This window comes from Natator depressus, chromosome 6, assembly GCF_965152275.1.
Source record: "Natator depressus isolate rNatDep1 chromosome 6, rNatDep2.hap1, whole genome shotgun sequence".
Classification (NCBI taxonomy): Eukaryota; Metazoa; Chordata; order Testudines; family Cheloniidae; genus Natator; species Natator depressus.
In genome coordinates this window covers 15,830,156-15,964,775 of record NC_134239.1, presented here as the reverse complement: position 1 = coordinate 15,964,775, position 134,620 = coordinate 15,830,156, and the positions used below count along the sequence as shown (strand labels likewise).

General features: G+C 50.8%; 5 protein-coding genes across 5 annotated transcripts; all 5 read right to left on the bottom strand.

Moving 5' to 3' along the window:
- Positions 1-1,201: 1,201 nt before the first annotated feature.
- On the bottom strand, positions 1,202-14,489 carry LOC141989723 (zona pellucida sperm-binding protein 1-like). The gene is given in 9 exon segments (XM_074956650.1): positions 1,202-1,306; positions 4,654-4,795; positions 4,884-4,935; positions 4,938-5,072; positions 5,168-5,295; positions 5,919-6,016; positions 6,103-6,287; positions 6,931-7,074; positions 14,441-14,489. Coding segments are annotated over 9 exon segments (1,038 nt in total).
- A 2,714-nt stretch (positions 14,490-17,203) lies between these two features.
- LOC141989722 (zona pellucida sperm-binding protein 1-like) lies at positions 17,204-25,916 on the bottom strand. Its single transcript, XM_074956649.1, has 11 exons — positions 25,730-25,916; positions 24,875-24,996; positions 24,337-24,703; positions 23,172-23,315; positions 22,169-22,353; positions 21,985-22,082; positions 19,174-19,301; positions 18,892-19,081; positions 18,653-18,803; positions 18,354-18,438; positions 17,204-17,355 (listed from the first exon to the last, which is right to left on the bottom strand). Exons 1-11 carry the CDS (start codon positions 25,914-25,916, stop codon positions 17,204-17,206), a joined length of 1,809 nt encoding a protein of 602 aa, XP_074812750.1.
- A 14,093-nt stretch (positions 25,917-40,009) lies between these two features.
- Positions 40,010-49,013, bottom strand: LOC141989721 (zona pellucida sperm-binding protein 1-like). Its single transcript, XM_074956648.1, has 11 exons — positions 48,827-49,013; positions 47,972-48,093; positions 47,143-47,800; positions 45,978-46,121; positions 44,975-45,159; positions 44,791-44,888; positions 41,980-42,107; positions 41,698-41,887; positions 41,459-41,609; positions 41,160-41,244; positions 40,010-40,161 (listed from the first exon to the last, which is right to left on the bottom strand). Exons 1-11 carry the CDS (start codon positions 49,011-49,013, stop codon positions 40,010-40,012), a joined length of 2,100 nt encoding a protein of 699 aa, XP_074812749.1.
- Positions 49,014-63,495: 14,482 nt separating this feature from the next.
- LOC141989720 (zona pellucida sperm-binding protein 1-like) lies at positions 63,496-72,466 on the bottom strand. The gene is made up of 11 exons (XM_074956646.1): positions 72,280-72,466; positions 71,425-71,546; positions 70,629-71,253; positions 69,464-69,607; positions 68,461-68,645; positions 68,277-68,374; positions 65,466-65,593; positions 65,184-65,373; positions 64,945-65,095; positions 64,646-64,730; positions 63,496-63,647 (listed from the first exon to the last, which is right to left on the bottom strand). The coding sequence occupies exons 1-11, from the start codon at positions 72,464-72,466 to the stop codon at positions 63,496-63,498; spliced, it is 2,067 nt and encodes a 688-aa protein (XP_074812747.1).
- Positions 72,467-86,943: 14,477 nt separating this feature from the next.
- LOC141989719 (uncharacterized) lies at positions 86,944-111,000 on the bottom strand. Its single transcript, XM_074956645.1, has 22 exons — positions 110,808-111,000; positions 108,803-108,924; positions 107,895-108,516; positions 106,968-107,111; positions 106,133-106,317; positions 105,950-106,047; positions 104,913-105,040; positions 104,633-104,822; positions 104,394-104,544; positions 103,483-103,567; positions 102,835-102,950; positions 95,522-95,609; positions 94,719-94,828; positions 94,078-94,306; positions 92,912-93,055; positions 91,909-92,093; positions 91,725-91,822; positions 88,914-89,041; positions 88,632-88,821; positions 88,393-88,543; positions 88,094-88,178; positions 86,944-87,095 (listed from the first exon to the last, which is right to left on the bottom strand). Exons 1-22 carry the CDS (start codon positions 110,998-111,000, stop codon positions 86,944-86,946), a joined length of 3,594 nt encoding a protein of 1,197 aa, XP_074812746.1.
- Positions 111,001-134,620: the final 23,620 nt, after the last annotated feature.

Here is a 134,620-nt window from a genome sequence, read left to right as displayed (position 1 = left end):
GGCCTTGGGCAAGGGGATCTAAGGGTAAGAAATACTATCCACATCATCTGAATCCCTTCTTAAGTGCTCCCAGTGCTATTTGTGTAGTGATGACAGGAAGAGAGGTTGGGGCCTGCATAAGGTCAGTATGCCCTGGCCCCAGCTCCTTGCAGTTCTCAGCTGATGAGTAAAGTCCTGGTACCTGGATGAGTTGTAAAATTATCCATCTCCTTTGAGTTTGTGGGATAGCACTGGACTTGCTGTAGTTTCTTGAACAAACAGGCTCTTGCTATTTCTCCTGTGCCCCTCAGCTAGTGATCTCCAAACCCTTTAAGAATATGAATCCTCCCCAGTCCTCTGCAAAGTAGGTATGGAACGTATCACAATCCCATGTTACAGCAAGGGCAGTGAACGTGGCAGAGGTCACATAGCAGGGCAGGGAATACCAGGCTGCAGGCCTGAAGCCCTAGTCCTTGGTCTAACCACCAGATCAGGCCTCCCACAGCAATTCACAGATCCACAGAATTTAGTTTTGTTGCAGTTTGAATCACTAAAGATGTAATGGGTCATTTTAGTGGGGTTTGAAAGGGATTTGTCAAAGGGTGGCCCTGCTTGGAGGCCAGGACTAGTATGCCTGCCTCAGTTTCCCCTTCAGATTTCCCCAGAAATAGTCCTTAAAGACTTTCCAAATGTGCATAACCCTTGCAGGGTTAATTTATTACAAGAAACCACCCCAGGAAGCCAGAATTCCCCCAGCACAGTCCAAATTGTATCTGCAACACACCAAGTATAGTGCTGGCCTCTCCATGCTCAGACTCTCCAGGACAGCTCTTGTGTCTCATCATACCTCATGCCCAGCCTTGAGCCCTGTCTGGCTCTGAGTGAGCCAGCTTATCCTGTTGCTGCCTTCAGCCTTCTCCAGTGCAGGAAGGGCAGCAGGCCCAGCCCCTCCATCGGCTTCTTGACATTTCCTTCCCCCTCTCCAAGGAGGGTCTGTTGTGAGCATTTCCTGATTGGTTGCTCACAATGCATGTAACCAGGTGCACTGTATTTTGAAGGTTATACTGAAATGGCTGAACTGCAAGTCTTCTGCTGAGGAGAAGTCAAGCTGTGCTTGTGTTAGATCTTCATTTGGTATCTAGAATGTGCTCTCTTCTGGTATTTAGTTCCTTAGAGAGAGTGATCTGGTGCTGGTAAAACAGTGCCTCACATCCTGCCTGCTCTACAGATAAAATAGATCAGATTTGCTTGTAGCAGGCCTCCAGCTGGTCCTGCAGGCCTCCAGCTGAGAGGGGTAACAGGCAGATGCACTAAAGGAAATGTACACCTGAAAGCCACAAGGTAGGAGCTAGTTAGATCTGGCCAGGGCTGCCTAATGCACTGAGCCAGGTGCTGTGAGGTCCTACTTCTTAGGGGAAGCCTCATGTGTAGCATGGTTGGGGAAGGAGATAAGGAGAGTTTACCCTGCAGATAATGGTCCTAGGTTAGACAGGCCCCTAGCACTGAGCTTGAGGAGTTTCCATTACTGTGGTGATCAGTGTTTAGGAGATCTTTCCCATGGACCTCCAGCCACTGTAGGATGGAACAAGTATGCTAGTGGACACCAGATCTACTCCACTAGAGGCCAGAGAGGTTTGAGAGTTACCCACAATGTTTCTGTTCAGAGGAACCAGCCTCAGTGGTGACAGAAGAAGAGCCATGCTGCACTGAGAGGGCACAAGGAGACCCTTACTCAGGTTACCAGCTATGCCTCAGGTTAGCTATTTGCTGGGCATCCAACAGCCAGATGCCGCACTAGAGCATGCAGCAGGGATGTGGGGGAAGAAATGTCTCATTGACTCAGGTAGCTAGTTTACCTTCCCCTCCTGCAGGGAAACCAGGGGTCTCCCCCTGATAGAGGAGGAAGGGGTTCCATCCCATCACCACCCCACAAACAAGTTCCAGCAGAGTAGATAGTGCCTAGAGCCAGGGCTGCTCAGGAAGTCAATTCCAGCCTGGAGCATGGTAGGAATGACTCCTTTAGTTAGATTTCCAGCCCCTCCCTTACCAGTCCATCAAGTGCCACCTGGGAGGCAGAGTCCACAAAGCAGCTGCTGGCTCCAGCCTCCCTCCAGACACAAAGTGCACCACAAGCCACTAGCGCAGTTCAGCAGTTTTTATTTTCCACCCTTGTTTGACAGTGAGCCACTAGAGAGCCTTTGGAATCTTGTCATCCAGCTCTTTCTCCTGCAGAGCAGGGTCACAACAATGAGGGAGGCCACCGCCACCAGAGACAGTACAGCCAGAAGCACAGGAGTCAGGTCCAGTCTGGAGGGAGAGGGTGTTAAGGCAATATTGGGTGTGTGACCTGCATTTGCACACTAAGACTAGCACCCCTGCCCGTGTGATGCTTTTGCTACCCATTAACAGTGGGTTGGCCTTCACCACATCCATTTGAGGTTACACCTGATCAATTCAGTGTACCAGGCAAGCATCTGCATTAAGCCATCACCCATCTCTTCCTAGCAGGGGAGACTGATTCTTTGCAGGCTCCAGTCAGTCAATAAAGAAAGTTCATGGGGATAAATTCCATCCAGCAGAGGTCAGTGCTGATACCAGCCCAGTGCATTGTAGGCACAGTCTCCCTGGCTTGCAAGTCACCATCAAGGGGTTATTCATGCCCCACTGAGGTCTGCCTTGCTTTGAATGATGGGTTGGTTGTCCCTCACCACAGCAGGGAGGCAGTGTTGTTCTGCTCCTGGGAGTCATACTATAGCAATCAACATAAGCTTAGATATTAAGATGATCACTTCTTGCTCATCCATGTGTGGCCCCAGGAACGTTTAGCATACATGGAGTAATACCCACATTAGAGGCAGCATTGACTTGCAGGTCTCAGGCTACTATGCAAGACACCAGTTAACCATAATGGCAGGACAACTCACCTGTGTTCTCATAGACTTGCTCTCTGTGTGGCCCAGGACTCTCCTGGAAGATCACAGGTCCGCGAGAACTCACTAGGTCCTGGGGCTCTCCTGTCCCATTTCCAATATACAGAAACCGGCGGCCTCCTGGAAGATGGAAAGGGGAGAGTTGGAGAGCTCTCTGGAGACAACTCCCTAATGCTGTCCAAGGTTAGGTGGAGAGTGCAGTATTTGATGAGGCAGAGGCCACTGTAGACCCACCTGCCCAGATAAGTGGCTTCTGCTCAGTATGCCCAAAGAGGTCCTCCTGAGTTGGTCATTGGGGGTTTGGATCAGGTGGGAAGAGGCAATTTTAGCAGTAGCAGCCCACATTAGAAATCTGCTCTGGGGATCCCAGTGGCCCATTACAGTTCCTACATAGGAAGGGTGTAGTTACAGAGTAGACCATAGTACCATCTAGCCCGGGTACTTGCCTCCAAATCCACAATACACCTAGCTAGTTTGGCAGGTCACATGTAGGAGATCTGGCTGAGTTCACATTGCAGTGACTATATAATCAGACAATTAGAGCTCTAGCTGTTATGCCCCAGGATATCCTCATATATTTGTTTGAAGCAGTGGGGCTGGGTGCTCTCAAACCCACATGGATGGTAGACCTTGCCAGTGGTACACAGTGGAAGCTATGGAGACTTGCCTATAGCAGCCCCTGATGGGCACATGGTCCTGCAGAGCTCCAGCTGGGGGGGAAAGCAGGCAGAGGTACTACAGAAGAGGTACACCTGAAATCCACACAAATGGAAATGGAGTTAATGAGTAGCTCTGACCCAGCAGGTAGCAATTCTATTGTGACCAGCTTCCCTGCACTTAGACAGCACCAAGGGAGGGAATTTGGTCCCTTCAGCTCCAGAACAACTAGCTGCTATCACATGGCCTAAATGGAGGACCCATTTAGCTGCAGTAGGGCTTTCTTCTTTGCTGGACTCTGGTCACTGGAAAGATGCTTACCTGAACAGAGTCTATCCAGCAGGGGGCAGTACCAGCCCCAGTGCATTACACAACAAGGAAGTTCTGTTGGACTAAGCCCCATCAGAACTCTGGTTTGGTACCTTCACTGTGTACATGAAGTGTGTCTTGAGGTGTAGCAATGCCATGGAGGCTGTTGACACCTGATGTTGGTAAGTGAATATTCTCTCCAACGCAAGAGAAATCCTGGGGAGCATTATCCACTAGCCAGCTGGAGTTAGGACATTAAACAGTGGAGATGCAGAGACTCCCAGCTGGTCACTGTTCTTATACAACCTGGATCACATGTAATTCAGGGGACTGTGTCTCTAAAGCAGCTATCATTTTGGGAGTAATGGCTGTAAGTGCCAGACTCAAGCAAGGTGTTAATTTAGGAGCATCATAGGCCAGTAGGGTGACCAGATGTCCCAATTTTATAGGGACAGTCCTGATTTTGGGGTCTTTTTCTTATATGGGCTTCCATTACTCCCCCCCACCCTGATTTTTCACACTTGCTGTCTGGTCACCCTATAGGCCAGTGAGATCAAGGGAACCAATTCCTCCAGCTTGGGGGGGGGGGGGTGGGAAGGAGGGAGAGAAGAGGTTTTTTTAAAGCCACACCCTCCCACTTGGCTATGGCCTCATCTAGAGGCAAGCTTCACAAAAGGTGGGGACATTGCTCTTTGTGAGAGGAGCGCAGAGGGCACAGGTCCCTGCCTGACCAAGAAAGGACCCTTTCCACCCCTGAGTAGATTCAGGCCGTCCTTACCTCTCCATCAAGTGCTATCTGGGAGGCTGAGTCCACAAAGGCAAAGGTGGAGAGGACAAAGCGCTGGTGGTGAGTTGGGAAGTGCAGCTCAGAGCCCACGGGCACAAGCTGGGTTCTGTAGTTGTCTCCCAAGAATGGACACCTGAGAGCAAAAGGGACACTGTTCAGTTTTGACCAAGTACTATTCTTTCCTCCACTAATAGCCACTAGGATGCCTGCACCTCACTCACCCGTCCACCAGGATGGGCCACTGTGGCTGCTGCAGGGGGTTAGCGCTTGGGTGGCCCAGCACTGGTGCAGAACCAGAACCAGGGACAGGTCTGTTCTCTGCAGGATGCGAACCTCTATGTAGACAGGGTCCCTGAGCACCTTCACCACAGGGTAGTCTCTCTCTGTGAGATAGGATCTGTAGCTCAGGTCTGTGGGGGAGAGAGCAGGAGGAGAGCAGAGCTGAGATGCCTGTGGCCCTTCAGGGGGATGGGATCTCTGTGCTGGAGTCAAAGGGGCTGCCTACCTGTGGTGATGTGCAGCTCAAGCTGGAGGGGTCCTGCCTGGGTGACTGGAGCAGGTGTGGGGGGCAAGACGACATCGACCTGGACTGGCAGGAAGTCACTGGCATTGTAGATGCAGCGAGCATGGAGGCTGCACAGGAGAGAGCAGAGGGAGGAGACTGGGGTGGAGGTGGTGGGGGGGCGTGCTCAGTGAATTCAGATTGAGCTAATACTGCTTCTGGCAGTGACCTTATTAGTGCTTGAGACAAGCAGGGTCAGGCCCTATCAGTACTTGGATGGGAGACATCCAAGGATGCTAGTCTATCAACCCTTCCAGCAACTCGTATGTTCTTCCTTACAACTCAGGGGCTCAGCAGGAGTGTCTGAGCATGGCCACATGGGGGTCTTCTCAGACAGGCTAGAAGCACCTGCTCACCTGTAGTCAAATCTCATTCCTGGCATACCGAGTGCCATGAACAGAGGGTACTTCTGGTCTGCCTCCCTAGATGAGCCCATTACAGCAGTTGTTTCTATATGCTGTTAGGTAGGTGGTGCACTGCACCTCAGAAAAGGGTTAGCTCACTTCAGAAGATGGCTTCGACTGCAAGATGCTTGGGAAACCTTCTGGACAGGGAGGCTGTTGAAGTGGGGAATGGTGGGATCACAGTATCTCATTAGTCAGTGAGGCAGCCTATTCCCTTCCCCTTGGGATATGGGAAGGTTGGAGTTATTTCTCCAACACCATCCCTTCAAGCAGGGAGCAGGCCAACTTACACGAAGATGCTGTCCCAGATGATGGAGCCATCTGGCCCAGTCTGAATGTCAATGCCTGAGATCAGCTTGTTCTCATAGATCAGTTTGTCCCCAATCACCTGGCAGAGTTGAGACATAAGGTGGGTTAGTCCCCGAAGACCCTGAGCAGAGCACTCACCCTGGCTTCCACAGAGAGTGTCCTCACCGGGACTGTGGTGCCACACTGCATGAGGGGGAAGTGGAAGATCACAAAAGCCTCTGTCATCCTGATGGGATCACACCTCGTCTGGGCATAGGCTAGCCGGACACTGTCTAGGATGATGGGGTGATCAGACATGTCCCTGGAGACCACCAGAGCGAAGTGACCATCCACGAGGCACTGAACAGTGACTAACACAAGGGAGCAGGTTAAGTACAGAGGCCTTAGAGAAATAGATTTGGAACACGATGGGGCAGGAGTCCTGGATCCCACCCTGGTTTATATAGTGATTGTTGTTAAGCATCAGTATTTCATATTCCTTGTAGGGCAGCAGCTTGTATCTGTCAAGAATCAGTAGAGCTCTCGAAACAGGTTCCAGGCCATACTAACGCACAAGGCATGGAGCTAGAAAATGGGGTTCCTCTGCTAGTAAGGTAGCAGCAGAATGTGTGTTGTGTAGGATCTATATACACACTGGCTATTTCTCAGCCTCAACTCTGTGGATGCCAGGCTGTGCTCCCTGGCTGCTCTCTTCTGCCACACACATTTGGTGGTGTTAGTCTTGCTTTACTCAAGACAGATCTGAAGAGCAGATAAGCGAGACCATGGTCTGGGAAGTAACTCATTCTGCATGTGACTGGCACTCACTGCAACCCTCAGTAAGAGGTACATGACAGTAGTTTCCACTTGGGACAGCAGTCCTAGAGCAGCAGCTAAATCCCAGCCTAGTTCACCACATTAATAGGTGGTGACCAATCAAATCTGAGAGTGTATTGCCAGGCTTCTCAGGACAGAGAATGGCTCCATGAGTCAACACAAGGCCAGGCCTCCTACCTGTGTTGCCATAGTAGCAGGGAGTAGTGAGGTCAGTCTCATCATAACAGCAGCCAGCCTGGAAGCAAGCAGCTTGGCCTGGGGCATCCGCACAGGGCATCTTCCCAGCCACCACACGGCACTGCTCCTCTGTGAGATGGGCCCCTAGAACAGCAGGGTGTGGATTAAGGAGAGCTGGAGATCCTCTGAAGGGATTGCAGTTGGGGAGCTTCTGCTGCTGGGGAGGGGCCGGGTGAAAAGTGCAAAGCTCAGGGTGAAAAGTCCCATGGTAACTGATGTTTTATTTCAAGCCCCATCTCCTGGAAACAAGGAACTAGCTGAGAACCTCAGTGTGCATTCAAAAGAAAAGTAAGTTTCTTGCCCTCACAGTTGCAGAGAAAAGCTTGAAAACAGGGCTCAAGCACACCCCAAGTACCCCAAAAATCAGAAGGCCAAGTTGCCTGGATAACAGCTGGTGAAACAGAGACACTTGTTCTCAGGGGATAGGTCTGAGACCCCCCATTGAGGGGATGGATGTCCCAGGCACGTGAATAGATCACCTGGGAGAGTATCAGTCCTGGAATCGAGGGGTCTAGTCAGTGTATCCTTCTGGGATCGGATGATTTAGTTGGGGATTGGTCCTGCTCTGAGCAGGGGGTTGGACTTGATGACCTCCTGAGGTCCCTTCCAAGCCTGATATTCTATGATTCGAAGTGGGCGGGCAGGCACAAGGTCGAGTCAGTGTGCAGGTGGCCATGGTATTGAATGAGGCCTTTTTCTTTCTTGTTCTGTGTGATTAGGTTATTGAAAAACGGGAGTAGATACAGAGAAGAGTCACAAATGCAATTTGCCGGCTGGAAGAAGTGCCGGCTAGCAAGAGACTTACAGAGCTCAGTCAGTTTAGCTTATCGAAAAGGAGATCAAGAAGTGGCTCAAGTACAGTGCCCAAGTACATTCATAGGGAGAAAAGACTGGCTATTAAAGGGCTCTTTAATCGAGTGGAGAAGGGTAGAACAAGATCCAGCGGTTGGAAGTTGGAGCCAGACAAATCCATGGATGGTGCGTACAATAGCCTGGGGAGGCTGTACCTCCGCAAAGAGCCCCGCGTGGCCCTGCCCATGCACCGCCCAAGGCCCCCTCCTTCTGCTGCTGGTAGTTGGCCCCAGTCCAGGCAAGCAGGCTGCGCCTCTTCTGGGAAGCCTGCTGGGCTGGGGCTGGGGCTAGGACGGCTAGGACTTGGGGTGGCTGGGGCCGCACCACCCAGTTCTCCAGGGCTGGGGGGAAAGGGAGGGCTGCCCGACGCACACCCGTGGTCTGGTGCTGGGGGGCAGCCCACCCACCCAGTGCTGCGGGGCTGATGGGGCAGCCTGCCTGGTGCTCTGGAGCTTCAAGAAAAGCACAAAGTATTGTGTCACTCACAATAGCATGATGAGAGTTGGTAACTCTGTCTCTGCTTCTTCCCCACTTCCCTGTTGTGTTGTGAACACTGGGGCGGGGGGGCATCGGGGGAGGAATGTAAAACTCATTCAAAGATGCTTTGTCTTTGCGGCAGGGCAAGCAGGGTGTGTAGAGAAACTGCTCCTGTGACTGGGGAATGGAGAACGGGCCCCTGAGCCTGATGCTAACAGCTGCCAAATACGCCTCCCCCACAGCTCTGCTAGTACTCTTAACTCTGACCTACACACATGCTGCTAGTCTGGTCTTCTGTCCCACTGCTCTACACCCCCTTGCCCTGTATGTCAATCTCTGGCTTGCAATTTTAACTGCTCCTGCTTGGGCCCACACTGAGATTTAAACTCCATGATCTTCAGAGCAAAAACCAGGCGTTTCTGAGCTAAAAGGACGAACCATCTCTAGGGAGTGGCTGTAGCACACTCATTAACATCCATGTGAACCAGCCACGAGAGACCAACAGATCCCCAAGCTCCCCTCATGCGAGTGACATCGTCATCTCTGTACAGGTGTAGTCCTGGCCCCTAGTCACCCTGGTGCTTTATCCCATCACCAACCCCACAAGGGACACCAGCTGAGACCTAACATTACATGTCATACCTTTGGAAGGATCAGGCCTGAGTAGGGGGATCTGTGGGCAAAACCCAGGAGGTCCGAAAACAGTGGTGTTAATTCACTAGGAGTCACTGCGTTCTGTCTGAGTCAGTGTTGGAACAGGGCTCTGGCGTGGTGCCAGGGGCTGATGGAGGTGCCATTGTTCTGATGAGGTGTGGAACTGAGGCCCATGATTGTTAATGATTTTATAGCTCTTTTAAAATAAGATTAAGGGGGTTAGCCCTGGTGGCCTGTGCAGAGTCCAATTTAGGAGTGAAACTAGTCAAAAAGCAGGGAGGCCTCATACCAGGCCTTTAAGAAACCTAACCTGGCCAAGTCGGGAGCGCTACAGAACAAGGTAGGCCACAGCCTGAGCTGTGTGAAAGCTGAGGATGGGCTGCAAGGACACCTCAATAGGCTGAGGCCTCTTGAGCGTCTCTTGGCTGGTGATTTTCCTCGGCACCCTCTGTCTGTTTCTCATGACTCTGCTGACCCTCAGTACATCGGCAGTACGAAATTATTTCGAAATTATTCTATTCGAATTTTCGGAAGCTATTTTATATGTTCGGTCTTCTGTGTTCCCACTAAAGCGTGTGAATTTGGCAGATTGCGTCCACAGTACCGAGGCTAGCATCAAATGTCGGAGCGGTGCACTGTGAGTAGCGATCCCACAGTTCCCGCAGTCCCCGCCGCCCCTTGGAATTCTGGGTTAAGCTCCCAGTTAAGCATGATGGGGCAAAAACATTCTGGCGGGTGTTTGTGTGTGTGTGTTGTCAGAAAGCTAGGGCAGACAATTGTTTCGCGCCTTTTTGGCATGCAGACGCCATACTGCTTTCAGCAGATGGTGCACTACTGCTCTCCTGCTACGATGAATCCACCTCTCCAACTCAACTCTGCTCGGCCATCGTGAATCAAGCAGCACAGCTTCTGCCGCCAACTCTGCTCTCCCGCTATTGCCACGCTTGCGAGGTTCTCCATGTTGTGAGCTTCTCCGTGAAAGCCACAGAAGACAACCATTTTCAGTCTTTGTTCGGCTACCGTGAACCAAACAGCACAGCTTCCGCTGCCACTCTGCTCTCCTGCGTTTCGCACCCCTTTTCCAGGATTACTCGTGCAAGCGCCATAGCCATGGAGCCTGATCAGATCTCTGCTGCCGTTTTGACCATTGTAAATACCTTGTGCATTATCCAGCAGCATGTGCAATACCTGCAAGACTGGGCGAGGAAGTGATGACAGCGCGATTACTATACTGATGAGGACATGAACACAGACAGCACAGCATGTGGCGATTGGGAGATCATGGTGCTGTTGGGCCAGGTTCATGCTGTGGAACGCCGATTCTGGGCCCGGGAAACAAGCACAGACTGGTGGGACCGCATAGTCTTTCAGGTATAGGATGATTCCCAGTGGCTGCGAAACTTTCGTATCCATAAGGCCACTTTCATGGAACTTTGTGACTTGCTGTCCCCTGCCCTGAAGCGCAAAGACACCAGAATGAGAGCAGCCCGCACAGTTGACAAGCGAGTAGCCATAGCCCTCTGGAAGCTTGCAACGCCCAACAGCTACCGGTCAGTCGGGAATCAGTTTGGAGTGGGGAAATCTGCTGTGGGGGCTGCTGTACTGCAAGTAGCCAACGCAATCATTGACCACCTGCCACTCCCACTCATCAAGGGGAGTGATTTTGGGAAACGTGCAGACCATTGTGGATGGCTTTAATGCGCTGGGATTCCCTAAGTGCGGCGGGCAATAGATGGAACACATATCCCCCTCTTGGCCCTGGAACACCGGGGCAGCCAGTACATAAACGGAAAGGGGTACTTTTCCATGGTGCTGCAAGCACTGGTGGATCACAAGGGACATTTCACCGACATCAACGTGGGACGACCTGGAAAGGTGCATGACGCTCACATCTTCAGGAAGTCTGGTCTGTTTGAACAGCTGCAGGAAGGAACTTACTTCCCAGACCAGAAAATTACTGTTGGGGATGTTGAAATGCCTATAGTTATCCTGGGGGACCCAGACTACCCCTAAATGCCATGGCTCATGAAGCCGTACATAGGCACCCTGGACAGTAGTAAGGAGCAGTTCAACTCTAGGCTGAGCAAGTGCAGAAAGGTGGTAGAATGTGCATTTGGACGTTTGAAAGCACGCTGGTGCAGTTTACTGACTCGGTTAGATCTCAGCACAACCAATATTCCAATTGTAATTGCTGCTTGTTGTGTGGTCCACAATATCTGTGAGAGTAAGGGGGAGACATGTTCTTGGGCATCTGGGTGAGGAGGCTATCGAACTTGGGGAGGAGGGAGGGCGGTTATTCAGGGGCTGCAGCGGCAGTCTGTGGTCTTGCTGCCTTTCCCGCATTGGATCCACCATACAGCGGAGCATGTCAGTTTGCTCCCCCATGAGCTTGACCATAGCATCCTGCCTGCTTTCATCACCCACGTCCCTCCTCTCTTTGTATTCATGTAACGCTTTACGCAACTCCGCAGTTGTTTGCCTCCATGCATTCAACTGGGCCCTATCAATGCGGGAGGACTGCATGAGCTCAGCAAATGTTATCCTGAGTTCATTTTTTCCACCTTCTAATCTGGACCAGCCTCTGGGACAGAGTAGATAGGGGCCGCATTGAAACATTTGCGCCTGCTGCAGGAGAAGAAAAAGGGAGGGTAGTATTTTAAAAGATACAGTTTAGAGAACAAAGGGGACACTGTTTCTCAGTGAAACAGGCAATTCATAATACACAGCACATGTTCTTTCTGTACAAGGTCTCATTTTGCCTCTCAGACTGAAGTGCCTGCCACTTTGGTGTGAGTAAGCCATCACATGCGGCTGGGCAACAGAATTCAGCTTGCAGCTCCTTGATTATATGTACGACACTGTTCTGTGTCCCTGGAGTAGCCTCTTTCCATCATGGGAGTGGAGAGTTTAATGTACGTATTTGCGTTCCTTTTTTTGGAACATAGTTGTGCCAGAAGAGATTCATCTCCCCAACATGCAATGAGATCCAGTACCTCCCGTTCGGACCAAGCTGGAGCTTGTCTGCGAATCCGGGACTGCGTGGTCTCTTGAGATGGTGGACTGTGCTGATGGTGACCAAACAGGAAATTTAAAAGTTCCCGGGGCTTTTCCTGCCTACCTGGCTAGTGCATCGGAGTTCAGAGAGTTGTCCGGAGCGGTCACAAGGGAGCATTCTGGGATAGCTCCCGGAGGCTAATATTGTCAAATTGCGTCCACAGTACCTCTAACCCGGAACTGCGATCTCAGTTTTAGTGTGGCTACTCCACTTGCCGAGGTGGAGTACAGAAATCGGAGTAAAGAGCCCTTTAAAATTGAAAAAACTGGTTTGGTCGTGTGGACGGAACCAGTTTTATTTCGAGGTAACTCGCCTAATTCGGAAATAATTGCGTACTGTAGACCAGGCCCAAGTCTCCCTACTTCAGCAGGAGAAACATTTGGCCATTTTTCTATCACACTCAGCACTTTTCCCCTAAGTGGAGAAGTTTCATCCTCTCCTCCAACTCTCTCCTGTCTAGTGTCTCTGCCCCTGAAGTCAATGGAAGGATTCCCATGGACTTTGAAGCAGACATTTTCTGTCAGGGGAAAATCATCCCTCACCTTCAGTGTCTGGAAGAAACCTCACGCAATGACATTTTATACATGTTCAGAATTGGCCTTTCAGTAGGCTACTGAGGCCTCCCTTCTTCTTCACCCTGCCTTTAGAATTAGGGATGGCCAGGGTTTTCCGTTTAAAGATTTTAATAGGCAGCAGTAGCAGAAATACAGAACTTACACCCTTGTGTCTGAAACTTGTTCTTCTGCTGCCACCCTATTGTTTTGGCTCCAGGGTAGTTTGGTTAGCTAAGCCTTCCCACTCGATCACTGCAGTCCTGGAAAGCACACTGCCCCCCCCCCATCCCTGCCCATCAGCCAGTACTGACCTCCAGTTTTGCATCATTTAAATACACCATTGGGTTGTTGGAGGAAATAGCTTATTGCTATTGTTCGATCCTGGCACAGATCAGTGCTGGCAATCCTGATTCAAACATTGTAGCTTGCACCACTCCCTGTGGATTGTTTCTGGTACCCTAAGGTAATTATATGTCTTACTGCTGTGCCAAGATGATACCAAGTCTTTCATGTGCAAGATGTGACAATGCAATCAGCAAAGACAGTCATTTAGCTGGTAGAAAGAAAGTCACAGGCACCCATCGCCTATAAGCAATAACAGTGTTGCGTTATTGCTTATAGGTGGCTGTCCGCTGCCATTGTTGAGCTTTCAGGGAACCCTGTCTCTCTTCTGTCACGGACTTTAAGGCCAGAAGGGACCATCACGGTCATCTAGTCTAACCTCCTGCGCATTACAGGCTACAGAACCTCACCCTCCCACTCCTGCAATACACCCATGACCTCTGTCTGAGTTAGTGATATCCTCAGATAATGATATAAAGACAAAACTAAACAGAGTCCCCACATTTACATTAGTTTAAACCTGCAAGTGACCCGTGCCCTGTGCTGGAAAGGACGGCAAACCCCCAGCCACAGGGTCTCTGACATGGGGGAAATTCCTTCCCAATCCCCAAAATTGTGATCAGTTGTGGGCAAGACCCACCAGCTAGATACCTTGGGGAAAGAATTCTCTATAGTAACTCAGAGCCCTCCCCCTCTAGTGTCCTGTAACCAGCCATTGGAGATATTTGCAGCTCGCAGTCACAGATCAGCCGTGTGCCATTGAAAGCAGTCTCATCCTACCATCCCCTCCATAAACTTACAAAGCTCAGTCTTGAAGCCAGTTTTGCTTTTTACCCCCCCGCTCCCATTGAAAGGTTGCTCCAGAACCTCACTCCTCTGATGGAGAGAAACTTTTGTCTAATCTAAAGCCTAAACTTGTTTATGGCCAGCTTATATCCATTTGTTCTTGTGTGTACGTTGGTGCTTATGTTAATTCCTCTGTGATAGTTATCCCTCTGATGCATTTAGAGAGAGCAGTCATCTCTCTCTCTCTCCCCTCAGCCTTCTTTTGGTTAGGCTAAATAAAAGTATTTCAGTCTCCTCTCCTAAGTGAGGTTATCCATTTCTCTGGATATACTAGTAGCCCTTCTCCATATCTGGTCCAGTTTGAATTCATCTTACACATGGGAGACCAGAATTGCATACAGTATTCCAGATGAGGTCTCACCAGTGCCTTGTATAATGGTACTAGCACTTCCCTGTCTCTACTGGAAATACCTCACCTGAGTATCCCATGACTGGGTTAGCCTTGTTCCCAGCTGCATCACAGTGAAATCTCAGAGTCATCCTATGATCAAGCAATACACCCAAGTCTTTCTCCTTCTCTGTTGCTTCTAGCAGATAAGTGCCCAGCTTTCAGCAATAATTCTCATTGTTAGTCCCCAAGTACATGACTTAAGCACAGAAGCAAAGGCCTTTACAACTGCAGCACGATCTTTATACTACTTTGAATTTTAGCAAATGGCAAATTCATTACCTTGTGCCTTGAAGCCACCAGGCTTCCATTCATTATTGTGCCAAGCCATCACGCAGCGCTTTTTGCGGAGAGTAACAAAAGCATGATCCCTGCTGCCATCCTCTTACAGTCCAAGACTCTGACATTGCAACACTCCATTTTGGGATGCAGGAGTACACAGGTGCACCCAGTCAGGCAGAGCAGGGACTCAAATCGATGTCTCCTAGATCTCAGGCAAGTGCCCACGCATTTCTAGGATACCACACATGTCTTTCTGCTTTTTCCATGAAGAGTTTTGAGGCATTGGTTTTGCCTACTGCAGAATGAATGTTGACATTTAATGAACAGTTTGTGTTGCTTGGCCAGCCCTCAGCATGTGCTTGTTAAGAAAAAGTTAGCACATGTGACTCCATTTCGGTTTGGGGCCCACCTTTGTTTAAATGCCAGCACATCATACACCAGGAGGAGTGATCCTTAGATACTGAATCCCTGTGAAAATCCTCCTCCTTGTCTCTAGCCTGCCTTGACTCCCAGTATCTGGTTTTTGTTAGTCTCTAACTCCCTGTCTCTTGGCCTTGATGTGAGGCCTCCCATTCTGATAATAAAAGTTACTGATGCATGGCTTTAGGACCATGCTGTGTAATTAACATACTGGTATAGTACGAGGAATGCACCAAGCAGGGATAGGTGGTAGATTAGACAAGCATTTGTTTATTGGCTAAGGTTTCCGCTGCATGAGGGCAACATGCTTTGCGAAAAAAGTATATAACCTTTGCATAATCTGCATTCAGGGTCCCCCCCGGCTAGCAGAGGGACACCATGCTCGAGCGTAATAAACTTGGTGTTTTTTGGGAACTCTGCAGTTGTGGACTTTGTTTATGTGCCTCAGCCTAGATTCAAACTGTGTGTGACCTATCAGGTATAATTCGCAGCACTGGTGTGCGTGTTCTACCAGGTGTAATTCCTAACATGCTGAACTCCATGCATGTGTGAAGTCCCCATGAAGTCATTACCACATGCACATTAAGTGTCTGCAGGATCCGGTCCCTCAGTAGGCTACCCTAGAAGATGCTCATAGAGGGGCTAGAACAGTTACACCATGTTAGTGTGACAGTCCCTGTAGGTTCTACAGTAGGTGGAGGATGTTGACATGGTAGGAGCAGTGGGAGAGAAGATTTTAGCTGTTGGAAGGGGATTTGGAGAGGAGCTGGAGGGCTGTAGTTTCCCAGATGACATAGAAGGAAACTAATGCAAATGGAGAAGGGTAGATTGCTGTGTAGACAGAGTGTGTAGATGTAGCCAAGGTACCTGTAGCCTAGCCAGATCAAGCAGTAGAGCAACAGCAGCACAGGCTACCCATGGGAGTACGACCCAGAGTCCCAGCTAGTCTTGTGTAGTCCATGCTTCCACTACTGTTATTTCAACTAGCTTGATGAAAGCTAGCTCATTTAGGTCTGGGTGTGCGTGCACTACAGCCACACTGTGGAGTGCCCCGTAGATATAGCTTAAGGGTCAAGAAGCAGGAGATACCAGTTATGGGGGAGATCCCAGCTGTAAGGCAGGATGCTTAAGGTCTTGAAGCATCAGGTTTCCCAGTCACTAACACAATGGGGAAATCTTCTCCACCTCCTGTAAGCTAGGGGCTGGCCACAGCCCCCACAGAAGACACAAGGGTTTCTAATTACCAGACTTAGGCTTGTCCCCCAGCTTGCTCACATGGACTTCATGTTAGACTGGCAAGCGCCAGTAGTTCTTATTGTGTGCCCAGTGGAGTTAGAATCCAGCTATTTACAGTAAAGTTAATCAAAAAGTCTATAGTTCAGCTGAGTGGCTTCCCCTGCCCCCAGATAGGACCCCAGGAGATGAGAGAAAGCCATTTGATTTACCTTGTCTAGTGCTAGCTTGCAGTCTTCTTCCTGTCCTCTATGCCACATCCTATTCTGGTGTCTATCCCTGCAGAGAGGTCTGTTCTGCTGCTGAATGGGGAAGAGCTACAAGGCCAGTAGTAGACGCCTGGCCTCAACAACTGCTGTTCCCTCCCCCAGAGGGACACATGCTACCACAAGACATTAGTGCACTCCAGAGATTTTATTTCTGCTCCCCCTCCCTTATTTTACAGTCATCTGCCATGGAAGATTTGGGACCTTGTCATCCAGCTGCTTCTCCTATGGAGTAGTGTCACAGTAACGAGAGAAACCACAGCCACCAATGAAAGCATGGCCAGAAGCACCAGGGTCAGGTCCAGTCTGGAGACAGGGTCTGGAGGAGGAGAGGTTAAGACAATCCAGATTTCTGTAGGGTCTGAAGTGTGGAGATGACACCTAGACTTCCCTGCCCCAGTGGTGCTCCCCCTACCGCTTAGGCCAGCCTTCATCAGAAAGATACTTGAATTGTCAACTCACTTTTTAGACTGTGAGCCAGCACCACCATCCCATTGATTGCCTTCTATTGGATGGCTGAGGCAATGCTAGCCCCAGTGCATTGAGTGCTATGGAGGCTCAGGGCATACAAGTCACCATTGAGGTGCCATAGTGTCCCCTCCCCCAAGTTTGCTGGGTTTTGAGACATCCTATGAATGTCCAAAGGATAAGGAAATAACCCAACATTGGCCCACTCATAGGAAGCACTCACAGGTGTGGTGTCAGCCAGCATTAGCTTACATATGGATCATCAAGGAGTGACTTCTGCATGTAGCCCCCCGCCCCCCATGAACATTTATATTAGAACCCCCTAGACAGCATTGACTTGCTGTATTCCAGGTTACTGTGCAAGATGCCAGTTGTCCTACTCGGGTTTAACAGAAAACTCACCCTTGTTCTCATAGATGTGCTCTCTCCACGGCTCAGGGCTCTCCTGGAAGATCACAGGGCCAGGAGAGCTCACCAGGTCCTGGGGCTCTCCTGTCCCATTGTTGATATCCAGGAACCGGCGGCCTCCTGGCAGATGGAATGGAGAGAGTTAGGGAGCTGTGAGTGCGCTGGACAGACAACCAGAGGGCCCATCATGATGAAATGCAGCATCACCATGGACTCTACCATGAGCCCTTACAGGCCTCCTGACAGGTTGTGGTACCAGGTATTAGATCTTCCTGAAGTGCTTATTTGAAGTGTGGGAGAAGATGGGAAGAAAGGCCATTTCATCAGGAGCAGCAGACACTCCACTCTCCAGAGGCAATTTCTAGTATTGTCTCCTACATGGGGCAGTTGTAGGAGATTAGGCCATTTACCTCTTCGTGTTAGCCCATCATACCCTAGCTAGCGCTACAGTACATGGTACAGGTACATAACGAGCTGGGCTGAACGCCTTGCAGTCAGTCAGTGTATAGCACAGGGCTGGGCAAACTTCTTGGCCTGAGGGCCACATTAGCACTGTAAAACTATATGGAGGGCCAGGTAGGGAAGGCTGTGCCTCCCCAAAGAGCCTGGCTCCCTCCCACTTCCTGCCCCCTGACTGCCCACCTCAGAAACCCCAACTCCTTGTCTCCTGACTGCCCCCTCCCAGGACCCCTGCCCCTAACTGCCCCCTGGGACCACACCCCTATCCAACCCCCCGCTCCCTGACAGCCCCTGCTGGACTCCAATGCCCCCTGAACCTCTGCCCAATCCAACCAGCCCCTGTCCCGACTGCCCCCTGGGACCCTCTGCCCCTTATCCAATGCCAACCCCCTTATGATGCTGCTCAGAGCAGCAGGAGCTCACAGCCCTACCAGAGTAGAGTGCTGGACAGCACAGGATGGGCTGGGGGCTAGCCTCCCTGGCCGGGAACTCAGGGGCCGGGGAGGATGGTCCTGTGGGTGGTAGTTTGCCCTCCTCCAATATAGCAGGACAGGCAGATCTCTGTTCACTGTGAGTCCTCTGGTATTTGGGATGGGAGCTTGTAGAAACCCACATGGGTTTCAGACCACTGGTGCCCAGATGAAGCCAGTCCGACTTACTTGTAGCAGCTCCTGATGGGCACATGGTCCTGCAGGGCTCCAGCCGAGAGGGGTAGCAAGCCGAGGCGCTACAGTAAATGTACACCTAAAATCCACACAAGTGAGAATGGAGTTAGTGAGTGACTGGCCAGTGCTGGTAGGAGCCAGGAAGTAGATCCACAGCTATCAGTTTGGTTCTGCATGTGCAGCGCCTCAGAAGAGACAATTTGAAGGTCAGGACCTGACTGAAATAGGAGCTCCTGCCCCTGCCCCCCCGACTTCCCCCTCCTCACCCGCTTTATATGCGGGCCCCTTCTCACCTCTCCCTCAAGCACCACCTGGGAGGCGGAGTCCACAAAGGCAAAGGTGGAGAGGACGAAGCGCTGGTGGTGAGTCGGGAAGGGCAGCTCAGATGAGGCAGGGCCCACGGGCACAAGCTGGGTTCTGTAGTTGTCTCCCAGGAACGGGCACCTGGGAGCAAGACATGAGAGAAGCGTGGACCAAGGAAACCGCCTTCCTCCTCCCCAAGCCATGCTCCCCCTCCATCCCAGCCACTCACCCGTCCACCAGGATGGGCCACTGCGGCTGCTGCAGGGGGTTAGCGCTTGGGGTGGCCCAGCACTGGTGTAGAACCAGAACCAGGGACGGGTCTGTTCTGTGCAGGATGCGAACCTCCATGTAGAGAGGGTCCCTGAGCACCTTCACCACAGGGTAGTCTCTCTCTGTGAGATAGGATCTGTAGCTCGGGTCTGTGGGGAGAGGGCAGCAGGAGAGCAGAGCTGAGACACCTGTGGTCCTTCAGGGGGATGGGATCTCAGTGCTGGAGTGAGGGGTCACCTACCTGTGGCGATGCGCAGCTCAAGCCGGAGGGGTCCTGCCTGGGTGACTGGAGCAGGTGTGGGGGGCAAGAAGACCTCGACCTGGACTGGCAGAAAGTCACTGGCATTGTAGATGCAGCGAGCATGGAGGCTGCACAGGAGAGAGCAGAGGGAGGAGACAGGGGCTGATGCTCTGTGAATTCACATTGAGGCCACGTGGTTTCTGGCAGTGACCTTATTAGTGCTTGAGACAAGCAGGGTCAGGCCCTATCAGTACTTGGATGGGGGACATCCAAGGATGCTAGTCTATCAACCCTTTTAGCAACTCAGATGTTCTTCCCTCCAACTCAGGGACTCAGCAGAAGTGCCCGAGCACGGCCACATGGGGGCCTTCTCAGACAGGCTAGAAGAACTTGCTTACTTGTAGTCACATCTCTTTTGGCAGCATTCTCAATGTAAGCGGGGGAATAGTCCCGCTCTTGTGGGGAACTTTCCTGACTTCTGCACTACTCCGGTGAAGTGGGCTAGCGAAAGGATCTGAGTCCTTGCTCCCACTTCCTTTACCCAGTGGTCTCCCTGCCCTTCAGGGCTCCCCTTCCACTCTGTCTGGTAGAGTCCTCGTAACCCCAACAAGGCTAGGCCCAGGATTCCTGAAGGAGCTTGACCCCCAACCCTGCTGTGGTCACCTAGGACAGGAGTTAGGGTGTCCCCACCCCAGGGTACTCTCTCTGCACTGGGCACTTCTCTGACCCATGACCATTACATACAAGATAAAGCAAATGCAAGTTATTTAATCAACAATTAATTTTAAAAAGAAGGAAACATGGGAAAGGTTAAAGGAAACACATGACCTGACTGTGTGACCCAGGCAAATCCAGCTCACACGGAGGATGGGAGCCCCCGGCCTCCTGACTCTCTGATTAGCCTGCCCACCCTGTCATTCAGGCTGACCTGGAGCATTGGGCTCTCCCCATTGTTCCTGAGGACTGTCAGTCTCAGGGTCCTGATTTCCCTGCCATCCTTCCCCTTTTAGTACTGGGAGCTAGCCAACCAAGACACCCCACTGAATGTTAGTAAGGGGGCAACAGTCCTTACATCAAGTTTGCCACCAACTGTTATCCAAGCTTTCTTTCTACCAACCCTGTAGGGAGTTATTAGTCCCTCAGGGTGGCCCCATGGAGCCCTTCTCAGGTCAGGCTGGCTGTGCCTACTTGTCATAGACTAACAGAGTTGGAAGGGACCTCTGGAGGCCATCTAGTCCAACCCCCTGCCCAGAGTAGGACCAATCCCAACTAAATCATCCCAGCCAGGGCTTTGTCAAGCCTGACCTTAGAAACTTCCAAGGAAGGGGATTCCACCACCTCCCTAGGAAACGCATTCCAGTGTTTCACCACCCTCCTAGTGAAAAACTTTTTCCTAATATCCAACCTAAATCTCCCCCACTGCAACTTGAGACCATTACTCCTTGTCCTGTCATCTGCTATCACTGAGAAGAGTCTAGATCCATCCTCTTTGGATTCACCTTTCAGGTAGTTAAAAGCAGCTATCAAATCCCCCCTCATTCTTCTCTTCTGTAGACTAAACAATCCCAGTTCCCTCAGCCTCTCCTCATAAGTCATGTGTTCCAGACCCCTAATCATTTTTGTTGCCCTTCGCTGGACTCTCTCCAATTTCTCCACATCCTTCTTGTAGTGTGGGGCCCAAAACTGGACACAGTACTCCAGATGGGCCTCACCAGTGCTGGATAGAGGGGAATCACTTCCCTCCATCTGCTGGCAGTGCTCCTACTAATGCAGCCCAATATACCAGTAGCTTTCTTGGCAACAAGGGCCCACTATTGATTCATAGCCAGCTTCTCGTTCACTCTAATCCCCAGGACCTTGTCTGTAGAACTGCTGCTTAGCCAGTCGGTCCCCAGCCTGTACCAGTAAATGGGATTCTTCCCTCCTAAGTGCAGGACTCTGCACTTGTCCTTATTGAACCTCAGATTTCTTTTAGCCCAATTCTCAATTTTCCTAGGTCACTCTGGACCCTACCTACCTCTCCCCCCCAATTTAGTGTCATCCATTAACTTGCTGAGGGTGTAAGCCATCCCATCATCCAGATCATTAATGATGAGCAAAACCAGCCCCAGGACTGACCCCTGGGGCATGCTGCTTGATACCAGCTGCCAACTAGACAGAGCTATTGATCACTACCCATTGAGCCTGATGACCTAGCCAGCTTTCGATCCACCTTTAGTCCATACTTTTTTGACTTGCTGTCAAGAATACTGTGGGATACTGTGTCAAACTTTGTTAGAGTCAAGGTATATCATGTCCACCGCTTTCCCCATATGCGCAGAGCCAGTTCTCATCATAGAAAGCAATCAGGTTGGTCAGGCATGACTTGCCCTTGGTGAATGCAACTTGGCTGGTCCTGATCACCTTCCTCTCCTCCAAGTGCTTCAGAACTGATTCGACCTGCTGCAGGATTTTTCCAGGGACTGAGGTGAGGCTGACCAATGTTGGCATTTGATCAGACAACGTAAAACCCTGACTCTTGGACAGTCAGCTGCACAGAGTGTCCTTCCCTTCACAAAGCAAGGTTTTGCCCCATGCCCCATTAGGGATCAGGTGCATTGCCCCACACTCAGAAAAGGGGATGTCTGACTGCAGGGAATCCATACCTGTAGAACATCCCCCAAGTCCTTTGGAGGTCAGGAGAGGCTGCTGAAAAATTGATGGATCAGATCTTTGCCAGGGGAAAGTATCTGGCCTCACGCTTCCACTGTGGAAGGGCTGAAGACTGCTCACCATCACTTCCTTGCTAGTCAATAGAGCAGGCCAACTTACATGAAGGTGCTGTCCCGGGTGATGGAGCCGTCTGGCCCAGTCCGGATGTCGATGCCAGAGATCAGCTGGTTCTCATAGATCAGTTTGTCATGGATCACCTGGAAGAGTGGAGACATGGGGCAGGTTAGTCCCCCAAGCCCCTGAGCAGAGCACTCACCCTGGCTTCCCGTGGGTGTCCCCTCACCTGGACTGTGGTGCCGCACTGCATGAGGGGGAAGCGGAAGATCACAAAAGCCTCAGTCATCCTGATGGGGTCACACCCTGCCTGGTCATAGGCTAGCCGGACACTCTCCAGGATGATGGGGTGATCAGACATGTCCCTGGAGACCACCAGAACAAAGTGACCATCCAGGAGACACTGAACAGTGACTGCAACACAAAGGAGCAGGATTAAGTATAGATGTTCCCGGTAGAGGAATTGGGCAAGAGTTCCATGCCACACTCAGGATGATAGCTTGGAGAAGAGCCATGAGAAATATTAGAAAACAGGCCTTGTAGTGACCAAATTCTGCCTCTTTAGACAGAGAGAAGGTTAAGGGGTGACTTGATTACAGTCTAAGTATTTAAATAAGGTGTAGATCTGAGAGCGAGGGTAGTTAAGCCTTGGAATGGTTTGCCCAGGGTCATGGTGGATTCTCCATCACTGATAAGGCAAGACTGGATGTCTACTGAGAGATCTGCTCGAGGAATTATTTCAGGGAAAGTCTATAGCTTGTGTTATACAGGAAATCAGACTAATGATCACAATGGTCCCTTCTGGCTTTGGAAGCTATCAAATGAAGCCCCATGGGGGTAAGTGGGTTTGTCTGACACAGCATGATTGCAGCTCATGTTGTGCAGGAACGAGACACGAGCCGGCAGAGTTATCCTTCGATCTGATGATGGAGCACCAGCCTGTACTGTCTGATGGTTCTTCCTCTGCCACCACACATTTGGTGTTGGCTCTCAAGATCCGCCAGGCATTGGGCAACTGAGGAGAGACCGTGATGTAGGAAGGAATCCCTTTGCACACAACTGATGCCAGCTGCAGCCTAGGGTGAGAGTTACAAAGACATTGCATCCAAGGCTAGTTCACCATGCTAGTAGGTGGTGACCAAACTCATCTGAGAAGTACGGTGTGTCCCCAAGCTTCCCAGGACAGAGATGGCAAAAGGCTCCATAAGCTGACACAAGGCCAGGCCTCCTACCTGTGTTGCCATAGTAGCAGGGAGTAGTGAGGTCAGTCTCATCATAACAGCAGCCAGCCTGGAAGCAAGCAGCTTGGCCTGGGGCATCCGCACAGGGCATCTTCCCAGCCACCACACGGCACTGCTCCTCTGTGAGATGGGCCCCTAGAACAGCAGGGTGTGGATTAAGGAGAGCTAGAGATCCTCTGAAGGGATCACAAGAGACCCTTCCCCAGAGACTTTAAGATCTATAGTGACCTCTGGACAAGTGGCTGACCTCAATACCAGTCCAACCCTCCTCCCCTTCCCCAAAGGGCTGCAAGAGCTCCCACAGTGGTCCTCCATCCCAGCTCACCCTGCCCCCCACAACCATAACCTCAAACCACATACCACCTCAGACAGCATTGTGCTCAGATCCCCACCCCTGTCCTCCAGATGTAGCAGGTTGCCCTTCTTTGCATTAAGCCAGATACCAGGCTTAACATTTCACTTGGAAATTCAGGCTCCTGATCTGCTGCTGTGTCAGAGGAGAGCCCCCACCCACACCCTACAGCCCCCTCAACACAGCCAGCAGTGTGGTCCACTCCAATTTATCAGTTAGCTGTACCTAGAGGCAAAGTGGCTGCCACTCTGGTTTAGGGGGAGGGCTAGACAGGACTCTAAGAGTGCTGAGGGACTAAGAGCTGTGGAGAGCCTGTGCGAGACACATGGGGGGGAAGGAGACAGATTGCAAGCAGATGTGGGGGTGAGATATGAAGGGATACAACATCAGATCCCAACCCTGGGATACTGGAGGAACAGGGGAAACCCCCTCTGAGCAGCCAATGGGAAGGACACATTGGTGCATGTGAGACTGGATTTTGCACCAAAGAAGCTCACCGACTTTGGAAGCAAGTGCCTTCCCCTAAAGCTTTGAAAAACCAGAAGGCAAATAGCCACCCCTTCCCCTTCAAATAAACTGGGGGTGGGGGGGGGGGAGGAAACCAGCATGATTTCTAAATGAATCTCATTTTTGATCGTGCTTACAACACTGTCAACACTAGCTCTAACATGGCAGCCACAAGCAAGAGACAAGGTTCAGCTCCTCTGAAGACCACCACAGGAGTCAGAAGTGGACCATGAAACCTTCCATTGGAGGGGACCCACATGCACGCAAGCCAGTTAGAGGTCAGACACCCCTACACACCTATGTTGCTTGGTGGAGGATATATTTGGGGCACCGGGCGCACCAGGCCCGGCTGCGGCTGGGGCACCGGGCGCACCAGGCCCGGCTGCGGCTGGGGCACCGGGCGCACCAGGCCCGGCTGCGGCTGGGGCACCGGGCGCACCAGGCCCGGCTGCGGCTGGGGCACCGGGCGCACCAGGCCCGGCTGCGGCTGGGGCACCGGGCGCACCAGGCCCGGCTGCGGCTGGGGCACCGGGCGCATGGTCTCCTCTGGGGTTAAGTCACGTTCAGTGGGCTTGGGGCAGGTCATGTTCACATCATAGGTGGCAGCGATGGCCCTGGCGCTCAGCAGTTCCTCCACTCGGACCTGCAGGTGGTTACGCCCATCCTGCAATAAAGAGACACCAATCAGTCAGCATTGTGGCCTAACAGACTCTCTGTAGGCGCTAAGCACAGTGCCCCCCAGCTGCACAGGCTGCTGTGACTGCAGGTATGGACCCATCTCCAGCTTCTGTTGTTGCTCAGGTACACTGGGGCGAGGCGTGCCAACCCCCCTCACCTTCTTCTGGACATGACAGCCATTGTAGCCAGCCGAGAAGATCATCGCTCCTTGCTCGCCAGATGTGACCCAATGGAGACAGATGGAGCAGTTGGTAACTTCGAAGGGTGTCCCAAACTCATCTGTGGAGAGAGTCATACAGGTCGTGGGTAAGGAAGAGTTAAAGCCCTTGATGAAGCTTAGCCAAGTAGCCATGTTTGGAACAGTGACTGTGGTTTGTCACATCCTTCGGTTTAGTGGAGTTTAGCATGGTGGGAAGCAGCTCTAAAGGTACAGGACGGCCCTCATTTACCAAGTCTGACCTAGAGCCAGGAGTGCTGAGAGTGGCTGAGCCAGGCCAGGCCATCCCATCCGACCCCATGTTTGGGCATGACAACAGGGAGGTGATCGCCCACAGAGGCCACAGGATCCAGGTGTCTGGAGCTCAAAGGGCCGAGTTACACCCGAGCTTGGGATACCCAGCCACATTTTGGTATGTCCTTTTACAGTCTCCCCCCAGCAGGGTTCCCTCTTTACCCTCTGCTATTTTGTGGGTCACGGTCAGCAGGCTGTTGTGAGGAAAGACTTCACTACCTGGATTCAACGGTTAGGGCTAACTCCAGTCTTTTCTCCAGGGGACAGAAGCCACAGACTCTCACTTCAGGAGACCAGGGTACTCAAGATTTGAGAGTAACAGCCAGGCCACCAAGAAGCACTAGAGTAGGACCTTCTTGTTCCCTTCCTAAAGCTCTCATTACATACTGTAGAAGTAAGAGGTTTCCACAGGAGACCCATAAAACCCTCCTGCATGTTTAAGAGGGCAGACGAGCAGGAGGCTTCTTAGCTTTCTTATGAAGCAGCCAGGCAGCTACTTACCCACAACTTTGAAGCGGACGGTGCGGCCCTGGCTGGGAAAGACCAGCAGCTGCATCCCATAGTCTCCACAGTCATACTCATGTTGCAAGACAGAGAAGCTGATCCTGTGGAAGTCCCCCTGCCCAAGGGCTATCCTTAGGGACCAGAGCAGCACTAAGCCCACAAAATACCTACAGGCCAGCCCCATGGCTGAAGATGCTAAGAAAGAAGCCCTGTCTAGCAGCCACTTCTCATAAGGGGGGAGGCTGTGGGACCGGGGCTTTGTAGGGTGAGTGGTGGGGAGGGGGCGGGGTGTGAATCAGATGAGCAGAGAGGCAACACCTGGGGAGCTGCCTGCTGCTGGGGAGGGGCCGGGTGAAAAGTGCAAAGCTCAGGGTGAAAGGGAAACATAACCGTCGAACCCTTCAGCCCTAAGACCCCCCTCCCATTGAATCCTCCTGTTATGCTACCTTTTCAGTGTTGCCAGCTCTCAGGATTTTATTGCAAGTCCCATGGTAACTGATGTTTTATTTCAAGCCCCATCTGCTGGAAACAAGGAACTAGCTGAGAACCTCAGTGTGCATTCAAAAGAAAAGTAAGTTTCTTGCCCTCACAGTTGCAGAGAAAAGCTTAAAAACAGGGCTCAAGCACACCCCAAGTGCCCCCAAAATTAGAAGGCCAAGTTGCCTGGAATCGAGGGGTCTAGTCAGTGTATCCTTCTGGGATCGGATGATTTAGTTGGGGATTGGTCCTGCTCTGAGCAGGGGGTTGGACTAGATGACCTCTTGAGGTCCCTTCCAAGCCTGATATTCTATGATTCGAAGTGGGCGGGCAGGCACAAGGTCGAGTCAGTGTGCAGGTGGCCATGGTATTGAATGAGGCCTTTTTCTTTCTTGTTCTGTGTGATTAGGTTATTGAAAAACTGGAGTGGATACAGAGAAGAGTCACAAATGCAATTTGCCGGCTGGAAGAAGTGCCGGCTAGCAAGAGACTTACAGAGCTCAGTCAGTTTAGCTTATCGAAAAGGAGATCAAGAAGTAGCTCAAGTACAGGGCCCAAGCACATTCATAGGGAGAAAAGACTGGCTATTAAAGGGCTCTCTAATCGAGTGGAGAAGGGTAGAACAAGATCCAGCGGTTGGAAGTTGGAGCCAGACAAATCCATGGACGATGCGTACAATAGCCTGGGGAGGCTGTACCTCCGCAAAGAGCCCCGCGTGGCCCTGCCCATGCACCGCCCAAGGCCCCCTCCTTCTGCTGCTGGTAGTTGGCCCCAGTCCAGGCAAGCAGGCTGCTCCTCTTCCAGGAAGCCTGCTGGGCTGGGGCTGGGGCTAGGGCGGCTAGGACTTGGGGTGGCTGGGGCCGCACCACCCAGTTCTCCAGGGCTGGGGGGAAAGGGAGGGCTGCCCGACGCCCACCCAGTGGTCTGGTGCTGGGGGGCAGCCCACCCACCCAGTGCTGCGGGGCTGATGGGGCAGCCTGTCTGGTGCTCTGAGTGTGTGTGTGTGCCCTGGCGCTTTGGGGCTGGTGGTGCTTGGGCAACCTGGGATTGGGAGGGGGGGCTGGTAGCCGCGGGAGGGAGGGATTCTGGGCTTTGGGGTGGGGCCTCAGGCTCAAGGGGTGGGCCGGGCCAGGGGCTAGCCTCCCCAAGCCTGTGGTTCACCCACCGTCCATGGCCAAATCTAAGGTAGACGTAAGGCACACATTTTGAAGGGTGACTAACCCTTGGAGCAGATGGCCACTGGAAGTGGTGGATTCTCGATCAGGCTATGTCTACACTGCTGCAGTGCTGCCCTGTAGTGCTGACACTTACTGCAGCAACGCTGTCGTAAATGCACCGCTCCGAGAGGTAGGACGATGGCAGAGTTCTTCCAGTGAGCTCATGGCATCTACCCTGGGAGAGAGGTTGGATTAACTACGTCTCTCAGGAGGGTGAATTTTTCACAGCCCTGAGGGACACACCTGGGTCAACCTAACTTTCCAGTGTAGACCAGCCCACAGGCGGCCTGTCTGGAAGACGCTTTACTCAGACACAAGTTATCGGGCTCCATGCAGAGGTAACAGGGTGACATTCTCTGGTCTGTGCTCTGCTGGAGGTCAGATTGGTTGATCTAAGGGTCCCTTCTGGCCTGAAAATCCATGAACCTATGAAAAAACCCCTCAAGTGTATTTTTTGGTGTGAAAAATCTCATGATTTTTGCAGCAATCTCTTGATTTTTGGCTCTTTGGGGTTGGGGCTCCCCGTCTCATCTCCCTCGCTCTTTCTGCCCTTCTCACTGCCGAGAATATCGCCAACCCTGAGCGCTCAAAAATCATGAGGCCCCCCAAACTCATGAGCTTCCCTTAAAAATCATGAGATTTTAAAAATAACAAATTTGTGGCTATTTTAAAATGCTTTTCTGGCTTTTGAATCTGCGGAGGTCATGCTTTGAAGCTTCTCTGTCTCTACAGTTATTATGTATTTGTATTCCTGCAGTGCTTAAGAGCTCCGGTCGTAGAGCAGGACCCCATTGGGCCAGGCACCATACAAACATAAAACAAAAAGATGAGGCTTGAAACCCTTTTTTAAAAAGGAAAGCTGACGTTCTGGTATGTTCACCTGACTCCAGGAGCTGGAGCTTTAAGAAAAGCACAATTATTGCATCACTCACAATAACATGATGAGAGTTGGTAACTCTGTCTCTGCTTCTTCCCCACTTCCCTGCTGTGTTGTGAACACTGGGGCGGGGGGGGGGGGGGCGGGGCATCAGGGGAGGAATGTAAAACTCATTCAAAGATGCTTTATCTTTGCGGCAGGGCAAGCAAGGTGTGTAGAGAAACTGCTCCTGTTTCTGGGGAATGGAGAACGGGCCCCTGAGCCTGATGCTAACAGCTGCCAAATACACCTCCCCCACAGCTCTGCTAGTACTCTTAACTCTGACCTACACACATGCTGCTAGTCTGGTCTTCTGTCCCACTGCTCTGCACCCCCTTGCCCTGTATGTCAATCTCTGGCTTGCAATTTTAACTGCTCCTGCTTGGGCCCACACTGAGATTTAAACTCCATGATCTTCAGAGCAAAAACCAGGCGATTCTGAACTAAAAGGACAAAAAGAAAAGGAGTACTTGTGGCACCTTAGAGACTAACCAATTTATTTGAGCATGAGCTTTCGTGAGCTACAGCTCACTTCATCGGATGCATACTGTGGAAATTGCAGAATACATTATTATATACACAGACACCGTGAAACAATACCTCCTCCCACCCCACTCTCCTGCTGGTAATAGCTTATCTAAAGTGATCATCAAGATGGGCCATTTCCAGCACAAATCCAGGTTTTCTCACCCTCCGCCCCCCCCACAGACAAACTCACTCTCTTGCTGGTAATAGCCCATCCAAAGTGAGCACTCTCTTCACAATGTGTATGATAATCAAGGTGGGCCATTTCCTGCAGGAATCCAGGTTCTCTCACCCCCTCACCCCCCTCCAAAAACCACACACACAAACTCTCCTTACAACGTGCATGAAAATCAAGGTGGGCCATTTCCAGCACAAATACAGGTTTTCTCACCCCCACCCCCACCCCACCCCAAAACCCACACACACAAACTCACTCTCCTGCTGGTAATAGCCTATCCAAAGTGACCGCTCTCCTTACAATGTGCATGACAATCAAAGTAGGCCACTTCCAGCATAAATCCAAGTTTAACCAGAAGGCCGGGGGGGCAGGGGGGGAGGAAAAAACAAGGGGAAATAGGCTACCTTGCATAATGACTTAGCCACTCCCAGTCTCTATTTAAGCCTAAATTAATAGTATCCAATTTGCAAATGAATTCCAATTCAACAGTTTCTCGCTGGACTCTGGATGTAGAAGCCCTCTACACCAACATTCCACACAAAGATGGACTACAAGCCGTCAAGAACACTATCCCCGATAATGTCACGGCTAACCTGGTGGCTGAACTTTGTGACTTTGTCCTTACCCATAACTATTTTACATTTGGGGACAATGTATACCTTCAGATCAGCAGCACTGCTATGGGTACCTGCATGGCCCCACAGTATGCCAACATTTTTATGGCTGATTTAGAACAACGCTTCCTCAGCTCTCGTCCCCTAACGCCCCTACTCTACTTGCGCTATATTGATGACATCTTCATCATCTGGACCCATGGAAAAGAAGCCCTTGAGGAATTCCACCATGATTTCAACAATTTCCATCCCACCATCAACCTCAGCCTGGTCCAGTCCACACAAGAGATCCACTTCCTGGACACTACAGTGCTAATAAACAATGGTCACATAGACACCACCCTATACCGGAAACCTACTGACCGCTATTCCTACCTACATGCTTCCAGCTTTCACCCTGACCACACCACACGATCCATCGTCTACAGCCAAGCTCTGCGATACAACCGCATTTGCTCCAACCCCTCAGACAGAGACAAACACCTACAAGATCTCTATCAAGCATTCTTACAACTACAATACCCACCTGCTGAAGTGAAGAAACAGATTGATAGAGCCAGAAGAGTTCCCAGAAGTCACCTACTACAGGACAGGCCTAACAAAGAAAATAACAGAACGCCACTAGCCGTCACCTTCAGCCCCCAACTAAAACCCCTCCAACGCATTATTAAGGATCTACAACCTATCCTGAAGGATGACCCAACTCTCTCACAAATCTTGGGAGACAGGCCAGTCCTTGCCTACAGACAGACCCCCAACCTGAAGCGAATACTCACCAACAACCACATACCACACAACAGAACCACTAACCCAGGAACCTATCCTTGCAACAAAGCCCGTTGCCAACTGTGCCCACATATCTATTCAGGGGACACCATCACAGGGCCTAATAACATCAGCCACACTATCAGAGGCTCGTTCACCTGCACATCCACCAATGTGATATATGCCATCATGTGCCAGCAATGCCCCTCTGCCATGTACATTGGTCAAACTGGACAGTCTCTACGTAAAAGAATAAATGGACACAAATCAGATGTCAAGAATTATACCATTCATAAGCCAGTCGGAGAACACTTCAATCTCTCTGGTCACGCAATCAGAGACATGAAGGTCGCTCTCTTACAACAAACAAACTTCAAATCCAGAGTCCAGCGAGAAACTGCTGAATTGGAATTCATTTGCAAATTGGATACTATTAATTTAGGCTTAAATAGAGACTGGGAGTGGCTAAGTCATTATGCAAGGTAGCCTATTTCCCCTTGTTTTTTCCTACCCCTCCCCCCCGGCCTTCTGGTTAAACTTGGATTTATGCTGGAAGTGGCCCACCTTGATTGTCATGCACATTGTGGGGAGAGTGGTCAGTTTGGATGAGCTATTGCCAGCAGGAGAGTGAGTTTGTGTGTGTGGGTTTTGGGGTGGGGTGGGGGTGGGGGTGAGAAAACCTGGATTTGTGCTGGAAATGGCCCACCTTGATTTTCATGCACGTTGTAAGGAGAGTGGTCACTTTGGATAGGCTATTACCAGCAGGAGAGTGAGTTTGTGTGTGTGGGTTTTGGGGTGGGGTGGGGGTGGGGGTGAGAAAACCTGGATTTGTGCTGGAAATGGCCCACCTTGATTTTCATGCACGTTGTAAGGAGAGTGGTCACTTTGGATAGGCTATTACCAGCAGGAGAGTGAGTTTGTGTGTGTATGGGGGTGGGGGGGTGAGAAAACCTGTATTTGTGCTGGAAATGGCCCACCTTGATTTTCATGCACGTTGTAAGGAGAGTTTGTGTGTGTGGTTTTTGGAGGGGGGTGAGGGGGTGAGAGAACCTGGATTCCTGCAGGAAATGGCCCACCTTGATTATCATACACATTGTGAAGAGAGTGCTCACTTTGGATGGGCTATTACCAGCAAGAGAGTGAGTTTGTCTGTGGGGGGGGCGGAGGGTGAGAAAACCTGGATTTGTGCTGGAAATGGCCCATCTTGATGATCACTTTAGATAAGCTATTACCAGCAGGAGAGTGGGGTGGGAGGAGGTATTGTTTCACGGTGTCTGTGTATATAATAATGTATTCTGCAATTTCCACAGTATGCATCCGATGAAGTGAGCTGTAGCTCACGAAAGCTCATGCTCAAATAAATTGGTTAGTCTCTAAGGTGCCACAAGTACTCCTTTTCTTTTTGCGAATACAGACTAACACGGCTGTTACTCTAAAAGGACGAACCATCTCTAGGGAGTGGCTGTAGCACACTCATTAACATCCATGTGAACCAACCACTAGAGAGCAACAGATCCCCAAGCTCCCCTCATGCGGGTGACATCGTCATCTCTCTACAGGTGTAGTCCTGGCCCCTAGTCACCCTGGTGCTTTATCCCATCACCAACCCCATAAGGGACACCAGCTGAGACCTATCATTACATGTCATACCTTTGGAAGGATCAGGCCTGCTCAGTGCTGAGTAGGGGGATCTGTGGGCAAAACCCAGGAGGTCCAGAAAACAGTGGTGTTAATTCACTAGGAGTCACTGCGTTCTGTCTGAGTCAGTGTTGGAACAGGGCTCTGGCGTGGTGCCAGGGGCTGATGGAGGTGCCATTGTTCTGATGAGGTGTGGAACTGAGGCCCATGATTGTTAATGATTTTATAGCTCTTTTAAAATAAGATTAAGGGGGTTAGCCCTAGTGGCCTGTGCAGAGTCCAAGTTAGGGGTGAAACTAGTGAAAAAGCAGGGAGGCCTCATACCAGGCCTTGAAGAAGCCTAACCTGGCCAAGTATGGAGCTCCACAGAACGAGGCAGGCCTCAGCCTGAGCTATGTGAAACCTGAGGATGGGATGTAAGGACACCTCAGTAGGCTTAGGCCTCTTGAGCTTCTCTTGGCTGGTGGTTTTCCTAGGCTCTGTCTGTCTTTTTCTCATGGCACTGCTAACCCTCAGTACGTTTACAGTACAAAATTATTTCAAAATTATTCTATTCGAATTTTCGGAAGCTATTTTATACGTTCGGTCTTCTGTGTCCCCACTAAAGCGGGTGAATTTGGCAGATTGCGTCCACAGTACCAAGGCTAGCATCAAATGTCAGAGCCGTGCACTGTGGGTAGCTATCCCACAGTTCCCACAGTCCCTGCCGCCCATTGGAATTCTCTGTTAAGCTCCCAGTTAAGCATGATGGGGCAAAAACATTCTGGCGGGTGTTTCTGGATGTGTGTCATCAGAAAGCTACGACAGACAATCGTTTCGCCCCTTTTTGGCATGCAGACGCCATACTGCTTTCAGCAGATGGTGCACTACTGCTCTCCTGCTACGATGAAACCACCTCTCCAACTCAACTCTGCTCGGCCATCGTGAACCGAGCAACACAGCTTCTGCCACCAACTCTGCTCTCCCGCTATTGCCACGCTTGCGAGCTTCTCCATGAACACAGACAGCACGGCATGTGGCGATTGGGAGATCATGGTGCTGTTGGGCCAGGTTCTGGGCCCGGGAAACAAGCACAGACTGGTGGGACCGCATAGTGTTGCAGGTATGGGATGATTCCCAGTGGCTGCGAAACTTTCGTATGCGTAAGGCCACTTTCATGGAACTTTGTGACTTGCTGTCCCCTGCCCTGAAGCGCAAAGACACCAAAATGAGAGCAGCCCTCACAGTTGAGAAGCAAGTGGCCATAGCCCTGTGGAAGCTTGCAATGCCCGACAGCTACCGGTCAGTCGGGAATCAGTTTGGAGTGGGGAAATCTACTGTGGGGGCTGCTGTGCTGCAAGTAGCCAATGCAATCAATGACCAGTTGCTATCAAGGGGAGTGACTTTGGGAAACGTGCAGACCATTGTGGATGGCTTTAATGCGCTGGGATTCCCTAAGTGCCGCGGGCAATAGACGGAACACATATCCCCATCTTGGCCCCGGAACACCAGGGCAGCCAGTACATAAACCGCAAGGGGTACTTTTCCATTGTGCTGCAAGCACTGGTGGATCACAAGGGACGTTTCACCGACATCAACGTGGGATGACCTGGAAAGGTGCATGACGCTTGCATCTTCAGGAACTCTGGTCTGTTTGAACAGCTGCAGGAAGGAACTTACTTCCCAGACCAGAAAATTACTGTTGGGGATGTTGAAATGCCTATAGTTATCTTGAGGGACCCAGACTACCCCTAAATGCCATGGCTCATGAAGCTGTACATAGGCACCCTGGACAGTAGTAAGGAGCAGTTCAACTCTAGGCTGAGCAAGTGGAGAAAGGTGGTAGAATGTGCATTTGGACGTTTGAAAGCACGCTGGTGCAGTTTACTGACTTGGCTAGATCTCAGCACAACCAATATTCCAATTGTAATTGCTGCTTGTTGTGTGGTCCACAATATCTGTGAGAGTAAGGGGGAGACATTTATGGCGGGGTGGGAGGTTGAGGCAACTTGCCTGGTGACAAGTTTCACACAGCCAGACAACAGGGCGATTAGAAGAGCGCAGCAGGGCGCGCTGCACATCAGAGAAGCTTTGAAAGCCAGTTTCATGACCGGCCATGGTACGCTGTGAGAGTTGTTGGTGTTTCTCTTAAAGTTACCTGCCCCCCCCCCCATATATATATATGAAAGGAAATAAAGTCACAATTGTTTAAAAACCGTTCTGTATTAGTTGTTGCACAAAACATTGAGAGAAATCAGAAGCTAGAGGGGGGTATTGGGTTACGGGGGTGGACGAGGAGGAGGGAAGGACTAGTCCAGAAACCAAATCAAAATTTAGGATATGCCAGTTTTCTGCTGCTTGTGCAATCCTCTGGGGTTGACTGTGTTGGTCCCCGCAGCCTTCCCCCCCTGCCCCCCGCCATGTTCTTGGGCGTCTGGGTGAGGAGGCTATCGAACTTGGGGAGGAGGGAGGGCGGTTGGTTATCCAGGGGCTGCAGCAGCAGTCTGTGGTCTTGCTGCCTTTCCCACATTAGATCCACCATACAGCGGAGCATATCAGTTTGCTCCCCCATAAACTTGACCATAGCATCCTGCCTGCTCTCATCGCCCACGTCCTTCCTCTCTTCATATTCATGTAACGCTTTACGCGACTCCGCAATTGTTTGCCTCCATGCATTCAACTGGGCCCTATCAATGCAGGAGGACTGCAAGAGCTCAGCAATCGTCGTCCCGAGTTCATTTTTTCCACCTTCTAATCTGGACCAGCCTCTGGGACAGAGTAGATAGGGGCCACATTGAAACATTTGCGCCTGCTGCAGGAGAAGAAAAAGGGAGAGTAGTATTTTAAAAGATACAGTTTAGAGAACAAAGGGGACGCTGTTTCTCAGTGAAACAGGCAATTCATAATACACAGCACATGTTCTTTCTGTACAAGGTCTCATTTTGCCTCTCATACTGAAGTGCCTGCCACTTTGGTGTGAGTAAGCCATCACATGCGGCCGGGCAACAGAATTCAGCTTGCAACTCCTTGATTATATGTACGACACTGTTCTGTGTCCCTGGAGTAGCCTCTTTCCATCATGGCCGTGGAGAGTTTAATGTACGTATTTGCGTTCCTTTTTTTGGAACATAGTTGTACCAGAAGAGATTCGTCTCCCCAACATGCAATGAGATCCAGTACCTCCCGTTCGGACCAAGCTGGAGCTCGTCTGCGAATCCGGGACTGCGTGGTCTCTTGAGATGGTGGACTCTGCATGGTCTCCTGTGATGGTGGACTGTGCTGATGGTGACCAAACAGGAAATTCAAAAGTTCCCGGGGCTTTTCCTGCCTACCTGGCTAGTGCATCGGAGTTCAGAGAGTTGTCCGGAGCGGTCACAAGGGAGCATTCTGGGATAGCTCCCGGAGGCTAATATTGTCAAATTGCGTCCACAGTATCTCTAACCCGGAACTGCGATCTCAGTTTTAGTGTGGCTACTCCACTTGCCGAGGTGGAGTACAGAAATCGGAGTAAAGAGCCCTTTAAATCGAAAAAACTGGTTTGGTCGTGTGGATGGAACCAGTTTGATTTTGAGGTAGCTCGCCTAATTCGGAAATAACCGCTTACTGTAGACCAGGCCCAAGTCTCCCTACTTCAGCAGGAGAAACATTTGGCCACTTTTCTATCTCACTCAGCACTTTTCCCCTAAGTGGAGAAGTTTCATCCTCTCCTCCAACTCTCTCCTGTCTAGTGTCTCTGCCCCTGAAGTCAATGGAAGGATTCCCATGGACTTTGAAGCAGGCCTTTTCTGTCAGGGGAAAATCATCCCTCACCTTCTGTGTCTGGAAGAAACCCCACGCAATGACATTTTATACATGTTCAGAATTGGCCTTTCAGTAGGCTACTGAGGCCTCCCTTCTTCTTCACCCTGCCTTTAGAATTAGGGATGGCCAGGGTTTTCCGTTTAAAGATTTTAATAGGCAGCAGTAGCAGAAATACAGAACTTACACCCTTGTGTCTGAAACTTGTCCTTCTGCTGCCACCCTATTGTTTTGGCTCCAGGGTAGTTCGGTTAGCTAAGCCTTCCCTCTCCATCACTGCAGTCCTGGAAAGCACACTGCCCACCCCCCCTTCACTGCCCATCAGCCAGTACTGACCCCCAGTTTTGTATCATTTAAATACACCATTGGGTTGTTGGAGGAAATAGCTTATTGCTATTGTTCGATCCTGGCACAGATCAGTGCTGGCAATCCTGATTCAAACATTGTAGCTTGCACCACTCCCTGTGGATTGTTTCTGGTACCCTAAGGCAATTATATGTCTTACTGCTGTGCCAAGATGATACCAAGTCTTTCATGTGCAAGATGTGACAATGCAATCAGCAAAGACAGTCATTTAGCTGGTAGAAAGAAAGTCACAGGCACCCATCGCCTATAAGCAATAACAGTGTTGCGTTATTGCTTATAGGTGGCTGTCCGCTGCCATTGTTGAGCTTTCAGGGAACCCTGTCTCTCTTCTGTCACGGACTTTAAGGCCAGAAGGGACCATCACGGTCATCTAGTCTGACCTCCTGCGCATTACAGGCTACAGAACCTCACCCTCCCACTCCTGCAATACACCCATGACCTCTGTCTGAGTTAGTGATATCCTCAGATAATGATATAAAGACAAAACTAAACAGAATCCCCACATTTACATTAGTTTAAACCTGCAAGTGACCCGTGCCCTGTGCTGGAAAGGATGGCAAACCCCCAGCCACAGGGTCTCTGACATGGGGGAAATTCCTTCCCATTCCCCAAAATGGTGATCAGTGAGACCCTGAACCTGTGGGCAAGACCCACCAGCTAGATACCTTGGGGAAAGAATTCTCTATAGTAACTCAGAGCCCTCCCCCTCTAGTGTCCTGTAACCAGCCATTGGAGATATTTGCAGCTCGCAGTCACAGATCAGCCGTGTGCCATTGGAGGCAGTCTCATCCTACCATCCCCTCCATAAACTTACGAAGCTCAGTCTTGAAGCCAGTTTTGCTTTTTGCCCCCCAACACCCTGCTCCCTTTGAAAGGTTGCTCCAGAACCTCACTCCTCTGATGGAGAGAAACTTTTGTCTAATCTAAAGCCTAAACTTGTTTATGGCCAGTTTATATCCATTTGTTCTTGTGTGCACGTTGGTGCTTATGTTAATTCCTCTGTGATAGTTATCCCTCTGATGCATTTAGAGAGAGCAGTCATCTCTCTCTCTCTCCTCAGCCTTCTTTTGGTTAGGCTAAATAAAAGTATTTCAGTCTCCTCTCCTAAGTGAGGTTATCCATTTCTCTGGACATTCTAGTAGCCCTTCTCCATATCTGGTCCAGTTTGAATTCATCTTACACATGGGAGACCAGAATTGCATACAGTATTCCAGATGAGGTCTCACCAGTGCCTTGTATAATGGTACTAGCACTTCCCAGTCTCTACTGGAAATACCTCACCTGAGTATCCCATGACTGGGTTAGCCTTGTTCCCAGCTGCATCACAGTGAAATCTCAGAGTCATCCTATGATCAAGCAATACACCCAAGTCTTAATTGATTTGGGATGATTTAATTGGGGATTGGTCCTGCTTTGAGCAGGGGGTTGGACTAGATGACCTCCTGAGGTCCCTTCCAACCCTGATATTCTATGATTCTTTCTCCTTCTCTGTTGCTTCTAGCAGAAGAGTGCCCAGCTTTCAGCAATAATTCTCATTGTTAGTCCCCAAGTACATGACTTCAGCACGGAAGCAAAGGCCTTTACAACTACAGCATGATCTTTATACTACTTTGAATTTTAGCAAATGGCAAATTCATGGCCTTGTACCTTGAAGCCACCAGGCTTCCATTCATTATTGTGCCAAGCCATCACAGAATGCTTTTTGCAGAGAGTAAGCAAAGCATGATCCCTGCTGCCATCCTCTTACAGTCCAAGACTCTGGCCTTGCAACACTCCATTTTGGGACGCAGGAGTACACAGGTGCACCCAGTCAGGCAGAGCAGGGACTCAAACCCATGTCTCCTAGATCTCAGGCGAGTGCCCATGCATTTCTAGGATACACATGTCTTTCTGCTTTTTCCATGAAGAGTTTTGAGGCATTGGTTTTGCCTACTGCAGACTGAACGTTGACATTTAATGAACAGTTTGTGTTGCTTGGCCAGCCCTCAGCATGTGCTTAACTCCATCATGTGTGAAGTCCCCATGAAGTCATTACCACATGCACATTAAGTGTCTGCAGGATCCGGTCCCTCAGTAGGCTACCCTAGAAGATGCTCAGAGGGGCTAGAACAGTTACACCACGTTAGTGTGACAGTCCCTGTAGGTTCTACAGTAGGTGGAGGATGTTGACATGGTAGGAGCAGTGGGAGAGAAGATTTTAGCTGTTGGAAGGGGATTTGGAGAGGAGCTGGAGGGCTGTAGTTTCCCAGATGACATAGAAGGAAACTAATGCAAATGGAGAAGGGTAGATTGCTGTGTAGACAGAGTGTGTAGATGTAGCCAAGGTACCTGTAGCCTAGCCAGATCAAGCAGTAGAGCAACAGCAGCACAGGCTACCCACGGGAGTACGACCCAGAGTCCCAGCTAGTCTTGTGTAGTCCATGCTTCCACTACTGTTATTTCAACTAGCTTGATGAAAGCTAGCTCATTTAGGTCTGGGTGTGTGCGCACTACAGCCACACTGTGGAGTGCCCCGTAGATATAGCTTAAGGGTCAAGAAGCAGGAGATACCAGTTATGGGGGAGATCCCAGCTGTAAGGCAGGATGCTTAAGGTCTTGAAGCATCAGGTTTCCCAGTCACTAACACAATGGGGAAATCTTCTCCACCTCCTGTAAGCTAGGGGCTGGCCACAGCCCCCACAGAAGACACAAGGGTTTCTAATTACCAGACTTAGGCTTGTCCCCCAGCTTGCTCACATGGACTTCATGTTAGACTGGCAAGCGCCAGTAGTTCTTATTGTGTGCCCAGTGGAGTTAGAATCCAGCTATTTACAGTAAAGTTAATCAAAAAGTCTATAGTTCAGCTGAGTGGCTTCCCCTGCCCCCAGATAGGACCCCAGGAGATGAGAGAAAGCCATTTGATTTACCTTGTCTAGTGCTAGCTTGCAGTCTTCTTCCTGTCCTCTATGCCACATCCTATTCTGGTGTCTATCCCTGCAGAGAGGTCTGTTCTGCTGCTGAATGGGGAAGAGCTACAAGGCCAGTAGTAGACGCCTGGCCTCAACAACTGCTGTTCCCTCCCCCAGAGGGACACATGCTACCACAAGACATTAGTGCACTCCAGAGATTTTATTTCTGCTCCCCCTCCCTTATTTTACAGTCATCTGCCATGGAAGATTTGGGACCTTGTCATCCAGCTGCTTCTCCTATGGAGTAGTGTCACAGTAACGAGAGAAACCACAGCCACCAATGAAAGCATGGCCAGAAGCACCAGGGTCAGGTCCAGTCTGGAGACAGGGTCTGGAGGAGGAGAGGTTAAGACAATCCAGATTTCTGTAGGGTCTGAAGTGTGGAGATGACACCTAGACTTCCCTGCCCCAGTGGTGCTCCCCCTACCGCTTAGGCCAGCCTTCATCAGAAAGATACTTGAATTGTCAACTCACTTTTTAGACTGTGAGCCAGCACCACCATCCCATTGATTGCCTTCTATTGGATGGCTGAGGCAATGCTAGCCCCAGTGCATTGAGTGCTATGGAGGCTCAGGGCATACAAGTCACCATTGAGGTGCCATAGTGTCCCCTCCCCCAAGTTTGCTGGGTTTTGAGACATCCTATGAATGTCCAAAGGATAAGGAAATAACCCAACATTGGCCCACTCATAGGAAGCACTCACAGGTGTGGTGTCAGCCAGCATTAGCTTACATATGGATCATCAAGGAGTGACTTCTGCATGTAGCCCCCCGCCCCCCATGAACATTTATATTAGAACCCCCTAGACAGCATTGACTTGCTGTATTCCAGGTTACTGTGCAAGATGCCAGTTGTCCTACTCGGGTTTAACAGAAAACTCACCCTTGTTCTCATAGATGTGCTCTCTCCACGGCTCAGGGCTCTCCTGGAAGATCACAGGGCCAGGAGAGCTCACCAGGTCCTGGGGCTCTCCTGTCCCATTGTTGATATCCAGGAACCGGCGGCCTCCTGGCAGATGGAATGGAGAGAGTTAGGGAGCTGTGAGTGCGCTGGACAGACAACCAGAGGGCCCATCATGATGAAATGCAGCATCACCATGGACTCTACCATGAGCCCTTACAGGCCTCCTGACAGGTTGTGGTACCAGGTATTAGATCTTCCTGAAGTGCTTATTTGAAGTGTGGGAGAAGATGGGAAGAAAGGCCATTTCATCAGGAGCAGCAGACACTCCACTCTCCAGAAGCAATTTCTAGTATTGTCTCCTACATGGGGCAGTTGTAGGAGATTAGGCCATTTACCTCTTCGTGTTAGCCCATCATACCCTAGCTAGCGCTACAGTACATGGTACAGGTACATAACGAGCTGGGCTGAACGCCTTGCAGTCAGTCAGTGTATAGCACAGGGCTGGGCAAACTTCTTGGCCTGAGGGCCACATTAGCACTGTAAAACTATATGGAGGGCCAGGTAGGGAAGGCTGTGCCTCCCCAAAGAGCCTGGCTCCCTCCCACTTCCTGCCCCCTGACTGCCCACCTCAGAAACCCCAACTCCTTGTCTCCTGACTGCCCCCTCCCAGGACCCCTGCCCCTAACTGCCCCCTGGGACCACACCCCTATCCAACCCCCCGCTCCCTGACAGCCCCTGCTGGACTCCAATGCCCCCTGAACCTCTGCCCAATCCAACCAGCCCCTGTCCCGACTGCCCCCTGGGACCCTCTGCCCCTTATCCAATGCCAACCCCCTTATGATGCTGCTCAGAGCAGCAGGAGCTCACAGCCCTACCAGAGTAGAGTGCTGGACAGCACAGGATGGGCTGGGGGCTAGCCTCCCTGGCCGGGAACTCAGGGGCCGGGGAGGATGGTCCTGTGGGTGGTAGTTTGCCCTCCTCCAATATAGCAGGACAGGCAGATCTCTGTTCACTGTGAGTCCTCTGGTATTTGGGATGGGAGCTTGTAGAAACCCACATGGGTTTCAGACCACTGGTGCCCAGATGAAGCCAGTCCGACTTACTTGTAGCAGCTCCTGATGGGCACATGGTCCTGCAGGGCTCCAGCCGAGAGGGGTAGCAAGCCGAGGCGCTACAGTAAATGTACACCTAAAATCCACACAAGTGAGAATGGAGTTAGTGAGTGACTGGCCAGTGCTGGTAGGAGCCAGGAAGTAGATCCACAGCTATCAGTTTGGTTCTGCATGTGCAGCGCCTCAGAAGAGACAATTTGAAGGTCAGGACCTGACTGAAATAGGAGCTCCTGCCCCTGCCCCCCCGACTTCCCCCTCCTCACCCGCTTTATATGCGGGCCCCTTCTCACCTCTCCCTCAAGCACCACCTGGGAGGCGGAGTCCACAAAGGCAAAGGTGGAGAGGACGAAGCGCTGGTGGTGAGTCGGGAAGGGCAGCTCAGATGAGGCAGGGCCCACGGGCACAAGCTGGGTTCTGTAGTTGTCTCCCAGGAACGGGCACCTGGGAGCAAGACATGAGAGAAGCGTGGACCAAGGAAACCGCCTTCCTCCTCCCCAAGCCATGCTCCCCCTCCATCCCAGCCACTCACCCGTCCACCAGGATGGGCCACTGCGGCTGCTGCAGGGGGTTAGCGCTTGGGGTGGCCCAGCACTGGTGTAGAACCAGAACCAGGGACGGGTCTGTTCTGTGCAGGATGCGAACCTCCATGTAGAGAGGGTCCCTGAGCACCTTCACCACAGGGTAGTCTCTCTCTGTGAGATAGGATCTGTAGCTCGGGTCTGTGGGGAGAGGGCAGCAGGAGAGCAGAGCTGAGACACCTGTGGTCCTTCAGGGGGATGGGATCTCAGTGCTGGAGTGAGGGGTCACCTACCTGTGGCGATGCGCAGCTCAAGCCGGAGGGGTCCTGCCTGGGTGACTGGAGCAGGTGTGGGGGGCAAGAAGACCTCGACCTGGACTGGCAGAAAGTCACTGGCATTGTAGATGCAGCGAGCATGGAGGCTGCACAGGAGAGAGCAGAGGGAGGAGACAGGGGCTGATGCTCTGTGAATTCACATTGAGGCCACGTGGTTTCTGGCAGTGACCTTATTAGTGCTTGAGACAAGCAGGGTCAGGCCCTATCAGTACTTGGATGGGGGACATCCAAGGATGCTAGTCTATCAACCCTTTTAGCAACTCAGATGTTCTTCCCTCCAACTCAGGGACTCAGCAGAAGTGCCCGAGCACGGCCACATGGGGGCCTTCTCAGACAGGCTAGAAGAACTTGCTTACTTGTAGTCACATCTCTTTTGGCAGCATTCTCAATGTAAGCGGGGGAATAGTCCCGCTCTTGTGGGGAACTTTCCTGACTTCTGCACTACTCCGGTGAAGTGGGCTAGCGAAAGGATCTGAGTCCTTGCTCCCACTTCCTTTACCCAGTGGTCTCCCTGCCCTTCAGGGCTCCCCTTCCACTCTGTCTGGTAGAGTCCTCGTAACCCCAACAAGGCTAGGCCCAGGATTCCTGAAGGAGCTTGACCCCCAACCCTGCTGTGGTCACCTAGGACAGGAGTTAGGGTGTCCCCACCCCAGGGTACTCTCTCTGCACTGGGCACTTCTCTGACCCATGACCATTACATACAAGATAAAGCAAATGCAAGTTATTTAATCAACAATTAATTTTAAAAAGAAGGAAACATGGGAAAGGTTAAAGGAAACACATGACCTGACTGTGTGACCCAGGCAAATCCAGCTCACACGGAGGACGGGAGCCCCCGGCCTCCTGACTCTCTGATTAGCCTGCCCACCCTGTCATTCAGGCTGACCTGGAGCATTGGGCTCTCCCCATTGTTCCTGAGGACTGTCAGTCTCAGGGTCCTGATTTCCCTGCCATCCTTCCCCTTTTAGTACTGGGAGCTAGCCAACCAAGACACCCCACTGAATGTTAGTAAGGGGGCAACAGTCCTTACATCAAGTTTGCCACCAACTGTTATCCAAGCTTTCTTTCTACCAACCCTGTAGGGAGTTATTAGTCCCTCAGGGTGGCCCCATGGAGCCCTTCTCAGGTCAGGCTGGCTGTGCCTACTTGTCATAGACTAACAGAGTTGGAAGGGACCTCTGGAGGCCATCTAGTCCAACCCCCTGCCCAGAGTAGGACCAATCCCAACTAAATCATCCCAGCCAGGGCTTTGTCAAGCCTGACCTTAGAAACTTCCAAGGAAGGGGATTCCACCACCTCCCTAGGAAACGCATTCCAGTGTTTCACCACCCTCCTAGTGAAAAACTTTTTCCTAATATCCAACCTAAATCTCCCCCACTGCAACTTGAGACCATTACTCCTTGTCCTGTCATCTGCTATCACTGAGAAGAGTCTAGATCCATCCTCTTTGGATTCACCTTTCAGGTAGTTAAAAGCAGCTATCAAATCCCCCCTCATTCTTCTCTTCTGTAGACTAAACAATCCCAGTTCCCTCAGCCTCTCCTCATAAGTCATGTGTTCCAGACCCCTAATCATTTTTGTTGCCCTTCGCTGGACTCTCTCCAATTTCTCCACATCCTTCTTGTAGTGTGGGGCCCAAAACTGGACACAGTACTCCAGATGGGCCTCACCAGTGCTGGATAGAGGGGAATCACTTCCCTCCATCTGCTGGCAGTGCTCCTACTAATGCAGCCCAATATACCAGTAGCTTTCTTGGCAACAAGGGCCCACTATTGATTCATAGCCAGCTTCTCGTTCACTCTAATCCCCAGGACCTTGTCTGTAGAACTGCTGCTTAGCCAGTCGGTCCCCAGCCTGTACCAGTAAATGGGATTCTTCCCTCCTAAGTGCAGGACTCTGCACTTGTCCTTATTGAACCTCAGATTTCTTTTAGCCCAATTCTCAATTTTCCTAGGTCACTCTGGACCCTACCTACCTCTCCCCCCCAATTTAGTGTCATCCATTAACTTGCTGAGGGTGTAAGCCATCCCATCATCCAGATCATTAATGATGAGCAAAACCAGCCCCAGGACTGACCCCTGGGGCATGCTGCTTGATACCAGCTGCCAACTAGACAGAGCTATTGATCACTACCCATTGAGCCTGATGACCTAGCCAGCTTTCGATCCACCTTTAGTCCATACTTTTTTGACTTGCTGTCAAGAATACTGTGGGATACTGTGTCAAACTTTGTTAGAGTCAAGGTATATCATGTCCACCGCTTTCCCCATATGCGCAGAGCCAGTTCTCATCATAGAAAGCAATCAGGTTGGTCAGGCATGACTTGCCCTTGGTGAATGCAACTTGGCTGGTCCTGATCACCTTCCTCTCCTCCAAGTGCTTCAGAACTGATTCGACCTGCTGCAGGATTTTTCCAGGGACTGAGGTGAGGCTGACCAATGTTGGCATTTGATCAGACAACGTAAAACCCTGACTCTTGGACAGTCAGCTGCACAGAGTGTCCTTCCCTTCACAAAGCAAGGTTTTGCCCCATGCCCCATTAGGGATCAGGTGCATTGCCCCACACTCAGAAAAGGGGATGTCTGACTGCAGGGAATCCATACCTGTAGAACATCCCCCAAGTCCTTTGGAGGTCAGGAGAGGCTGCTGAAAAATTGATGGATCAGATCTTTGCCAGGGGAAAGTATCTGGCCTCACGCTTCCACTGTGGAAGGGCTGAAGACTGCTCACCATCACTTCCTTGCTAGTCAATAGAGCAGGCCAACTTACATGAAGGTGCTGTCCCGGGTGATGGAGCCGTCTGGCCCAGTCCGGATGTCGATGCCAGAGATCAGCTGGTTCTCATAGATCAGTTTGTCATGGATCACCTGGAAGAGTGGAGACATGGGGCAGGTTAGTCCCCCAAGCCCCTGAGCAGAGCACTCACCCTGGCTTCCCGTGGGTGTCCCCTCACCTGGACTGTGGTGCCGCACTGCATGAGGGGGAAGCGGAAGATCACAAAAGCCTCAGTCATCCTGATGGGGTCACACCCTGCCTGGTCATAGGCTAGCCGGACACTCTCCAGGATGATGGGGTGATCAGACATGTCCCTGGAGACCACCAGAACAAAGTGACCATCCAGGAGGCACTGAACAGTGACTGCAACACAAAGGAGCAGGATTAAGTATAGATGGTCCCGGTAGAGGAATTGGGCAAGAGTTCCATGCCACACTCAGGATGATAGCTTGGAGAAGAGCCATGAGAAATATTAGAAAACAGGCCTTGTAGTGACCAAATTCTGCCTCTTTAGACAGAGAGAAGGTTAAGGGGTGACTTGATTACAGTCTAAGTATTTAAATAAGGTGTAGATCTGAGAGCGAGGGTAGTTAAGCCTTGGAATGGTTTGCCCAGGGTCATGGTGGATTCTCCATCACTGATAAGGCAAGACTGGATGTCTACTGAGAGATCTGCTCGAGGAATTATTTCAGGGAAAGTCTATAGCTTGTGTTATACAGGAAATCAGACTAATGATCACAATGGTCCCTTCTGGCTTTGGAAGCTATCAAATGAAGCCCCATGGGGGTAAGTGGGTTTGTCTGACACAGCATGATTGCAGCTCATGTTGTGCAGGAACGAGACACGAGCCGGCAGAGTTATCCTTCGATCTGATGATGGAGCACCAGCCTGTACTGTCTGATGGTTCTTCCTCTGCCACCACACATTTGGTGTTGGCTCTCAAGATCCGCCAGGCATTGGGCAACTGAGGAGAGACCGTGATGTAGGAAGGAATCCCTTTGCACACAACTGATGCCAGCTGCAGCCTAGGGTGAGAGTTACAAAGACATTGCATCCAAGGCTAGTTCACCATGCTAGTAGGTGGTGACCAAACTCATCTGAGAAGTACGGTGTGTCCCCAAGCTTCCCAGGACAGAGATGGCAAAAGGCTCCATAAGCTGACACAAGGCCAGGCCTCCTACCTGTGTTGCCATAGTAGCAGGGAGTAGTGAGGTCAGTCTCATCATAACAGCAGCCAGCCTGGAAGCAAGCAGCTTGGCCTGGGGCATCCGCACAGGGCATCTTCCCAGCCACCACACGGCACTGCTCCTCTGTGAGATGGGCCCCTAGAACAGCAGGGTGTGGATTAAGGAGAGCTAGAGATCCTCTGAAGGGATCACAAGAGACCCTTCCCCAGAGACTTTAAGATCTATAGTGACCTCTGGACAAGTGGCTGACCTCAATACCAGTCCAACCCTCCTCCCCTTCCCCAAAGGGCTGCAAGAGCTCCCACAGTGGTCCTCCATCCCAGCTCACCCTGCCCCCCACAACCATAACCTCAAACCACATACCACCTCAGACAGCATTGTGCTCAGATCCCCACCCCTGTCCTCCAGATGTAGCAGGTTGCCCTTCTTTGCATTAAGCCAGATACCAGGCTTAACATTTCACTTGGAAATTCAGGCTCCTGATCTGCTGCTGTGTCAGAGGAGAGCCCCCACCCACACCCTACAGCCCCCTCAACACAGCCAGCAGTGTGGTCCACTCCAATTTATCAGTTAGCTGTACCTAGAGGCAAAGTGGCTGCCACTCTGGTTTAGGGGGAGGGCTAGACAGGACTCTAAGAGTGCTGAGGGACTAAGAGCTGTGGAGAGCCTGTGCGAGACACATGGGGGGGAAGGAGACAGATTGCAAGCAGATGTGGGGGTGAGATATGAAGGGATACAACATCAGATCCCAAACCCTGGGATACTGGAGGAACAGGGGAAACCCCCTCTGAGCAGCCAATGGGAAGGACACATTGGTGCATGTGAGACTGGATTTTGCACCAAAGAAGCTCACCGACTTTGGAAGCAAGTGCCTTCCCCTAAAGCTTTGAAAAACCAGAAGGCAAATAGCCACCCCTTCCCCTTCAAATAAACTGGGGGTGGGGGGGGAGGAAACCAGCATGATTTCTAAACGAATCTCATTTTTGATCGTGCTTACAACACTGTCAACACTAGCTCTAACATGGCAGCCACAAGCAAGAGACAAGGTTCAGCTCCTCTGAAGACCACCACAGGAGTCAGAAGTGGACCATGAAACCTTCCATTGGAGGGGACCCACATGCACGCAAGCCAGTTAGAGGTCACAGACACCCCGACACACCTATGTTGCTTGGTGGAGGATATATTTGGGGCACCGGGCGCACCAGGCCCGGCTGCGGCTGGGGCACCGGGCGCACCAGGCCCGGCTGCGGCTGGGGCACCGGGCGCACCAGGCCCGGCTGCGGCTGGGGCACCGGGCGCACCAGGCCCGGCTGCGGCTGGGGCACCGGGCGCACCAGGCCCGGCTGCGGCTGGGGCACCGGGCGCACCAGGCCCGGCTGCGGCTGGGGCACCGGGCGCACCAGGCCCGGCTGCGGCTGGGGCACCGGGCGCACCAGGCCCGGCTGCGGCTGGGGCACCGGGCGCACCAGGCCCGGCTGCGGCTGGGGCACCGGGCGCACCAGGCCCGGCTGCGGCTGGGGCACCGGGCGCACCAGGCCCGGCTGCGGCTGGGGCACCGGGCGCACCAGGCCCGGCTGCGGCTGGGGCACCGGGCGCACCAGGCCCGGCTGCGGCTGGGGCACCGGGCGCACCAGGCCCGGCTGCGGCTGGGGCACCGGGCGCACCAGGCCCGGCTGCGGCACATGGCGCATGGTCTCCTCTGGGGTTAAGTCACGTTCAGTGGGCTTGGGGCAGGTCATGTTCACATCATAGGTGGCAGCGATGGCCCTGGCGCTCAGCAGTTCCTCCACTCGGACCTGCAGGTGGTTACGCCCATCCTGCAATAAAGAGACACCAATCAGTCAGCATTGTGGCCTAACAGACTCTCTGTAGGCGCTAAGCACAGTGCCCCCCAGCTGCACAGGCTGCTGTGACTGCAGGTATGGACCCATCTCCAGCTTCTGTTGTTGCTCAGGTACACTGGGGCGAGGCGTGCCAACCCCCCTCACCTTCTTCTGGACATGACAGCCATTGTAGCCAGCCGAGAAGATCATCGCTCCTTGCTCGCCAGATGTGACCCAATGGAGACAGATGGAGCAGTTGGTAACTTCGAAGGGTGTCCCAAACTCATCTGTGGAGAGAGTCATACAGGTCGTGGGTAAGGAAGAGTTAAAGCCCTTGATGAAGCTTAGCCAAGTAGCCATGTTTGGAACAGTGACTGTGGTTTGTCACATCCTTCGGTTTAGTGGAGTTTAGCATGGTGGGAAGCAGCTCTAAAGGTACAGGACGGCCCTCATTTACCAAGTCTGACCTAGAGCCAGGAGTGCTGAGAGTGGCTGAGCCAGGCCAGGCCATCCCATCCGACCCCATGTTTGGGCATGACAACAGGGAGGTGATCGCCCACAGAGGCCACAGGATCCAGGTGTCTGGAGCTCAAAGGGCCGAGTTACACCCGAGCTTGGGATACCCAGCCACATTTTGGTATGTCCTTTTACAGTCTCCCCCCAGCAGGGTTCCCTCTTTACCCTCTGCTATTTTGTGGGTCACGGTCAGCAGGCTGTTGTGAGGAAAGACTTCACTACCTGGATTCAACGGTTAGGGCTAACTCCAGTCTTTTCTCCAGGGGACAGAAGCCACAGACTCTCACTTCAGGAGACCAGGGTACTCAAGATTTGAGAGTAACAGCCAGGCCACCAAGAAGCACTAGAGTAGGACCTTCTTGTTCCCTTCCTAAAGCTCTCATTACATACTGTAGAAGTAAGAGGTTTCCACAGGAGACCCATAAAACCCTCCTGCATGTTTAAGAGGGCAGACGAGCAGGAGGCTTCTTAGCTTTCTTATGAAGCAGCCAGGCAGCTACTTACCCACAACTTTGAAGCGGACGGTGCGGCCCTGGCTGGGAAAGACCAGCAGCTGCATCCCATAGTCTCCACAGTCATACTCATGTTGCAAGACAGAGAAGCTGATCCTGTGGAAGTCCCCCTGCCCAAGGGCTATCCTTAGGGACCAGAGCAGCACTAAGCCCACAAAATACCTACAGGCCAGCCCCATGGCTGAAGATGCTAAGAAAGAAGCCCTGTCTAGCAGCCACTTCTCATAAGGGGGGAGGCTGTGGGACCGGGGCTTTGTAGGGTGAGTGGTGGGGAGGGGGCGGGGTGTGAATCAGATGAGCAGAGAGGCAACACCTGGGGAGCTGCCTGCTGCTGGGGAGGGGCCGGGTGAAAAGTGCAAAGCTCAGGGTGAAAGGGAAACATAACCGTCGAACCCTTCAGCCCTAAGACCCCCCTCCCATTGAATCCTCCTGTTATGCTACCTTTTCAGTGTTGCCAGCTCTCAGGATTTTATTGCAAGTCCCATGGTAACTGATGTTTTATTTCAAGCCCCATCTGCTGGAAACAAGGAACTAGCTGAGAACCTCAGTGTGCATTCAAAAGAAAAGTAAGTTTCTTGCCCTCACAGTTGCAGAGAAAAGCTTAAAAACAGGGCTCAAGCACACCCCAAGTGCCCCCAAAATTAGAAGGCCAAGTTGCCTGGAATCGAGGGGTCTAGTCAGTGTATCCTTCTGGGATCGGATGATTTAGTTGGGGATTGGTCCTGCTCTGAGCAGGGGGTTGGACTAGATGACCTCTTGAGGTCCCTTCCAAGCCTGATATTCTATGATTCGAAGTGGGCGGGCAGGCACAAGGTCGAGTCAGTGTGCAGGTGGCCATGGTATTGAATGAGGCCTTTTTCTTTCTTGTTCTGTGTGATTAGGTTATTGAAAAACTGGAGTGGATACAGAGAAGAGTCACAAATGCAATTTGCCGGCTGGAAGAAGTGCCGGCTAGCAAGAGACTTACAGAGCTCAGTCAGTTTAGCTTATCGAAAAGGAGATCAAGAAGTAGCTCAAGTACAGGGCCCAAGCACATTCATAGGGAGAAAAGACTGGCTATTAAAGGGCTCTCTAATCGAGTGGAGAAGGGTAGAACAAGATCCAGCGGTTGGAAGTTGGAGCCAGACAAATCCATGGACGATGCGTACAATAGCCTGGGGAGGCTGTACCTCCGCAAAGAGCCCCGCGTGGCCCTGCCCATGCACCGCCCAAGGCCCCCTCCTTCTGCTGCTGGTAGTTGGCCCCAGTCCAGGCAAGCAGGCTGCTCCTCTTCCAGGAAGCCTGCTGGGCTGGGGCTGGGGCTAGGGCGGCTAGGACTTGGGGTGGCTGGGGCCGCACCACCCAGTTCTCCAGGGCTGGGGGGAAAGGGAGGGCTGCCCGACGCCCACCCAGTGGTCTGGTGCTGGGGGGCAGCCCACCCACCCAGTGCTGCGGGGCTGATGGGGCAGCCTGTCTGGTGCTCTGAGTGTGTGTGTGTGCCCTGGCGCTTTGGGGCTGGTGGTGCTTGGGCAACCTGGGATTGGGAGGGGGGGCTGGTAGCCGCGGGAGGGAGGGATTCTGGGCTTTGGGGTGGGGCCTCAGGCTCAAGGGGTGGGCCGGGCCAGGGGCTAGCCTCCCCAAGCCTGTGGTTCACCCACCGTCCATGGCCAAATCTAAGGTAGACGTAAGGCACACATTTTGAAGGGTGACTAACCCTTGGAGCAGATGGCCACTGGAAGTGGTGGATTCTCGATCAGGCTATGTCTACACTGCTGCAGTGCTGCCCTGTAGTGCTGACACTTACTGCAGCAACGCTGTCGTAAATGCACCGCTCCGAGAGGTAGGACGATGGCAGAGTTCTTCCAGTGAGCTCATGGCATCTACCCTGGGAGAGAGGTTGGATTAACTACGTCTCTCAGGAGGGTGAATTTTTCACAGCCCTGAGGGACACACCTGGGTCAACCTAACTTTCCAGTGTAGACCAGCCCACAGGCGGCCTGTCTGGAAGACGCTTTACTCAGACACAAGTTATCGGGCTCCATGCAGAGGTAACAGGGTGACATTCTCTGGTCTGTGCTCTGCTGGAGGTCAGATTGGTTGATCTAAGGGTCCCTTCTGGCCTGAAAATCCATGAACCTATGAAAAAACCCCTCAAGTGTATTTTTTGGTGTGAAAAATCTCATGATTTTTGCAGCAATCTCTTGATTTTTGGCTCTTTGGGGTTGGGGCTCCCCGTCTCATCTCCCTCGCTCTTTCTGCCCTTCTCACTGCCGAGAATATCGCCAACCCTGAGCGCTCAAAAATCATGAGGCCCCCCAAACTCATGAGCTTCCCTTAAAAATCATGAGATTTTAAAAATAACAAATTTGTGGCTATTTTAAAATGCTTTTCTGGCTTTTGAATCTGCGGAGGTCATGCTTTGAAGCTTCTCTGTCTCTACAGTTATTATGTATTTGTATTCCTGCAGTGCTTAAGAGCTCCGGTCGTAGAGCAGGACCCCATTGGGCCAGGCACCATACAAACATAAAACAAAAAGATGAGGCTTGAAACCCTTTTTTAAAAAGGAAAGCTGACGTTCTGGTATGTTCACCTGACTCCAGGAGCTGGAGCTTTAAGAAAAGCACAATTATTGCATCACTCACAATAACATGATGAGAGTTGGTAACTCTGTCTCTGCTTCTTCCCCACTTCCCTGCTGTGTTGTGAACACTGGGGCGGGGGGGGGGGGCGGGGCATCAGGGGAGGAATGTAAAACTCATTCAAAGATGCTTTATCTTTGCGGCAGGGCAAGCAAGGTGTGTAGAGAAACTGCTCCTGTTTCTGGGGAATGGAGAACGGGCCCCTGAGCCTGATGCTAACAGCTGCCAAATACACCTCCCCCACAGCTCTGCTAGTACTCTTAACTCTGACCTACACACATGCTGCTAGTCTGGTCTTCTGTCCCACTGTTCTGCACCCCCTTGCCCTGTATGTCAATCTCTGGCTTGCAATTTTAACTGCTCCTGCTTGGGCCCACACTGAGATTTAAACTCCATGATCTTCAGAGCAAAAACCAGGCGATTCTGAACTAAAAGGACGAAAAGAAAAGGAGTACTTGTGGCACCTTAGAGACTAACCAATTTATTTGAGCATGAGCTTTCGTGAGCTACAGCTCACTTCATCGGATGCATACTGTGGAAATTGCAGAATACATTATTATATACACAGACACCGTGAAACAATACCTCCTCCCACCCCACTCTCCTGCTGGTAATAGCTTATCTAAAGTGATCATCAAGATGGGCCATTTCCAGCACAAATCCAGGTTTTCTCACCCTCCGCCCCCCCCACAGACAAACTCACTCTCTTGCTGGTAATAGCCCATCCAAAGTGAGCACTCTCTTCACAATGTGTATGATAATCAAGGTGGGCCATTTCCTGCAGGAATCCAGGTTCTCTCACCCCCTCACCCCCCTCCAAAAACCACACACACAAACTCTCCTTACAACGTGCATGAAAATCAAGGTGGGCCATTTCCAGCACAAATACAGGTTTTCTCACCCCCCCACCCCCATACACACACAAACTCACTCTCCTGCTGGTAATAGCCTATCCAAAGTGACCACTCTCCTTACAACGTGCATGAAAATCAAGGTGGGCCATTTCCAGCACAAATACAGGTTTTCTCACCCCCCCACCCCCATACACACACAAACTCACTCTCCTGCTGGTAATAGCCTATCCAAAGTGACCACTCTCCTTACAACGTGCATGAAAATCAAGGTGGGCCATTTCCAGCACAAATCCAGGTTTTCTCACCCCCACCCCCACCCCACCCCAAAACCCACACACACAAACTCACTCTCCTGCTGGTAATAGCCTATCCAAAGTGACCACTCTCCTTACAACGTGCATGAAAATCAAGGTGGGCCATTTCCAGCACAAATCCAGGTTTTCTCACCCCCACCCCCACCCCACCCCAAAACCCACACACACAAACTCACTCTCCTGCTGGCAATAGCTCATCCAAACTGACCACTCTCCCCACAATGTGCATGACAATCAAGGTGGGCCACTTCCAGCATAAATCCAAGTTTAACCAGAAGGCCGGGGGGGAGGGGGTAGGAAAAAACAAGGGGAAATAGGCTACCTTGCATAATGACTTAGCCACTCCCAGTCTCTATTTAAGCCTAAATTAATAGTATCCAATTTGCAAATGAATTCCAATTCAGCAGTTTCTCGCTGGACTCTGGATTTGAAGTTTGTTTGTTGTAAGAGAGCGACCTTCATGTCTCTGATTGCGTGACCAGAGAGATTGAAGTGTTCTCCGACTGGCTTATGAATGGTATAATTCTTGACATCTGATTTGTGTCCATTTATTCTTTTACGTAGAGACTGTCCAGTTTGACCAATGTACATGGCAGAGGGGCATTGCTGGCACATGATGGCATATATCACATTGGTGGATGTGCAGGTGAACGAGCCTCTGATAGTGTGGCTGATGTTATTAGGCCCTGTGATGGTGTCCCCTGAATAGATATGTGGGCACAGTTGGCAACGGGCTTTGTTGCAAGGATAGGTTCCTGGGTTAGTGGTTCTGTTGTGTGGTATGTGGTTGTTGGTGAGTATTCGCTTCAGGTTGGGGGTCTGTCTGTAGGCAAGGACTGGCCTGTCTCCCAAGATTTGTGAGAGAGTTGGGTCATCCTTCAGGATAGGTTGTAGATCCTTAATAATGCGTTGGAGGGGTTTTAGTTGGGGGCTGAAGGTGACGGCTAGTGGCGTTCTGTTATTTTCTTTGTTAGGCCTGTCCTGTAGTAGGTGACTTCTGGGAACTCTTCTGGCTCTATCAATCTGTTTCTTCACTTCAGCAGGTGGGTATTGTAGTTGTAAGAATGCTTGATAGAGATCTTGTAGGTGTTTGTCTCTGTCTGAGGGGTTGGAGCAAATGCGGTTGTATCGCAGAGCTTGGCTGTAGACGATGGATCGTGTGGTGTGGTCAGGGTGAAAGCTGGAAGCATGTAGGTAGGAATAGCGGTCAGTAGGTTTCCGGTATAGGGTGGTGTCTATGTGACCATTGTTTATTAGCACTGTAGTGTCCAGGAAGTGGATCTCTTGTGTGGACTGGACCAGGCTGAGGTTGATGGTGGGATGGAAATTGTTGAAATCATGGTGGAATTCCTCAAGGGCTTCTTTTCCATGGGTCCAGATGATGAAGATGTCATCAATATAGCGCAAGTAGAGTAGGGGCGTTAGGGGACGAGAGCTGAGGAAGCGTTGTTCTAAATCAGCCATAAAAATGTTGGCATACTGTGGGGCCATGCAGGTACCCATAGCAGTGCTGCTGATCTGAAGGTATACATTGTCCCCAAATGTAAAATAGTTATGGGTAAGGACAAAGTCACAAAGTTCAGCCACCAGGTTAGCCGTGACATTATCGGGGATAGTGTTCTTGACGGCTTGTAGTCCATCTTTGTGTGGAATGTTGGTGTAGAGGGCTTCTACATCCAGAGTCCAGCGAGAAACTGTTGAATTGGAATTCATTTGCAAATTGGATACTATTAATTTAGGCTTAAATAGAGACTGGGAGTGGCTAAGTCATTATGCAAGGTAGCCTATTTCCCCTTGTTTTTTCCTCCCCCCCTGCCCCCCCGGCCTTCTGGTTAAACTTGGATTTATGCTGGAAGTGGCCTACTTTGATTGTCATGCACATTGTGGGGAGAGTGGTCAGTTTGGATGAGCTATTGCCAGCAGGAGAGTGAGTTTGTGTGTGTGTGTGTGGGGGGGGGGGGGGTTAAAAAACCTGGATTTGTGCTGGAAATGGCCCACCTTGATTTTCATGCACATTGTAAGGAGAGCGGTCACTTTGGATAGGCTATTACCAGCAGGAGAGTGAGTTTGTGTGTGTGGGTTTTGGGGTGGGGTGGGGGTGGGGTGAGAAAACCTGTATTTGTGCTGGAAATGGCCCACCTTGATTTTCATGCACGTTGTAAGGAGAGTGGTCACTTTGGATAGGCTATTACCAGCAGGAGAGTGAGTTTGTGTGTGTATGGGGGTGGGGGGGTGAGAAAACCTGTATTTGTGCTGGAAATGGCCCACCTTGATTTTCATGCACGTTGTAAGGAGAGTTTGTGTGTGTGGTTTTTGGAGGGGGGTGAGGGGGTGAGAGAACCTGGATTCCTGCAGGAAATGGCCCACCTTGATTATCATACACATTGTGAAGAGAGTGCTCACTTTGGATGGGCTATTACCAGCAAGAGAGTGAGTTTGTCTGTGGGGGGGGCGGAGGGTGAGAAAACCTGGATTTGTGCTGGAAATGGCCCATCTTGATGATCACTTTAGATAAGCTATTACCAGCAGGAGAGTGGGGTGGGAGGAGGTATTGTTTCACGGTGTCTGTGTATATAATAATGTATTCTGCAATTTCCACAGTATGCATCCGATGAAGTGAGCTGTAGCTCACGAAAGCTCATGCTCAAATAAATTGGTTAGTCTCTAAGGTGCCACAAGTACTCCTTTTCTTTTTGCGAATACAGACTAACACGGCTGTTACTCTAAAAGGACGAACCATCTCTAGGGAGTGGCTGTAGCACACTCATTAACATCCATGTGAACCAGCCACTAGAGAGCAACAGATCCCCAAGCTCCCCTCATGCGGGTGACATCGTCATCTCTCTACAGGTGTAGTCCTGGCCCCTAGTCACCCTGGTGCTTTATCCCATCACCAACCCCATAAGGGACACCAGCTGAGACCTATCATTACATGTCATACCTTTGGAAGGATCAGGCCTGCTCAGTGCTGAGTAGGGGGATCTGTGGGCAAAACCCAGGAGGTCCAGAAAACAGTGGTGTTAATTCACTAGGAGTCACTGCGTTCTGTCTGAGTCAGTGTTGGAACAGGGCTCTGGCGTGGTGCCAGGGGCTGATGGAGGTGCCATTGTTCTGATGAGGTGTGGAACTGAGGCCCATGATTGTTAATGATTTTATAGCTCTTTTAAAATAAGATTAAGGGGGTTAGCCCTAGTGGCCTGTGCAGAGTCCAAGTTAGGGGTGAAACTAGTGAAAAAGCAGGGAGGCCTCATACCAGGCCTTGAAGAAGCCTAACCTGGCCAAGTATGGAGCTCCACAGAACGAGGCAGGCCTCAGCCTGAGCTATGTGAAACCTGAGGATGGGATGTAAGGACACCTCAGTAGGCTTAGGCCTCTTGAGCTTCTCTTGGCTGGTGGTTTTCCTAGGCTCTGTCTGTCTTTTTCTCATGGCACTGCTAACCCTCAGTACGTTTACAGTACAAAATTATTTCAAAATTATTCTATTCGAATTTTCGGAAGCTATTTTATACGTTCGGTCTTCTGTGTCCCCACTAAAGCGGGTGAATTTGGCAGATTGCGTCCACAGTACCAAGGCTAGCATCAAATGTCAGAGCCGTGCACTGTGGGTAGCTATCCCACAGTTCCCACAGTCCCTGCCGCCCATTGGAATTCTCTGTTAAGCTCCCAGTTAAGCATGATGGGGCAAAAACATTCTGGCGGGTGTTTCTGGATGTGTGTCATCAGAAAGCTACGACAGACAATCGTTTCGCCCCTTTTTGGCATGCAGACGCCATACTGCTTTCAGCAGATGGTGCACTACTGCTCTCCTGCTACGATGAAACCACCTCTCCAACTCAACTCTGCTCGGCCATCGTGAACCGAGCAACACAGCTTCTGCCACCAACTCTGCTCTCCCGCTATTGCCACGCTTGCGAGCTTCTCCATGAACACAGACAGCACGGCATGTGGCGATTGGGAGATCATGGTGCTGTTGGGCCAGGTTCTGGGCCCGGGAAACAAGCACAGACTGGTGGGACCGCATAGTGTTGCAGGTATGGGATGATTCCCAGTGGCTGCGAAACTTTCGTATGCGTAAGGCCACTTTCATGGAACTTTGTGACTTGCTGTCCCCTGCCCTGAAGCGCAAAGACACCAAAATGAGAGCAGCCCTCACAGTTGAGAAGCAAGTGGCCATAGCCCTGTGGAAGCTTGCAATGCCCGACAGCTACCGGTCAGTCGGGAATCAGTTTGGAGTGGGGAAATCTACTGTGGGGGCTGCTGTGCTGCAAGTAGCCAATGCAATCAATGACCAGTTGCTATCAAGGGGAGTGACTTTGGGAAACGTGCAGACCATTGTGGATGGCTTTAATGCGCTGGGATTCCCTAAGTGCCGCGGGCAATAGACGGAACACATATCCCCATCTTGGCCCCGGAACACCAGGGCAGCCAGTACATAAACCGCAAGGGGTACTTTTCCATTGTGCTGCAAGCACTGGTGGATCACAAGGGACGTTTCACCGACATCAACGTGGGATGACCTGGAAAGGTGCATGACGCTTGCATCTTCAGGAACTCTGGTCTGTTTGAACAGCTGCAGGAAGGAACTTACTTCCCAGACCAGAAAATTACTGTTGGGGATGTTGAAATGCCTATAGTTATCTTGAGGGACCCAGACTACCCCTAAATGCCATGGCTCATGAAGCTGTACATAGGCACCCTGGACAGTAGTAAGGAGCAGTTCAACTCTAGGCTGAGCAAGTGGAGAAAGGTGGTAGAATGTGCATTTGGACGTTTGAAAGCACGCTGGTGCAGTTTACTGACTTGGCTAGATCTCAGCACAACCAATATTCCAATTGTAATTGCTGCTTGTTGTGTGGTCCACAATATCTGTGAGAGTAAGGGGGAGACATTTATGGCGGGGTGGGAGGTTGAGGCAACTTGCCTGGTGACAAGTTTCACACAGCCAGACAACAGGGCGATTAGAAGAGCGCAGCAGGGCGCGCTGCACATCAGAGAAGCTTTGAAAGCCAGTTTCATGACCGGCCATGGTACGCTGTGAGAGTTGTTGGTGTTTCTCTTAAAGTTACCTGCCCCCCCCCCATATATATATATGAAAGGAAATAAAGTCACAATTGTTTAAAAACCGTTCTGTATTAGTTGTTGCACAAAACATTGAGAGAAATCAGAAGCTAGAGGGGGGTATTGGGTTACGGGGGTGGACGAGGAGGAGGGAAGGACTAGTCCAGAAACCAAATCAAAATTTAGGATATGCCAGTTTTCTGCTGCTTGTGCAATCCTCTGGGGTTGACTGTGTTGGTCCCCGCAGCCTTCCCCCCCTGCCCCCCGCCATGTTCTTGGGCGTCTGGGTGAGGAGGCTATCGAACTTGGGGAGGAGGGAGGGCGGTTGGTTATCCAGGGGCTGCAGCAGCAGTCTGTGGTCTTGCTGCCTTTCCCACATTAGATCCACCATACAGCGGAGCATATCAGTTTGCTCCCCCATAAACTTGACCATAGCATCCTGCCTGCTCTCATCGCCCACATCCTTCCTCTCTTCATATTCATGTAACGCTTTACGCGACTCCGCAATTGTTTGCCTCCATGCATTCAACTGGGCCCTATCAATGCAGGAGGACTGCAAGAGCTCAGCAATCGTCGTCCCGAGTTCATTTTTTCCACCTTCTAATCTGGACCAGCCTCTGGGACAGAGTAGATAGGGGCCACATTGAAACATTTGCGCCTGCTGCAGGAGAAGAAAAAGGGAGAGTAGTATTTTAAAAGATACAGTTTAGAGAACAAAGGGGACGCTGTTTCTCAGTGAAACAGGCAATTCATAATACACAGCACATGTTCTTTCTGTACAAGGTCTCATTTTGCCTCTCATACTGAAGTGCCTGCCACTTTGGTGTGAGTAAGCCATCACATGCGGCCGGGCAACAGAATTCAGCTTGCAACTCCTTGATTATATGTACGACACTGTTCTGTGTCCCTGGAGTAGCCTCTTTCCATCATGGCCGTGGAGAGTTTAATGTACGTATTTGCGTTCCTTTTTTTGGAACATAGTTGTACCAGAAGAGATTCGTCTCCCCAACATGCAATGAGATCCAGTACCTCCCGTTCGGACCAAGCTGGAGCTCGTCTGCGAATCCGGGACTGCGTGGTCTCTTGAGATGGTGGACTCTGCATGGTCTCCTGTGATGGTGGACTGTGCTGATGGTGACCAAACAGGAAATTCAAAAGTTCCCGGGGCTTTTCCTGCCTACCTGGCTAGTGCATCGGAGTTCAGAGAGTTGTCCGGAGCGGTCACAAGGGAGCATTCTGGGATAGCTCCCGGAGGCTAATATTGTCAAATTGCGTCCACAGTATCTCTAACCCGGAACTGCGATCTCAGTTTTAGTGTGGCTACTCCACTTGCCGAGGTGGAGTACAGAAATCGGAGTAAAGAGCCCTTTAAATCGAAAAAACTGGTTTGGTCGTGTGGATGGAACCAGTTTGATTTTGAGGTAGCTCGCCTAATTCAGAAATAACCGCTTACTGTAGACCAGGCCCAAGTCTCCCTACTTCAGCAGGAGAAACATTTGGCCACTTTTCTATCTCACTCAGCACTTTTCCCCTAAGTGGAGAAGTTTCATCCTCTCCTCCAACTCTCTCCTGTCTAGTGTCTCTGCCCCTGAAGTCAATGGAAGGATTCCCATGGACTTTGAAGCAGGCCTTTTCTGTCAGGGGAAAATCATCCCTCACCTTCTGTGTCTGGAAGAAACCCCACGCAATGACATTTTATACATGTTCAGAATTGGCCTTTCAGTAGGCTACTGAGGCCTCCCTTCTTCTTCACCCTGCCTTTAGAATTAGGGATGGCCAGGGTTTTCCGTTTAAAGATTTTAATAGGCAGCAGTAGCAGAAATACAGAACTTACACCCTTGTGTCTGAAACTTGTCCTTCTGCTGCCACCCTATTGTTTTGGCTCCAGGGTAGTTCGGTTAGCTAAGCCTTCCCTCTCCATCACTGCAGTCCTGGAAAGCACACTGCCCACCCCCCCTTCACTGCCCATCAGCCAGTACTGACCCCCAGTTTTGTATCATTTAAATACACCATTGGGTTGTTGGAGGAAATAGCTTATTGCTATTGTTCGATCCTGGCACAGATCAGTGCTGGCAATCCTGATTCAAACATTGTAGCTTGCACCACTCCCTGTGGATTGTTTCTGGTACCCTAAGGCAATTATATGTCTTACTGCTGTGCCAAGATGATACCAAGTCTTTCATGTGCAAGATGTGACAATGCAATCAGCAAAGACAGTCATTTAGCTGGTAGAAAGAAAGTCACAGGCACCCATCGCCTATAAGCAATAACAGTGTTGCGTTATTGCTTATAGGTGGCTGTCCGCTGCCATTGTTGAGCTTTCAGGGAACCCTGTCTCTCTTCTGTCACGGACTTTAAGGCCAGAAGGGACCATCACGGTCATCTAGTCTGACCTCCTGCGCATTACAGGCTACAGAACCTCACCCTCCCACTCCTGCAATACACCCATGACCTCTGTCTGAGTTAGTGATATCCTCAGATAATGATATAAAGACAAAACTAAACAGAATCCCCACATTTACATTAGTTTAAACCTGCAAGTGACCCGTGCCCTGTGCTGGAAAGGATGGCAAACCCCCAGCCACAGGGTCTCTGACATGGGGGAAATTCCTTCCCATTCCCCAAAATGGTGATCAGTGAGACCCTGAACCTGTGGGCAAGACCCACCAGCTAGATACCTTGGGGAAAGAATTCTCTATAGTAACTCAGAGCCCTCCCCCTCTAGTGTCCTGTAACCAGCCATTGGAGATATTTGCAGCTCGCAGTCACAGATCAGCCGTGTGCCATTGGAGGCAGTCTCATCCTACCATCCCCTCCATAAACTTACGAAGCTCAGTCTTGAAGCCAGTTTTGCTTTTTGCCCCCCAACACCCTGCTCCCTTTGAAAGGTTGCTCCAGAACCTCACTCCTCTGATGGAGAGAAACTTTTGTCTAATCTAAAGCCTAAACTTGTTTATGGCCAGTTTATATCCATTTGTTCTTGTGTGCACGTTGGTGCTTATGTTAATTCCTCTGTGATAGTTATCCCTCTGATGCATTTAGAGAGAGCAGTCATCTCTCTCTCTCTCCTCAGCCTTCTTTTGGTTAGGCTAAATAAAAGTATTTCAGTCTCCTCTCCTAAGTGAGGTTATCCATTTCTCTGGACATTCTAGTAGCCCTTCTCCATATCTGGTCCAGTTTGAATTCATCTTACACATGGGAGACCAGAATTGCATACAGTATTCCAGATGAGGTCTCACCAGTGCCTTGTATAATGGTACTAGCACTTCCCAGTCTCTACTGGAAATACCTCACCTGAGTATCCCATGACTGGGTTAGCCTTGTTCCCAGCTGCATCACAGTGAAATCTCAGAGTCATCCTATGATCAAGCAATACACCCAAGTCTTAATTGATTTGGGATGATTTAATTGGGGATTGGTCCTGCTTTGAGCAGGGGGTTGGACTAGATGACCTCCTGAGGTCCCTTCCAACCCTGATATTCTATGATTCTTTCTCCTTCTCTGTTGCTTCTAGCAGAAGAGTGCCCAGCTTTCAGCAATAATTCTCATTGTTAGTCCCCAAGTACATGACTTCAGCACGGAAGCAAAGGCCTTTACAACTACAGCATGATCTTTATACTACTTTGAATTTTAGCAAATGGCAAATTCATGGCCTTGTACCTTGAAGCCACCAGGCTTCCATTCATTATTGTGCCAAGCCATCACAGAATGCTTTTTGCAGAGAGTAAGCAAAGCATGATCCCTGCTGCCATCCTCTTACAGTCCAAGACTCTGGCCTTGCAACACTCCATTTTGGGACGCAGGAGTACACAGGTGCACCCAGTCAGGCAGAGCAGGGACTCAAACCCATGTCTCCTAGATCTCAGGCGAGTGCCCATGCATTTCTAGGATACACATGTCTTTCTGCTTTTTCCATGAAGAGTTTTGAGGCATTGGTTTTGCCTACTGCAGACTGAACGTTGACATTTAATGAACAGTTTGTGTTGCTTGGCCAGCCCTCAGCATGTGCTTAACTCCATCATGTGTGAAGTCCCCATGAAGTCATTACCACATGCACATTAAGTGTCTGCAGGATCCGGTCCCTCAGTAGGCTACCCTAGAAGATGCTCAGAGGGGCTAGAACAGTTACACCACGTTAGTGTGACAGTCCCTGTAGGTTCTACAGTAGGTGGAGGATGTTGACATGGTAGGAGCAGTGGGAGAGAAGATTTTAGCTGTTGGAAGGGGATTTGGAGAGGAGCTGGAGGGCTGTAGTTTCCCAGATGACATAGAAGGAAACTAATGCAAATGGAGAAGGGTAGATTGCTGTGTAGACAGAGTGTGTAGATGTAGCCAAGGTACCTGTAGCCTAGCCAGATCAAGCAGTAGAGCAACAGCAGCACAGGCTACCCACGGGAGTACGACCCAGAGTCCCAGCTAGTCTTGTGTAGTCCATGCTTCCACTACTGTTATTTCAACTAGCTTGATGAAAGCTAGCTCATTTAGGTCTGGGTGTGTGCGCACTACAGCCACACTGTGGAGTGCCCCGTAGATATAGCTTAAGGGTCAAGAAGCAGGAGATACCAGTTATGGGGGAGATCCCAGCTGTAAGGCAGGATGCTTAAGGTCTTGAAGCATCAGGTTTCCCAGTCACTAACACAATGGGGAAATCTTCTCCACCTCCTGTAAGCTAGGGGCTGGCCACAGCCCCCACAGAAGACACAAGGGTTTCTAATTACCAGACTTAGGCTTGTCCCCCAGCTTGCTCACATGGACTTCATGTTAGACTGGCAAGCGCCAGTAGTTCTTATTGTGTGCCCAGTGGAGTTAGAATCCAGCTATTTACAGTAAAGTTAATCAAAAAGTCTATAGTTCAGCTGAGTGGCTTCCCCTGCCCCCAGATAGGACCCCAGGAGATGAGAGAAAGCCATTTGATTTACCTTGTCTAGTGCTAGCTTGCAGTCTTCTTCCTGTCCTCTATGCCACATCCTATTCTGGTGTCTATCCCTGCAGAGAGGTCTGTTCTGCTGCTGAATGGGGAAGAGCTACAAGGCCAGTAGTAGACGCCTGGCCTCAACAACTGCTGTTCCCTCCCCCAGAGGGACACATGCTACCACAAGACATTAGTGCACTCCAGAGATTTTATTTCTGCTCCCCCTCCCTTATTTTACAGTCATCTGCCATGGAAGATTTGGGACCTTGTCATCCAGCTGCTTCTCCTATGGAGTAGTGTCACAGTAACGAGAGAAACCACAGCCACCAATGAAAGCATGGCCAGAAGCACCAGGGTCAGGTCCAGTCTGGAGACAGGGTCTGGAGGAGGAGAGGTTAAGACAATCCAGATTTCTGTAGGGTCTGAAGTGTGGAGATGACACCTAGACTTCCCTGCCCCAGTGGTGCTCCCCCTACCGCTTAGGCCAGCCTTCATCAGAAAGATACTTGAATTGTCAACTCACTTTTTAGACTGTGAGCCAGCACCACCATCCCATTGATTGCCTTCTATTGGATGGCTGAGGCAATGCTAGCCCCAGTGCATTGAGTGCTATGGAGGCTCAGGGCATACAAGTCACCATTGAGGTGCCATAGTGTCCCCTCCCCCAAGTTTGCTGGGTTTTGAGACATCCTATGAATGTCCAAAGGATAAGGAAATAACCCAACATTGGCCCACTCATAGGAAGCACTCACAGGTGTGGTGTCAGCCAGCATTAGCTTACATATGGATCATCAAGGAGTGACTTCTGCATGTAGCCCCCCGCCCCCCATGAACATTTATATTAGAACCCCCTAGACAGCATTGACTTGCTGTATTCCAGGTTACTGTGCAAGATGCCAGTTGTCCTACTCGGGTTTAACAGAAAACTCACCCTTGTTCTCATAGATGTGCTCTCTCCACGGCTCAGGGCTCTCCTGGAAGATCACAGGGCCAGGAGAGCTCACCAGGTCCTGGGGCTCTCCTGTCCCATTGTTGATATCCAGGAACCGGCGGCCTCCTGGCAGATGGAATGGAGAGAGTTAGGGAGCTGTGAGTGCGCTGGACAGACAACCAGAGGGCCCATCATGATGAAATGCAGCATCACCATGGACTCTACCATGAGCCCTTACAGGCCTCCTGACAGGTTGTGGTACCAGGTATTAGATCTTCCTGAAGTGCTTATTTGAAGTGTGGGAGAAGATGGGAAGAAAGGCCATTTCATCAGGAGCAGCAGACACTCCACTCTCCAGAGGCAATTTCTAGTATTGTCTCCTACATGGGGCAGTTGTAGGAGATTAGGCCATTTACCTCTTCGTGTTAGCCCATCATACCCTAGCTAGCGCTACAGTACATGGTACAGGTACATAACGAGCTGGGCTGAACGCCTTGCAGTCAGTCAGTGTATAGCACAGGGCTGGGCAAACTTCTTGGCCTGAGGGCCACATTAGCACTGTAAAACTATATGGAGGGCCAGGTAGGGAAGGCTGTGCCTCCCCAAAGAGCCTGGCTCCCTCCCACTTCCTGCCCCCTGACTGCCCACCTCAGAAACCCCAACTCCTTGTCTCCTGACTGCCCCCTCCCAGGACCCCTGCCCCTAACTGCCCCCTGGGACCACACCCCTATCCAACCCCCCGCTCCCTGACAGCCCCTGCTGGACTCCAATGCCCCCTGAACCTCTGCCCAATCCAACCAGCCCCTGTCCCGACTGCCCCCTGGGACCCTCTGCCCCTTATCCAATGCCAACCCCCTTATGATGCTGCTCAGAGCAGCAGGAGCTCACAGCCCTACCAGAGTAGAGTGCTGGACAGCACAGGATGGGCTGGGGGCTAGCCTCCCTGGCCGGGAACTCAGGGGCCGGGGAGGATGGTCCTGTGGGTGGTAGTTTGCCCTCCTCCAATATAGCAGGACAGGCAGATCTCTGTTCACTGTGAGTCCTCTGGTATTTGGGATGGGAGCTTGTAGAAACCCACATGGGTTTCAGACCACTGGTGCCCAGATGAAGCCAGTCCGACTTACTTGTAGCAGCTCCTGATGGGCACATGGTCCTGCAGGGCTCCAGCCGAGAGGGGTAGCAAGCCGAGGCGCTACAGTAAATGTACACCTAAAATCCACACAAGTGAGAATGGAGTTAGTGAGTGACTGGCCAGTGCTGGTAGGAGCCAGGAAGTAGATCCACAGCTATCAGTTTGGTTCTGCATGTGCAGCGCCTCAGAAGAGACAATTTGAAGGTCAGGACCTGACTGAAATAGGAGCTCCTGCCCCTGCCCCCCCGACTTCCCCCTCCTCACCCGCTTTATATGCGGGCCCCTTCTCACCTCTCCCTCAAGCACCACCTGGGAGGCGGAGTCCACAAAGGCAAAGGTGGAGAGGACGAAGCGCTGGTGGTGAGTCGGGAAGGGCAGCTCAGATGAGGCAGGGCCCACGGGCACAAGCTGGGTTCTGTAGTTGTCTCCCAGGAACGGGCACCTGGGAGCAAGACATGAGAGAAGCGTGGACCAAGGAAACCGCCTTCCTCCTCCCCAAGCCATGCTCCCCCTCCATCCCAGCCACTCACCCGTCCACCAGGATGGGCCACTGCGGCTGCTGCAGGGGGTTAGCGCTTGGGGTGGCCCAGCACTGGTGTAGAACCAGAACCAGGGACGGGTCTGTTCTGTGCAGGATGCGAACCTCCATGTAGAGAGGGTCCCTGAGCACCTTCACCACAGGGTAGTCTCTCTCTGTGAGATAGGATCTGTAGCTCGGGTCTGTGGGGAGAGGGCAGCAGGAGAGCAGAGCTGAGACACCTGTGGTCCTTCAGGGGGATGGGATCTCAGTGCTGGAGTGAGGGGTCACCTACCTGTGGCGATGCGCAGCTCAAGCCGGAGGGGTCCTGCCTGGGTGACTGGAGCAGGTGTGGGGGGCAAGAAGACCTCGACCTGGACTGGCAGAAAGTCACTGGCATTGTAGATGCAGCGAGCATGGAGGCTGCACAGGAGAGAGCAGAGGGAGGAGACAGGGGCTGATGCTCTGTGAATTCACATTGAGGCCACGTGGTTTCTGGCAGTGACCTTATTAGTGCTTGAGACAAGCAGGGTCAGGCCCTATCAGTACTTGGATGGGGGACATCCAAGGATGCTAGTCTATCAACCCTTTTAGCAACTCAGATGTTCTTCCCTCCAACTCAGGGACTCAGCAGAAGTGCCCGAGCACGGCCACATGGGGGCCTTCTCAGACAGGCTAGAAGAACTTGCTTACTTGTAGTCACATCTCTTTTGGCAGCATTCTCAATGTAAGCGGGGGAATAGTCCCGCTCTTGTGGGGAACTTTCCTGACTTCTGCACTACTCCGGTGAAGTGGGCTAGCGAAAGGATCTGAGTCCTTGCTCCCACTTCCTTTACCCAGTGGTCTCCCTGCCCTTCAGGGCTCCCCTTCCACTCTGTCTGGTAGAGTCCTCGTAACCCCAACAAGGCTAGGCCCAGGATTCCTGAAGGAGCTTGACCCCCAACCCTGCTGTGGTCACCTAGGACAGGAGTTAGGGTGTCCCCACCCCAGGGTACTCTCTCTGCACTGGGCACTTCTCTGACCCATGACCATTACATACAAGATAAAGCAAATGCAAGTTATTTAATCAACAATTAATTTTAAAAAGAAGGAAACATGGGAAAGGTTAAAGGAAACACATGACCTGACTGTGTGACCCAGGCAAATCCAGCTCACACGGAGGACGGGAGCCCCCGGCCTCCTGACTCTCTGATTAGCCTGCCCACCCTGTCATTCAGGCTGACCTGGAGCATTGGGCTCTCCCCATTGTTCCTGAGGACTGTCAGTCTCAGGGTCCTGATTTCCCTGCCATCCTTCCCCTTTTAGTACTGGGAGCTAGCCAACCAAGACACCCCACTGAATGTTAGTAAGGGGGCAACAGTCCTTACATCAAGTTTGCCACCAACTGTTATCCAAGCTTTCTTTCTACCAACCCTGTAGGGAGTTATTAGTCCCTCAGGGTGGCCCCATGGAGCCCTTCTCAGGTCAGGCTGGCTGTGCCTACTTGTCATAGACTAACAGAGTTGGAAGGGACCTCTGGAGGCCATCTAGTCCAACCCCCTGCCCAGAGTAGGACCAATCCCAACTAAATCATCCCAGCCAGGGCTTTGTCAAGCCTGACCTTAGAAACTTCCAAGGAAGGGGATTCCACCACCTCCCTAGGAAACGCATTCCAGTGTTTCACCACCCTCCTAGTGAAAAACTTTTTCCTAATATCCAACCTAAATCTCCCCCACTGCAACTTGAGACCATTACTCCTTGTCCTGTCATCTGCTATCACTGAGAAGAGTCTAGATCCATCCTCTTTGGATTCACCTTTCAGGTAGTTAAAAGCAGCTATCAAATCCCCCCTCATTCTTCTCTTCTGTAGACTAAACAATCCCAGTTCCCTCAGCCTCTCCTCATAAGTCATGTGTTCCAGACCCCTAATCATTTTTGTTGCCCTTCGCTGGACTCTCTCCAATTTCTCCACATCCTTCTTGTAGTGTGGGGCCCAAAACTGGACACAGTACTCCAGATGGGCCTCACCAGTGCTGGATAGAGGGGAATCACTTCCCTCCATCTGCTGGCAGTGCTCCTACTAATGCAGCCCAATATACCAGTAGCTTTCTTGGCAACAAGGGCCCACTATTGATTCATAGCCAGCTTCTCGTTCACTCTAATCCCCAGGACCTTGTCTGTAGAACTGCTGCTTAGCCAGTCGGTCCCCAGCCTGTACCAGTAAATGGGATTCTTCCCTCCTAAGTGCAGGACTCTGCACTTGTCCTTATTGAACCTCAGATTTCTTTTAGCCCAATTCTCAATTTTCCTAGGTCACTCTGGACCCTACCTACCTCTCCCCCCCAATTTAGTGTCATCCATTAACTTGCTGAGGGTGTAAGCCATCCCATCATCCAGATCATTAATGATGAGCAAAACCAGCCCCAGGACTGACCCCTGGGGCATGCTGCTTGATACCAGCTGCCAACTAGACAGAGCTATTGATCACTACCCATTGAGCCTGATGACCTAGCCAGCTTTCGATCCACCTTTAGTCCATACTTTTTTGACTTGCTGTCAAGAATACTGTGGGATACTGTGTCAAACTTTGTTAGAGTCAAGGTATATCATGTCCACCGCTTTCCCCATATGCGCAGAGCCAGTTCTCATCATAGAAAGCAATCAGGTTGGTCAGGCATGACTTGCCCTTGGTGAATGCAACTTGGCTGGTCCTGATCACCTTCCTCTCCTCCAAGTGCTTCAGAACTGATTCGACCTGCTGCAGGATTTTTCCAGGGACTGAGGTGAGGCTGACCAATGTTGGCATTTGATCAGACAACGTAAAACCCTGACTCTTGGACAGTCAGCTGCACAGAGTGTCCTTCCCTTCACAAAGCAAGGTTTTGCCCCATGCCCCATTAGGGATCAGGTGCATTGCCCCACACTCAGAAAAGGGGATGTCTGACTGCAGGGAATCCATACCTGTAGAACATCCCCCAAGTCCTTTGGAGGTCAGGAGAGGCTGCTGAAAAATTGATGGATCAGATCTTTGCCAGGGGAAAGTATCTGGCCTCACGCTTCCACTGTGGAAGGGCTGAAGACTGCTCACCATCACTTCCTTGCTAGTCAATAGAGCAGGCCAACTTACATGAAGGTGCTGTCCCGGGTGATGGAGCCGTCTGGCCCAGTCCGGATGTCGATGCCAGAGATCAGCTGGTTCTCATAGATCAGTTTGTCATGGATCACCTGGAAGAGTGGAGACATGGGGCAGGTTAGTCCCCCAAGCCCCTGAGCAGAGCACTCACCCTGGCTTCCCGTGGGTGTCCCCTCACCTGGACTGTGGTGCCGCACTGCATGAGGGGGAAGCGGAAGATCACAAAAGCCTCAGTCATCCTGATGGGGTCACACCCTGCCTGGTCATAGGCTAGCCGGACACTCTCCAGGATGATGGGGTGATCAGACATGTCCCTGGAGACCACCAGAACAAAGTGACCATCCAGGAGGCACTGAACAGTGACTGCAACACAAAGGAGCAGGATTAAGTATAGATGTTCCCGGTAGAGGAATTGGGCAAGAGTTCCATGCCACACTCAGGATGATAGCTTGGAGAAGAGCCATGAGAAATATTAGAAAACAGGCCTTGTAGTGACCAAATTCTGCCTCTTTAGACAGAGAGAAGGTTAAGGGGTGACTTGATTACAGTCTAAGTATTTAAATAAGGTGTAGATCTGAGAGCGAGGGTAGTTAAGCCTTGGAATGGTTTGCCCAGGGTCATGGTGGATTCTCCATCACTGATAAGGCAAGACTGGATGTCTACTGAGAGATCTGCTCGAGGAATTATTTCAGGGAAAGTCTATAGCTTGTGTTATACAGGAAATCAGACTAATGATCACAATGGTCCCTTCTGGCTTTGGAAGCTATCAAATGAAGCCCCATGGGGGTAAGTGGGTTTGTCTGACACAGCATGATTGCAGCTCATGTTGTGCAGGAACGAGACACGAGCCGGCAGAGTTATCCTTCGATCTGATGATGGAGCACCAGCCTGTACTGTCTGATGGTTCTTCCTCTGCCACCACACATTTGGTGTTGGCTCTCAAGATCCGCCAGGCATTGGGCAACTGAGGAGAGACCGTGATGTAGGAAGGAATCCCTTTGCACACAACTGATGCCAGCTGCAGCCTAGGGTGAGAGTTACAAAGACATTGCATCCAAGGCTAGTTCACCATGCTAGTAGGTGGTGACCAAACTCATCTGAGAAGTACGGTGTGTCCCCAAGCTTCCCAGGACAGAGATGGCAAAAGGCTCCATAAGCTGACACAAGGCCAGGCCTCCTACCTGTGTTGCCATAGTAGCAGAGAGTAGTGAGGTCAGTCTCATCATAACAGCAGCCAGCCTGGAAGCAAGCAGCTTGGCCTGGGGCATCCGCACAGGGCATCTTCCCAGCCACCACACGGCACTGCTCCTCTGTGAGATGGGCCCCTAGAACAGCAGGGTGTGGATTAAGGAGAGCTAGAGATCCTCTGAAGGGATCACAAGAGACCCTTCCCCAGAGACTTTAAGATCTATAGTGACCTCTGGACAAGTGGCTGACCTCAATACCAGTCCAACCCTCCTCCCCTTCCCCAAAGGGCTGCAAGAGCTCCCACAGTGGTCCTCCATCCCAGCTCACCCTGCCCCCCACAACCATAACCTCAAACCACATACCACCTCAGACAGCATTGTGCTCAGATCCCCACCCCTGTCCTCCAGATGTAGCAGGTTGCCCTTCTTTGCATTAAGCCAGATACCAGGCTTAACATTTCACTTGGAAATTCAGGCTCCTGATCTGCTGCTGTGTCAGAGGAGAGCCCCCACCCACACCCTACAGCCCCCTCAACACAGCCAGCAGTGTGGTCCACTCCAATTTATCAGTTAGCTGTACCTAGAGGCAAAGTGGCTGCCACTCTGGTTTAGGGGGAGGGCTAGACAGGACTCTAAGAGTGCTGAGGGACTAAGAGCTGTGGAGAGCCTGTGCGAGACACATGGGGGGGAAGGAGACAGATTGCAAGCAGATGTGGGGGTGAGATATGAAGGGATACAACATCAGATCCCAAACCCTGGGATACTGGAGGAACAGGGGAAACCCCCTCTGAGCAGCCAATGGGAAGGACACATTGGTGCATGTGAGACTGGATTTTGCACCAAAGAAGCTCACCGACTTTGGAAGCAAGTGCCTTCCCCTAAAGCTTTGAAAAACCAGAAGGCAAATAGCCACCCCTTCCCCTTCAAATAAACTGGGGGTGGGGGGGGAGGAAACCAGCATGATTTCTAAACGAATCTCATTTTTGATCGTGCTTACAACACTGTCAACACTAGCTCTAACATGGCAGCCACAAGCAAGAGACAAGGTTCAGCTCCTCTGAAGACCACCACAGGAGTCAGAAGTGGACCATGAAACCTTCCATTGGAGGGGACCCACATGCACGCAAGCCAGTTAGAGGTCACAGACACCCCGACACACCTATGTTGCTTGGTGGAGGATATATTTGGGGCACCGGGCGCACCAGGCCCGGCTGCGGCTGGGGCACCGGGCGCACCAGGCCCGGCTGCGGCTGGGGCACCGGGCGCACCAGGCCCGGCTGCGGCTGGGGCACCGGGCGCACCAGGCCCGGCTGCGGCTGGGGCACCGGGCGCACCAGGCCCGGCTGCGGCTGGGGCACCGGGCGCACCAGGCCCGGCTGCGGCTGGGGCACCGGGCGCACCAGGCCCGGCTGCGGCTGGGGCACCGGGCGCACCAGGCCCGGCTGCGGCTGGGGCACCGGGCGCACCAGGCCCGGCTGCGGCTGGGGCACCGGGCGCACCAGGCCCGGCTGCGGCTGGGGCACCGGGCGCACCAGGCCCGGCTGCGGCTGGGGCACCGGGCGCACCAGGCCCGGCTGCGGCTGGGGCACCGGGCGCACCAGGCCCGGCTGCGGCTGGGGCACCGGGCGCACCAGGCCCGGCTGCGGCACATGGCGCATGGTCTCCTCTGGGGTTAAGTCACGTTCAGTGGGCTTGGGGCAGGTCATGTTCACATCATAGGTGGCAGCGATGGCCCTGGCGCTCAGCAGTTCCTCCACTCGGACCTGCAGGTGGTTACGCCCATCCTGCAATAAAGAGACACCAATCAGTCAGCATTGTGGCCTAACAGACTCTCTGTAGGCGCTAAGCACAGTGCCCCCCAGCTGCACAGGCTGCTGTGACTGCAGGTATGGACCCATCTCCAGCTTCTGTTGTTGCTCAGGTACACTGGGGCGAGGCGTGCCAACCCCCCTCACCTTCTTCTGGACATGACAGCCATTGTAGCCAGCCGAGAAGATCATCGCTCCTTGCTCGCCAGATGTGACCCAATGGAGACAGATGGAGCAGTTGGTAACTTCGAAGGGTGTCCCAAACTCATCTGTGGAGAGAGTCATACAGGTCGTGGGTAAGGAAGAGTTAAAGCCCTTGATGAAGCTTAGCCAAGTAGCCATGTTTGGAACAGTGACTGTGGTTTGTCACATCCTTCGGTTTAGTGGAGTTTAGCATGGTGGGAAGCAGCTCTAAAGGTACAGGACGGCCCTCATTTACCAAGTCTGACCTAGAGCCAGGAGTGCTGAGAGTGGCTGAGCCAGGCCAGGCCATCCCATCCGACCCCATGTTTGGGCATGACAACAGGGAGGTGATCGCCCACAGAGGCCACAGGATCCAGGTGTCTGGAGCTCAAAGGGCCGAGTTACACCCGAGCTTGGGATACCCAGCCACATTTTGGTATGTCCTTTTACAGTCTCCCCCCAGCAGGGTTCCCTCTTTACCCTCTGCTATTTTGTGGGTCACGGTCAGCAGGCTGTTGTGAGGAAAGACTTCACTACCTGGATTCAACGGTTAGGGCTAACTCCAGTCTTTTCTCCAGGGGACAGAAGCCACAGACTCTCACTTCAGGAGACCAGGGTACTCAAGATTTGAGAGTAACAGCCAGGCCACCAAGAAGCACTAGAGTAGGACCTTCTTGTTCCCTTCCTAAAGCTCTCATTACATACTGTAGAAGTAAGAGGTTTCCACAGGAGACCCATAAAACCCTCCTGCATGTTTAAGAGGGCAGACGAGCAGGAGGCTTCTTAGCTTTCTTATGAAGCAGCCAGGCAGCTACTTACCCACAACTTTGAAGCGGACGGTGCGGCCCTGGCTGGGAAAGACCAGCAGCTGCATCCCATAGTCTCCACAGTCATACTCATGTTGCAAGACAGAGAAGCTGATCCTGTGGAAGTCCCCCTGCCCAAGGGCTATCCTTAGGGACCAGAGCAGCACTAAGCCCACAAAATACCTACAGGCCAGCCCCATGGCTGAAGATGCTAAGAAAGAAGCCCTGTCTAGCAGCCACTTCTCATAAGGGGGGAGGCTGTGGGACCGGGGCTTTGTAGGGTGAGTGGTGGGGAGGGGGCGGGGTGTGAATCAGATGAGCAGAGAGGCAACACCTGGGGAGCTGCCTGCTGCTGGGGAGGGGCCGGGTGAAAAGTGCAAAGCTCAGGGTGAAAGGGAAACATAACCGTCGAACCCTTCAGCCCTAAGACCCCCCTCCCATTGAATCCTCCTGTTATGCTACCTTTTCAGTGTTGCCAGCTCTCAGGATTTTATTGCAAGTCCCATGGTAACTGATGTTTTATTTCAAGCCCCATCTGCTGGAAACAAGGAACTAGCTGAGAACCTCAGTGTGCATTCAAAAGAAAAGTAAGTTTCTTGCCCTCACAGTTGCAGAGAAAAGCTTAAAAACAGGGCTCAAGCACACCCCAAGTGCCCCCAAAATTAGAAGGCCAAGTTGCCTGGAATCGAGGGGTCTAGTCAGTGTATCCTTCTGGGATCGGATGATTTAGTTGGGGATTGGTCCTGCTCTGAGCAGGGGGTTGGACTAGATGACCTCTTGAGGTCCCTTCCAAGCCTGATATTCTATGATTCGAAGTGGGCGGGCAGGCACAAGGTCGAGTCAGTGTGCAGGTGGCCATGGTATTGAATGAGGCCTTTTTCTTTCTTGTTCTGTGTGATTAGGTTATTGAAAAACTGGAGTGGATACAGAGAAGAGTCACAAATGCAATTTGCCGGCTGGAAGAAGTGCCGGCTAGCAAGAGACTTACAGAGCTCAGTCAGTTTAGCTTATCGAAAAGGAGATCAAGAAGTAGCTCAAGTACAGGGCCCAAGCACATTCATAGGGAGAAAAGACTGGCTATTAAAGGGCTCTCTAATCGAGTGGAGAAGGGTAGAACAAGATCCAGCGGTTGGAAGTTGGAGCCAGACAAATCCATGGACGATGCGTACAATAGCCTGGGGAGGCTGTACCTCCGCAAAGAGCCCCGCGTGGCCCTGCCCATGCACCGCCCAAGGCCCCCTCCTTCTGCTGCTGGTAGTTGGCCCCAGTCCAGGCAAGCAGGCTGCTCCTCTTCCAGGAAGCCTGCTGGGCTGGGGCTGGGGCTAGGGCGGCTAGGACTTGGGGTGGCTGGGGCCGCACCACCCAGTTCTCCAGGGCTGGGGGGAAAGGGAGGGCTGCCCGACGCCCACCCAGTGGTCTGGTGCTGGGGGGCAGCCCACCCACCCAGTGCTGCGGGGCTGATGGGGCAGCCTGTCTGGTGCTCTGAGTGTGTGTGTGTGCCCTGGCGCTTTGGGGCTGGTGGTGCTTGGGCAACCTGGGATTGGGAGGGGGGGCTGGTAGCCGCGGGAGGGAGGGATTCTGGGCTTTGGGGTGGGGCCTCAGGCTCAAGGGGTGGGCCGGGCCAGGGGCTAGCCTCCCCAAGCCTGTGGTTCACCCACCGTCCATGGCCAAATCTAAGGTAGACGTAAGGCACACATTTTGAAGGGTGACTAACCCTTGGAGCAGATGGCCACTGGAAGTGGTGGATTCTCGATCAGGCTATGTCTACACTGCTGCAGTGCTGCCCTGTAGTGCTGACACTTACTGCAGCAACGCTGTCGTAAATGCACCGCTCCGAGAGGTAGGACGATGGCAGAGTTCTTCCAGTGAGCTCATGGCATCTACCCTGGGAGAGAGGTTGGATTAACTACGTCTCTCAGGAGGGTGAATTTTTCACAGCCCTGAGGGACACACCTGGGTCAACCTAACTTTCCAGTGTAGACCAGCCCACAGGCGGCCTGTCTGGAAGACGCTTTACTCAGACACAAGTTATCGGGCTCCATGCAGAGGTAACAGGGTGACATTCTCTGGTCTGTGCTCTGCTGGAGGTCAGATTGGTTGATCTAAGGGTCCCTTCTGGCCTGAAAATCCATGAACCTATGAAAAAACCCCTCAAGTGTATTTTTTGGTGTGAAAAATCTCATGATTTTTGCAGCAATCTCTTGATTTTTGGCTCTTTGGGGTTGGGGCTCCCCGTCTCATCTCCCTCGCTCTTTCTGCCCTTCTCACTGCCGAGAATATCGCCAACCCTGAGCGCTCAAAAATCATGAGGCCCCCCAAACTCATGAGCTTCCCTTAAAAATCATGAGATTTTAAAAATAACAAATTTGTGGCTATTTTAAAATGCTTTTCTGGCTTTTGAATCTGCGGAGGTCATGCTTTGAAGCTTCTCTGTCTCTACAGTTATTATGTATTTGTATTCCTGCAGTGCTTAAGAGCTCCGGTCGTAGAGCAGGACCCCATTGGGCCAGGCACCATACAAACATAAAACAAAAAGATGAGGCTTGAAACCCTTTTTTAAAAAGGAAAGCTGACGTTCTGGTATGTTCACCTGACTCCAGGAGCTGGAGCTTTAAGAAAAGCACAATTATTGCATCACTCACAATAACATGATGAGAGTTGGTAACTCTGTCTCTGCTTCTTCCCCACTTCCCTGCTGTGTTGTGAACACTGGGGCGGGGGGGGGGCATCAGGGGAGGAATGTAAAACTCATTCAAAGATGCTTTATCTTTGCGGCAGGGCAAGCAAGGTGTGTAGAGAAACTGCTCCTGTTTCTGGGGAATGGAGAACGGGCCCCTGAGCCTGATGCTAACAGCTGCCAAATACACCTCCCCCACAGCTCTGCTAGTACTCTTAACTCTGACCTACACACATGCTGCTAGTCTGGTCTTCTGTCCCACTGTTCTGCACCCCCTTGCCCTGTATGTCAATCTCTGGCTTGCAATTTTAACTGCTCCTGCTTGGGCCCACACTGAGATTTAAACTCCATGATCTTCAGAGCAAAAACCAGGCGATTCTGAACTAAAAGGACGAAAAGAAAAGGAGTACTTGTGGCACCTTAGAGACTAACCAATTTATTTGAGCATGAGCTTTCGTGAGCTACAGCTCACTTCATCGGATGCATACTGTGGAAATTGCAGAATACATTATTATATACACAGACACCGTGAAACAATACCTCCTCCCACCCCACTCTCCTGCTGGTAATAGCTTATCTAAAGTGATCATCAAGATGGGCCATTTCCAGCACAAATCCAGGTTTTCTCACCCTCCGCCCCCCCCACAGACAAACTCACTCTCTTGCTGGTAATAGCCCATCCAAAGTGAGCACTCTCTTCACAATGTGTATGATAATCAAGGTGGGCCATTTCCTGCAGGAATCCAGGTTCTCTCACCCCCTCACCCCCCTCCAAAAACCACACACACAAACTCTCCTTACAACGTGCATGAAAATCAAGGTGGGCCATTTCCAGCACAAATACAGGTTTTCTCACCCCCCCACCCCCATACACACACAAACTCACTCTCCTGCTGGTAATAGCCTATCCAAAGTGACCACTCTCCTTACAACGTGCATGAAAATCAAGGTGGGCCATTTCCAGCACAAATACAGGTTTTCTCACCCCCCCACCCCCATACACACACAAACTCACTCTCCTGCTGGTAATAGCCTATCCAAAGTGACCACTCTCCTTACAACGTGCATGAAAATCAAGGTGGGCCATTTCCAGCACAAATCCAGGTTTTCTCACCCCCACCCCCACCCCACCCCAAAACCCACACACACAAACTCACTCTCCTGCTGGTAATAGCCTATCCAAAGTGACCACTCTCCTTACAACGTGCATGAAAATCAAGGTGGGCCATTTCCAGCACAAATCCAGGTTTTCTCACCCCCACCCCCACCCCACCCCAAAACCCACACACACAAACTCACTCTCCTGCTGGCAATAGCTCATCCAAACTGACCACTCTCCCCACAATGTGCATGACAATCAAGGTGGGCCACTTCCAGCATAAATCCAAGTTTAACCAGAAGGCCGGGGGGGAGGGGGTAGGAAAAAACAAGGGGAAATAGGCTACCTTGCATAATGACTTAGCCACTCCCAGTCTCTATTTAAGCCTAAATTAATAGTATCCAATTTGCAAATGAATTCCAATTCAGCAGTTTCTCGCTGGACTCTGGATTTGAAGTTTGTTTGTTGTAAGAGAGCGACCTTCATGTCTCTGATTGCGTGACCAGAGAGATTGAAGTGTTCTCCGACTGGCTTATGAATGGTATAATTCTTGACATCTGATTTGTGTCCATTTATTCTTTTACGTAGAGACTGTCCAGTTTGACCAATGTACATGGCAGAGGGGCATTGCTGGCACATGATGGCATATATCACATTGGTGGATGTGCAGGTGAACGAGCCTCTGATAGTGTGGCTGATGTTATTAGGCCCTGTGATGGTGTCCCCTGAATAGATATGTGGGCACAGTTGGCAACGGGCTTTGTTGCAAGGATAGGTTCCTGGGTTAGTGGTTCTGTTGTGTGGTATGTGGTTGTTGGTGAGTATTCGCTTCAGGTTGGGGGTCTGTCTGTAGGCAAGGACTGGCCTGTCTCCCAAGATTTGTGAGAGAGTTGGGTCATCCTTCAGGATAGGTTGTAGATCCTTAATAATGCGTTGGAGGGGTTTTAGTTGGGGGCTGAAGGTGACGGCTAGTGGCGTTCTGTTATTTTCTTTGTTAGGCCTGTCCTGTAGTAGGTGACTTCTGGGAACTCTTCTGGCTCTATCAATCTGTTTCTTCACTTCAGCAGGTGGGTATTGTAGTTGTAAGAATGCTTGATAGAGATCTTGTAGGTGTTTGTCTCTGTCTGAGGGGTTGGAGCAAATGCGGTTGTATCGCAGAGCTTGGCTGTAGACGATGGATCGTGTGGTGTGGTCAGGGTGAAAGCTGGAAGCATGTAGGTAGGAATAGCGGTCAGTAGGTTTCCGGTATAGGGTGGTGTCTATGTGACCATTGTTTATTAGCACTGTAGTGTCCAGGAAGTGGATCTCTTGTGTGGACTGGACCAGGCTGAGGTTGATGGTGGGATGGAAATTGTTGAAATCATGGTGGAATTCCTCAAGGGCTTCTTTTCCATGGGTCCAGATGATGAAGATGTCATCAATATAGCGCAAGTAGAGTAGGGGCGTTAGGGGACGAGAGCTGAGGAAGCGTTGTTCTAAATCAGCCATAAAAATGTTGGCATACTGTGGGGCCATGCAGGTACCCATAGCAGTGCTGCTGATCTGAAGGTATACATTGTCCCCAAATGTAAAATAGTTATGGGTAAGGACAAAGTCACAAAGTTCAGCCACCAGGTTAGCCGTGACATTATCGGGGATAGTGTTCTTGACGGCTTGTAGTCCATCTTTGTGTGGAATGTTGGTGTAGAGGGCTTCTACATCCAGAGTCCAGCGAGAAACTGTTGAATTGGAATTCATTTGCAAATTGGATACTATTAATTTAGGCTTAAATAGAGACTGGGAGTGGCTAAGTCATTATGCAAGGTAGCCTATTTCCCCTTGTTTTTTCCTCCCCCCCTGCCCCCCCGGCCTTCTGGTTAAACTTGGATTTATGCTGGAAGTGGCCTACTTTGATTGTCATGCACATTGTGGGGAGAGTGGTCAGTTTGGATGAGCTATTGCCAGCAGGAGAGTGAGTTTGTGTGTGTGTGTGTGTGGGGGGGGGGGGGTTAAAAAACCTGGATTTGTGCTGGAAATGGCCCACCTTGATTTTCATGCACATTGTAAGGAGAGCGGTCACTTTGGATAGGCTATTACCAGCAGGAGAGTGAGTTTGTGTGTGTGGGTTTTGGGGTGGGGTGGGGGTGGGGGTGAGAAAACCTGTATTTGTGCTGGAAATGGCCCACCTTGATTTTCATGCACGTTGTAAGGAGAGTGGTCACTTTGGATAGGCTATTACCAGCAGGAGAGTGAGTTTGTGTGTGTATGGGGGTGGGGGGGTGAGAAAACCTGTATTTGTGCTGGAAATGGCCCACCTTGATTTTCATGCACGTTGTAAGGAGAGTTTGTGTGTGTGGTTTTTGGAGGGGGGTGAGGGGGTGAGAGAACCTGGATTCCTGCAGGAAATGGCCCACCTTGATTATCATACACATTGTGAAGAGAGTGCTCACTTTGGATGGGCTATTACCAGCAAGAGAGTGAGTTTGTCTGTGGGGGGGCGGAGGGTGAGAAAACCTGGATTTGTGCTGGAAATGGCCCATCTTGATGATCACTTTAGATAAGCTATTACCAGCAGGAGAGTGGGGTGGGAGGAGGTATTGTTTCACGGTGTCTGTGTATATAATAATGTATTCTGCAATTTCCACAGTATGCATCCGATGAAGTGAGCTGTAGCTCACGAAAGCTCATGCTCAAATAAATTGGTTAGTCTCTAAGGTGCCACAAGTACTCCTTTTCTTTTTGCGAATACAGACTAACACGGCTGTTACTCTAAAAGGACGAACCATCTCTAGGGAGTGGCTGTAGCACACTCATTAACATCCATGTGAACCAGCCACTAGAGAGCAACAGATCCCCAAGCTCCCCTCATGCGGGTGACATCGTCATCTCTCTACAGGTGTAGTCCTGGCCCCTAGTCACCCTGGTGCTTTATCCCATCACCAACCCCATAAGGGACACCAGCTGAGACCTATCATTACATGTCATACCTTTGGAAGGATCAGGCCTGCTCAGTGCTGAGTAGGGGGATCTGTGGGCAAAACCCAGGAGGTCCAGAAAACAGTGGTGTTAATTCACTAGGAGTCACTGCGTTCTGTCTGAGTCAGTGTTGGAACAGGGCTCTGGCGTGGTGCCAGGGGCTGATGGAGGTGCCATTGTTCTGATGAGGTGTGGAACTGAGGCCCATGATTGTTAATGATTTTATAGCTCTTTTAAAATAAGATTAAGGGGGTTAGCCCTAGTGGCCTGTGCAGAGTCCAAGTTAGGGGTGAAACTAGTGAAAAAGCAGGGAGGCCTCATACCAGGCCTTGAAGAAGCCTAACCTGGCCAAGTATGGAGCTCCACAGAACGAGGCAGGCCTCAGCCTGAGCTATGTGAAACCTGAGGATGGGATGTAAGGACACCTCAGTAGGCTTAGGCCTCTTGAGCTTCTCTTGGCTGGTGGTTTTCCTAGGCTCTGTCTGTCTTTTTCTCATGGCACTGCTAACCCTCAGTACGTTTACAGTACAAAATTATTTCAAAATTATTCTATTCGAATTTTCGGAAGCTATTTTATACGTTCGGTCTTCTGTGTCCCCACTAAAGCGGGTGAATTTGGCAGATTGCGTCCACAGTACCAAGGCTAGCATCAAATGTCAGAGCCGTGCACTGTGGGTAGCTATCCCACAGTTCCCACAGTCCCTGCCGCCCATTGGAATTCTCTGTTAAGCTCCCAGTTAAGCATGATGGGGCAAAAACATTCTGGCGGGTGTTTCTGGATGTGTGTCATCAGAAAGCTACGACAGACAATCGTTTCGCCCCTTTTTGGCATGCAGACGCCATACTGCTTTCAGCAGATGGTGCACTACTGCTCTCCTGCTACGATGAAACCACCTCTCCAACTCAACTCTGCTCGGCCATCGTGAACCGAGCAACACAGCTTCTGCCACCAACTCTGCTCTCCCGCTATTGCCACGCTTGCGAGCTTCTCCATGAACACAGACAGCACGGCATGTGGCGATTGGGAGATCATGGTGCTGTTGGGCCAGGTTCTGGGCCCGGGAAACAAGCACAGACTGGTGGGACCGCATAGTGTTGCAGGTATGGGATGATTCCCAGTGGCTGCGAAACTTTCGTATGCGTAAGGCCACTTTCATGGAACTTTGTGACTTGCTGTCCCCTGCCCTGAAGCGCAAAGACACCAAAATGAGAGCAGCCCTCACAGTTGAGAAGCAAGTGGCCATAGCCCTGTGGAAGCTTGCAATGCCCGACAGCTACCGGTCAGTCGGGAATCAGTTTGGAGTGGGGAAATCTACTGTGGGGGCTGCTGTGCTGCAAGTAGCCAATGCAATCAATGACCAGTTGCTATCAAGGGGAGTGACTTTGGGAAACGTGCAGACCATTGTGGATGGCTTTAATGCGCTGGGATTCCCTAAGTGCCGCGGGCAATAGACGGAACACATATCCCCATCTTGGCCCCGGAACACCAGGGCAGCCAGTACATAAACCGCAAGGGGTACTTTTCCATTGTGCTGCAAGCACTGGTGGATCACAAGGGACGTTTCACCGACATCAACGTGGGATGACCTGGAAAGGTGCATGACGCTTGCATCTTCAGGAACTCTGGTCTGTTTGAACAGCTGCAGGAAGGAACTTACTTCCCAGACCAGAAAATTACTGTTGGGGATGTTGAAATGCCTATAGTTATCTTGAGGGACCCAGACTACCCCTAAATGCCATGGCTCATGAAGCTGTACATAGGCACCCTGGACAGTAGTAAGGAGCAGTTCAACTCTAGGCTGAGCAAGTGGAGAAAGGTGGTAGAATGTGCATTTGGACGTTTGAAAGCACGCTGGTGCAGTTTACTGACTTGGCTAGATCTCAGCACAACCAATATTCCAATTGTAATTGCTGCTTGTTGTGTGGTCCACAATATCTGTGAGAGTAAGGGGGAGACATTTATGGCGGGGTGGGAGGTTGAGGCAACTTGCCTGGTGACAAGTTTCACACAGCCAGACAACAGGGCGATTAGAAGAGCGCAGCAGGGCGCGCTGCACATCAGAGAAGCTTTGAAAGCCAGTTTCATGACCGGCCATGGTACGCTGTGAGAGTTGTTGGTGTTTCTCTTAAAGTTACCTGCCCCCCCCCCCATATATATATATGAAAGGAAATAAAGTCACAATTGTTTAAAAACCGTTCTGTATTAGTTGTTGCACAAAACATTGAGAGAAATCAGAAGCTAGAGGGGGGTATTGGGTTACGGGGGTGGACGAGGAGGAGGGAAGGACTAGTCCAGAAACCAAATCAAAATTTAGGATATGCCAGTTTTCTGCTGCTTGTGCAATCCTCTGGGGTTGACTGTGTTGGTCCCCGCAGCCTTCCCCCCCTGCCCCCCGCCATGTTCTTGGGCGTCTGGGTGAGGAGGCTATCGAACTTGGGGAGGAGGGAGGGCGGTTGGTTATCCAGGGGCTGCAGCAGCAGTCTGTGGTCTTGCTGCCTTTCCCACATTAGATCCACCATACAGCGGAGCATATCAGTTTGCTCCCCCATAAACTTGACCATAGCATCCTGCCTGCTCTCATCGCCCACATCCTTCCTCTCTTCATATTCATGTAACGCTTTACGCGACTCCGCAATTGTTTGCCTCCATGCATTCAACTGGGCCCTATCAATGCAGGAGGACTGCAAGAGCTCAGCAATCGTCGTCCCGAGTTCATTTTTTCCACCTTCTAATCTGGACCAGCCTCTGGGACAGAGTAGATAGGGGCCACATTGAAACATTTGCGCCTGCTGCAGGAGAAGAAAAAGGGAGAGTAGTATTTTAAAAGATACAGTTTAGAGAACAAAGGGGACGCTGTTTCTCAGTGAAACAGGCAATTCATAATACACAGCACATGTTCTTTCTGTACAAGGTCTCATTTTGCCTCTCATACTGAAGTGCCTGCCACTTTGGTGTGAGTAAGCCATCACATGCGGCCGGGCAACAGAATTCAGCTTGCAACTCCTTGATTATATGTACGACACTGTTCTGTGTCCCTGGAGTAGCCTCTTTCCATCATGGCCGTGGAGAGTTTAATGTACGTATTTGCGTTCCTTTTTTTGGAACATAGTTGTACCAGAAGAGATTCGTCTCCCCAACATGCAATGAGATCCAGTACCTCCCGTTCGGACCAAGCTGGAGCTCGTCTGCGAATCCGGGACTGCGTGGTCTCTTGAGATGGTGGACTCTGCATGGTCTCCTGTGATGGTGGACTGTGCTGATGGTGACCAAACAGGAAATTCAAAAGTTCCCGGGGCTTTTCCTGCCTACCTGGCTAGTGCATCGGAGTTCAGAGAGTTGTCCGGAGCGGTCACAAGGGAGCATTCTGGGATAGCTCCCGGAGGCTAATATTGTCAAATTGCGTCCACAGTATCTCTAACCCGGAACTGCGATCTCAGTTTTAGTGTGGCTACTCCACTTGCCGAGGTGGAGTACAGAAATCGGAGTAAAGAGCCCTTTAAATCGAAAAAACTGGTTTGGTCGTGTGGATGGAACCAGTTTGATTTTGAGGTAGCTCGCCTAATTCGGAAATAACCGCTTACTGTAGACCAGGCCCAAGTCTCCCTACTTCAGCAGGAGAAACATTTGGCCACTTTTCTATCTCACTCAGCACTTTTCCCCTAAGTGGAGAAGTTTCATCCTCTCCTCCAACTCTCTCCTGTCTAGTGTCTCTGCCCCTGAAGTCAATGGAAGGATTCCCATGGACTTTGAAGCAGGCCTTTTCTGTCAGGGGAAAATCATCCCTCACCTTCTGTGTCTGGAAGAAACCCCACGCAATGACATTTTATACATGTTCAGAATTGGCCTTTCAGTAGGCTACTGAGGCCTCCCTTCTTCTTCACCCTGCCTTTAGAATTAGGGATGGCCAGGGTTTTCCGTTTAAAGATTTTAATAGGCAGCAGTAGCAGAAATACAGAACTTACACCCTTGTGTCTGAAACTTGTCCTTCTGCTGCCACCCTATTGTTTTGGCTCCAGGGTAGTTCGGTTAGCTAAGCCTTCCCTCTCCATCACTGCAGTCCTGGAAAGCACACTGCCCACCCCCCCTTCACTGCCCATCAGCCAGTACTGACCCCCAGTTTTGTATCATTTAAATACACCATTGGGTTGTTGGAGGAAATAGCTTATTGCTATTGTTCGATCCTGGCACAGATCAGTGCTGGCAATCCTGATTCAAACATTGTAGCTTGCACCACTCCCTGTGGATTGTTTCTGGTACCCTAAGGCAATTATATGTCTTACTGCTGTGCCAAGATGATACCAAGTCTTTCATGTGCAAGATGTGACAATGCAATCAGCAAAGACAGTCATTTAGCTGGTAGAAAGAAAGTCACAGGCACCCATCGCCTATAAGCAATAACAGTGTTGCGTTATTGCTTATAGGTGGCTGTCCGCTGCCATTGTTGAGCTTTCAGGGAACCCTGTCTCTCTTCTGTCACGGACTTTAAGGCCAGAAGGGACCATCACGGTCATCTAGTCTGACCTCCTGCGCATTACAGGCTACAGAACCTCACCCTCCCACTCCTGCAATACACCCATGACCTCTGTCTGAGTTAGTGATATCCTCAGATAATGATATAAAGACAAAACTAAACAGAATCCCCACATTTACATTAGTTTAAACCTGCAAGTGACCCGTGCCCTGTGCTGGAAAGGATGGCAAACCCCCAGCCACAGGGTCTCTGACATGGGGGAAATTCCTTCCCATTCCCCAAAATGGTGATCAGTGAGACCCTGAACCTGTGGGCAAGACCCACCAGCTAGATACCTTGGGGAAAGAATTCTCTATAGTAACTCAGAGCCCTCCCCCTCTAGTGTCCTGTAACCAGCCATTGGAGATATTTGCAGCTCGCAGTCACAGATCAGCCGTGTGCCATTGGAGGCAGTCTCATCCTACCATCCCCTCCATAAACTTACGAAGCTCAGTCTTGAAGCCAGTTTTGCTTTTTGCCCCCCAACACCCTGCTCCCTTTGAAAGGTTGCTCCAGAACCTCACTCCTCTGATGGAGAGAAACTTTTGTCTAATCTAAAGCCTAAACTTGTTTATGGCCAGTTTATATCCATTTGTTCTTGTGTGCACGTTGGTGCTTATGTTAATTCCTCTGTGATAGTTATCCCTCTGATGCATTTAGAGAGAGCAGTCATCTCTCTCTCTCTCCTCAGCCTTCTTTTGGTTAGGCTAAATAAAAGTATTTCAGTCTCCTCTCCTAAGTGAGGTTATCCATTTCTCTGGACATTCTAGTAGCCCTTCTCCATATCTGGTCCAGTTTGAATTCATCTTACACATGGGAGACCAGAATTGCATACAGTATTCCAGATGAGGTCTCACCAGTGCCTTGTATAATGGTACTAGCACTTCCCAGTCTCTACTGGAAATACCTCACCTGAGTATCCCATGACTGGGTTAGCCTTGTTCCCAGCTGCATCACAGTGAAATCTCAGAGTCATCCTATGATCAAGCAATACACCCAAGTCTTAATTGATTTGGGATGATTTAATTGGGGATTGGTCCTGCTTTGAGCAGGGGGTTGGACTAGATGACCTCCTGAGGTCCCTTCCAACCCTGATATTCTATGATTCTTTCTCCTTCTCTGTTGCTTCTAGCAGAAGAGTGCCCAGCTTTCAGCAATAATTCTCATTGTTAGTCCCCAAGTACATGACTTCAGCACGGAAGCAAAGGCCTTTACAACTACAGCATGATCTTTATACTACTTTGAATTTTAGCAAATGGCAAATTCATGGCCTTGTACCTTGAAGCCACCAGGCTTCCATTCATTATTGTGCCAAGCCATCACAGAATGCTTTTTGCAGAGAGTAAGCAAAGCATGATCCCTGCTGCCATCCTCTTACAGTCCAAGACTCTGGCCTTGCAACACTCCATTTTGGGACGCAGGAGTACACAGGTGCACCCAGTCAGGCAGAGCAGGGACTCAAACCCATGTCTCCTAGATCTCAGGCGAGTGCCCATGCATTTCTAGGATACACATGTCTTTCTGCTTTTTCCATGAAGAGTTTTGAGGCATTGGTTTTGCCTACTGCAGACTGAACGTTGACATTTAATGAACAGTTTGTGTTGCTTGGCCAGCCCTCAGCATGTGCTTAACTCCATCATGTGTGAAGTCCCCATGAAGTCATTACCACATGCACATTAAGTGTCTGCAGGATCCGGTCCCTCAGTAGGCTACCCTAGAAGATGCTCAGAGGGGCTAGAACAGTTACACCACGTTAGTGTGACAGTCCCTGTAGGTTCTACAGTAGGTGGAGGATGTTGACATGGTAGGAGCAGTGGGAGAGAAGATTTTAGCTGTTGGAAGGGGATTTGGAGAGGAGCTGGAGGGCTGTAGTTTCCCAGATGACATAGAAGGAAACTAATGCAAATGGAGAAGGGTAGATTGCTGTGTAGACAGAGTGTGTAGATGTAGCCAAGGTACCTGTAGCCTAGCCAGATCAAGCAGTAGAGCAACAGCAGCACAGGCTACCCACGGGAGTACGACCCAGAGTCCCAGCTAGTCTTGTGTAGTCCATGCTTCCACTACTGTTATTTCAACTAGCTTGATGAAAGCTAGCTCATTTAGGTCTGGGTGTGCGCGCACTACAGCCACACTGTGGAGTGCCCCGTAGATATAGCTTAAGGGTCAAGAAGCAGGAGATACCAGTTATGGGGGAGATCCCAGCTGTAAGGCAGGATGCTTAAGGTCTTGAAGCATCAGGTTTCCCAGTCACTAACACAATGGGGAAATCTTCTCCACCTCCTGTAAGCTAGGGGCTGGCCACAGCCCCCACAGAAGACACAAGGGTTTCTAATTACCAGACTTAGGCTTGTCCCCCAGCTTGCTCACATGGACTTCATGTTAGACTGGCAAGCGCCAGTAGTTCTTATTGTGTGCCCAGTGGAGTTAGAATCCAGCTATTTACAGTAAAGTTAATCAAAAAGTCTATAGTTCAGCTGAGTGGCTTCCCCTGCCCCCAGATAGGACCCCAGGAGATGAGAGAAAGCCATTTGATTTACCTTGTCTAGTGCTAGCTTGCAGTCTTCTTCCTGTCCTCTATGCCACATCCTATTCTGGTGTCTATCCCTGCAGAGAGGTCTGTTCTGCTGCTGAATGGGGAAGAGCTACAAGGCCAGTAGTAGACGCCTGGCCTCAACAACTGCTGTTCCCTCCCCCAGAGGGACACATGCTACCACAAGACATTAGTGCACTCCAGAGATTTTATTTCTGCTCCCCCTCCCTTATTTTACAGTCATCTGCCATGGAAGATTTGGGACCTTGTCATCCAGCTGCTTCTCCTATGGAGTAGTGTCACAGTAACGAGAGAAACCACAGCCACCAATGAAAGCATGGCCAGAAGCACCAGGGTCAGGTCCAGTCTGGAGACAGGGTCTGGAGGAGGAGAGGTTAAGACAATCCAGATTTCTGTAGGGTCTGAAGTGTGGAGATGACACCTAGACTTCCCTGCCCCAGTGGTGCTCCCCCTACCGCTTAGGCCAGCCTTCATCAGAAAGATACTTGAATTGTCAACTCACTTTTTAGACTGTGAGCCAGCACCACCATCCCATTGATTGCCTTCTATTGGATGGCTGAGGCAATGCTAGCCCCAGTGCATTGAGTGCTATGGAGGCTCAGGGCATACAAGTCACCATTGAGGTGCCATAGTGTCCCCTCCCCCAAGTTTGCTGGGTTTTGAGACATCCTATGAATGTCCAAAGGATAAGGAAATAACCCAACATTGGCCCACTCATAGGAAGCACTCACAGGTGTGGTGTCAGCCAGCATTAGCTTACATATGGATCATCAAGGAGTGACTTCTGCATGTAGCCCCCCGCCCCCCATGAACATTTATATTAGAACCCCCTAGACAGCATTGACTTGCTGTATTCCAGGTTACTGTGCAAGATGCCAGTTGTCCTACTCGGGTTTAACAGAAAACTCACCCTTGTTCTCATAGATGTGCTCTCTCCACGGCTCAGGGCTCTCCTGGAAGATCACAGGGCCAGGAGAGCTCACCAGGTCCTGGGGCTCTCCTGTCCCATTGTTGATATCCAGGAACCGGCGGCCTCCTGGCAGATGGAATGGAGAGAGTTAGGGAGCTGTCTGTCCAGCGCACTCACAACCAGAGGGCCCATCATGATGAAATGCAGCATCACCATGGACTCTACCATGAGCCCTTACAGGCCTCCTGACAGGTTGTGGTACCAGGTATTAGATCTTCCTGAAGTGCTTATTTGAAGTGTGGGAGAAGATGGGAAGAAAGGCCATTTCATCAGGAGCAGCAGACACTCCACTCTCCAGAAGCAATTTCTAGTATTGTCTCCTACATGGGGCAGTTGTAGGAGATTAGGCCATTTACCTCTTCGTGTTAGCCCATCATACCCTAGCTAGTGCTACAGTACATGGTACAGGTACATAACGAGCTGGGCTGAACGCCTTGCAGTCAGTCAGTGTATAGCACAGGGCTGGGCAAACTTCTTGGCCTGAGGGCCACATTAGCACTGTAAAACTATATGGAGGGCCAGGTAGGGAAGGCTGTGCCTCCCCAAAGAGCCTGGCTCCCTCCCACTTCCTGCCCCCTGACTGCCCACCTCAGAAACCCCAACTCCTTGTCTCCTGACTGCCCCCTCCCAGGACCCCTGCCCCTAACTGCCCCCTGGGACCACACCCCTATCCAACCCCCCGCTCCCTGACAGCCCCTGCTGGACTCCAATGCCCCCTGAACCTCTGCCCAATCCAACCAGCCCCTGTCCCGACTGCCCCCTGGGACCCTCTGCCCCTTATCCAATGCCAACCCCCTTATGATGCTGCTCAGAGCAGCAGGAGCTCACAGCCCTACCAGAGTAGAGTGCTGGACAGCACAGGATGGGCTGGGGGCTAGCCTCCCTGGCCGGGAACTCAGGGGCCGGGGAGGATGGTCCTGTGGGTGGTAGTTTGCCCTCCTCCAATATAGCAGGACAGGCAGATCTCTGTTCACTGTGAGTCCTCTGGTATTTGGGATGGGAGCTTGTAGAAACCCACATGGGTTTCAGACCACTGGTGCCCAGATGAAGCCAGTCCGACTTACTTGTAGCAGCTCCTGATGGGCACATGGTCCTGCAGGGCTCCAGCCGAGAGGGGTAGCAAGCCGAGGCGCTACAGTAAATGTACACCTAAAATCCACACAAGTGAGAATGGAGTTAGTGAGTGACTGGCCAGTGCTGGTAGGAGCCAGGAAGTAGATCCACAGCTATCAGTTTGGTTCTGCATGTGCAGCGCCTCAGAAGAGACAATTTGAAGGTCAGGACCTGACTGAAATAGGAGCTCCTGCCCCTGCCCCCCCGACTTCCCCCTCCTCACCCGCTTTATATGCGGGCCCCTTCTCACCTCTCCCTCAAGCACCACCTGGGAGGCGGAGTCCACAAAGGCAAAGGTGGAGAGGACGAAGCGCTGGTGGTGAGTCGGGAAGGGCAGCTCAGATGAGGCAGGGCCCACGGGCACAAGCTGGGTTCTGTAGTTGTCTCCCAGGAACGGGCACCTGGGAGCAAGACATGAGAGAAGCGTGGACCAAGGAAACCGCCTTCCTCCTCCCCAAGCCATGCTCCCCCTCCATCCCAGCCACTCACCCGTCCACCAGGATGGGCCACTGCGGCTGCTGCAGGGGGTTAGCACTTGGGGTGGCCCAGCACTGGTGTAGAACCAGAACCAGGGACGGGTCTGTTCTGTGCAGGATGCGAACCTCCATGTAGAGAGGGTCCCTGAGCACCTTCACCACAGGGTAGTCTCTCTCTGTGAGATAGGATCTGTAGCTCGGGTCTGTGGGGAGAGGGCAGCAGGAGAGCAGAGCTGAGACACCTGTGGTCCTTCAGGGGGATGGGATCTCAGTGCTGGAGTGAGGGGTCACCTACCTGTGGCGATGCGCAGCTCAAGCCGGAGGGGTCCTGCCTGGGTGACTGGAGCAGGTGTGGGGGGCAAGAAGACCTCGACCTGGACTGGCAGAAAGTCACTGGCATTGTAGATGCAGCGAGCATGGAGGCTGCACAGGAGAGAGCAGAGGGAGGAGACAGGGGCTGATGCTCTGTGAATTCACATTGAGGCCACGTGGTTTCTGGCAGTGACCTTATTAGTGCTTGAGACAAGCAGGGTCAGGCCCTATCAGTACTTGGATGGGGGACATCCAAGGATGCTAGTCTATCAACCCTTTTAGCAACTCAGATGTTCTTCCCTCCAACTCAGGGACTCAGCAGAAGTGCCCGAGCACGGCCACATGGGGGCCTTCTCAGACAGGCTAGAAGAACTTGCTTACTTGTAGTCACATCTCTTTTGGCAGCATTCTCAATGTAAGCGGGGGAATAGTCCCGCTCTTGTGGGGAACTTTCCTGACTTCTGCACTACTCCGGTGAAGTGGGCTAGCGAAAGGATCTGAGTCCTTGCTCCCACTTCCTTTACCCAGTGGTCTCCCTGCCCTTCAGGGCTCCCCTTCCACTCTGTCTGGTAGAGTCCTCGTAACCCCAACAAGGCTAGGCCCAGGATTCCTGAAGGAGCTTGACCCCCAACCCTGCTGTGGTCACCTAGGACAGGAGTTAGGGTGTCCCCACCCCAGGGTACTCTCTCTGCACTGGGCACTTCTCTGACCCATGACCATTACATACAAGATAAAGCAAATGCAAGTTATTTAATCAACAATTAATTTTAAAAAGAAGGAAACATGGGAAAGGTTAAAGGAAACACATGACCTGACTGTGTGACCCAGGCAAATCCAGCTCACACGGAGGATGGGAGCCCCCGGCCTCCTGACTCTCTGATTAGCCTGCCCACCCTGTCATTCAGGCTGACCTGGAGCATTGGGCTCTCCCCATTGTTCCTGAGGACTGTCAGTCTCAGGGTCCTGATTTCCCTGCCATCCTTCCCCTTTTAGTACTGGGAGCTAGCCAACCAAGACACCCCACTGAATGTTAGTAAGGGGGCAACAGTCCTTACATCAAGTTTGCCACCAACTGTTATCCAAGCTTTCTTTCTACCAACCCTGTAGGGAGTTATTAGTCCCTCAGGGTGGCCCCATGGAGCCCTTCTCAGGTCAGGCTGGCTGTGCCTACTTGTCATAGACTAACAGAGTTGGAAGGGACCTCTGGAGGCCATCTAGTCCAACCCCCTGCCCAGAGTAGGACCAATCCCAACTAAATCATCCCAGCCAGGGCTTTGTCAAGCCTGACCTTAGAAACTTCCAAGGAAGGGGATTCCACCACCTCCCTAGGAAACGCATTCCAGTGTTTCACCACCCTCCTAGTGAAAAACTTTTTCCTAATATCCAACCTAAATCTCCCCCACTGCAACTTGAGACCATTACTCCTTGTCCTGTCATCTGCTATCACTGAGAAGAGTCTAGATCCATCCTCTTTGGATTCACCTTTCAGGTAGTTAAAAGCAGCTATCAAATCCCCCCTCATTCTTCTCTTCTGTAGACTAAACAATCCCAGTTCCCTCAGCCTCTCCTCATAAGTCATGTGTTCCAGACCCCTAATCATTTTTGTTGCCCTTCGCTGGACTCTCTCCAATTTCTCCACATCCTTCTTGTAGTGTGGGGCCCAAAACTGGACACAGTACTCCAGATGGGCCTCACCAGTGCTGGATAGAGGGGAATCACTTCCCTCCATCTGCTGGCAGTGCTCCTACTAATGCAGCCCAATATACCAGTAGCTTTCTTGGCAACAAGGGCCCACTATTGATTCATAGCCAGCTTCTCGTTCACTCTAATCCCCAGGACCTTGTCTGTAGAACTGCTGCTTAGCCAGTCGGTCCCCAGCCTGTACCAGTAAATGGGATTCTTCCCTCCTAAGTGCAGGACTCTGCACTTGTCCTTATTGAACCTCAGATTTCTTTTAGCCCAATTCTCAATTTTCCTAGGTCACTCTGGACCCTACCTACCTCTCCCCCCCAATTTAGTGTCATCCATTAACTTGCTGAGGGTGTAAGCCATCCCATCATCCAGATCATTAATGATGAGCAAAACCAGCCCCAGGACTGACCCCTGGGGCATGCTGCTTGATACCAGCTGCCAACTAGACAGAGCTATTGATCACTACCCATTGAGCCTGATGACCTAGCCAGCTTTCGATCCACCTTTAGTCCATACTTTTTTGACTTGCTGTCAAGAATACTGTGGGATACTGTGTCAAACTTTGTTAGAGTCAAGGTATATCATGTCCACCGCTTTCCCCATATGCGCAGAGCCAGTTCTCATCATAGAAAGCAATCAGGTTGGTCAGGCATGACTTGCCCTTGGTGAATGCAACTTGGCTGGTCCTGATCACCTTCCTCTCCTCCAAGTGCTTCAGAACTGATTCGACCTGCTGCAGGATTTTTCCAGGGACTGAGGTGAGGCTGACCAATGTTGGCATTTGATCAGACAACGTAAAACCCTGACTCTTGGACAGTCAGCTGCACAGAGTGTCCTTCCCTTCACAAAGCAAGGTTTTGCCCCATGCCCCATTAGGGATCAGGTGCATTGCCCCACACTCAGAAAAGGGGATGTCTGACTGCAGGGAATCCATACCTGTAGAACATCCCCCAAGTCCTTTGGAGGTCAGGAGAGGCTGCTGAAAAATTGATGGATCAGATCTTTGCCAGGGGAAAGTATCTGGCCTCACGCTTCCACTGTGGAAGGGCTGAAGACTGCTCACCATCACTTCCTTGCTAGTCAATAGAGCAGGCCAACTTACATGAAGGTGCTGTCCCGGGTGATGGAGCCGTCTGGCCCAGTCCGGATGTCGATGCCAGAGATCAGCTGGTTCTCATAGATCAGTTTGTCATGGATCACCTGGAAGAGTGGAGACATGGGGCAGGTTAGTCCCCCAAGCCCCTGAGCAGAGCACTCACCCTGGCTTCCCGTGGGTGTCCCCTCACCTGGACTGTGGTGCCGCACTGCATGAGGGGGAAGCGGAAGATCACAAAAGCCTCAGTCATCCTGATGGGGTCACACCCTGCCTGGTCATAGGCTAGCCGGACACTCTCCAGGATGATGGGGTGATCAGACATGTCCCTGGAGACCACCAGAACAAAGTGACCATCCAGGAGGCACTGAACAGTGACTGCAACACAAAGGAGCAGGATTAAGTATAGATGTTCCCGGTAGAGGAATTGGGCAAGAGTTCCATGCCACACTCAGGATGATAGCTTGGAGAAGAGCCATGAGAAATATTAGAAAACAGGCCTTGTAGTGACCAAATTCTGCCTCTTTAGACAGAGAGAAGGTTAAGGGGTGACTTGATTACAGTCTAAGTATTTAAATAAGGTGTAGATCTGAGAGCGAGGGTAGTTAAGCCTTGGAATGGTTTGCCCAGGGTCATGGTGGATTCTCCATCACTGATAAGGCAAGACTGGATGTCTACTGAGAGATCTGCTCGAGGAATTATTTCAGGGAAAGTCTATAGCTTGTGTTATACAGGAAATCAGACTAATGATCACAATGGTCCCTTCTGGCTTTGGAAGCTATCAAATGAAGCCCCATGGGGGTAAGTGGGTTTGTCTGACACAGCATGATTGCAGCTCATGTTGTGCAGGAACGAGACACGAGCCGGCAGAGTTATCCTTCGATCTGATGATGGAGCACCAGCCTGTACTGTCTGATGGTTCTTCCTCTGCCACCACACATTTGGTGTTGGCTCTCAAGATCCGCCAGGCATTGGGCAACTGAGGAGAGACCGTGATGTAGGAAGGAATCCCTTTGCACACAACTGATGCCAGCTGCAGCCTAGGGTGAGAGTTACAAAGACATTGCATCCAAGGCTAGTTCACCATGCTAGTAGGTGGTGACCAAACTCATCTGAGAAGTACGGTGTGTCCCCAAGCTTCCCAGGACAGAGATGGCAAAAGGCTCCATAAGCTGACACAAGGCCAGGCCTCCTACCTGTGTTGCCATAGTAGCAGGGAGTAGTGAGGTCAGTCTCATCATAACAGCAGCCAGCCTGGAAGCAAGCAGCTTGGCCTGGGGCATCCGCACAGGGCATCTTCCCAGCCACCACACGGCACTGCTCCTCTGTGAGATGGGCCCCTAGAACAGCAGGGTGTGGATTAAGGAGAGCTAGAGATCCTCTGAAGGGATCACAAGAGACCCTTCCCCAGAGACTTTAAGATCTATAGTGACCTCTGGACAAGTGGCTGACCTCAATACCAGTCCAACCCTCCTCCCCTTCCCCAAAGGGCTGCAAGAGCTCCCACAGTGGTCCTCCATCCCAGCTCACCCTGCCCCCCACAACCATAACCTCAAACCACATACCACCTCAGACAGCATTGTGCTCAGATCCCCACCCCTGTCCTCCAGATGTAGCAGGTTGCCCTTCTTTGCATTAAGCCAGATACCAGGCTTAACATTTCACTTGGAAATTCAGGCTCCTGATCTGCTGCTGTGTCAGAGGAGAGCCCCCACCCACACCCTACAGCCCCCTCAACACAGCCAGCAGTGTGGTCCACTCCAATTTATCAGTTAGCTGTACCTAGAGGCAAAGTGGCTGCCACTCTGGTTTAGGGGGAGGGCTAGACAGGACTCTAAGAGTGCTGAGGGACTAAGAGCTGTGGAGAGCCTGTGCGAGACACATGGGGGGGGAAGGAGACAGATTGCAAGCAGATGTGGGGGTGAGATATGAAGGGATACAACATCAGATCCCAAACCCTGGGATACTGGAGGAACAGGGGAAACCCCCTCTGAGCAGCCAATGGGAAGGACACATTGGTGCATGTGAGACTGGATTTTGCACCAAAGAAGCTCACCGACTTTGGAAGCAAGTGCCTTCCCCTAAAGCTTTGAAAAACCAGAAGGCAAATAGCCACCCCTTCCCCTTCAAATAAACTGGGGGTGGGGGGGGAGGAAACCAGCATGATTTCTAAACGAATCTCATTTTTGATCGTGCTTACAACACTGTCAACACTAGCTCTAACATGGCAGCCACAAGCAAGAGACAAGGTTCAGCTCCTCTGAAGACCACCACAGGAGTCAGAAGTGGACCATGAAACCTTCCATTGGAGGGGACCCACATGCACGCAAGCCAGTTAGAGGTCACAGACACCCCTACACACCTACGTTGCTTGGTGGAGGATATATTTGGGGCACCGGGCGCACCAGGCCCGGCTGCGGCACGGGCACCGGGCGCACCAGGCCCGGCTGCGGCACATGGCGCATGGTCTCCTCTGGGGTTAAGTCACGTTCAGTGGGCTTGGGGCAGGTCATGTTCACATCATAGGTGGCAGCGATGGCCCCGGTGCTCAGTAGTTCCTCCACTCGGACCCTCAGGTGGTTACGGCCATCCTGCAGTGAAAGCAGAAGGATTAGTAAGGTTGTGGTGAAATGGAGTGTCCCTGGTTGCTCAGCCCAGGCCCCCTCTGCACAGGCTAGGGTCGCCAATTTTGGTTGGACATGTTCCCGGAGGTTGTGTCAAATGACATTCTTTAATTAAAGATTAAGTGTTAATTCCTGGAGATCTAGGAGAATCCAGGAGGGTTGGCAAGCTTAGCACAGGCTGTGTGACCGTAGGTAGGGAACAATCTACACAACTGCAGCAGTCTGGGTACAGTAGCTGGAGCTCATCAAGAACATGGCTGTCAAGTGTCCTACATGAGGCCAAGAACTTCTCCACATTGATATGTTGTGATTTAGAGGCAAGTGTTCAATGTAGCAGCAGGGATGGAGACTCTGAAGCCTCTTGTGCCAACTCACTCACCTGCCTGAGCACATGGCAGCCGTTATAGGTCACCTCCCCTTTCTCGCCAGACGTGATCCAGTGGAGACAGATGGAGCAGTTTGTAACTTCAAAGCGAGTCCCAAACTCATCTGTGGAGAGAGTCACACTTAAACAAAGCTTCACCCATGGGCAAGGGTAAGTTAAGGCACCCTAGTTCAGAGACATAGGAAGGCTGTAACATATGAAGCAGGGACTATGTCTTGCTCCATCAGTGGTATCTTTGAGTAGCTGGATTTGGGTTACCAGCCACCCCCAAATTAGTCTTTATTTGCCAAGTTTCTCCTAAATCCACCAAGGAGAGTGGAAGGGCCCCAAACCCTGGCAGTACAAGGGCTGTCTTGCAGCAATGCATGGCAACAGCAATACTAGCCTCTATCACACAGTCAGGTGGGAGTCCTAGAGTGGAGACATTTCAGGGGGCCAAGCCAGAGTTTGGGAGGCCTCCCTTCAGAGTATTACCCTCATCAGGCGCTCTTGTCTTACAGTCAGACGAGGCACCACTGAAGTCAGCCAGATAATACCTGCTGGCTTCCTCAGTCAGAAGCACCTCCTAGGGTTAAGGACAGCAACTAAGCAAGAAAGAGTTATAGTAGACACTGAAAAATTAGATCCACAATTAATAGAGGAAGGAAGTCCTCCTGCAAGGCTAGAGTTACCCACTGGAGACAGGGGAACATTCAATAGCCTCTAAGAAACCCTCCAGCATGTTTGTTTAAGAAGGACCCTGAGCATAGATGGGGGTGTCCTTGGCTGCTTATTAAGTAAGCCCCACAGCAACTTACCCACAACTTTGAAGCGGACGGTGCGGCCCTGGCTGGGAAAGACCAGCAGCTGCATCCCATAGTCTCCACAGTCATACTCATATCCATGCTGCAAGACAGAGAAACTGACCCTGCGGAAGTCCCCCTGCCCAAGGGCTGTCCCCAGGGACCAGAGCAACAGTAAGCCCACAAAATACCTACAGCCCAGCCCCATAGCTGAAGGTGTTAAGGAAGAAGCCCAGCAACCCCACAGCTACTTCTCATAACTAGGGAAGCTGTGGGTGTGGGGCTTTGTAGGGTAAGCGGAGGGGTGGGACCGGCATGTGAACCAGGTGAGCAGAGAGGCAGCACCCGGGGAGCTGTCTGCTGCTATTGAGGGGCTGGGTAAAAAGTGCAAAGCTCAGGATGAAACGGAAACATAAGCTTTGAATCCCCCAACCAAAATCAAATAAACAAAAACCCCTCACAGTGAATCCTAGTGTTACTCTGGCTTTTGGGATGTCCCCTCTCTTGCTCTGTCTTTCTCTCCCTCTCCTTCCCTGTGACCTTCACTCTCCCCCTTTTCGCTCTCTCACACTGCGAGGTGTCAGTGGGAGGGAAGGGGAACTCATTCCAAGAGTCACTCTCTTCCCAGTGGGAGAGGAGGAGCTAGAAGAAACTGCTATTGAGAGGGAATAATTGGAGTCCTGCCCCAATCTTGGCCTAGTGCCCACCACTTCCAGTCCTCATCTATCCTGACCTGTGACCTCCCTTGTGTCACCATAACAGCCATTCCTGGCCTGTGACCAATTCTGCAGTAGATACAGGAATGGGGCAGCACACTAGTCCCAGCTCAGTACAGTGACTTTTGGGGGCAGGTTGGTCTGGGTGGATCCAGGGCTGTGAGTCATAGAATCACTAAATCATAGAAGATCAGGGTTGGAAGAGACCTCAGGAGGTCATCTAGTACAACCCCCTGCTCAAAGCAGGACCAACCCCAACTAAATCATCCCAGCCAGGGCTTTGCCATTATGGTCTGAATTTGAATGTGGCTCTGCCACAGATTCTCCATGCCCTTGGGCAAGTCACTTGACTGTTATTATTATTTGTATTACAGCAGCACCCAGAGGCTCCAATTGAGATCAAGGCCCCATTGTGCTAGGTGCCGGACATAACGCCTAGTAAGAAGCAGTTCCTGCCCCAAAGACATTATGGTCAAAGGGCCAGATTCTGCATCCCATCCTCCTGTTGATTTAAATGGGACTGTTCCCAGAGCAAGTTACTGCTCAGTGTAAGTAAGGGTTAGAGCTGCTCTGCAAATGGTTTTTTCCCCTGTAGAAACTTTTGACTATTTGGTGAAATATTGAAAAACCCCAAATTTTCAGACTAAAACTGAAAAAATGTTGGTGAAAAACAAACATTTCTGGGCCCTAATTTTCAACTGAAAACAACATTTTGACAGGGAAATACTGTCCTGGTGTCTTGTGGGAGGTGTAGTTCAGGTGCCTCATGCTCCCATTCTCCTCTATGGGCTGTGCTGTCTAGAAGGACTACATTTCCCATGATACACCACAGTCTTCTCTCTGCTGAGGTGCCACATTGCACCATGGGAGTTTGGGACCCTTGGACCTATTGGAGCCAACTGGCAGAGGGCAAAGGGGTGTAAAGGGTTACAGAGATCACTGAGTCTCGTGTCAACATACTAGTTCATCAAAGGGTGTTATGGAAGGTCTTTCCTGAAAGCCTGTACCCCATTGGTCCTCATAATCATTGCAGAATGTATGGATGGACAATGTGTAAGGAGATATGAATATATACTGAAAATTATGTTCTTCAGGTCTGTGACTTGGGGCGGGTCACCAGAAGGTGATAAAAAGTTTCTTTCAGACAAGAGATGCTTATCTATCTGTCTGACCACATGTACATTAAAATCACAACGGATGCCCAGCTACAGTCTAAGCCGAATACTAGTGAAGGGAGTATGATATCTTCAAGAAAGGGAGTTTACAGGAAGAAATAAACAAGCAGGAGACTATCCTGTCTGCAAGTGAAGACAATGGCTCATTGGTACTATAACTGGGGGTGCAGCGATACACCCAGTTATCTTTCACAAGGGGACAAGCTGCCAGCTGGCTTGTGTTATGAACAGAAGATCACAGCTGTCTGATGCTGGGAGACAAACTTTGGCTGCACTAATCTTTATGAGACAGAGGAATGTCTTGTCAGTTAAGTTTAGGCTCTAGACAGCATGCTATGATTTTGTTTTATACGAAAGGTGTGGTGGGTCAGGCACACACAGGGTCCGCTACCACTAAACCACTATGGCCCCTCCCCCTGAAGTGAGAGGGTAGGGTGAAAGCAGCATGGGGGTAGGGTGAGAGGATCAGGCTGGTGGAGGAACAGCAGATTAGGACTACCCCACTGTTTGTAACCATTTGTTTCCATTAATTCTACTCGCTTCATCATGAATTTCTGATCTTTGTTAAATAAATTTCTTCTTGTTTTTTCTGCAAACTTATCCAAGTGCTGTGTGTTAAGCAGAGCAGTGAGCTGAGGTGGAACTGGTAGGCTGGGGTGTACTTCTTTGGGAGTACCAGCTCTGAATTCTGTGAGCGTCCAATGGAGTTGGGGCTGGATGCTCAGAGGTTGGAGTGTGCCTGTTAATCTGTACAGAGAGAAGGGGACCTGCAGAGACCGGAAATGTCAGAAGCTGTTGACATTGGGGAGCTAACCTACTGCAGGCATAGACAAGGCTGGCTCATGCTAAGGGCAAATGGTAGCAAGGTCTCCTACAAACCTGGGTACCCCAGCAAGCATCGCAGTGGCATAGCATCACAAGATGTAGTCTGGCTGGAGAAGAGGAAGTGTCCAGAAAGGCTTGGGGCTTTTTTTTTTTTTTTTTTAAATTTGTAGTGAGCAAACAGCAAGAAGAAAATAAAGAAAAATTGGCACTCTCTAGCAGAGATCTAGTGCACATACAAATGGCCATACTGGGTCAGACCAAAGGTCCATCCAGCCCAGTGTCCTGTCTAAGTGATCTCTCTCCTGCCATCCATCTCCACCCTCTGACAAACAGAGGCTAGGGACACCATTCCTTCCCCATCCTGGCTAATAGCCATCAATGGATCTAACCTCCATGAATTTATCCAGTTCTCTTTTAAACCCTGTTATAGTCCTAGCCTTCACAACCTCCTCCGGCAGGGAGTTCTACAGGTTGACTGTGCGCTGTGTGAAGAAGAATTTCCTTTTATTTGTTTTAAATCTGCTGCCCATTAATTTCATTTGGTGGCCCCTAGTTCTTATATTATGAGAACAAGTAAATAACTTTTCCTTATTCACTTTCTCCACACCACTCATGATTTTATATACCTCTATCATATCCCCCCTCATCTCCTCTTTTCCAAGCTGAAAAGTCCTGCCTCTTTAATCTCTCCTCATATAGGACCTGTTCCAAACCCCTAATCATTTTAGTTGCCCTTCTCTGAACCTTTTCTAATGCCAGTGTATCTTTTTTGAGATGAGACCAAATCTGTATGCAGTATTCAAGATGTGGGCGTACCATGGATTTATATAAGGGCAATAAGATATTCTCCGTCTTATTCTCTGTCCCTTTTTTAATGATTCCTAACATCTTGTTTGCTTTTTTGACTGCTGCTGCACACTGTGTGGACGTCTTCAGAAAACTATCCACAATGACTCCAAGATCTCTTTTAGAAGTTCTTCACCGTCTGCTTTGGTCTTAACTATCTTGAGCAGTTTAGTATTGTCTGCAAACTTTGCCACCTCACTGTTTACCCCTTTCTCCAGATCATTTATGAATAAGTTGAATAGGATTGGTCTTAGGACTGACCCTTGGGGAACACCACTAGTTACCCCGCTCCATTCTGAAAATTTACTATTTATTCCTACCCTTTGTTCCCTGTCTTTTAACCAGTTCTCAATCCATGAAAGGATCTTCCCTCTTTTCCCATGACAACTTAATTTATGTTAGAGCCTTTGGTGAGGGACCTTGTCAAAGGCTTTCTGGAAATCTAAGTACACTATATCCACTGGATCCCCCCCTGCCCACTTGTTTGTTGACCCCTTCAAATAACTAATAGATTAGTAAGACATGATCTCCCTTTACAGAAACCACATTGACTTTTGCCCACCCATTTATGTTCTACATGTCTGACAATTTTATACTTTACTATTGTTTCAACTAATTTGCCTGGTACTGATGTTAGACTTACCGGTCTGTAATTGCTGGGATCACCTCTAGAGCCCTTTTTAAATGTTGAGGTTACATTAGGTATCTTCCAGTCACTGGGTAGACATGCTGATTTAAAGGACAGGTTACAAACCATAGTTAATAGTTCTGCAGTTTCACATTTGAGTTCTTTCGGAACTCTTGGGTGAATGCCATCTGGTCCCGGTGACTGGTTACTGTTACGTTTATCAATTAATTCCAAGACCACCTCTAATGACACTTCAGTCTCTGACAATTCCTCAGATTTGTCACCTACAAAGGACAGCTCAGGTTTGGGAATCTTCCTACATCCTCAGCCATGAAGACTGAAGCAAAGAATTCATTTAGTTTCTCCGCAATGACTATCGTCTTTAAGTGCTCCTTTTTCATCTTGATTGTCCAGGGGGCCTCACTGGTTGTTTAGCAGGCTTCCTGCTTCTGATGTCATAACCAAAAACTCAAAAGGTACTTAAACATTTTATCTGTTCTTCAGAACTCTTGACTTTTATTACATTTTTACACTTAAGTTGTAAGTGTTTATGCCCCTTTTACACCTCACCAGGATTTGACTTCCACTTTCTAAAAGATGCCTTTTTATCTCACTGCTTCTTTTACATGGTTGTTGAGCCACAGTGGCCCTTTAGTTCTTTTATGGTGTTTTTTAGTTTGGGGTACACATTGAAGTTGGGCCTCTATTATGGTGTCTTTGAAAGAGTGTCCATGCAGCTGGCAGGGATTTCACTGTACCTTTTAATTGCCTCCTCATTTTTGCATAGTTCCCCTTACAGTGTTGGGCTGCTGAGGTGTTCTTCCCACTACAGGAATGTTAAATATTATGGTCACTATTTCCAATCAGTCCTATTATAGTTACCTCTTGGACCAGATCCTGTGCTCCACTCAGGACTAAAATCAGGAATTGCCTCTCCCCTTGTGGGTTCCTGTACCAGCCACTCAGAAGTGGTGATTTAAAGTATCAAGAAATTGTCTCTGCACACCAACCTTTTGGTCAGACCAGCATAATTGGCTGTACCTGCCAGCGGGTTGTTTGTTCAGACCTACCATATTATCTCTTAAATCACTGAGCCAGTCATGTTACCTGGGGAATCTCTCAACCCAAACCTTAGGGTAATTGTACCCTTTGCAAGGAAGAAGTCAAAGGGACACAACACATCGGCCTAATTAAAGATTAGCACAAACCCAAATTGCTTTTAATCCCAAAAAACCCCAAAACAAGTGTTTATTGAGGTCAAGGACTTAGATTTGTTTGGGGTGCTCTAACCCTTTAGCATGAGTTACCCTTGCTCTGGAGGGAGGGTCTCAAGTGGCCAGCTATTCACCCATCACTGGGGATTCCAAGAGATGTCCAGAAGGTTACATCCAAGATTCCTCATACCTGTCTAGCTCCTTTCTATTAGAAACTGCTAGAAATCACATCAAAATGTCCAGGAGAGAAAGACTTAAGGATTTTTAATGTTACAGGTGCAGGACTATTCCTGCATAACAGTCCATTAGCTTGGCCTAAAAAAAAAAAAAAAGTAGACTTAAGCTCTTTTAAAATTGCTGACCATGGAAGGCAGCAGGCCCATGCTCACATCTCATGGTCAACCCCCTACTGACTAGTTATGCTAAGACTGCCAGCTGCTTTTGGCAATAAACATAAGATATTCCAGTACTAGCCCTGGCCTAGACATTTTGCTGGGCTGTCAAAATGTCCCTATAGTCATACTTAACCACTAAGATGCATTGGTGGTGTTGCACATGGTTGCTAAAGGCTCTCCCAACTCAGCAATGTGAAACACCTGGGCTCAGTTCTAAAGAATTTAGAGTGTCAGCTCTAGGCTGCTGTACACCAGAATCTACTGCCCTGCACTTTTGACCTCTGCTTTGGAGGATCTGAATGCTAGTGCCAGCTGGCTACATCAGCTGCCTTTGCCCTTCACTCTCAGAGGACAAGTCTTGTGGGTAGATCTAGTGCATGGTGCCTCAGTCCTGGCATATTATGTAGAGGTCCTCTGAGGGTGGTAATGGAATTCTCCTAGGGACCTCGTTAGAGCTGAGCTTCTCTACTTTGGCCCTTAGGTGGTGTAGAGGGGAGCACCTCTTCTCATGGATGCTTGAAGGAGACACTTGCAACAGGGAGAAACCTGTGCTGAACAGACAGACACTTACCATAGTTGCAGATAGCAAGAAACAAGCCTTGTGTCTTTGCAAGTTGAGCTATGGAAACTTGTGCTGGTTGAGGCAGCCTTGATGCAGTTAATATTTGCTTGGAGGGACTGGTGCATGCATGCAGTCTGAACTTGTGGGGCCTCTAGAACCTTAGAAGTCTACTCATGGGGCAGTGGGGAAGGATACTACCTTTGGTTTACAGAAAGATGCCATCTAACTGCTATTTCTGAGTACTATGTGCCCTGGCCCACCCCAAGAGAATGGGGACCACAAGTGACCAGTAGGATACAACCAGTTTTATTGGTTTTTGCTACAATGTTCCTTCATGAGGGTTTTGGAACCCTGTCATCCAGCCTTTTCTCTTCCAGAGCATGATCACAGCAGTGAGAATGGAGATCACAGCCAGCAGCAAGAGCCCAGCCAGGAGCACAGGGGACAAATCTAGTCTAGAGACAGGATCTGTGGGAAAAGGAGATTATGGCTTAGATAGGTGGCCAGGAGATTGTGAATCTAGGTATCCTTCCACCCCCGGTGGGGATGGAAGTTTGACTCCATCCCTACTCACTAATTCTAAACTGGATGCAGTTAGATTGTTCTTTGCATTACTCCCTGCCCCTTACGGGCCACTGCTATCCAGCAACTTAAATCCCAGCTACATGCTTTTGAATAAGACATCCTCAGTTACTCTTATCTCAGTCCTGTGCCCCCACTCTCCAAATAGGGGGGCATGAGTAAGAGCCAGGCCAGATGGGAGTCCATGCATCCTCTGCTGCTACCACCAAGCATCTGGAACCAGCTCCCTCCTACAAGGCAGGTCACTGATTCAGTCCCCACCTCACCCCTTCACATGTTGGCAAGAGACAGTGCCTCCTAATAAGACAGGACTGCCATATGCCTGGCCATGGTGCCAGTCACCACTGAGTGGGGTGAGAGTTTGAGAGGAGAGTTACCTTCATTCCCATAGACTGAATCTTTGAATGCCTCTGGGCTGTCCTGGAAAAATCACAGGCCCATGAGAGCTCACCACATCGAGAGGCTCTATCCCATTTTGGATAGTCAGGAACCGACGGCCTCCTGGGGGGGCAGGGGGAGAAGGAGAGAGAATTAGAGAGTCTGGAGGCTCTTCAGGGCTGCCAGTAGGATGCAGTCAGCAAGCTGAAGCAGAGCTCACTCAGAATGAGCTGCTGAGCTGACAAGGAGTGATCTCTGCTCACACATCTAGGCCTCAGGACTGTCCTGGAGACAGAACTAGGATCTGGCCTGTGGAGTCCAAGGAGCATTTACTGGTTCCTACACAGCTACAGGGGACAGTCAGGCCATTGTCCTATCATGGCTGCCAAAAGGATGGCCAGGGGAAATCCGACTTCATGGTCTGTGTCAGATGCATTGGTGTGAAGTAACTCAGTATAGCTATGTGATGCTCGTAGAAGCTGTTGAGTACCTTACTCATGCAGCTGATCCACTGGTCTGAGCGGAAGTTCATGCTCCTTGCCAACTTTCTAGGCTTAGAACATAGCTAATTGAGAGCTCTGGATGAGCTTCAGCCAGTGTGGGTCTGGCACCAGCAGCATGCCATATCCATGCTTAGCAGAGAGGCCAGACTTACTTGCAGTCACCCCTGATGGGCATATGGTCTGGCAGGGCTCCAGCTGGGACGGTGAGCAGGCTGAGGCACTACAGAAGATGTACACCTAAACCAGACATGGCAGGAACCCAAGTTAGATAATGCACTGGCCAGTCATTCTAGTCAGCAAGTGCACAGCCTCAAACATGCATCTCCTAAAAAGGACTGGCCCTGGCTGTAGTAGGAATGGCTACCAAAGATAGCCATTCAGCCCCCTCCCCCACCCCTTTAACCTTTGGGGTCACGTTACTGTAATACTGGGCTTGCATCTTCACTGGGGAAGTCCCTAGTCATGGCATTCAGCAGAGGGCAATGCACCCTGGTACATCACCAGCCAAGCAGGTGCCCGTGTGTACAAATCACTGGAGGAGTTCCTCAAGTGGATTTATTGGGCAGGCAAAACCTATGAGTAGGCTATTCTTGGATTGAGAACTGGGGTGGTATTTGTTCACCCCAAGGAGGCCCTACTCCAGCAGCTAAAGCTCCATGCTATTTTCTAATTGGTAGAAGGCCGATGCAGGTTGTGCTAGAGCTGCTTCCACCCAAGGTCAGTCTTGTACCCAGGTCAGCAGTGACTAGAACCATGCAGTTCAGTGGTCATAGGGATGAAGACCAATGTTTAGGATAGAGGAGCACTGCTCCTGAAGAGAAGAGGGGCTGCAGAACATGTGAGCCAGCTGGCCCCACATGCTCACCTACCACAATGTGAGCAAGGTACCAAGATTCAGCACAACTCCTTACAGGGGTTGCAGCCTGCACCACCCACCAAAATGGAGCTTTTCCAGTTGGATGGGCAGTGTTCTTCTTTCGAGGAAGAGGCTGTTTGGGGTCACTACCCTGGCTGTAGTAGGAATGGCTACCAAAGATGGGCATTCAGCCCCTCACCCCCTTACCAGTCCCTCAAGCACCATCTGGGCAGCAGAGTCCACAAAGGCAAAGGTGGAGAGGACAAGGCGCTGGTGGTGAGTTGGGAAGGGCAGCTCAGATGATGCAGGGCCCATGGGCACAAGCTGGGTTCTGTAGTTGTCTCCCAGGAATGGGCACCTAGGAACAAGGAGGGGTAGATTTAAGCAGGTTCCCAGGATTACCACTCCTTGAGAGCCAGTAATTCCCTTCACTCCCAGCCACTCACCCATCCACCAAGATGGGCCACTGCGGCTGCTTCAGGGGGTTAGTGCTTGGGGTGGCCCAGCACTGGTGCAGAACCAGAACCAGGGACGGGTCTGTTCTGTGCAGGATGCGAACCTCCATGTAGACAGGGTCCCTGAGCACCTTCACCACAGGGTAGTCTCTCTCCGTGAGATAGGATCTGTAGCTTGGGTCTGTGGGGAGAGGGCAGGAGGAGAGCAGAGCTGAGACACTGTGGTCCTTCAGGGGATGGGATCTCAGTGCTGGAGTGAGGGGTCACCTACCTGTGGCGATGCGCAGCTCAAGCCGGAGGGGTCCTGCCTGGGTGACTGGAGCAGGTGTGGGGGGCAAGAAGACCTTGACCTGGACTGGCAGAAAGTCACTGGCATTGTAGATGCAGCGAGCATGGAGGCTGCACAGGAGAGAGCAGAGGGAGGAGATGGAGCTGAGGTTTGTTAGCCAAGCTAAGGTGTTTTAGGAGTCACATTGTGCATCTTCACCCTTCCCCTGCCCTGTGGCTATTTGTACCCATTCAGTTTAAATGGCCACCACTGCTCAACATGGCAAGATCCAAGTGCCACTCACTGAGTGCATAAGATCCTACACAATTGCTCATTCCCAGCCCACTCAGGTTTTGGCCTTACTGCCTCAAATTGTGATCTAGTCAGACTGAACCTTGTTGGCTGATTTAAGTCAGCACTTGGATGGAAGATATCCAAGTGAAGTCTCCAATGGACAGTTGACAATTCAGTCATTGACACATGTTCTTGAGAGTCAGCACCAAGTGAGTAACCTAGTATAGGGAGAGGTGGGCAGTCATTACTAGGAGATTCAGAAAGAGGCTCTAGTTACTTGCCATTAATTGCATGGTGGTTTGCCACAGTAGAAGCCATTACCCTAGTATCTCAGCCACATTTCAGTGTTGTTTTATTCTTCCTTCTCATTGGAATTGGACACACACCAAGAGCTGGTCAAAAAAGTGTCAATTTTCTACAGGATATTTCAATCAAAGTTAATCTTTGATGACAAATTCTAACAGACTAGAGTCCAGAATTTTGATTTCTGGTTTCCAGAGTCAGTTTTCCCTCCCACTGAAATGTAGAGTGGTCAAGCTCTAGTATTCATTAGCAGTCCTGAACTGAGATAGTGTTGTTTGGTGGTACTGGAAAGTCAGCTGTCAACCAACTCTTAGCATTGAGATTCTTTGGTCCTAAAAGAACTAGAAACTAAAGGGAGTTGACAGGTGGTTTGTTAGATTCCTCAGAAAGAAAGGATTTGTCTCACTGAAAGACTCTTCCAGGACAGAAGTAGACCAACTTACATGAAGATGCTGTCCCGAGTGATAGAGCCCTCTGGCCCAGTCTGTATGTCAATGCCAGAGATCAGCTGATTCTCATAGATCAATTTTTCCCCAGTCATCTGGAGGGGAATGGGAAAAAGGAGGTGTTTAGTCCCTTTGAGAAGCAGAAAGGGTTCTGTGCTATGTCAGGGAATGTATTGTCACCTGGACTGTGGTGCCACATTGTGTGAGAGGGAAGCGGAAGAGCACAAAAGCTTCAGTCATCCTGATGGGATCACACCCTGCCTGGGCATAGGCTAGCCGGACACTGTCCAGGATGATGGGGTGGTCAGACATGTCCTTGGAGACCACCAGAATGAAGTGACCGTCCATAAGGCACTGAACAGTGACTGCAACACAAAGGAGTAGGTTAAGCACAGCAATTGCAACCCAATGATGCTGGAACATGTGTGGGCAGGAACTCCCAACCCTTTATTACAAGCCAGAGTTAGGTTTGGGCACAGGCATGCTGAGGGAGAGGCCAATATTCACCATGCCTCAGAACACAGGCTAGTACACCCCCTGTTTTATTTCTCCTTCAGTAGGATAGAGAAGGCTATGGAAAAGAGGGCTTGGGGCCAGGATATTCCCCCAGTGGAGCCCCTGGAGTTAAGATGGATTCTTTCCATTTATTTTGCAGTAGCAGAGCTCACACTGTAGGCCCTTCATAGACTGGAGGTTTCAGGCTTGTATTCTTGAGCCATTTCCTCTCCACCCTTTACAGTTAGGGTAGTGGGAATTGTTGTGGAGAGCTCCCATGCTTTAAGTGGGAAGGGCCACAAGCCTGGGCATGAACATCTATGGATGTACTTAGTTTACATCAACTCTGGGCCCTGAATAAGTGACCTGGGAACACTTTCCATCCCCTGCTTCTTCACCCCGCCCAGTGGAAATGGAATGAGACAGCTGACTTGTGGCCTAGCTCCTCTTCCAACTGAGTGTTATCATGTTAACGTGCCCTGAGCTCTGTGGGCCAGAGCTCCTCCAGCTGGTCCCTTACCTGTGTTTCCATAGTAGCAAGGAGTAGTTGGGTCAGTCCCATCATAGCAGCAGCCAGCCTGGAAGCAAGCAGCTTGGTCAAGGGCATTTGCACAGGGGATCTTCCCAGCCACCACTTGGCACTGCTCCTGTGTTAGGCGGGCACCTGGAAGATCAGGTTAGAGACCGAGTACTGAAGATTGTTGGGAGCACAGTACATGGCCACTTTTCTACTCCAAGTGACTTTTGGGTACCACCGATTGTGTGGAGAGGTCATCTGGATCCCTCTCTGGCCTGGTTAGGGCATGCCTCAGGACCAGGGCCCCAGGAGACAGTGGAGTGGTAGCTATAATGGTGAAGCTTGCTCTAGTAGGCTTCATTTGTTTGGTCTTCTCCCACAACTACTGTCTTTACCCATTTTTTTATGGGTTCTTAGACTAGCCCACCCTTATTAGGCCTCATTGGTAAACAAGTGGCCACTTGTTTCTGGTTCCACATCTGTTTTTACTGAGTATGGTTTCAACTTGGTCCTTGAGTTGTATCAATAGGCCTTTTCATTTAGACTAATTCAGTCTGTCTCCTTTACCCCTTCCCTGTGTCTCCCCCATCACTACTTCATGACTTTATGAACTTTCACATATTTTACAGTCAATCTCACAATTAGAGTAAATTTGCAGACACAACCACCACAACAGGTTACACAATACCCATGGACCAGACACCACATGCTCAGATCCACACCACCCCCCAAGCACATTAGTACAAGAAAGGTCATAGTTCTGGTTTTATCATCCAGCCCTGACACAAGCCAGGATAGTTCTTGGTAGAGGCCTCAGAGTCAGGATGGGCTAAGTTCTGAATTTGAAGGTGTTCTGCAGTATCTTGGGCAAGGGTGAAGGGCCAAGACAGCTTCCCTGAATCCCAGTGGAGGAGACACAGGAGAATGTACCTATATTACTCAGTGGAGGATCGATGGGGCGCACCAGGCCCGGCTGCGGCTGGGGCACCGGGCGCACCAGGCCCGGCTGCGGCTGGGGCACCGGGCGCACCAGGCCCGGCTGCGGCTGGGGCACCGGGCGCACCAGGCCCGGCTGCGGCTGGGGCACCGGGCGCACCAGGCCCGGCTGCGGCTGGGGCACCGGGCGCACCAGGCCCGGCTGCGGCTGGGGCACCGGGCGCACCAGGCCCGGCTGCGGCTGGGGCACCGGGCGCACCAGGCCCGGCTGCGGCTGGGGCACCGGGCGCACCAGGCCCGGCTGCGGCTGGGGCACCGGGCGCACCAGGCCCGGCTGCGGCTGGGGCACCGGGCGCACCAGGCCCGGCTGCGGCTGGGGCACCGGGCGCACCAGGCCCGGCTGCGGCTGGGGCACCGGGCGCACCAGGCCCGGCTGCGGCTGGGGCACCGGGCGCACCAGGCCCGGCTGCGGCTGGGGCACGTAGCGCATGGTCTCCTCTGGGGTTAAGTCACGTTCAGTGGGCTTGGGGCAGGTCATGTTCACATCACGGGTGGCAGCGACGGCCCCGGTGCTCAGTAGTTCCTCCACTCGGACCCTCAGGTGGTTACGGCCATCCTGTACAGAAAAGGAAGTAGAAGTATTAGGTGTGTCAATCAACCCTGAGGCATTAATAGAACTAGGTGCAGGGGCACTAGTAGGGAGCCAATAGCTGTACCTCTCTGCAGGGGGTTATGGAAGAGGTCAGAATAAGATTACTGTGGGCTGTCCAACTGAACACTTCATGGCTGCAATAGCTCAGTGACACTTTCTGGACCAGAGCCAGGGACTGTGCTTTGCTGGGATGCAGGCACAGGTCTTCGTAACAGGATCACAGAGGATGCCATGGAGGTCAGAAACTCACCTTCTTCAGCACATGACAGCCATTGTAGCCTGCTGAGAAGGTCACCGCCCCTTCCTGGTTAGATGTGACCCAGTGGAGGCAGATGGAGCAGTTGGTAACCTCAAAGGCTGTCCCAAACTCATCTGTGGAGATGCATGGAAGTGGCAGGAGAAGTTTGACATGAGAGTTCCTTTGGCACCCTCCCCCCACCCCAGTAGTGCAGAAGACCAAAGTCTCGTAAGTACACCTATTTGGAGCAGGGATAGTGGTCCACTACATTGTGCAGTCTCAGTGCAGCTCAGGGAGGCCTGATCCTAAAATGGGGAGATTCCCCATTTATAAGGGATCAGCTGACTCAAGTGAGGTTTTGGGACATAGCCCTTTCAGAACACTGCAGTGCCTCCAGTGTAAAGTTATCCCACAAGACAAGCCTAGGCCACATAAGCAGCTGAGAACTCAAAGCCAATCCTTTGGGAGGTTACAAGAAGGCTTGTGTCCTCTGCCTTCTGTCCAGGACTCACAACTGAGAGGCTTATTTTGGGGCAGGAGCATGTGCAATAACATAAGCTAGAAGGAAGAGAGTTAGGTCTGGCACCAGTCTGTTTAGGCCATCCAGATACAGCCTAGGATATTCACAGGAAGTGCTGTGAGGCATAAAGGAGAGTGTCAGTTCAGAGTAACTACACCTGTATTCCCTCCTTGTGGTCCCCTGAATACATCCACTCTAGGCCCTCAGCCATCACCTCTCTTGGGCAGAGGCCTGCACCTCTGTGCCTCCTGAGGAGTGTGTTCCCTGCCTACACTGCAGTATCCCCTGCAAGCCGGACTGCCTAAATGGCCAGCACCTGCACTTTCCTTTCTTTCCAACAGGTAGGGTCTTACCAAATTCACAGCTATGAAAAATGAGTCACCAACCATGACATCTGGTCTTGTGTGCTTTTACCCTATACTATAGGGATTTCATGGTGATACAAGCATTTCTCAAATTGGGGGTCCTGACCCAAAAGGAAGTTGCAGGGGTCACAAGGTTATTTTAGGGGTGTCACAGTATTGCCACCTTCAGTTCTGAGCTGCCTTCAGAGCTGGGAGGCTGGAGAGCAGCAGCTGTTGGCAGGGTGCCCAGCTTTGTAGGCAGCGCCCCACCAGCAGCACAGAAGTAAGAGTAGGAATACCACCCCCCCACATAATGAACTTGTGCCCCCCCCCATGCACCCCTTTTTGGGTCAGGACCCCTACAGTTTCAACACCACAAAGATTCAGATTTAAATGGCTGAATTTTAAAAAATATGACTGTGAAAGTGGCCAAAATGGACTGAATTTGGTAGGGCCCTAGCTATGACCAGTGTATTGCCAGCTGCTGTAAGTTATCACTCAGCATCTTCTAAGCAAGCACATTTATTCTTGAGACAGAGGAGATGTTAAAAAAATAAGACCCTACATGCATGCAAAGAAGCTGACCAAAGGTCACTGCAACTGCTAACTCAAGCTCTGGTAGGTGTCACTCCTTCAACCTTTCCCCAAGCATCACCTCCCCAACCCTTGGTGAGACAGGTCTGTCCCTTTGCTGAGTCAGTTTAAGCTCAGGCTCTATCTAGGAGTCCTTTCTTGGTCTGTTGGTCCCCAGAGAGCCCAGTTTGAACTAGTGTATGGGAGCCTCTCCAGGGGAGAAGGCAAATCAGCCAGATTGCCTAATGGCCATCCACTGTTTAGTTCCTGGAGGAGCTGCAGTAGCCCCTCCCCCATAAAGGCGAGCACAAGTTAGCCCTAGACCAGTCATTAGGACAATGGACACTCATATTTAATTCAACAAAGCCTCCCAAGGATATGCAGGAAATTGCCCCATCAGACTAGCCCAGGAGCTCAAGATCTAAGGTTAACAGGCAGACCAGCTGAGATCATGGCAAAAGGAAGAGGTCACATCTCTTCTCCAGCCTGCCCAACAGAAGTAATTAAGTCAGAGAAGCTCTGAGTTAACACCATGAGCAGATGGAAAGGCATAGGAGGACCCCTCCAGGCAGCCACTTACCCACAACTTTGAAGCGGACAGTGCGACCCTGGCTGGGAAAGACCAGCAGCTGCATCCCATAGTCTCCACAGTCATACTCATATCCATGCTGCAAGACAGAGAAACTGACCCTGCGGAAGTCCCCCTGCCCAAGGGCTGTCCCCAGGGACCAGAGCAGCACTAAGCCCACAAAATGCCTATAGCCCAGCCCCATGGTGTCAGGAGCTGCTAGTAAAACCCTGCCCAGCAGCCACTTCCCATACAAGGAAGCTGTGGGACTGGGGCTTTATAGGATCAGTGTGGGAAGGGGAGGGGTGTGAACCATGAGAGCAGAGAGGCTGCATCTGGGGAGCTCCCTGCTGCTGCTGAGGGCCAGGTCACAAGTGCAAAGCTCAGGGGGAAAAGGAAATGTCAGCAAAGCTCCTACCCCCATCTTCAAATGCAACCCCAGCTTCCTGCCTTCCTCCCAGTTCTTGTTTTGATATCGTGATGGGAATTGAAGCTTCCCTCTCCACATGATCTTCTTCTCCTCTCTGTGTTCCTCTTTCATGTAGTGGTGCAGATCTGTGCCTGCCATGCAAGTGACTGGGGGTTGATCCTCCAGTGGGGAGGCGGTATGTTTGATGAGGTTGCCTGCGATAGCAGGGGATTGCACTTTATGTCCCACAATTTCCTTTCCAGTCATGTATTTTCCTCCCTTGTCTACATTTATTCTCTTTCCCTCCTCCACATCCTCATCCCTCCAAGCTGCACAGAGCTCTTGATATACATTCATTGAGTTTCACTACACCTCTGGTGAGAGAAATAAGTATCATCATCTCCATTACACAGATGGGGAAACTGAGGCACAGGGCGGCACAGCAACATGCCCAAGGTCACAGAGGGGGATTAGCATCAGGCTTGAGATTAGACCCAGGGGTCCTGATTGCATGTGCCGTGCACAGACCAGGAGATCACACTGCCCCTCTTTCAACATGACAGTCTGAAAACCTCCTCTGAGGGGAGCATGACCAGAATTGAAAACAAAAAGGTGAACGGAAGAAACAGGAGAAAAGAAACTCAGCTGGTTTGCTAATATTCTTCTTAGTTTATTTCCATTTTCCATCCAAGGGTTGTATTTTGAAAAAAGCATTGAGATTCCATCTTTTAAATGACACTTTTCAAACCTATGTAGTGTGAAAAGCTGGACACAGCAACCAGTGCCTAGATGTGATGCTGATTGGTGCCCTAGAAGTGCCTGGGAGAAATACAAGCAGTTTGGATTCCTTCAAATGCCAACAATTTCCTGCTCTAATGATAAGGGACCCTCTCCCCGCCCTTTTCCTTCTTCCCCTTCCTCTCCCCCTCCTGCACATCTGAATAAGCTGACCAGGTTGGCCTGGTTCTTCACTCCCTGCTGCTCCAGGTTGTCTGGGCCCTTCAGTTCCCAGCCCTCATACAGCAGATCAATGGACCCCAAGTCACCAAACTTCGTCTTCTGCATGATCTGCTTCTTGAGCTGATTAACTGGAGATTGGCTTCCATGCACAGTGTTCTCTAGTCTATGAAGATGATGTTCAGGATCACCCAGGTATTGGTCGGTGGTTCTGGGCCGAAGGTGAAGGGTTGTGGGTGGGCAGCCTTTTCCAAGGGAGCCTTGCAGACATGGGTGGGATAATCCTGCGGCACTGCTGAGCAGCCGTCCTTCTGACTAACCTAACATGACAGGTGAGGAACAGAAGAATTGGAGACATTATCACCAGAAAATGCCTATTAGGGTGTTATGCCCAACTACTGCACCCATCATGCTCACCTGCTACCCCAACACATTCCACCTGCTACACCCAGTGTCCCCCTCAACCCAGCCATTATCATTACTTATTATTTTGTAGCGCCCAAAAGTGTGTTTTGCATTTCCCCGAAACAAATACAGACATAAACCTTGCCCCAAGGGGCTACTGATCCTAGCCCTTGTCTACACTAGGGATTTCTCTTGGTTCCAACCCTTGGCGTCTTTCACTACCATGCTGTCCTTTTGATGGACTTGAAGCATTTCTCAGCATGGATCCGTGTAGGGTATGTCTACACTGTACACTAAGCCTGCGTCTGTGGGATCCAGGCTTATGGACTCCGTGTTTCCAAGCCTGCACTTGAGCATCTATACTGCACTGTAAACCTGGGTTTATAATTGCTAGACCCAGGTCTCTCAGCCACGCTAATACATCCATACCACACTACGCAGACCTTCTGACTTGGGCCTGTGCCTTGAGCGGTGTCTACACTGCAAAATGATAGGACTTGGACCTGAATCGCAGTAGGACTTGGGCTCTGACCCACCTCCCTAGCAGGGTCCTAGGACCCGGGTCCTGAGTGCTTGCTGACCTGAGTCAGACAGATTTGTGTGTGGACAGGAGCGGGGCTTGGACTCAAACCCAAGTCAGACATACCCAAAGTCTCACCACACTTGTTCTATCACTGAGGCAATTGAGGATTTGAATCCAGAAATAACATTACAGAAACAACTGCCTTCAAACAAATTCAAGCAATTCAAACAAATCCTACTGGGGTGGGGTGGAGTGGGGTGCGGGGAAAGAAACCTAAACATTCACAAGGTGAGGATTTTAGACCTGATTGAGAATCAAGTGGCTCCTTTTACCTAATTTTTGGCGACCCAGATCGGTCTCAGTCTCAAAGGCACAAAGATCGTCTCAGTGACTGATAAAAAACAGGGTCAGGGATAAGAGAAAAAGAGGGGGAAATGGTGAGAATGTGAAAAGGGAGAAAGAGGGGAGAAAAACAAAGACTGATAAAGAGAAAAGCTGGATTGTTGGGGTGGCAAGTTTGCAAAATTAAATAAACTCAACTTTATTTTATGCTTTCTTTTGCACTGTTGTCCTTGTTCCTCCTTCACCCCTTTCTTTCAAGGTGTCCTTGTTAGTCAGCAGAACCGCCTCACCCACTTACCTTAGGTAGCAGCTGACCCATATCCACAGTTTATTATTCCGATGGCTCTAGCCTGGCAGTTCTGCTGTGCTGTAGGGTTACCACAAGTCCGTATTTTCCTGGACATGTCCAGCTTTTTGGTTCTTAAATCGCCATCCGGGAGGAATTTTTAAATATCTAAAAACGTCTGGGATTTTGCCATTATTATTTTTCCCCAAAGAAGAGTTTATCATTCAAGAAAGAGAGTGAATGTTGATCATTCGAGAAGGAAAGTGAATGTTGATCCCTCGAGAGAGTGCCTGCTTTTTCCCCCCTAGTACCCAGCGCTTGCGCCGTGAAACAGCTGTTTTGCGCACCTGGGAGGGAGGGGGGAGGAGGGGGAATGCAGCGCGCTCAGGGGAGGAGGCAGAGCCGGGGCGGGGATTTGGGGAAGGGGTCCAATGGGGCAGGGAGGGGGCGGAGTTGGGGCACGGACTTTGGGGAAGGGTTGGGGAAGGGGTGGAGTTGGGGCAGGGCCGGGGGCGGGGGGGCATAAGCAAATCCTCCCCCCCCCCCCGTGAAGTGTCCTCTTTTTTGAATATTCAAATATGGTAATCCTACTGTGCTGCTCTGTTGGTCCTGGGGCATTCCCTCGGGGATGTTTGGGTTATCACCATGGAAAACCCCTGGCATTCAGACTAAAATGCCCCAGCCTGCAGAAACGGAAAGCAAAAGATGTTGTCTCAGGGTCTAAGGTACAGCAGCCAGAACTTTGGAAAGTCTGCAAGTGACAAAGAGGAATGCGGGGGGAGGGGACTTGATCCCTTCACTGTGCTTAAGAAAAAACATCACTGAGATGGGTCCTAACCAAATCCTCAGTGTGTGTTTGAAATTGAAAACATTTGCTGCTGGCGTGGGGACTTCCAGCTCCCCTCCCTGTGCAGTGTGTGGGGATTGGGCAATACCCTCTCGTGCCACTCCCTGTGTTTGTCCAGCCTGGGCATGTGCGCGTTCATACCTAGGCCTCCCTGTTTGTGTGGGGTTAGTAACAGGGTTACAGGGGTGGGGAGTGCCTGGTAGCTCCTTGCCCATTGGGATGATGGAAGGGTTGTCCTGGTTCTAGCTCGGCTCCTCCTGGGGGAGGGTGGGGGTAGCTGAGTGCCCTGGCTGGGGGTGCTCTGTCTCTCCAGTCCCCCTTGTCCTGGTTTTCTCCCCCTTCCTACTGTAAAATGGAGGAGAAAAACCAGGCTAGGTAAAAAAAGGGGCGAGTCTGGCTCGGGAATGGCTTTGATGGGAGAGTGGAATTTAGGTGGGAGAAATTAAAGGAGTGGGGGATGGAAGAGGCAATTTCTCACTTCTCCAGTCTAAATCTTTCCATCCTTTCCCCACCCCTCAGCCTTCCCCATCCAAAGCAACATATTCTCCCTCCCCCCACAAAACATGGAGCAGCTAATTCCATACACTCCGTACAGCACTGTCCCTACCACTCATCCACCAGTTACTTCTGCCCCCACCAATTAATGAAGGGAAGGAATCCAATCACCATAGCTCTGCCGTATGTAGATTTTACGGACAGAAAAGGGACCATTCGCTCATTGCATCTGATCTCCTGTATACCAGAGAATCATGTCACCCTGTTATCCCCGTATTGAGCCCAATAACTTGTGTTTGGCAAAAGCAAGCACTGTGGTTATGCCAGGAAGGAAAAAGATCCAGTGCCTGACTCCCATATGGCAGGAGTCTGAGCCCTCAAACTCCTCTGCTGCATGATCTGCTTCTTGCTCTGATTGACAGTGTCATGGAGGCTGACTTCCAGGCACAGGACTCCTTGGCTACAAGATATGGTCACAGGCAATCTGGTCCCATTCGGAGGGTCCAGCCTGATGACCAGGGGATGTAGCTAGGTGGCCTCTTGCTATGGAGCATCATACGCATTGGTGGTACAAGACAGCTGCCTAGGTGAGCAGCCACCCTTCAGATTAACCTAATGTGCCAGGTAGAGAAGCAAGAGAACCCAAGACATTACAGCCAGATGGGACCTCTTAAGTTACCGTCTTCACTTCCTGTCCCCACCCATTGGACTGATCTTCTGGAGCAGGAGGACCCCCTATTCTATCCTCGCTGTCAGTGTGAGATCCCTAGGAGATCAGGCATCAGGAGTTGTAAGGGGCCATGGGTTTGTTATGCTACTTCCCTCCTTACTCTGAGCTCAAGGAAACCACTGGTAGTTAACAAAGACCCTGAGATCAGGCAGGTCTAGACGGATTTCCATACTGCATGGAGATGTCTGCTCAGACCCCTGGCTTCACTGGATCCCACCAGTGAGATCTCCACGATCCCCATTGATCCCAGGCCATGCTTCTGAGAGTCGAGTTCTGTCCTGCCCATTGCTGCTTTGCTGCTATTGTTGCTTCTTCCCATTCCCTGGCCTGAGGCCTTTCAGTGGCTGGGCTGGGTAGCCGGGATATTTTCTTACCTGTTTCTCCTCTGGGCTGCGTTTTGCCCTCCATTGGTGGCAGTTCCATTGACCACCCCCTGTCTTTATATGGCCATGATGCATTTTGCCAGACTCCGCCCTCTGCTGGCTGCACACATCCCATTGGTTGAACCCCAAGTGGGGGGATTCTCTTGTTTCCTCTCTTCCTAGTGTAACGGACGGACGGGGCTGGGAGCACACCTGTATGTCTTTGGACTGTGTATTGTATTGTGCGCGTGTGGGTCATTTGGCTGCTGAGTTGTCTTATTAGTGCTGTTTTTAGCACATCGTTTTACTAATGTGTTTTTAGGGTGATACTTCCCCTCACTCTCCCGCCCCATCCAAAATGCTGCTGTTAAAATCAGTGACCTGGCTTATTGCTTCAGAAATTTCATGCACACCCCACTGGAGTCTCTGGCTTCTAGTCATGCGTCACGGCCAGTCCAAGCGTCTGGTCCTTGCCTTTGAGGCCCTGTGTCACACAGTGTCCACTAGCGTGTTCAGCAGGGTCCATTGATCTCCCCTGCTCCCCTGCCAGTGAGGCCAACCTCCCACCTCCCTCCTTTCCTTCCCCGGCAGACTTTGTGCCTCCTTCAAGCGTTCTCCTTGCCACCAGCATAGAAATCAAGCGCTAGAATGAAGAGTGGGAGAGGAACAGTAGAGAGGGAGATCAAGAGAGAGAAATGCAGGAGGGTGGTGAGAGTTCCTCTCTCTATATTCCTCCTTTTCTATCCCACTGGCACACAGTTTCTCTCTGTAGCTGTCAGTGTCCCACCCAGCGCTGCTCCGACCTGCCTGTCTGCTCACCCTAGCAGTTTTATCTGTGGTCAAAAGCCCCGCAAGACCAAAGAGGAAACTGTTTGCTCTGCAGCCAGGCCTGGGAAAGCCCCTGAGATCAAAACCGGGGGAGGAGGACAGGAAGGGGAGATGGGGGAGGTGACTGGAGTGCTTTCTGCTGCCCCGGATCAAACATCACTAGAGAAAGGCCTGCCCCAGACACCCAGATTCAAACGTGGAGGGTGTCTGAAATCTGAATTCAGCTCTGGATCTGCATTTCACCAGTGGCCCCTGGCTCCATAATGGTCTGGACCAACCCAGGAGGCCCAGTTTCCCCCCTGCAGTGTACAAATAACTCCCAATGAAGTCAAAAGGCATTACTGCTCCTCTGTAAAGCATTGGGTCCTTGGATTGCAGCACCCCCGCCTCGGAGAGCTCTGAAATCTGGATGTGGTGTTGGACTGGGACTTTGCAGCTTGAGCCAATTTCTGAACATCGCTCTGGATCCTGCCTGGAGCTACTCAGTCTCCCTGACACTCCCTTGCAATGCTCTGCAGAGCCAGGAAGATGAGGCTACAGCTTATTAGCTAGTGCATGTAAAGCGCTGTAGAGACATACAGCCAAATCTATCCCTGATGTAATCCTGCTGACAGGCAGGGCCGTCTTTAGGCATACGCAGACTACCTGGCTGCTGGCTGCGTAGGGCACCCGAAAATTTGGGGCATGCCTGGGCCTTTGTGTCCACCCTCCTGCCTCTTTCTATCCCTGTTCTAATCTGACCCTTCCTGCAGGCTCCTACCACAGCTGGCTGCTGCAGCCTGGTGAGTCTTCCTCTGGAAGAGATCTAGTACTTAAAAGTGAAAAAGCCCTTCCAGCCTGCCAGACCTATTAGCACAACACTGAAATTGTTAAAGAGCCATTCAAGGGGTAAAAAGAAAAGAAGGATGAATCCGATGACGTGAGCTGTAGCTTACGAAAGCTTATGCTCAAATAAATTTGTTAGTCTCTAAGGTGCCACAAGTCCTCCTTTTCTTTTTGCGGATACAGACTAACACGGCTGCTACTCTGAAACCATTCAAGGGGTAATGAAGCCATTTGACAGGCATTTGCCAACCACCCGGTCTATACTGTCAGTTTCTGAATTTACTGACAAAAACAATTGTGCATTACTGTAATAGTTACTCAGAACATGTTAGTCTACAGGACCTTAGTTTAAAATATGCTTTAAAAATATTTCATTAGTGTGTTGCTGAAGATTATAAAATCACATCTCTAAAAAAATCCTAGCATAGATTTTTAGATGCACAATCTGAGTATTCATTTTTAGCCTTAAATGCTTGGATCTTCAGACATTTAGTTTTTTAAACAAATCCTTCAAAAGACCACCCTTATCTAAAATACACATGCGAGCCCGGGTTGCCGTTGGGCATAGGGGCACCAGTTTAATAATACTGCATAGGGCCCCATAAATCCTAAGGACAGCCCTGCTGACAGGAGTGAAGTTATACCACGGAGGCAGCGGTCCAGAAGTGCCATGGAAGCACCGAATATGATGAAGACCATGGGAATGCTCAGGAGAAAGAAACCAGGGCACTAGAGCACCCATTCAAAAGCCAAGGCCAATGTATTGGCCTCCATGTTGATTTTCCTCACACTGTTGCCCTCTCGCTCACTCGATAGCCAATTGCAACAGTCCCTGTGACAACCGTCACCTGTCACCAGCCAAACTGGAGCTGCAGAGTTTGCAAGAGAAGATTAAAGCCATCAGTCACCTTTGAGTCAATACAGTAAAACTTCAGAGTTACCAGTCAACCACACACCCCATTTGGAACCGGAAGTATGCAATCAGGCGGCTGCAGAGACCAAAGGAAAAAAGCAAATACAGCACGGTGTTAAATATAAACTACTAAAAAAAAAGGGAAAGTTTAAAAACCAAAATTTGGCAAGGTAAGGAAACTGTTTCTGTGCTTGTTTCATTTAAATTAAGATGGTTAAAAAGCATCATTTTTCTTTTGCATAGTAAAGTTTCAAAATTGTATTAGGTCAATGTTCAGTTGTAAACTTTTGAAAGAACCACCATAACGGTTTGTTCAGAGTTACGAACAACCTCCATTTTCAAGGAGTTCGTAACTCTGAGGTTCTACTGAATCCCTATTCAAAGATGTGAGTTTCCTGGAAATGGGCCAAAGTATTATAAGTGGAGTGAGGAGTGATGCCCTATACCTGCCCAGGACGTCACTTGCTTTCAGTGGCTTACAACTTTGCCAAACTTTAACTGTTTAGGATCAAATATTCCTTGGTTGCTCCCTGCCTAAGGCTTAATATTTTGGCCAACTTCCCCCAGAAACGTCTCAGCCATCACTCACAACACTGTTAGGGAAAATAGTACTTCTACCAATTCCAGCTACACTTCCAAGTCTTCTTTTAAGAAATGTAGTTCCTTCTCCCCCACCTTCCCCCCTCCCCCCCCGCCCAAGGTACAGGTACTTGAAATTTGGTAGGGGATTAGCGCTGCGGTCACAGAGGCATATTTTGCTGTCCCTGTGAAGATCAGCCCCCACTTTGGCTGAGTTATGATTGTGTCCCCTTGTGCATTTGCATTATGCTGGTCTTTAATTGAATCATCACATGCTCTTTTCCACTCGCTCATTCAATGCACCAATCACATTTTATGACAGAGGCATAATACGTCTTTTTATCCACATTCAACGTGTGTGGCCACACGCCTTGTTTACTACCCGTCAGCCAAACCCTGCACTGAGTGCAGAATAAATTAATTTCCTCCTGGGCTTTAATATAGTAGACGTCATCCCAGCACTTGAGTGCTCCACCAGCATTAATGGGTTTATTGTAATAGCACCCCAGGTAGGTAAGGGGTACTGTTGTCCCCATTTTGCAGATGGGGAATGGAGGCACAGAGAGGGCCAGGGAAACATTCATCCACTAGTTGTGAGAGTCTCAGGAGCCCAGTGCCCCACCTGAGAAGCCTAGAATCTGATTTTTCAGAGACATTGAGCATCCACATTCCCACTGGCTCCGTCTGCAAGTGCATGGGTGGTGGGTATAATAGGCAAGGGGAGGCCTTGCCTCTCCTAGCACAGCCATCCCTGCTGCCTAACACCTGGGCCATGGTCCCCCCTGCCCTCTGCCGGCCTCTTCCCTTCCCTGCTCTGACCCTTCCCCAAGGCTCCCACAGCTTGCTGCTGCTGCCTGGGGGGAGTCTTCCTCCTCTCTTCTACCCCATCCCCTTCCCCACTCAGAGGTCCCTGCAGCTGCCGGCCTGTGTCTCTCCACAGGGCACAGGGAGTGTGTGTGTCTGTGTGTGTGTGTGTGTGTGTTAGAATGCCAGCGGGGAGTCAGTAGGGGGTGGGGGGAAGTGAGGAGGCGAGCAGAGGGGATCCCTGAGTAACTTTACACAGTGAAAAAGCCTTCCAGAGATCTAGTAGCAGAGATCACTGAAACTGTTAAAGAGCCATTAAAGTGGTAATGAAGCCATTTGCCAGTGCCCAGGAAGCCTTTGGCCACATTCAGCTGGCTTTTATATTGTAGGAAATGTGTTATTGGGGTTAAAAAGAGTTTCCAAATGACGACCTTTCAGTTAGTCTCTGTACCCAGAAGAAGCAACTGCTGACCTGGCTGAAGGAGGAGCTGACATAGCCAGTGAGTTTATTTCTTGATCTAGTCGTTTTATTCAAACCCAATTTAAGTAAACGAGACTCTGGCAGGGAATTTGGTGTAAGAAATACTGCCTTAATGCAGGCTGTCAATGACAAGTGCTTTTTCAAAAAGAGAGATTAAGCTTCAGGTTGGCGCAGATATCCTGGCTTTTTGTCTCTCTCTACACAGCATACACCGAACTCCCTGCCACGCAGAGGAGAATCTATTTGGCAACTGAGCTATATCTGTTCCCTTTTCAGTTCCCTTGGGGAATGTTATTAGTGCTTTAAGGTGAAAAGGGGAGAGGGTGTCATGAGGGGCTCAGCAGCAGGGTGAGTGACTATAACCGGATAAGTTCATGGAGGACAGGTCCATCAATGGCTACTAGCCAGGAAGGGCAGGGATGGTGTCCCTAGCCTCTGTTGGCCAGAAGCTGGGAATGGGCGACAGGGGATGGATCACTTGGTGATTACCTGTTCTCTTCGTTCCCGGCATTGGCCACTGTCAGCAGACAGGATTCTGGGCTAGATGGACCTTAGGTCTGACCCAGTAGGGCCGTTCTTATATTATGTTCTTATGCGAGGAGGCGAGTGGCGGGCGGCGAGCCAGCTGCACAGCAGGTGTCTCGTAGGGGGCGGGGAAAGGGTCTGGCGGGGGGTCGAGGAGGTGAGCAGCAGGCAGGCAAGGAGATGAGCGGAGGAGGGGATCTTGAGGGGGGCTGAAGAGGTGAATGGCGAGTCGTCGGTCGGTGGGGGTGGGGTGGAGCAGGTGTGGAGTGTGGGTGGGGCTGTGGGCGGAAGAGGCAGGACTCAGAGCTCGCCTCCCCCAGGGGAAGTTTCACGCACCGCCCATGTGCAAGTGTGAGTGCCCAGCACACGAAATGTGGGTGCTTGTACAGAATTAAAGTAGGAGTGCAGTGGCAGAGTGGGCCCAGGATTACGACAGTGCGGGGGAGGGATGGCAGGTCAGGATTGAGACCCATTGGCAGAATAGCAGCAGAGGTGAATCAGCAGAACTATGTGAAATCCAGGACTGGAGTAGCCAAGCACTGGGTCAGTGTCAGACTTGGAATTGGAGCCCAGGAGTCCTGGCTCCTTTTTCAGTGCTCAAATCAGATCGCCCTGCCCCTCCTTCAGTGAGAGTGTGTGAGGGAGAGAGACCAGGAGTCAAAAACAAGGAGAAAAGAAATCCAGCTGGGTAGCTAATTTTTCTGATCTTTATTTGCATTTCTCTGAATGGTGCAATTACAGCCGCAGTTCCCGGGCAGCCTAGCATTTCACATTTATTTAGATTTCAGTTAGAAAAACTAACTAAAGAAAGTGGCTCAGCCAGTGGTCTACAAAAATTCAGTCCCAGCCTTTCATCCATTAGCCCTCTAGCATCCTTTAGCCCACTCAAGAGGTGGCTTTTACAGCATGGAAATGATACTTTATGAAGCAAAAATGATCATTTGGATTTGTTACCAAGGCAGCTGGTGCCTGTGCATAGCGAGCAGATAGATTGGCCGGTAGCAACAAGCAATTAGCATGTGTTCTGTCTAACGCGTGCTTCTCCCCACGAATCTTTAATCCCATTTATCCCCCATGGCATTTGTAGACAATGAGCAGTGTGGCCTGGTTCTTCACATTTTGCCGCCCCAGGATCTCCGAGCCCTGCAGTTCCCGACTCCCGTACAACAGGCTGATGGACCCCAAGCCACCAAATTTCCTCTCCTGCATGATCCGCTCCTTGATCTGATTGACCGTCTCACAGAGATCGGCTTCCAGCTGCAGGGTTCTCGGGCCGTTGCTGATGGTCAGGGACACTCTGGTGTCAGTTGCTGGGCTGATGGGGAAGGGGTGGAGGTGGGTGACCTCTTGGAAGGACCAATTGCAACCCTTGGTGGGAAGAGCTGCCTGGACTGGTGAGCAGCCATTCCTCTGCTGAAACTAACACACGAAGGAGAGAAGTGAACGAGTCAGACATGGCCACCAGAAAGGAACAATTGTGTTATCCGACCCATGTAATATGCCACATAATCATAGAATATCACAGTTGGAAGGGACCTCAGGAGGTCATCTAGTCCAACCCCCTGCTCAAAGCAGAACCAACATCCATCATTCCCACGAAATGCACCTTTGACCCCCTGTGATGCTCCCTGAGGGTATCCCGAGCTGTGAGGCACCTCCGCACCCCCTGCCCTTAGCATGAAGCAGGCTTGTCTCTGCCTGCTGTGGATCCGCTTCCTGGGACCAACAGCTTGTGGCAATACAAACGCTGCCGTCCAGGCCTCGGCAGGCCTCACTCCAGTGGGGGATTTAGAGTTAGTGGGGCCCTGTGCTCAGCTTCATTTTGGGGGGCCCTCCTTGGGACCCCGCCAAGAAAAAGAACATTCTCGCTTATCTCCTCCCTGCCCCCATTTTTCATTCCTTTTTTCTTCATCCTCCTCCTATAAGTAATAGGAAGTAAATGAAAATAAAGGGAGGTACCTTGATTGTTCTTGTAGTCTAACTTATTTTTCCACAGACACTTGAAAATCGCTGAGGGTCTCGGTGGACACTTAATGGTCTTTCCAAATATTGTTTGTACCGTTAGCTAACGATTGTAAAGCGCTTGGGATAAAAGAGCTTTATAAAAAAAATGTAAAAAAGTGTTGGGGTTTGGGGTCTGGCCAGGAGTTAGGGTGTGGGAGGGGGCTCAGGGCTGGGGGTGCAGGGTCTGGGCGGGAGTTAGGATGCAGGAGCAGGCTGGGGGTTGGGGTGCAGGGTCTGGCCAGGAGTTAGGGTGCAGGAAGGGGCTCAGGGCTGGAGAAGGGGATTGAGGTGTAGAGCGCTTACCTGGGGCAGCTCCCATTTGGTGCGAGGGGTGCAGGTGGGGATGTAGGGGGGTGCAGGAGTCAGGGTGGGTGGGGGTCTGGGGAGGCAGGGTTGTGGGGGGTTGCAGGAGTCAGGGAGGGCAGGGGGCTGGCTGTGTGTGAGGGGGTGCAAGAGTCAGGGCTGGGGTGCAGGGTCTGGGAGGGAGTTAGGATGGAGGAGGGGCTCAAAGTTGGGGCAGGAGGTTGGAGCGTGGAGCACTTCCTTGGGGCAGCTCCTATTTGGTGCAAAGGGTGCAGGTGGGAATGTGTGGGAGAGGTGCAGGAGCTCCCTTTTGGTGCAGATGGGTGGGGGTGCGGATGTGGGGGGAGTGCGTGAGTCAGGACAGGGGGCTGAGGGTGTGGGCTGGGGTCCTGGGGGTGCTCTCAGCCCCCTGCCCTGAGCGGCTCACGGCAGAGGGCTGGGGACGGGTATGTGCAGGGGGAGTGCCTTTGCTCTGCCCTGCCCCGATTCCACCCCTCTTCCCCAAGGCCCCGCCTCCACCTCCTCCCCGGAGCACCGACAAACAGCTGTTCGGCGGCAGGGGAAGTGCTGGGAGGGAGGGGGAGGGGCAGGAACGCGGCAGGCTCAGGGGAGGAGGCGGGGGAGAGGGGAGCTTAGCTGCCAGTGGGGGCGGAGCGTGCAGCAGGATCCAGCAGGATCAAGCTTCTGCCCCCACAGCTGCCCAGCCCTGGGGCTCCCTGTCATTGGGGGCCCCATGCCAGGGCACCCTGTGTTTTACTGCAAATCCGCCTCTGCTTCACTCACTCTATATAGGTAGCAATAGGCGCACACCAAGCGCTGAGTCCTCTAAGTATTCCCAGCAGCGTCCAGCCCCTTATGCCCCGAGCACTGACAGAACCACCAATCCCGCTCTTCCCAAAGGAACAGAGCACACCAGCTTGTAAATTTCAGCTCAGGACCAGGCCTTTGCTGAACTCCACAGCACTCAGAGATATTTACAGTGAAAGCAGGAATGTTTGTCATCAGAGATTCAAGTAACAGGAGTAAGAATATTGGAAACAAATGGATACATATAAAACAAAGTCATAACATGCTTTCTAGAGACTAAACCTGCAGTTTTCTCTCACCCAACCTTCTCTGCAGCCCCTTCAAGCAAGCCTGGCTGAGACCCCTTTCTCATGAAGCAAAACCCCTGTCTCTTTATTTCCTTTGTGAAGATACAGGGTGTCTTCTTTAACCGCTAGAGATACCCCCAAAGTACATTGTCTTTACTCATAGACAGGATAACACCCTCCCCCTGCTCCCGGGGCTTGTTTTTTCCTGTTGATTTCACATCTCTTCATTAACATTTGATTTGAATATATATGGACATCCATTGTGTTGTCTCACAATGCTTAATTTACATCCCGACTGAAGGTAAATGTTTCCTAACTCCTGTCTGGAGGAACTGGTCTAGGGCATGTCACCTTTTGGTGACTCACTTTTAACAGACATGCCTAAGAACGTAAGTTTCTGGTACAGACACACAGCTCCTTGCAAAGTACCTGTAGGTACATTTTCACAATGATATTGATGACCAGGGAGTCATTTAAGACCTCATGTGACATTCTCTGGTGAATCAGAATGTACATCCCAGAATCAGGAGCTTCCCATAACCCCCTAACACTCCCTTGCCAATTGGCATTAAGGGGTGCTGGGGTCACGCCTTGGCAAAATGTTTCATTTTTCATGAAAAATGAAATTGTTGCTTTCTAAGCTTCTCTTTGGTATTCCCCCCCATCATAAAACAAATCAAAGAGTTTACATTTACTGGAAACTGGGTTTTAAATGAGTGGGTTTAACACCAGCCTTATGTTGGTGGCCTTATATCTGCATCCCAGTTCCACAAACTCCACATTGCCTCTGGATGAGACAGGGCTGAGGGAGACTGTATAGCTGTTGCCACTTCTTGGTGCGGTCTGTCTAGCAGGGGAGGGTGTTTCACCTTCTCCTAACTGACCCTCCTGAGTTTGTTCTCAATCAGATCTCAATCTTTGTTCTCAATCAGTGCTTGGACCCTCACCTCCAAGTGAGTCTATCAGCCCTTCCGTTTTAGGGCTTGCAGTCGCCTGGCTGTTTCCTAGAGGCAGCCTGGGGCAGGGCTGTCACCATCTTACTATCCCCAGCCTTTCTGCCTCCTTTCCCTTCTCTGTGCTCTCCCCTTTATAACAGGCCTGGTTTCCTCTCCTGATTGCAGCTGTGGGCGCTTGCCTCCATGACTGGCCGTTCTCGGGGTGTGATCAAGGTGCTTGCTTGTAAACAGGAATGACTCCTCTCTGTCTGTGCTCAGGACGGGGTCTGTAAACCCCAGGAGAATTGCTCAGAGCCACACTGAGAAACGCTGGACAGGGACTCATCAGGATGGAAGGAAAGAATTTTGGCTTCAGATCAGCAGGGCAGGGGCTTGCAGCCCTTAGTTACTATTTGTTATTTGCACTGTTGTAGTGCTTACAAACAACAGTCAGGATCAGGACCCCATGATGCTAGTGTAAGCGGGGGAATAGTCCCGCTATTGTGGGGAACTTTCCTGGCTTCTGCACCACCCCGGTGAAGTGGGCTAGCGAAAGGATCTGAGTCCTCGCTCCCACTTTCTTTACCCAGAGGCCTCCCTGCCCTTGAGGACTCCCCTTCCACTCTCCTGTCTGGCAGAGTCCTCGTAACCCCAACAAGGCTGGGCCCAGGATTCTTGGGAGGCTCGACCCCCAACCCTGCTGTGGTCACCTAGGACAGGGGCTAGGGTGTCCCCACTCCGGGGTGCTCTCTCTGCACTGGGCACTTCTCTGACCCACTGGCCATTACATACAAGTTAAAGCAAATGCAAGTTATTTAATCAACAATTAATTTTAAAAGGAATAAGGAAAAATGGGAAGGTTAAAGGAAACACATCACCCCGCTCTGTGGCAGGGAACATCACAAACAGTGTCTGGAATGTCCGGGCAGTTCACAGTCTGTTCCTTGTAAGTCCCAGGCCTTCTTCTCAGGCCCTGGCTGTGCTGCAGGGATGCTGTGGGTTGGACACTTGCTCTGGTGGTGGCCACACGCTCTCAGCTCTAAGTAGTAGGACTCGTCTGCCCAGTGTCGCCCCCGCCCTGTCGGGGTTACGATCCAAGTCTGGCCTGCAGAGCCTCTTGGCTGAGGAGTCCCCCTGTGCTGGGCCCACTGCCCAGGGTCCCCCTCGCTCTCCCAGCTGCTCACCGCACCCAGCTCCAGACTGCTCCAGCCCCAGCTCCACCACTCTGTCTCTGCTGCTCTGCCTCCAGCTCCCTGGGCTGCTTCTTTGGCCCCTCTGCTTCTGGTTGCTACAGCTCTGCTCCCAGGACAGGTCTGCTCTGCGGGCTGCTTCTGTGACTCTACTCCCAGCACTGACCTGCTTCCTGGGCTGCTTTTCTGGCCCCTCTGGCTCTGGTTGCTGCAGCTCTGCTCCCAGGGCAAGTCTGCTCTCTCTGGGCTGTGCCTCTGGCTTTGGGGCTGCAGCTCTGCTCCCAGGACAGGGTCTGCTCTCTCTGGATCTGTCCCAGCTCTGCTCCCCAGCTCAGCTCGGGCCCCTGCTTTCTCCTTAGCTCAGCCCCACTCTGTCTGACCCAGGCAATTCCAGCTCACACGAGGACGGGACCCCCCTGGCCTCCTGACTCCCTGATTAGCCTGCCCGCCCTGTCATTCAGGCTGACCTGGAGCATTGGCCTCTCCCCATTGTTCCTGGGGACTATCAGTCTTAGGGTCCTGATTTCCCATAGACCCTTCCCCTTTTAGTACTGGGAGCTAGCCAACCAAAACACCCCCACTGACTGTTAGGAAGGGGGCAACAGTCCCCTTACACTAGACACAGAACAAAAAGATTAACATAAGCCCAAGTCTGAGTTCACAATTAGTCCACAGGAGAGCAACGCAGATTCATGGGTCTGTTCACATTGGTAATGTGAGTCCATCCGTATGGAAAGGGGGTATTTGATGCCGCTAAATCAGCTGATCCATGGTCCCTTCTGAAGCCATCAGCATTGTCAAGGGGAGTGTTTCAGACCTGATGTGGAAGCAAGTGAGTTTTTTCTCCCGATTTGGGTGCACAGGGCACTGGCACCACAGAGATTGTCTCCAGAGAGAGAGAGAATGAAGCAAGGGAGAGAAGTAGAGAGGGAGGCCGAGAAAGAAATGCAGGGAGTGGAGGGGAGAGGCTGGGAGAGCTAGAGAGGAACAACTGAGAGAAAGAAAGATGGGGGCGGGGGGGTTTGTGGTGGTGGCAGGTTTGCAACAGTGAAAATTAAAATAACATATTTTCCCTGTCTGTCCTGGTTAGCTGGCATGACCCGCCCCTCACACACTTACCTGGGGTAGACTTTGCACATCCATGGCTCTGCTATCTGGTCTGGAGGCTCCAATCTGTCTCTTCTTAGCCCCTAGGCTGTTATCTGGGGTTCTTTATACTCTCCCTCAAAACTGAAAGTAAAAGATACACTGAAGGCCACGGCACTGTACAGCTGTTACATCCAAAAGCACCTGGCAGCGCTCCCACCTGAAAGACTAGGGCGAGAAGGGGACAGGAAGGGCAGTGGGGTGAGGTAGATTGAGCCCTCTACCCTGGCCAAGCTAAAACCTAGCTAGTGGGCAGAGCCAAAGACGCAGATCTCAGTACCCCTGAACGTGGAGGGTGATTGAGATCTGAACCCAGGTCTGGAGCTGAATTTCATCAATGGCCCCCAGCTTCATAACGAGTTGGAGCAAACCGCAGGGAGGTTGCATTCTCCTACTTCAGGATACCAGTAACTGCAAGTGAAGCTGCTCGGATCCCACTGCTTGAGAACTGGGCCTGGGGGGTTTCAAAATCTGGTTGGGAGTCCAGCCCAGTGTTTTGGAGCCCATTTCAGAGCATTGCTCCGTATCTGGCCTGGAGCTTTTCACTGTCCACGAACCCACCTCTCAGTGCTCAGCCAATCCAGGGCTCATTGGCTAGTGTTTGTAAAGTGCAGTGAAGACACAGGGCCAAATCTAGCCTTGTTACCACCCAGCTCCATCAGTAACGTTACATCAGGGATGCATTTGTCACACAAGTACTGAAATGCTGAGTATGGGACTGATCAAGAGAAAGAACCCCAGAGACTCGAGCTCTTATTCAAAAACGAAGGCTAATTTGTCACTGCCTTGATTTTGCTTGTATTGTTTCCCTCTCAGCTGCTCTGTGGCCAACTGCAGGCGTCACAAGAGACATTGGAGCTCTGGGGATTTCAGATGACTCAAATTGTCACCTTTGATCACAGCTACTTGCCAACAGCATTACTCTAAGCCGCGGGTTTCCTGTAAATGGGCTGAACGTCGAATCCAGTGTGCGGCCCTATCGGTTGCCAAGAAATTCATTTGTTTTCAGTGGCTTATAACTGCCAAATTTTAACCCTTTGGAATAAAATATTCCATGCTGGTTCCCGGCCTCGCAGAGGGGGCGCACGGGGTTCATGCAGGGTCACATGCCCCCCCAATTTATTGCTTGCTTGTACTGAGCATGATCTATAACACTGCTGAAGCTGCCTGCCCTCACTCTGCTCCCCACCCCCAATTGGCAGGCACAGAAACTGATACCAAAGTGACCCTGAACATCTTCAGTGGCCAGAAATCCCTGTGCCTGGAAGCCGATCTCCACAACACGGTCAATCAGATCAAGAAGTGGATCATGCTGGAGGGGAAGTTTGGTGGCCCTCTACCCGCCCCCCCCACCGATCGGCAGGCACAGGTTGTCTCTGCAGCCTTGGTTTACACTGGTTTGGAAACAGTTACCAGCCATTTTGGAGAACATGAGCTGAGACAATAAGTGGCTTTGTCGCTTGTAATCCAGTTTTCCAATTGTTTTTGTTTTTAAGCTCTCTAGCACCTTAGGAGTTTGGAGCAGGAACTAGAAATTTGGCAGCCGGTTAGCCCTGGGGTCAAGCAGGTACCTTTTGTTGTCCCTCTGAAAAAAAAACAACCCAGATTGGGGTGAGTAATAAGCCACAGCACTAAACTCTGCCCTCTTGTGCATGTGCGTTGTGATCCAGTCCTTTGTTACATGATCATGCGCTATTTTCTCAACAGGCCCCTGTCTCATTCAGTGCACAGGATGGAAGGTGAAAGAAGCAGGGCTGTGTAGGGATGAGGGCGTTCTCCGTAGGCCCCTTGCCTCATTTCCAGCTGAAGGTGGAAGGTGTATGGTGAATGAGGTGGAGGTGCACACAAAATGAAAGGATGGTTTTACGGTTAAGGCTCTGCACTAAGACCTAGAAAGCCTGCAGGGTTAGGAATTTTACATATGGGTGGGAAATGGTTTTCGCATCCTGGGAACATTTTCAAGATTTCGAAAAAATGGTCCCATCCCGAACTGGGATGAAAAGTCGACGTCTTGAAAATGTTTGTGAACTGAAAATCCCAAATTGGGTCAATTAAAGTGTTTTGTTTTGATCATTTCAACAACATTTTTTTCCATGTCAACCCTTTAAAATAAAAAAAAAGACAAATTTTGAAATGAAAGACATTTCAACCCCCCAGAATTGGAACTTTTTGTTGCAAAAATGTCACAACAGGACATTTCCACTATTTCAGGGCTTTTTTTTAAAAAAAATGTCCAATGTTTTTTCAAAAGCACAAAATGTTTTCCCACAAAGTTTCCATTTCGACCAATCAGCATTTATCCATGGAAAAATGTTTTGTTGGTGAGTTCCCGACCGGCTCTAAACTATATCTCCCTGCCTTGCATAGGTGTTGTGAAGAGAAACCCATTAATGCTGGTGGAGCACTCAGCCGCTAGCCTTGGAGGAAATTCAGAATTCTGCATTTAGCGCAGGGTTTGGCTGGTAGACATGAGGCCACATGCTAAACGGGGCAAGATAAACAGAAATCTCAATCAGCTGCTTCATTCAGTGAGTGTTGTCCATCTGGTGCACTGAATGAGGCAGGGGTCCCATAGGAAAAAAGATGTGATCATGTAATCAAAGTCTGTATCATATGCAGAGGGGGGCAGAATTAAATTCTGGCACTTCCCAATTTGGGAGTGCCCAATCTGACACCCTTACTGTTCCTTTAATGCAGTTCTATTCGGTATACAATAAATATGACCCTTTCACCAGCAGCGTCATTCTTGGCAAGAAATGGTGAGAATTTTGCATCATCACAGACCAACCTTTTGCTCCACTTTGTGTCTTTCCTAAATATAAGTGCTTATGTATAATTTAAAATAGAAATTCAGTGGCGCAGTGGGCCCAGGGTGATAACAGTGAGGGGGGTGGCAGATCAGGACTGAGGTCCAATGGCAGAATTATGTAGGGGCGTAAGACTGTAATAGCAGCAGGGGTGGGTAGAGGTCAGTCAACAGAACCATGTGGGGCCCAGGACTGGACAAGCCCAGAAATGGTTAGCGTCAGACCTGAGATTAGAACGCCAGGAGTTGTGACTCCTTGTGCTGCGCTCAGGTCACATTGCTGGTTGTTAGGATATAGATATTCAGGCCTGTCTGCAAAGGCCTATACTTTAAGAATGTAGGTGTATTCTTATCACTTAGCTAGTTATGGAGGTACAAAAGAAAGAATGATGATCACAGTCTGTCTGTTTACGGGCCTTCTCTTACAGTGACAGTCTGAGGCCCTATTCTTAGGCTAAGGCCTTTGGCTAAACAGCCAAGGGAGCCATAAGCTAGGATGGTCACATCCTCACATTCCAAACTAGTCACATTGAAATAAGGTGCTATTGGGCTGTTAGAAAGGTGATCTGATCTATCACCTCCAGAGAAAGGGAAGAGCCTAGAGGATGTAAAAGGAAGTTTAGTTTGATCGTTTTCTGTTCAGTAAGAACTCACTTATCAATAGACAGAGCTGGGAAACCCTTATGTCTTTATAGATGTAGTTGTGAAATCCTCACTTCTGTATTGTTTTGTCATTATAGTTCCCACTTTGCTGTTGTTTATTTGCATGGTCTCTGTCTGGTTCTGTGATTGTTTCTGTCTGCTGTATTTTGCGGGGTGTAAACTAATTAAGGTGGTGCGATATAATTGGTTAAATAATCATGTTACAATATGTTAGGACTGGTTAGTTAAATTTCAGTAAAATGATTGGTTATGGTATAGCTAAGCTGAACTCAAGTTTTACTATATAGTCTGCAGTCAATCAGGAAGTAAGGGGGGGAATGGGAACGAGGAATGGGGGTGGGGAAATTGGAATCATGTTTTGCTAAGGGGGGGAATGAGAACAGGGACACAGGTAAGGCTCTGTGGTGTCAGAGCTGGGAAGGGGGACATTAAGTAAGGAAACTGGAATTATGCTTGCTGGAAGTTCACCCCAATAAACATCTAATTGTTTGCACCTTTGGACTTTGGGTATTGTTGCTCTCTGTTCATGCACGAAGGACCAGGGAAATAAGCGGGTGAAGGAATAAGCCCTCTAACACTGGTCTTTCAACCAACAGCTGAAAAGCCACTCCGAGGGGTAGGGACAAGGAACTGAAAGCCAGAATATGAATGGAAAAAAGAAATCCAGCCCCTTGAAGAACCTTTTATTCATTGTCTTTTAATGCTCAGGGCTAACACAGCTGCTCAACTTCTAAAACTAAGCACAATCATTGGAACTAAGGTCAGAAAACAGAGATTAATTTAAGGAAACAAGTTATTTGCATTAATTTAATCAACTGCTCTCTACAACATTGCCTTTAACATGCTGTAGCTGCTTATCCCCCAGTGCATTTGTGGACGATGACCAGGGTGGCTGGGCTCGTCACTCTGTGCTGGCCCAAGGTCTTTGGGCCCTGCAGTTCCTGGTTCCCATACAGCAGGCTGATGGACCCTGAGCCACCAAACTTCCTCTCCTGCATGATACACGTCTTGATCTGATCGACTGTGTTGTGGAGATCGGCTTCCAGGCACAGGGATTTCTGGCCACTGAAGATGTTCAGGGTCACTTTGGTATCAGTTTCTGGGCCGATAACGAGGGTTTGTAGGTGGGTGGCCTTCTCCAAGAGAGCCTTCCAGACGCTGGTGGGAGAATTCTGCAGCACTGCTGAACAGCCAGGCTTCTGATTGACCTTACATGACAGGTGAGGAAAAGACGGAGAGGCATTACAGACAGAAGAGGCCTATTAGGTTATTGTGCCCACCTACCCTACCCTTCATGTCCACATATGTCAGCTCCCACACCCACCCTCTCTACCTACACCAGCCAGTCTCATTTTATTTAGCACCCAAAAGTGTGCTGTGGACTTCCCTGAAACAATCCACAGACCCTGCCCCATAAAACCCCTTTGTCTACACTGGGGATTTGTCCCCGTTCCAACTCTCAGTGTCTTTCACTACTCTGTTTTCCTTTGGACTTCACCGTCACACCACCCCTAACTCCAGCCCAGCCCTACTGCTGCCACCGCTGGTGCCACCACCGCCAAGATCAGCTCTCTTGTTCATTGCTTCAAAAATATCACCCCTGTGCCAGCTGGGTCACGTCACTGGCTCTTGGTTGTGCTGCCCACTGAGTTCAAGCTCCCGGGCCCTGCCTCTGAGAGCATGTGTCACACAACTCCTGCCTATGCCTTGGGCTTGGTGTCCTTTCTCATCTCCCCCCACCCCCACTGCTGTATCAACCTTGGTGCCCCATCCCTCTCCTCCTCTGACAGGCATCCCCAGGCACCAAGACACCTCTAGTTCTGCTAATTCTAATCCCCCCTCAAAGCCCCATTCCTAGCCTTGATGGTGGAAAGAGAGCGGGGGGATTTAATAAAGCCATCAAGGTTGTGCCTCACGGAGTTTCTCCTTGGCCTCATTCTGGTCCCTATGGACAGGAACTGCATCATGTTAGAATTGGGGGCCCTGTTGTCCACCCCCAGCCTTCACCTGTGATCTTCACTCAGGTCCTGGACACTCCCTTTCCGTGAGGAGCTTCACAGGTTTGGCTTCCTCCCCAAGGCCCACTGAGATCTCTTGCTCTGTCCCTCCAGCCCTTCCATTGGTTTGTTTAGTTCTCCCTGAATCCTCTCCAGCTTGTCAACCCATGCCAGAACTGCGCTCAGCATTCAATGTACAGTCCGCCAGTGCTGCCTTGGAAAGAAAGGCCTAAACCCCTTAGGGCCTGTCTATCCTGGACACTAAACCTGGACACTGACTCAGGTTTGAGCCCAAGCCTCCCTTCTGTCCACACACAAATCAGTCTGACCTGGGAAGCACGCAGGACCCGAGTCTTAGGACCCTATGACTTAGGTCCAAGCCCTGTCATTGTGCCGTGTGGATGCAGCTCAAGCCGGAGACCTGAGTTAGGAGGTCTGCGTAGTGCACCATGGACACATTAGCATGGCTGTGAGGCCCTGGTCAAGTCGCTGTAAGCCCAAGTTTACAATGCAGCATGGGCTTGGAAACATGGAGTCCACAAGCCTGGGTCCCGCAGACCTGGGTTGGGAGGGTCTCAGAGCCCAGGCTCCAGACGAAGCCTGAATGCCTATTTAGCAATTTTTAGCTCCACAGCCCAAGACCTGCAAGCCTGAGTCAACTGGCTCCGGCTCTGAGACTTGGTGGCACAGGTATTTTATTGCAGTGTAGGCTCTAGGCCAGAGAGATAACAGATCCAGCCCTGCAACATGATGCCACTGTACATACAGTCAGAGACTTGTTCCTCCCAGTCCACCAAAGGGCAATTATTTCTGTATCAAGATCATAGCACTTCCGGGAGGAGAAGGGGAGGCAAGATTTGATTACAGCTGGTTGAGATTTGGTTGGCAATTTTTTGCCAAAAATGTACATCCTAAACTATTTTAATTTTCATTTTGTTTTGAAAAATTTCATGTAGAATATTTGGTTTTTTCCCCTGCCTTTCTCTGCCATTGCTTATTTTCTTCCACTGGAAAAGTGTGAATTCTTTTAAAAGTGTGAAAAAAGTGAGGGAAAGAAGCTCTCTCTCGTCACACGTTTCCAGTGGAAAAAGGTCAGACGTGAGAAATGTTTTTTCTCCACTTCCACTCACTTAATTTTTCTTACTCTATTAAGTGAGAGAAAACAGTGTGTTTTCTTTCATTTTCTCTTAACATAGTTACACATTCCCCCCTTTTTCCAATGGTGAAAAAGGAGGGGAATATTTAAAAAAAAATAGAGATGAAATTTGTAATACTTCAACTTCCCCTCCCTTCCCCCCTCCAAAATTTGTCATTCCAGTTAGTAATAGAAAAATGAACAATTTCATTTTTACAAAAACCCATTTTTCAACTAAAAA

Excerpts from the sequence above, each read along its gene's own strand:
- LOC141989722 (XM_074956649.1), bottom strand. The coding sequence starts at position 25,916 with ATGGGGCTGGCCTGTAGGTATTTTGTGGGCTTAGTGCTGCTCTGGTCC. Across the intron at positions 23,316-24,336 it reads TCCTCCACCAAGCAACATAG|GGGCCCATCTCACAGAGGAG; the intron begins GTGTGTAGGGGT and ends CTGCTGTTCTAG. Across the intron at positions 18,439-18,652 it reads AGGTGGTGCTTGAGGGAGAG|GTGTACATTTACTGTAGCGC; the intron begins GTGAGAAGGGGC and ends TGTGGATTTTAG.
- LOC141989721 (XM_074956648.1), bottom strand. The coding sequence starts at position 49,013 with ATGGGGCTGGCCTGTAGGTATTTTGTGGGCTTAGTGCTGCTCTGGTCC. Across the intron at positions 44,889-44,974 it reads AGTGCGGCACCACAGTCCAG|GTGATCCATGACAAACTGAT; the intron begins GTGAGGGGACAC and ends CCACTCTTCCAG. Across the intron at positions 40,162-41,159 it reads CCCATCAGGAGCTGCTACAA|GAGGCCGCCGGTTCCTGGAT; the intron begins GTAAGTCGGACT and ends TCCATCTGCCAG.
- LOC141989720 (XM_074956646.1), bottom strand. The coding sequence starts at position 72,466 with ATGGGGCTGGCCTGTAGGTATTTTGTGGGCTTAGTGCTGCTCTGGTCC. Across the intron at positions 68,646-69,463 it reads CTGCTACTATGGCAACACAG|TCACTGTTCAGTGCCTCCTG; the intron begins GTAGGAGGCCTG and ends TTTGTGTTGCAG. Across the intron at positions 68,375-68,460 it reads AGTGCGGCACCACAGTCCAG|GTGATCCATGACAAACTGAT; the intron begins GTGAGGGGACAC and ends CCACTCTTCCAG.
- LOC141989719 (XM_074956645.1), bottom strand. The coding sequence starts at position 111,000 with ATGGGGCTGGGCTATAGGCATTTTGTGGGCTTAGTGCTGCTCTGGTCC. Across the intron at positions 95,610-102,834 it reads TTCAAAGATTCAGTCTATGG|CATGGATATGAGTATGACTG; the intron begins GAATGAAGGTAA and ends TCTGTCTTGCAG. Across the intron at positions 93,056-94,077 it reads TCCTCCACCAAGCAACGTAG|GGGCCCATCTCACAGAGGAG; the intron begins GTGTGTAGGGGT and ends CTGCTGTTCTAG.